This window comes from Colius striatus, chromosome 2 (genome assembly GCF_028858725.1).
Source record: "Colius striatus isolate bColStr4 chromosome 2, bColStr4.1.hap1, whole genome shotgun sequence".
NCBI classification, from domain to species: domain Eukaryota; kingdom Metazoa; phylum Chordata; class Aves; order Coliiformes; family Coliidae; genus Colius; species Colius striatus.
In genome coordinates this window covers 55,333,572-55,455,467 of record NC_084760.1, presented here as the reverse complement: position 1 = coordinate 55,455,467, position 121,896 = coordinate 55,333,572, and the positions used below count along the sequence as shown (strand labels likewise).

Here is a 121,896-nt window from a genome sequence, read left to right as displayed (position 1 = left end):
AGGTGGGTTTTGAAAACCTCCAAAGGAGACTACACAACCTCTCTGCACAGCCTATGCCAGGGCTCCCTAACAGAAGTTTGTTCTTGTGTTTAAGTGGAACTTTCTGTGTTCCAGTTTATGTCCGTTACCCCTAATCATGTCAATGGGCACTACAGAAAATAAGTGACATCTCATCCTCCTAACATCCACCCTTTAGGTACTTTTAAGCATTGATGAGGTCCCCCCTCAGTCTTCTCCAGACTGAACAGCCCCGGTTCCCACAGCCTTTTCTCATAAGGAAGATGCTCCAGTGCCCTGATCATCTTGGTAGCCCTGTGCTGGACTGTCTCCAGCAGTATCCTCTCTTGAGCTGGGGAGCCCAGAATATATCACCTAAACAAAGAGGAATAGCACGTAACTTCTTCTCTACCCCGGTAACACAGGGAAGCAACCAAAAAGCACTGGCGACGCAGGCAGCTACACCCGGACGGAGGGAGATAAGAAGCCGGCAATCAGATGGGATCCCGTTCGCAGCGAAAGGCTCAGGGAGCTGGGCCTTAGCTTGCTAAAGCTGCGAACTACGGCGAGAGGGCCGCAGAACCGCCTACAACCCCCTCCCGTCCGCCCGCCCGCCTCCCTCCGGAAGCGACGTGGCCGCTGTGTCACTGCAGCCGGAAGCGCCGCTCGGAGCAGTAAACAACCCCGTCGAGAGCCGCGGCCGCCGCGCTTCCATCTTTGAGGAGCCGGAGTCCGAACTCCTGGCGGACCATGGGCGGCGTCCTGGGCCTGTGCTCCATGGCGAGCTGGGTAAGGCGGGGGGCGGACGGTGTGGTGGTCTTCTGCCCCTCCTTGCGTGCCGCAGGCCCGGAGCTGGCGGCTGGTGCTCTGTCCCCCGTCACCCCCCCCCGCCCACCAGGGCCTCGCCCGTCGCCTCCCCGGGCCTTTGTGTGCTGAGGACGGTTGCGTCTGTGGCGCTGCCATCCCGTCTCCCGAAGCAGTGGGCTGCTTCATGCCCCCTTCCCCGCTCCCGCCGAGATCCCCCCTTCTCGGATCCCTGGGGATCCGCCGAAGCCGTTTCACTGGAGCGATGGGGAGCTCCATACTTGCTCAGGCAGGCCGGCCGCCCTGCCGTGCTGCCGCATCCACCATACTGGGCGGGAGGTGTTGCCGTGGCTGCACGAGTTTACTCTCCCCAAGTCCGTAACGGTGTCAAAATCTAACTAAACGCTTTTAAGATCGGTATTTCTTCCGGAAAAAAAAACCCCAAAGCTCGCGTGTTTCACAGATTCCCGAGGATTGTGTTTAATTCCCCTTCCTTACGGCTTTGTCTTGAGCAGCTCCACCCTCTATAGCATCTTTTGTCTTGCCGAGACATCATTTTCTCACTGCACGGTAGTCTGTGGTGATGTGTCACCACCGTGCTGAGCATCGTCAGGTGATTTGTCTTAAGGAGAAACAGTGGTTTGAGAGGGTTTTTAAACTGTCGACAATATGCAGAGAAGTAGGTGGAAATCCTGCATGTCAGTCCTTGCCTCTGGTGAGCCATTGCTCGTTTATTGTCAAGTCATGTCAAGTCTAGTCTCTGTGCAAATAGATACAATCAGGTGGATTGTGAGTCTTGAGACATTTGGCTTAAAATTGTCAGTGGGATTGTGAAAACCGGAATTTTCCGTACAAAAGTATTGTACCACACTTCTTTGGATTAAATGAAATTACACGTATTTAAACAGTTCATGCATATAACTTAGTGGCCTAACAAAAATCTCATGTTGATTCAAGCTGCTGGTTTTTGTTGCTGTCAAAATATATGGGCTCTATTCCCTTATTAGAGTGGGTTATTTAGAGACATGATACTTAACTCTGTAATATCCTGTATAAATTCTGTGAAATGATCCTAGAATTGGTAAATTTTCATAAGCTGAGCTTGCAGGCTCATATGTATGTAAACAAGAGACTAGAATGCTGATAGTATTCTGTTAATGAAGTACTGTAAGTGTTCATTTTGCTTTAATTAAAGTTTTAAACACTACTTAAAGGGTTAGCCGTTTAGGCTTTAATTACGAGATGAATATAGTTAACGTAAACATTTTTAATGATTGGGAAATACTAAGCAATGGCCAAACTGTTGGTTTTTATTCAAATGCTTGAATTAATATGTACTGCATTTCCAAGTGTATAGGCAGCCTTTCTGATAACTCGAGCATATTTGTAGTGCATAAAGAATCCCTGTATGCTTGCACATGGTTTTCAGTGCTTGTTTCTGTTCAGAGAAATTCATCTAATGGTCTTTTAGATAAAATTATTTCTGTGAGCTTGTAAACTTCATGAAGTCAGATGAACTGTGGGTAACTAACCTCCATACCGTCCTTTAAAATATGGGGGGTTTTGTGTTTGTGTATACTTTTTTGTTGTATTGATTGGTTTATTTGTGTTTTTTTCCCTCTGATGGCTTTGAAGTATTGATTTTCTTTCCACATTTTAAACCACTATTTAGCTCTTCAGGCCTGTATGATAGTTCTTATAAGAGGAATCAGTCTATGAGGATCTCTAAGGATACTTCAGTATATACACCATTTGTATCCCTGAAAGAGAAACAAACTGTGAGGGTGAAGTGCCAGGAGAACCAGATGTAGCAGAGGTTGTGCTAGTGTAGACTGTGCCCCAGCCAGGAAGGCTGCTCCACTTTTGTGTGGGAGGATGCTGCTGCTGGCATGGCGTTGCTTCAGCTGTGTAACTGCTCTGAAAGGCCCTGTGTTGTGGAGCTGCTCTGGGCAACCAACCTCGGCATCTAGCCTTCTTACTTTTATTTCTTCTGGATTTTTTGTGTTTTTGTGTAGTGTTACTGATGGTTATAGTTCTGCCCTGCAATGTGCTGATCAGGCAGTGTTTTAGCTCAGCGTTCTTAAAAGCAAAGATGAGCCTGTTAGAGATGGCGGTGGAGTGGGAGAAGGCCTTAAGGCACTGTCATCTCACCAAAAGTGCTCTGATTCTGGTGACCTAGATTGGGCAGACAGTGCCACATTTAACTCTGCTGGGTCTTGCCTCTGTTGCAGAGTTCTCTGAAATAGCTCAACCAGCTGCTGCTGTTTTGCTCACTTGAATATGTTCTTTCAAGTCAAAGATCTCGATTGAATTGGTTTCTTTGAGTAGATGAGTTCGGATGATGTACTTAAAACCTGACTAGGCCCAGTGAGATGGGCTTAGTATGTTTGCAAATACTTAATTCACTGTATAATCATTTCATTATTACCCTAGTAAGAAGATTATGTTTGATGTTAAATGTGTTCTGTGCATATCAAGGGCAGCAACACTTGACTTTCAGTGATTTTTTTTGTGGCATTTTCACTCTCCTTCTCTCTCCTGCAATACTCGTTATGCGTACCTCCTGCAACTTCTACTGCACTAGAGAATGAAGTGACTGGTTTAGGAGGCATGAATTAACTTGTCTGCGCAGCTGACTGCTCCAGGATAGATATGTGGTTTATTTTTTCTTATTTTGGCTCAGTGATCACCGCCGAGCTTCTTATTTTTCTCAAAAAAGTGCACGGGTAGAGCTGGTTGTTAGGTGCCAGAGTTACTGGATGGCAACAGATTTATGCAGCTGTGACACAGTAACTGTTGGCAAAGCTTCCCTATGAAAACAAGCTCAAAACTAGTTGCACAGTAACTTTGCATCTATGACTAAACTGAGTTTCACCTGGGAAGTCAAGCTTTTATCTATGTAGTAATATCTGGCTGTTTGCACTGTAGTAATTTTTGTAGGAAGTGTGTTCTGAGTTTAGGAAGAAAGTGGCACAAAGTGCCCTTATCTCCTCTGCTGATAAACTCAGTTCCAAGGGCAGAATGTTGTTTTATTTTTGGAGTCTGTTACTTATTAGAAGTGATTTTGCTAATATTTTATTGCTAGTAGTATACATTTTATTTTGTCTTGCTGACAGAGAGATTTGAACTATGATGTGTTTTGTAATAGAAATGATTGACTTGTATAAACATTATCAATTGTGAATCATAGAATGGTAGGGGTTGGAAGGGACCTTTAGATAGCATCTAGTCCAACCCCCCTGCAGAAGCAGGTTCACCTAGATGAGGTCACGTAGGAACATGTCCAGGCAGGTCTTGAAGACCTCCAAGGAAGGAGACTCCACAACCCCTCTGGGCAGCCTGTGCCAGGGCTCCGTCACACTCAGAGTGAAATAGGTTTTTTTTCTTATGTTTAAGTGGAACTTTTTGTGTTCCAGCGTCATCCCATTACCCCTTGTTCTGTTACTATCTACTATAGAAAAAAGGGATGTCCCAACCTCCTGACACCCACCCTTTAGATATTTATGAATGTTAATAAGATCTCCCCTCAATCTCCTCTTCTCCAGCTAAACAGCCCCAGTTCCTCATATGAAAGAGCCTTTCCTCATATGAAAGATGTTCCAGTCCCCTGATCATCTTGGTGGCCTTGCACTGGACTCTCTGCAGCACTTCCCAGTCCCTTTTGAGCAGAGGAGCCCAGAACTGGACAGAGTAGTCCAGATGAGGCCTCACCTCTAGTTCAGAAATGTAAACATTTGCAGCATGTAAGGTTGAGCTGTTTGGAGGCAAAATGTTTTTAAAGTTGATGTTGGCTCTCAGACACTTTAATGAGATATATTGTCTTGTTTGAGGCATATTTTTTTCACACTGAGGTGGAGATAGTCATCTTTATTTCAGGCACTGTACCTCTGGAAACACATTCATTTCTCTGTGTTTCCCTTGGTGCACTCAGGAGGAGCTGTTTAAATTACTTGGGTGTTTAACAAGCAATTTAACACTGGGATTTGCAAGACAAGTAACTTTTAAGCCAGATTGTCCCTGCACCAGTATTTTTCTGCAGCAGGTGAGCCTAGACTTGTATTCTACTCTGCCAAACTCGAGCCTTTATTCAACAGTATCTTTAATGCAAATAGAATTAGTTCAAGAAGGTAATATTTTTGAACAGAGAATAGGAATATTCTTCACTAGAAAGGTTATTTGTGTGTGTGGAGGAAATAGCATGATACACTAGTACCACAAAATCCTGAGGCATCCTGAGCCAAAATTTGCCATGCGTTTTCTGCTTACTGAGCATGGATCCCCCTAATGCAGTTCCTTGCAGTCATAGAACAGCCTCGAAGGACCATCTGGTCCAGCCTTCCGTGGGAAGGGGAGCCTAGATGAGATGATCTAGCACCCTGTCCAGTCGCATCTGGAAAACCTCCAGCCATGGGGATTCTACCACGTCCTTGGAGAGGTGACAGTCACTGATTGTTCTCACTGTAAAAATATTTCTTTATCGATATTGAGAAGAAACCTTTCCTGGAATCTGGCACATTCGTGCTGCTTGTGTTGTAGTGATGGTGAGTGGAGGAGAAAGGGAAAAAGTGCAGTGTAATACGTTTTACATACCAAAATAGTTACAGTGAGAATCTACCTTATTTTCCCTTTTTTTAGCAAGACAAATTTAATAGTGAATTTTGCTAATTTAAAGGTGATTCTGTGGTACAGTGGAGTGAAAATGCTCATCTCCTCCATCCTTGGAAGGGAACACAAGTGTGGAAGAAAATAAACACGTTAGTTAAAGGACCCAGTGTATGGATACAGTGTGTGGATCTGGTTGAACCTGTAAGACACATAATCTGAGCCTTTTCCTGAGGCTTCTCAGGAGGCTGCTGAGGACCACAAAGATGATTAAGGTAGTGGAGTGTCTCCTTTATAGTGAAAGGCTGAGGGAGCTGGGGCTCTTCAGCTTGGAGAAGACTGAGGGGTGACCTCACTAATGTTTACAAATATGTAAAGAGTGGGTGTCAGGAGAATGGAGTCAGGTTCTTCTCAATGATGTCCAGTGATAGGACAAGGAGAAACAGGTACAAGTTGAAACATAAGAGGTTTCAAAGACATATAAGGAAAACCTTCTTTACTGTGAAGGTGACGGAGCACTAGGATGGGCTGCTGAGATGTATTGTGGAGTCCCCTTCTCTGGGGACATTCAAAACCCACCTGGATGAGTTCGTGTGTGACCTCCCCTAGGTGGCCCTGCTCTGGCAGTGGGGGTGGACTAGATGATCTTTTGAGATCCCTTCCAACCCTTAAGATTCTGTGATTCAGGGAGAGTGTTGCAGCCACCTGGCTGCTCTTCCCTTCAAGCCCTGAGTTCTTCATGGCAGGGACACACTGCTGCCATTTTTGTTTGTCATTTGACTAAACCTTTTAACAACTCTCCCTGACCCATGCCAGTTGTACTGGATGATTGACATGCCCTGGTCATGTGGCTGTGTAAACAGTCATGTCCTTATGTGCCTTTCCTGGGGTGATTCAGGTCTGTGGCTTTTGTCATGTGGCAGAGGATACCTACACATGTACTGAGTGAGAAGCTGAGTTCTGCCATCATTCAGTACCATTGGCAGAGGTTGTGTGGTCTGTTGTAGCTCAGACAGGGCAGCACTCACTTTGTAACTTCACCTTAGCTGAAAAATGTGGCCTCCAAAACTTAGCTGTTAACAGCGTTCTGGAATTTCCCATGGCTTTTGGACAAAATAATTGATTTGTAAATTAAAAAGGAACCAATGCAACACACAAAACCAAAACACAACAAACCCCAAAACATGTTGAGTGTATCTTCCCTCTTTTGGCTTATGTTTGCTTTTGGAACCTTGTTCTTCTTTCGCTTCCTGAATTGTCACTCAGCAAGTGGCAGAAATTTGTGAAGGGGTGAAGTATGTTTCTTGTTTGCCTCCTGGTGAAATAGTACCATTTGCTTCTTTCTTACCATAATTTTCTGTTAAAGAACTAGATACAAGTTAATTTTGTCCTATTATTTCCCTTGTGGTATTACAGCTGTACAGTGTTCCTATCTACTTTTGCTGTTGGTGTTTGGTAGCAATGATAATACATGTACAGTGTGTTTCCTTTGTTCTTGTGGTTTGTAACTTCTGTGTTAGGTAAGTTAACTTTTCCAGCTGACAGAATTAGGTGATATGTAAGCAGCTGATAATTTTGCAAGCTAAGCTTTAGGCTGTTGTACCTATTGTTTGTGCTTCAGTAATGAGTATGGCCTCGATGAGGATTGTGGCCCAATCCTGATTGGCCAGATCAGGCCAATCCTGCCAGATGCTGAAGGTGTACCTAGATGGCAGCCGTGCTCAGTTTGGGTTTGGTTTTTTTTCTGTGGTGTATTTGTTTAATCTCTGCAGCTGTGGGAGGGAGGATGTAGTTGTTAACTAAAAGCAATTCTTCCTTCTCCTGTGGCTGAAATAAAATTCAGGATAACAAATGAGCCGGAATCCGGCCTTTATTTCCTCTGAATGGATAAGTGATTACTTTTGACATAGCACTAATTTCACTGCGCAGTGGTGCGTTGGGAAGCGCTGCCAGGATCGTCGGGGGGCTCTGTATCATGTTACAGTGCCTTAGTCTGCACTAGTGCTGAGATGTACAGGATGAGTCATTTCCCATCATAACTTCTGATGGCCTACGCAGCTTGATGAAGCATTGAAATCTAGCAATGCAAAAGTTTTTAAAGGTGTTTTATGTTCTATCTCTCCGTCAGATACCATGCTTATGTGGAAGTGCCCCGTGCCTGCTCTGCCGATGCTGCCCCAGTGGAAACAACTCCACCATAACTCGTCTGATTTACGCATTCTTTTTACTACTTGGCGTGAGTGTTGCCTGTGTGATGTTGATACCAGGCATGGAAGAGCAACTGAAGAAGGTCAGGTTACTTCTTTGCTAACGAGTTTGGTTGAACAGATGTTGCAGATAATTGTAAATGATGTTGTGAAAGCCTGGGTTTTATCTGGAAATACATAATTGTGCTGACACCTGTGCTTCACAGCCACCAGTAATGTGAGTGTAGGTCAAATAAACAAAGAACTCGTAGTGCAGACACTGCACAGATGAAAAACACTATTCAGAAATAAAGTTGTACCTCTTCTTTAGTAGCTCAGAGAAGAAAAAGTAAGATATGTTGTCTAAATAAGACAATATAATTAATGTGTGTGAAGTTTTAAGTTACTGAGATGCTTGTATTTGTGGCACTTGATTGATTTTGATTGCCATTAATAACATAAAAATGTAACCGCAACCTAAGGAGCTTTCTAGTTTCATTGTGCTCTACTATTTTATTTTAAAGTGCAAATGTATAGCAAAAATATTTTTCATTAATGATAGTAGCATATTTTTCACTGAGGAAATTAGGAAGCCCTTACAGGATTTTACAGTTAATTAGTTACGTGAAGATACGATAGTACATGTAAAATTACAGAGTGACAGAGTGATGGGAGAGCTTACAGATTCACCAAACTTGGGATATGCATGTGCTTTGGTTCAGTTAGTCTTTGTTTCGCTGTCTTCATTTTTTTTCTGTGAGCAGTTTTCTAGTAACTTGTTAGACATGCTTCTGATGTTTCTTCCCCACAAATGATTCGTCTGTAAATGTTTATTTGTGTGGTGCAGTAACCATAAGAGAGCTTCAGTGAGAGCCATGTTAGTCACCTAGGAAAGAAAATGACAGCCTTCTGGAGGATGATTTGGCTTCTAAAGATGTTGCTCATGTCCTGCTAGTGACTCTAAAGGATGTTCTCAGCTGTTTCATATGGAAGTTACTTCTAATTGATGGTGGTGTTACTTTTTGTGGGGAGTCTATTTCTGTTCTAAGGAGATGTAAGCAGTCTGCCTTCTAGTTATGTCAGGAGCCTGACAGTAACTGTCAAGTTTACCAAATCCCAGGTCTTTTATTTATCTCTTGATTCACATCAACAAGTGAAAACTGCATTTCTTTGAGAAGTTCTGAAATTGCTAGTAACAAAAAACATCCCCACCCCACTGTTTAAAAAGTTAGATTTTTTGGTTTTAGAATTTGCGTGTGCAAGATTTTTGTCCTTGAATGTGTTAAACATTCTGGTTGGGCCATAGCTAACAACACAGTCCTTTGGTGTCATATTTCCTAGCAAAGTTAACATTTGCGTAATAGTACAATGTTAACGAATGGAAGGTTCATAAATTGCTAGTAGGTATTTACTCACATGAGGCCTCTTACAGATCACTGAGGTATGTTGTATTTTTCAGATACCTGGATTTTGTGATGGAGGGATGGGAACAAGTATTCCTGGTGTGCACGGCCATGTGAATTGCGATGTGCTGGTTGGTTACAAAGCCGTGTACCGTGTGTGCTTTGGTATGGCCATGTTCTTCCTTCTCTTCTCCTTACTGATGATCAAAGTGAAGAGCAGCAATGACCCAAGAGCAGCAGTGCACAATGGGTAAGATGCAGAAATGGGAACTGAGGTGGGCAGTGTGTGCAGATGAGATACAGCTACTGTGGAAATGACAGGCTGAGCAAATCTACTGTTCCACCAAGGACGTTCATAGTAGCTAGAGGAGGATTGTTGCAGTGGAAGGCATTCAGAGTTATTCGAGTTCTTTGACATGGCAGATTAATTCTGTAAGAGGAAAAGATACACATGGCTGTCACTTTACAGAGCCTGAACTGTGACAAATCTGTCCAGAGGTTTCTCAAGATTAGAGATTCTGCTTTTGTCCAAAGGCAACAAATTCAGAGATGAATAATGGTACCAAGTTTCATTCCACTGAGATATTTTCAAGAAACAGAAAGATTAAAAAGCTTCATCTGTCTTCTAGGAATTATGTTCCTCTTAACTTTGATATAAGGGCTTGCTCTTTTCTTAACAGTTTTATTTTAAAGATTATAACAGTTATATATCTTTATAGATACGTATCTCTTGTTTCTCTGCTACTTTGTCTTCAGTCTCCCCTCTGCATTAAGAAGTTATGTATACAGTTTTCTGACCTTCCCAGTAATTATTTCTTCTGTGTTCCATTATAGTTAGGATTTTTAGATGGAAGATAATAGTGGAATTTCAGCTTGTGGGTTGACACAGGTGTCGGTTTTCATCCAGGCTCAGCCTACGTGTAATGTAGCTTCTTGAATCAAAGAGATGTAAACATTTGTAATAGGGCATGGCACTCAAAAGCATAAAACTGTTTATAGTGCCTAGTCTTGGTGGTCATTGTGATTGCTTAGGCCACTACTTTTTCAAGGTGGTTGTATTTAACAGAAGCTGTGCCATAAAAATGAAGATTTAAGTAATCCTACTTTACATTTCCTGTAATAAGATTAAACATTTCTAGCATAAAATGAAAAAAAAAAAACCCTTCAAATTATTTCTGTAGGGAAACAGAAAATAATTAAGACTGAGCAAAATATTGCTTTATTTATTTCTTTTGTTTGTCTCTGTCTGAAGAAGAGGCTGGGTACAATATTAAGATGCATTGGCAGCAGTATCTCAGTTCAGCCTTTCTTTCTACCCAGCTTTGTTCAGGAAGTATACTTTTTACAATCAAGAAGAAAATGGTTCATGTAAATTCTGTATCAACACTTTGTGGATTTTTTGCCATAAAAGATCCCTTTTACATGATGGGGAATATTTTTACCTAAGACCGTTTCTTAAGTGTTTAGGATCTTCTTTATAACCCTTATCGGGAGTTATGCTCTCTACTACAAATGTTGGTACTATTTAGGCAACCCATAGCAGTTTGCTCTTCTGAACCAATCTAGTGTCAGCAGTAGGATAAAAGGAAAAATGATACCCGTTAACTGCTGCTGGTAAAACATTTAATAATGACACTTCCAACGCTTCTGTAGTAATTGGTTGCTTCAATAGTACACGTTGTAGGTGGCTCTATGAAAACCATGGCTTTTGGTTTTTGAAATTGTATGTATCTCCAGTAATACTTTGCAATATGATTCTTCTGTCAATGATTTGAAATATTCAGAGTATTGGGTTTTCTCCTGTATTTGTTCAAACTTTTTCATGCTTGCCTGCAAGTTAAGCCTAGTAGTGTGGTCCACTGTCAGTGCTCACCTTTTTTGGTTTTGTAACAGCAGTCAGAATGATTTCTTGCCTGTGATGGGTTGCATCTGGCTGGATGCAAGAAGCCCATCAATGCCAGTCTTATCACTTCTCTTCAAAGGGGTGGGGGAGAGAAAATCTAATTAAATGCTTGTGGGCCGAGATGAGGACAGGGAGTTCATTCAGCAATTACTGTCATAAGTGAAACAGATTCAGCTTGGGGAAGTTAGTTTCATTTATTGCCAACCAGAACAGAGAAGGGTTATGAGAAATAAAAACTGAATTTTAAAACACCTTCCCCCACCCCTCCCTTCTTCCCTGGTCTCTACCTTCTCTCCCCTCTCATGAGCACAGAGGGACAGGGAATGGAGGTTGTGGTTAGTTCATCACAGGTGGTTTCTGCCATTCCTTCCTATTCAGGGAGAGGGCTCCTTGCACTCTTTCCCTGCACCAGTGTGGTATCCCTGCACAGTCCTCCACAAACTTCTCCAATGTGGGTCCTTCCCTCAGGCTGCAGTTTTTCATCAACTGTTCCAAGGTGATTCCCCAACGGGGTCACAAGTCCTGACAGCAAACCTGATCCTGTGTGGGCTCCTCTCTGTCCATGGGTTCACAGGTCCTACCAGGAACCTACTCCAGTGTGGGCTTCTCACAAGGACACAGCCTCCTTCAGGCATGCACCCGCTCTGGTGTGGTGTCCTCTGTGTGCTGCAGGTGGCTCTCTGCTCCACCGTGGCCTCCATGGCTGCAGGGGCAGGGCCTGCCTCACCATGGGCTGCATCAAGGGCTGCAGGGAAATTTCTGCTCTGATGTTTGCAGCACCTCTTTCCCTTCCTTATTCACTGACCTTGGTGTCTTCAGAGTTGTTGCTCTCACATTGTCAGTCCTGCTGCAGTTTGCTCCTGCAAACAGTAACTTCTTCCTTCTTAATCAGATCTTCCCACCATTGCTTATGGGCTTGGCTTTGGCCAGCAGCAGCTCTGTCTTGGAGCTGTGTGGCATTGACTCTGTTGGACGCTGGGAAAGTTTCCAGCAGCTTCTCACCCACCCCTGTAGCTCCACTGCTACCAAAACCTGGCCACATGAACCAAATACATTGTCTCATGTTCATAGAAATAGAAAAAAAACTGTATGCAGAGGATTGTTGCAGGCTTGCACAGAATGTATGGCAACTGTAGGTGTTATTTCAGGTGAGTCTAGTTTTTTGCTGTCATGTATGTCAGTATATGGGTAGAGTCTAAATATCCCTTTTAAAAGGCTGGAATTAGAGATTAAATTTATACAAATTGAGAATAGCGTTGATTTAAAACAAATAAAATTCCATACGTGGACTCTAGACTAGCTTTGGTGGGCTATGTTTTACACTCCAAATGACTTGAATTATTTCAGCTTTCAAATTGGATTTAGTCTTTTCTCTATCCCTGTCTCTATAGTCTGTTTTTCCCATATTCTGGACTTCTGTCATCCCATGTAGCTTTTCTCTTGATTCCACTGAGCACCATCACCTGATTGTAACAGCCACAAGGAGAGAGTAAACTTGTTCAAAACATAGAGTAAAAACAGGAAGGGACAGAAAACTTGTAAACCATGTAAGTGTGTGACATTGTGGGGGCATGGTACATACCTTTGTGCTACATTTAGTTCTGAAGCACATGTAGATGGTACCTTGGCCATGGAGCTGCCTGTCATTGTGATCAGAAAAAAGTGAGGTGTGAAGAGTCCAGGCTTTTGTACATCTCGCCCTGTAGGAAATGCATTGCATAGTAGGGAACTCCAGCATAATGTTTCCTGTCATTGTAGGCACCAACCAGATCTTCTACCTTTTTGGTTTTGATAATAAAAACAGGTAGGGATTTTTTTAAGCTCATTTTTCTGATATACAAGCAGTTCAGTAATCTCACTGCTCTAGTTAAAAATCTCCTTAAAAACCAAACCAAAACAACTCACAGTTGTTTTTCACTCTGCCTTCATTTGTAATACGTGAGTGAGATATCTCTGGGAAATGTGTCAAACTCTGTCAGTCTAGCACACTTTGAGCGTATTTTATCTTGGGCAGATAAGATTTTTATCCTACTTCAAAGTAAGTAAGTTAAGAATGACTGAATTAAAACCTGACTCTTCAGGATGTGTGTGTTGCGTACTTCAAAGTTTTTGTGAGTTAGATCCAACTTCAGTAGTTGCCTGACTTATTTGTTTTCATTTCCCTTTAGATTCTGGTTCTTTAAGTTTGCAACAGCACTTGCAATTAGTGTTGGAGCTTTCTTCATACCAGAGGGACCATTTACAACTGGTAAGGGATTATTGCCTTCCACTATATCGTGGTGCAGTTGTAACTGGGTTTAAAACGAAACTAAGTGCATGCTAGTGTCTTACAGTTTTATTTGTAGCTGTGTAACTATACCTGTGTTTAGGGACATTAAGACAGGGTGGTGAATTATTTATGGGTCTGAACTGGTTTTGTTTTATTTCTCTTTTAGTGTGGTTTTATGTAGGTATGGCTGGAGCATTCTGCTTTATTCTTATTCAGCTGGTCTTGCTCATTGACTTTGCCCACTCCTGGAATGAGTCTTGGGTTGAAAAAATGGAGGAAGGAAACTCGAGATGCTGGTATGCAGGTAAAGGACTGTACTGCCATCAAGTTTTACATTTCATCGTGCATTATGTGAAGTTACTCACTGACTAGTGCATTTTACCACTGTGCAGAAGGGCTGCTTTGTGCCTAGTATCTCTTTCTCAGATGATGTAGTTCAGTGCTGTTGTCTTGCTGCCCTTTTGATGTCAAGTTAAATCAGGAGGAGGAGGCAGGGAAAGGGGCAGCTGCCCCTGAGTAATAAGATGCGATCCCTGGGAGCAGGGCATCAGTTTATGAGAGCAGACAGCAGCAATTGCAGGTTTTTGGGTTCATTTTTTTGCAGCCACATGTTTTCTTACAGTTTGGCACTGATGAAGAACAAAGTAGCCTGTTGGTGCTTCATGTTGTGTACAAGCATCTCAAGTAATTGTTTTTCCTTTCTGCCAGTTGGTCATTCTTCAGAGGTGTATGCTGAGTGACAGGCCATGCTAGTGAAGCAGAGTACAAGGCATCTCACTGGAGAAACAATGCCTTCATTTTAATAAATGATCACATCTGAAGTGCTTTAAGTGTTTCAAAAGACAGCACAACCTGTCTTCATGCAATGGCCACTTCACTCTGATGTTTTTAATAGGATGGAATTTGGAAATAAGGTTTTGGTCTTTCTTCTATGGGAGAAGTAGTTATTCAGTTTCTTAAGTTTTTAGCCAAAGTGTGTGTAGTGTAACTGTATTCCTTCGTACTTGCTCTTCTCAGTTGCTATTAGAGCAGTTGGAGAATCAAGTATGGCTTCAGACTTCCCATTTATTGTGTTCTGTCTTTTTAGCACCTCAGAGTCTTGGGAAGAATTCACTTCCTTCACATTTCAGTGCCCAGCGCTGCTGTCTAAGTCATTGTATACCAAAACCTGATAACCATGCAATGTTATTTCATCTTTTAATACTCTCTGTTATCAACCAGTTTAACTGTTTTTGTCTCTTTTACACAGCTCTGCTGTCAGCTACAGCTGTCAATTACCTGCTGTCTCTAGTGGCTATTGTGTTGTTTTATGTTTATTACACTCACCCGGAAGGTTGTTCTGAAAACAAGACCTTCATCAGTGTTAATATGCTGCTATGTATCGGAGCTTCTGTAATGTCAATTCTGCCCAGGATTCAGGTAACTGTTCTATTTTGGTTTGGTTTGTTCTTTTTTCTCTATATCATCAGTCCCAGAAACCTAAAATACAGTCATGCCCAAGATCTTTCCATTGCCTAACTTTACTGTTTTGTGGCTTCTTATAGGAATCTCAGCCAAGATCCGGTTTGCTGCAGTCTTCTGTGATCACTATTTACACGATGTATTTGACTTGGTCAGCTATGACCAATGAACCAGGTAGGTGTAATAGCAGTTGGTGGCTTTTAAGGCAATGAGTTCAGCAGGAAGTCATGTCTGCACCTTTTTGCACAGCACTGTCAGAACCGGGTACTATGAAGCATGCGAGTTAGAGGCAGGGCTCGTTAGTTTGTGTTCTCTTCCCCCACTCTATCTTTCTGTGACAATGCTGAAGAAATAGTTCCTCCAAATATAACATTTGTTTTTGTTCCCATGCTCTTGTGTTTATCTTATGGAAGAATTTCTGCCTGTTACTGGCAAGATTGCAGAATTTATAAAGAATTTAGAAATTCTTACACATATTGCAGAAAAATAAGGCTTAAATTTGCAAATTATCACAACTTTTCCGAAGTGTCTGAAAGGCTCATCTCCTTACCAAGCTTCAAGTTTTCTTACCTGTTGACTGAGATGCTATTGATTCTATTGTTCCAAACTGAGGATTTTTTAAAGATTAATGTTTTCAGTGTTTCTTATGTGTGAGAACAGCTGAACATCTCTAACAAAAAAGAATTTTTAATAAATACATTCCAAAATTCTGGTGATTAATCTGCCAAATAGATTTTGGTGGTTCTAATTGGGTCTTTCATCTTAATTTTGGACAATCTTCTGTGCTTCTGTGTAACAGTGTACATATAAGTCATATCTAATTCCTGCAGTAGTTATGGGGAAATGAGATTGCCTGCAGCTTTCAGCTGTTTCATCTCTGTTACCTGTAGACTGGGAACTGTTGGTAATATGAAGCTGACTTTGTAGCATGCTTTTCCAACTCTGAGATGACTCTAGTGCTCCATCTGTAGAGGATGCTTTTGTCAAACTTGTTTCCTAGTGGTGGACTTCCAATAAGCAGAGAATTTTTACTTAACGTTGAGTCTAATTCTAGGAGACAGAACAGTAAAGAAGCCAATGTGTGTATTATATAAGTTTGAACTCCTTTTTTCTGCTCAGAGACATTTTTATGCCACATACTGTCATCTGCCTGCTATAGAGAGGCTCAGTAGACTAAAATTAGATTGAAAGCTTTTTTTACTTCAATACTGTTGGTGTCACAAAGCTCCTTTCCATAGCCACGCGTTCAGTGTGGAAATGTGTTGTTAAGTACTTGCTCTGTTCTTGTTTTGTGTAAGTTCTAATATGACTATTTTTCCCCCCCAAGACAGGCGCTGTAACCCGAGTTTGCTGAGCATCATAGGTTACAACAGCACCACCACTCCGACCCAGGGGCAGGTAGTTCAGTGGTGGGATGCACAAGGAATTGTAGGACTGGTTTTGTTTTTGCTGTGTGTTCTCTATTCAAGGTAAGACAATTTAAAAAAATGATCCTGTTAAGCTGTGTTACTTGTCATTGTCGGACACCAAGTTGTGTTTCTCTGGGTAACTGTGCTGCGGCTTCTCCCCTCAAATGCAGCATCCGCACATCCAACAACAGCCAGGTGAACAAGCTGATGCTGACCAGTGATGAGTCGACGCTGATAGAGGATGGAATGCCCCGGAGCGACGGCTCTCTGGACGATGGGGATGATGTTCACCGAGCCATAGATAACGAGAGGGATGGAGTTACCTACAGCTACTCCTTCTTTCATTTCATGCTTTTCCTGGCATCACTCTATATCATGATGACGCTTACCAACTGGTACAGGTATTTACATTTGATAGTATATAGTGCTCATTGCAAGGGCACAAGATGCTATCTTTTGCTGGATGAGGAGGTACAAGTTGTGTGCTGTAAGTCTGGAAAGGAACTTCTCAAGGGAAATATACTGTTCAGTCTGTATTTAACAAATAGTATTTTAAAATTGGAGTAGCCAGCCTTTTTCACAAGTTACAGTCATATTTTTAGGATAGTTCTCGTGACCCAGTGGACTGCTGGAATATGTCCCGCTGAAGTGAACAGGATAGGCTTAAATTCTGTAACAACTAAACACCAGGGCCATGTCTGGTACAGAGGACTGGAAAAGAAAGAGAATCGGGACATGTTGTATCAACAGGTCAAGGGAGGTAATCCTTCCCCTCTATTCAGCACTGATGATACCACACCTGGAGTGCTGAGTCCAGTCCTGGGCTACCCAGTACAAGAGACATATGTCCATACTGGAGAGAGACCGGCAAAGGGACACACAGATGATGAAGGGACTGAAGCATATCTCATACGAGAAGAGACTGAGAGAGCTGTGGCTGCTCAGACCAGGGAAGAGGGAGGCTCAGTAGGATCTTATCAATGTATATTAATACCCTAAGGGAGGGTGCAAAGAGGACAGAGTATTTTCATTGGTGCCCGATGACAGGACCAGGGACAGTTGGCACAAACTGAAACACAGTGGGTTCCTTCTGAACATCAGCAAACATTTTTTCACTGTGAGGGTGAGCAGGTGCTGACACAGGTTTCCCAGGGAGGTTGTGGAGTCTCCATCCCTGGAGATATTCCAAAGTCACTTGTCTGTAGTTCTGGTTAGCTGGCTGTAGGTGTCCCTGCTTGAGCAGGGAGGTTGACCCAGATGTCCTTTAGAGTTGCCTTCCAACCTCAGCCTTTCTGTGATGGTCTGGTGGAAGGAAATTTAGGTTGCTTGCTCCTTCAAAAAATCCTCACAGTAAAATAATCCTCGGATGTGTGAATTGCCATTATGTAACAGCTTGAACAAATGTAAACTGTGGTCTCTAGTAATTTGATAAAGGACCAGCATCAAAATAGCAACACTAGAAAGGTGTTACCTGCAAACGTAACTCAATAGATAGTCCTGCAGTGTATTTGGTTTGTGGCCTTGCCTGGGTCTATATGATGTCAAGTTAAATATTTGCCTAGGTGTTGTCTTTTGGCAAGGTAAAATGCATCCAGAAATGCTATCTATTTCATGCGTTTTCATAGATTTGCTCAGAGATTCCTTGTAAAACAGGTTCTCTTAATAAATACATTTTGGGCTGCTGCTGTTCTCCACTTTCCTGTGACACCAACTCACAAGTGGTGTTCTTGAATGGGTTGGTGTGAACTGCCTGGAAGAGGAAGGGCAGAGATGTCCTTTGAGGCATGAAGCTGAAGTGAAGAATGAAGTTGATGAGTGGTGTAATTACACAGGTGTGTCACTGAAATGAAACCTACAGATTACCTTTCTTTCTTTCCCTTCTCTCCCAGTCCGGATTCTTCTTACGAGACGATGACCAGCAAGTGGCCATCGGTCTGGGTGAAGATATCTTCCAGCTGGATCGGCATCATGCTGTACGTGTGGACGCTGGTGGCTCCACTCGTTCTTACCAACCGTGACTTTGACTGAGCTGTGCTGCTCCCTGGGGGGTAGGGGGGCTGTGGTGGCTTCAGCCCACCTGTGACACAGCGTTCCTCGTAGCAGTGCAGCTGTAACACGTGTGCGTGTGTCCATGTAGCATACCCTGCTTTATTCTGCATGATTACCCTGAATCATGTCTCTTGTCATTTCACTAAAGGACTTTTTCTAGCTGAGCTCAGTGACAATTGCTATAGTGATGGTTTTCATAGGATTACACCTAGACCTAAGTGCTCCGGGAGCATTAGATTAAGATCAGGACTTTTTGGAAGTAGGATTTTTTTCCCTTCAGTGGCGTTAAATAGCTGTAGGAAAAAAAGGTGCAACTATTAATTAGGGTTCAAAACAGTATTAGATCAGGTTTTGCAAGCAAAGGAGGGGCTGCCTTTGATCCCGGTTGCCTTGATTCCAAAGTCTTGAGAAAGCGCTGTTAGATGCAGAAGCGTCCATGTTGGAGTTCACTGGACATCTTGCTGCATTTGGGAACCAATGGCCTGACCTCTCCCAGTAGGGGGGGTCAGTGGTACCTTATGCACAGGTGTTAAGTAGGGAAACTTGTCCCTACAGCTGCAGAGGAGTTGCAGATGTCCTCCTTGGTGCTGGTGGGTTCCATGTGTCCCTTTGCAGACACCCTGGGGAAAAATGTCCTGCTACTGGATGCTCAGAAGCATGTTTTTGAGGCACCTGTTTACAATGTGCATCTATGTATTATTTTTTCTTTAAAGTAGTTTAAATGGGATAGCTGTGCTGTAATTTATTGCTGTTTGGTGTGCCACTTTCTCTCTTGGCTGAGACTCAATCACTGAGATTGCAAGGAGCTGAGTGGTAAAAACTCTGTAAGCCCTTTAGAGGAATTTTTAGAGTATTGTTTAAAAAAGAAATGGGAAGAAAAAGAGCACTAAAATTGCAGTAACTGAAGGAGGTTTGCATTAACTGACACTTCAAGAGTCATTTCTCAGTGTATCTAGGGCTCTAAATATTTGAAACCTTTTAATGTATCAGGTATTTTGCTTGTTATACATGGCCAGAGATGGAGTTAGGCCTAGAAAGTCTAAATCTAGGCAGGAGGTAAGCAATTAATCTGTCTGATTACCACACTGTATAGTTCTGTGCTGTTAGGAAATCTGAAATGCTTTTGTACTTGCGGCTTTGTGATTCAGTAAGCTGCATTATTTCTGTTACTTGCTACAACATGAGCCTAGAGCAGCCTGACTGGGAGTGACCCTGGAGCCTTCAGCAGATGTCACGCTGATCTGTTACTGTGGCATTTATACTGTGACTTCCTGTGGCTAATTATTCTCTAAGCTTTTATTTTAATTCAGCACCTAAGCACATTTACTGCAGCAGTCTGACATGTCAGTCAGACTTGAGGTGGTAATGGAATGATTAGTAAAGGCTCATAATAATTTGGAATATGTTGTTACCTTATTAATAAATCAATCTGGATGACATCCAAGGACTTTGTCTGCTCCTTACTGCCGCCAGGCATAGGCGGCACAGGGTTTTGTGTCGTGTTGTCACCTTCTGTGCGAGGGAGGTAAGGCAGCCGCCCCCTGGCTCTGGGTGCCATTGCTGTGTCCCCCTGGGGGGGTTGTTTTTAGCAGTTCTTACCCCCCTGCCCTTTGCACCCATCTCTCCAAAACACAAATGTGCTTCACACTTGCAAATGCATCCCTGCCTCAGCCCCTGCTGCTGTGCTCCCCAAAGCTCTGCCAAGGGTGGGTAAAACCCTGAGCACTGGCATTCAACTGCCAGTTCCCCAATCCTGTAACAATAGGTGAATGGATGAGGAAGATGAAGGGCTGCCTGTGCCTTTGGCCTCGGCTCCTTGCACAAGGGCTAGACTGCTCCTTAAAAAACAAAGGAAGTTTTGAATGCAGTGCTGGAGCCGTTTTTCTGTTGTCATGTTAAATTACTAAAATCCTCTTTCTCCCTTCAGTGGTCCATCTCACACACTGGAGCTTCTCCCCTTTCTTCAGCTACAGCTTCAAGGGCAGAGGAAAGAAAACTTGGCTTCCATGAGGGTTTAACTTACTGCTTCTGTTAAAGCAAGGAGCTTAGGGTGAGATGACTGACTTAGCAGTGTGTCAGCTGCACCCACCCTGACCCCCCTCTGGCACTCAGCTGTGCACTGCACCCACAGTGAGGACAGGTCTTGGGTGTAAAGGCAACAATGGAAACACCTTTTCAGTGGGAGTAGAGCTCTTCTCCTGAAGAGAAAATATTCCTCTCTGTAGCACTAAAGGAAAACACCGTTCATTTGCTGCATAAACACCATTTGCTGCATTTGCCACCTAGGGAGGTTTATAAATAAACTGTGATGGTTGGAGATACACCCTTGTTGGAAAAAGTATGAGAGCAGCACTTTTTCCAGAGCCACTCATATGAAAAAATACAGGCTCCTAAATGCACACCGGCTTGGTGCATGGATTAAGAACCAGCTCCTAGTAGTGATTATCACACTTAAGTAACATTTATTTTATTGGAGTAGATGGTCCAAGTTCAGAGTACTCATGCAGTCAAGGGGCCTGGCGGCTGTCAAGGTCTCTTCCCCAACCCTCCCACCCTCCCCCTTTGTGCTGTGTGAGCACTTCCACTGCAGTGAAAGTAAGGCAGAACCATGATTGAGCAAGGTACAGGCACTTTGTTCCCAGTTCAGGCAGGGAAAAAAAAAGCCTACATCAGGTCCTGGTCCCCCGCTACCCCAAAAAAGCCTCATGTTTGTTAAAATATTGTAAAAAATAGAAAAAAACCCAAGATACAGAAAGCCAGTGCTCCCTAACCATACACTACTAGTTTACGTCATCATATGTAAGACCAGAAGTATAAGAAACCATAAAGCTTACTACAAACACGTGTTCAGGTGCCCGGGGTACTTAGCAATATGTATGTGACAGCAGCAGCAGCGCAGGAATAGTCAGACGTGGTGTTACCAACCGTCCCCAGCGGCTCCCTCTAACCATGGTGTTACAGGCGCTTGTAGGAAGTGGCGTAGGAAAGGTGTTTTGGATTCCACGTCAACCTGGTTACAGAAACCAGCGGTTTACAAAAAAAAGCCGTCATATACCAAACGATATTCTAAATAAATAGTTCATGACTATGTACAGTGTGCCCAGGACATCAGTTATCCAAGAAGGGCATGTCCGTATCCATGGGCGCCGGGGCGAGTTCACATAGATAGAAGAGGGTGGCCTCGCTCGCCTCGGCCTCCGTCAGTGGCTCCAGCCGCACCAGCTTGCTCTGGGTGGGCTGAGGGTCCAGGCTGCTCTCCAGCAGCTCGTCCACCTCTGGGGCTCTGTCGGTAGCTGCCGTGCTCCCGCTCTCCACAGCGGAGCCTGCGTTCCCATCGAAGAAGGCGAGGAGTGGGAAGGCCGTGTACTGTATCAGCTGCTTGTCTAAGGGGTAAAAAAGAATTCCCCAAGCATCAGCAGAGCACGTGCAGAAGTAACAAAATCCAGCCCATAAAACTGATTAAAATAATAATTAACAGAAGCCATGGTAGAGATTTGTTTTCACAGAATCTCAAAGGCTGGAAGGGACCTCAAAAGATCACCTAGTCCAACTGCCCTGCCAGAGCAGGACCTCCTAGAGTAGGTCACACAGGAACTCACCCAGGTGCATTTTGAATGTCCCCAGAGAAGGAGACTCCACAACCCACCTGGGCAGCCTGCTCCAGTGCTTCCCCACCCTCACAGTGAAGAAATTCTTCCTGTATTTCTTAAGAACCTCTTATGTTCCAGTTTATACCCGTTGCCCCTTGTCCTATCATTGGATGTCATTGAGAACAGCGTGGCTCCATCCTCCTGACACCCGGCCTTTATATATTTGTAAACATTAATGAGGTCACCCCTCACTCTCCTCTACTCCAAGCTAAAGAGCCCCAGCTCCCTCAGCCTTTCATCATAAAGGAGATGCTCCACTCCCTTTATCACCTTTGTGGCCCTGCACTCAACTCTCTCCAGCAGCTCCCCGTCTTTCTTGAACTGAGCAGCTCAGAACTGGACACAGTATTCCAGATGCAGTCTCATGAGGGCAGAGTAGAGGGGGAGGAGACCCTCTCTCAACCTGCTGCCGACAGCCCTTCTAAAACTCCCCAGGATGCCACTGGTCTCCTTGGCCACAAGGGCACATTGCTGGCTTGTGGTCATCCTGCTGTCCCAGGACTTTTCAAAGAGCAACTAAAGAATTGTATTCGTTCATAACATCGTTTGTTCAGATTTCTCCTGCAAAAAAACCTTAAGTTTCTCTGCACCTGGTGCAGTGCCAAAAACCTAAAAAGCAATCAAGGGCAAGTTTTGTTTCAGTTCCTTGCAAATCGGAATGACACAGAACCAGGTAAGAGAACAAATAACCAAGATGGTTTTTAGAACAATGCTTGTTCAGCTGTTAAATTGTTTCAACAAAACCCAGCAACTGACCTGATTTGGGCTTCGACTCTTGGTTTTCCTGCGAAGATGCTGGAGCAGCATTGTTCTTAGTAGTTTCTATTCCCTTTGCCTCCACCTAGAAATAAAGGAAAACCTTAAAATCGTGCTCAAAGCCTGTTCTGGTGCCACTAGAGCACAGCTGACCAACCGTGAAAAAAAATCCAATTTGCCTTCGTGAAGGGATGCAGCAGCATCCGTGACCCACACTCACACACCTTGGCTGAGAAAACGGGACATGGAAGCACAGGCTCACCCAAGCAAGAACCAAAATGAATGCTCATGGATGGACAAGACAAATTAAAAACACAAGATCTTTGCTCTGCTGCTTTTCTTGTGTTACTTTTCCTGCCAGACAAGACAGATTGAACAGAGCTCTAACAAAGTCTGTTGTGCTGTGTGTGCAAGTGCTAAAACCTTAGAGGATACAAAAGTCAAGAACCTAGTACAAGGTACAGCTATCAGTTTCAAGGTAAGGAGAGTTTTAAAGGACGTTATGGATTACACTTCTCCCTTTTCTGTTTGAAGCCTAACAGACAGGATGAATTCGGCTGCGGGCTTCCTATTCTCAGGGAAGCCGTCAAAGCCAGAGTATGAAAAAAAAAGTACTAATACACCAGTGAGGAAAACAGAAAAGGATGAGTGATGTTTGCATCTCTCGCTACGGTGTGTACATCAAGCGATGGAGTCAAGACTTACTTTGCTATTAGTGATATGATCTGTGGGATTCATCTGCACGGAGCTTGTAAAAAGCTGAATAAGACAAAACACATCAAGTTTTAGGTATCTCAATGTCACCACTGAGAATACAAGAACGCTGTGTCTGCATGTGTGAGAATAATCCCTGTACTTCATGCTTTCACCCTCTATCAGGACTGGAGTTTATTTACTCGCAGTTACCACTTTTGGGAAGCAAAGCCTGGTTAAGAGCACAATGGCTTTGAAGTCCATGGCCCTCAGTCACAAGGGGAACAACTGTACTACATCCAACCTGGTTTGCTGCAGTCCTAAAATACCAACTCCTTCTCATGTTGGTGCACAGAGAACACCCTGTACAGTGAGGAAGAACAGTCCCGGGTAGAGTCACCAGCAGGAGGGAGAGGAGAGCCATGAGGTGAGGAGGCAAAAGAGCAGCCAACAGGCACTCGCTCCTTTGGGGGTTACAGGCTGGGTGGGGAAAGCCTATGCGTACCTCAAGGGGATGTGATTTTAGGTTAAGAACAGCCAATGAATTGAATTGTTGATTACTGCAGATTAGCACTTCCTTGAGGGCTGTATGCCAGCCATATCAAGGCTATTACAGTGAAATCGGTGAGACTAATGAAGAATGCATTCTGATGTAACCGAGCAAGGTTGCAGTGATGACAGAACCAGACAAGCATAGCAGGGATGCAAGCAGAACTGGCTTCAGCATGCAGCAGCCCAACACCACATGCCATCCCACCTGCCCTGCAGGACTGTTATGGCTGATGAAGCCTCAAGTCACAGACTGAATGAACCCAACAAATGTTTTAAAGGGATGGTCCATAGACTATGGGAGTGATAGCTGTGTGTGTAGATCGAGAGATGGGAAAGGTGGTGGGGACTGACTGGAATGCACTGGAAATGTGGGACCTGGCATGATGTAAACAGTATAGAAAAAGGGGTGGATAGTGTCTTGGTTTCAGCTGGGAGAGAGACAATTTTCTTCTTAGTATCTGGTACAAGGCTGTGTTTTGAGTTTAGCATGAGAACCATGTTGGTAACAAGCTGATGTTTTAGTTGTTGCTAAGCAGTGCTTATCCCAAGTCAAGGACTTTTCAGTTTCTCATGCTCTGACAGTGAGGAGCTGCACGAGAACGTGGGAGGGAGCATGGCCAGGACAGTTGACCCCACCTAGCCCCATACCATAGAACATCATGCCTAGTATAGAAACTGGCAGGAAGGGACAGATCTCGGCTCAGGCAGCAGTCAGCATGGAATTGAGCAACTGCATTGGGTATCACTTGTGTTTTCCTGGGCTTTCTTCCTTTTTTTTACCTACCTTTTCATCACTATTGTTATTACTATATTTTATTTCCATTACTGAGCTGTTCTTAACCCACAAATGTTATGTTTTCCCTTTACAGCTCTCCTCCTGGTCCCATGGTGGGGCAGGAGGAGGCTGGGTGAGCAGCTGCGTGGTGCTCGGGTGCCAGCTGGGGTTACACCATGACAGCAGATTTAGTATGCAATAACCTCACACAGTAGCCCAGGCTAGGGAACAAATGGACAGGGAGCAGCAGCTCCAGAGAGAGGCAGGAGTCATGCTAGAAGTCATGGCAGACACCATCCTTTCCTGTGCCATAGCAGGGCCTTACTGCAGGGGACTGCTCTGCTTCAGGCACTGCACTGCCAGGAGGTCAGGGGAAGCAACCAATCATTTGTCTCTGCACAGCCCCTGAGGACACTTGTCGAAGAGTGCCCAGTTTCAGGCTTCCCAATACCAGAGTTTTCAAACCCAGGGGTGTCCAAGGAGACACATATGTTTGGGGGCTTATGACATACAAGAGGCCAAGACAGATTGGCTAATCTTGTCTGGAGAGGGCTGAATAACTGGAGAGGGAGAACAACTGCACTCTTCCATGACTCCTGAAGAGGTATTGCAGAGAAGACATACTACACAGAGGTGGACAAAGGGCAAGAGGCAAGAGCTACAAGCTGCAGCAGGAAAATATAAGAATATAAGGAAATTGTTTCTTAAAAAAGAAGAGTCAAGCATTGGAACTGACACCCAAGAGGTTGGGGAATCTCCCATCTTTGGAGATTTCAGCATCTGAGACAACAAGGTCCCAAGCAACAAGATCCAACATTCAAGATGGCTCTGCTTTGAGCAAGAGGACTGGACCAGACAACATGCACAGGTTCCTTCCAACCTAGGCCACTTTACTTGATATAAATCTGAAGGGAAACTGAGAACACGTACATACTGAAGTAGCAGAAAAGCTTGTGAAATAAATGCCAAGAGCCTTTTTAACCCCAGCTCACTGAGGAGACAAGTAATGATTTGCTGGACTATTTCAAAGCAATAGCATTGATCTAATTGGTGTGTGAGTTCAAGTAGCAACAAATAAAAGCATCGTTTCATTAGAAAACCATTCTTCAATAAAAGACTTATGCCTTTGCTTGAGCAGAGAATTGCAACGGTGCCTCAGAAACACACATTCACAAGTATTTATAACTTTCTTTTTTAAAGGAAAGAAATAAATTTGTCATGTTTTAAATCTTTTTGAAACAGTTAACAACCCACACAAATATTTTCTGTAGTGTATCATCAAAATACTTAAGAAGTGAAAATTACATCGACCAGGAGATCTGGGTCTATGCTGAACTGTCGTCCTGATAACATAGCTTGGAAGTCCTCCAAACTGCAGTCGATACTGTCAAGATAATCCAGAAGTTCAACCCTAGAAGACAAACGATATTTTATTGCTGTATCCCTTAACAAAACGAAGAGAAATCCACAACTGAGCTTTACACAGATGCACTACATGCATCTAAAAATCTTCAGCAGAACTAGAACAAACTGTCTTTCATTACAAACAACCTCTGGAAAAAAAAAAATGAAAACTTTCAGCCTCTTTAAAGAAGGCAAGTAAAGCAAGGCCGGTGCTCCAAACCAGGTATCACATCAACATAAACATCGTGACGTGACATCAGCAGAGATGCTATTCTGGCATCCACGTAGCCCTACTGAGACCCATCCACCTGCAAGAGCCACACGGGTAAATCCTGATTACACTGTCAGATTATACACCTCACCCAGTGACTTCATGATGAAAATGAGAGGTCCTATCTTAAAAGGATCTTCGGGAACTGCTTGTGTTAAAGGTAGCCTATAAAGTTCTCAATAGAATCTACCATTCAGTTACTTTTACTTCAGTCAAACAATCAGTTCTAATACCTGAAAAAACATAAGACCCGGCTACTTACTTTCCAAGAAGATTTATGTTCTGTGGAATTACTCCATTCTCATTGAGTATGGAATCCATCATCGAGACTGGATCTTCTGCAGTTAAAGTTGACTGGTTATTCAGCTGTACAGCACTTGACATGAGTGGGCTTGTACCATCACCGACAGGGCTGAGGGGATCATTAGCTGGGACAGCAGCTGACTCTGTGACTTTATCCTCTTGAATTACAGGGGCATATTCTTCCTCATTATCATCTTCCACAATTACAATATCAGGAGAATGACTACAGCTATAATAGGAGAGATGAATTAAAGCATTTAAAAGACACTCAATTTAAAATGTTACTATTCTGCAGGTGTAGTCAAGCTACTATAAGGAAATAAACTTTCCTACTGTTTTTCAATATGAAACACAGCAAGATATTCTAAACATCTGGTTTCCATTGATATGGTGCTGTAATGCCCAACACTTACTGCATCTCAGCTGGCAGACACTATTGTGCTATGTCACTACTAAAAACGATACAGGCATGCTGGCTGTTTTCCATTAGAACAACTATAAGCCTGCATATAAATGTGAAATATCTACAAAGTGGACAAGGCATATGAGATCAAAGTAAACAGTCGATACATATTGCGCATCTTTCCTGTTGAACAGAATCAACTCTAGAGCATCCATAACGAAGTATTTCAGTCAACAACGCTGTAGATAATTAACTTTATTACATACACTAGGAAGGCAACCTAAAACCCCCCAAAAAAATCTCTCAAATAATTTGCTTTCATCCATATTCTAGTTTTCTTAACCCTCTAAGTAGCTGTTAGTCGTGCTGCCTCTCTATCATAGAATGGTAGGGGTTGGAAGAGACCTTTAGAGATCATCTAGTCCACCCCCCCTGCAGAAGCAAGTTCACCTCTATCACAGCCTTATCTTCACAAAGCTTTTCTATCAGAGAATGCATTCCCAGACCTCAGCTGAACAAGAGCAATGGTACTAGTTCATTCTTCCCAAGCAATGGAGCTTGGGAAGAGCTGCATTTCGATCTGTGCATCAAATTCCAACTGCTCACAGACAAAAGATGAGCTCCTTCTATAGTACAGACAGGAAGGAACAGTCACAAATCACCTGGGACTGGAAAAAACCTACCTGAAATTAACTGGCTTAATAAAGTTCAAAGACCACACTAACACTTGACAAACAGCACGTGCAAATTATTATCCATTAAAAAAAAACTGTAAAAACAAGGCAAGTAATTTCTGTCTGTATCCATAAGACATCATTTACTCTGCCTTTGGACCAGTAGTATATTTAACAAGAATGCAATAATATTGATTGCTGTTAACTAGTTTCTGTCCTCAACATATTCAAAGTCCAACAGCCAATCAACTACCTGGAACAAATCCAGGTCAATAAATCAGATCCTAGCTTGAATTCACACATGAAGCTTCTCTACATGCAGGAGTGCTGAGTGTTTCTGTCCATTTTCTTAAAAAAAAACCCCATCAGCTAAGACACCTGAATTATTGCATATTACACAACACCAAAAGCCAATTATCTACGTGGACTTCTAGAGACTTCTTACTTGGAAGACTCTGAAGTCATATCCTCATTTGTTTCTGGTGTAACAGGAAGACTTTCTTCATTGTCCACATCATCGGTAACATCATAAATAATGATGTCATCTGAAATCTGTTCCCTTTGTTTTAAGCCCTCATTCCTGTTGAGAGGTACCTGAAAAAAATTTTAAAGGGTCAAGAGACAGAAGGTCAACGAGCTTTGGCATTCTTACAGTTATTACTGTATCTTACAGTGCTTCAGCTCTAGAGAGGTGCAAGAGCTCTCCTACACCTCAGGTATTACAAACTGTTTGTACAGATCTACAAGTAATAGAAAAAGCAAACAAATAAATGGACAATCTGAAGAACTGCAGCTATGGAAAAAAATGTTTGGCAAATACCATAGGCATAGAAATAAAAATATATTAGCATGTCAGCAAAAGCAACAAAAAAGCTGCAACAACAGGACTACACAAGAACTAAAAATTGAAAGTGACTGCTATTTAAATAGCACTTTGTCATAAAACCATTCTAGCACCATGCCACAGCACTCATTAGAATGATTTCCCCAACAACTGTTATTTGGACAGTAAAAAATAACTTTCAGTGGCATGAGACATTCAAACAGCATAACAACTTGGCATGATTTTGCTGGGCTGGATGCAGCCTTGGAGAGCAAGACGCTAGATTCTTGTCCCTGTAAGAGGCTTGAGGGGCCTAACTCCCAGAGACCATACATAGGCTATTTCTAACAGCACTATTGCTAAAAGCAAACTGCCTTTGCTAGGATCACATTAAGCTGTATTTAACACACAGGTATTTGGCTGACACATCGCTATATTGAAAAGTGAATGGTGATTACACAAACGTGTCTTCTGAATAAAACACAAGGTAGTACATCACTTCTACAATTCGACAGCTCTCAGCACACAGCTATGTTTTATTCCCCGCATGACAAGATACTTGATCTGTCTGCCCCCCTTCACTCCTTTCTTCATCATAACAAAGGGTACTCAAAAGAAAACTTACATGGTGGTTACTGTCAGCTGGCTCTTTCACAATTTTTTGAAATACATTTGACTTTGTAGGTCCATTAGTGTTCAGAAGTAGAGGCCTAAATTAGAAAGAGTAAAGGAAGAAAGCCATCTTGAAACTAATCCTTTGGTTTTGGTCAACAAAGCATGTCAGTATATTGACTGGACAGCAAGTTGTCAAGAGCATATTTACCTCTTGCGTTTTAAGCTCACTAGTTGGTTGTTTTGCACCAAAGTAACAATAAATTGTACAATCTGTAAAGAAAAGAACACTATTGTTAGTTGCTCTACCCTGTAATTGTTTCTCTATTTTAGAGTACCAAGACACTTTGTAGCAGTAGAGTTCAACAACATAACCTATACATAAACAGCAGAACATTGATTTTGTGTAGCCCTCATATAGAACCGTTTGGAAAAGTTAAAAAAAAAAAAAGTCATGGTAGAACAGAAAACACTGCTGGTAATATCTAAAAAAAATTAAGTTATTGGGTTGTCTGAGAAAGGCTTTTCACATAGCAGGCAGTAACAGTAGACTTGAACACTGCATCACACGGTACACAGAAAAACACCCAGTAACTCCCAACTATTAGAATTCTATTAAGCAAAGAATGCGCTACCCAGACAGGCAGTTGAGTCTCCTTCTCTGGGGACATTCAAAATCCACCTGGACGAGTTCCTGTGTGAGCTAGGACATTCTCTCTAGGTGGTCCTGCTCTGGCAGGGGGGGTTGGACTGAGTGATCTTTCGAGGTCCCTTCCAAGCCTTTATATTCCATGAGAGATGATGTATAGTGACGCTGAGTGTACATTAACCTGTGCCTGTAAATACTGTTCTGGGAAAAGTAATTTCTGACAGATTCAGAAAAAAATTACATGTACACAACAGTATTCATTACCTGCCTTTCCTTTTGAAACGTTACGCTATCTTCCCTCATGTTAAATGTAAGGATTAAATGCACACAAATGACTTGAACAAACTGAAAAAAAAAGTAACTGGTTGCTATAGGGCTACTTTCAGTGTTTGAATTTACATGAGTTTTGGCAGATCATAAATCTGTTAAACTAAACTAAGCTAAGCTCTTATCAATGGGTTCCACTCAATTTCTTGTTCTGATAACTTCAGAAATTCACAGTCAGAAGGTCAGTTAAGTGGGACAGCAGTGAATTTCCAATACAGAACTTTGTAATGCTGTCTCCTGAGATGATCCAAAATGGAATACTGGCCATCTGACTCCTGAAGTAATACAAAATGGATAAACCATCTTAAGGATGGCTTAATGAAAGACACATGATGTTCTTCAACTTGTTTTTTTGAAAAACCTTTACAAGAGTTTGTCCTTATCTTCTGCTTATGCTGTGAAATACACTGAATGTTTGTTTTCACAAAGGATCTGCTCACCATACACCACTCTGCTGCTTCTCCTATCAAAGAGATATTTCACACGTTGTAAAAAGAAAAAGTGTGGACAAAGCAAGGTAACAAGTGGCCCAGCATTCCTCCAGAAGCACCCACATTCACCCACAACAGTTGAATGAAACCTTACCTTCCGAATAACTTGCTGTTGTTGCAAGTGTTTTGCTCTCAGTTCTGCCACTTCCCTCCAAAGGGATTCATTCTCCCTGTTTGAAAAGAACAATTTGGAAGTCAAGCTAAAGCTAAGTTTTAAAATATTTACACTGATAATTTTTGTTAAAAAGACTAACTGGTTTCATTAAAGCTCTTTGAAATGTGTTTTAAGATTGGAGGGAAGGGGAAGTCACACAGCTAGCAGCCTTGGCACGGCATTACAAAATGAAGACCCAAACACAACAAAGAGCCCGCAGGGAATTTCCAGCCTGCTTAAGAAAAAAACTCAGACCTTTAAAATTCTTGAATTTGGCAATACTTACTACACATACACTCAGCATTTAAAAATTAACTACTTTGTCTCCTTTTCCATAACAATGTTATCTTCTCCTCTTGCTTCCTTCAGTGAAATCCCAAGGAATTAAATAAATAATAACAAAACCCCCCAAACAAACAAGCACATAACTGGATCCTGGCAACAGCAAAGGAGTGAACAGCCTAAGAATGCAGTTTCCTCTCACTGGTAAAAAACAGAGTTCACCTGTATCAAACCTGTTTACCTTCCCTCACACATCCCTTGCTAGATGCAAGCCACCTGTCAACAGCAGTACAAGACACTGAGGTGCTGGGAAGTGTCCAAAGAAGGACAGCAAAGCTGGTCAAGGATCTGGAGCACAAGTCTTCAGAGGAGTGGCTGAGGGAATTGGGGTTGTTTAGTCTGGAGAAGGCTTTATCCACCTACATCCACCTTGGAACCATCTTTACAGAACAAGCTCTCAAGTCACACATACAGCAGCAGGCCAACCTAACAGTCCAATAAAGGGACATGTTGAGTGCTAAAATTAAAAGCAGGACAGCAGAAATGCCAGTTTTCATTAAATTCTGCCATTTTATAAACCCTGATTATTCCAGTATTCATAGGAGTCAAGTTACTGAGACACTATAAAAACCTGCTGTAAAAAGTCCATGCTATAGCATCCATGAACCTCATTGTTTCCAACATCATAAAGCACATAAAGAGGTAGGTAAATGAATACCGAAAGCTTCAATGAATAAAGAAAGACAATATACCACCATTCTCTCTTTTGCAGTTTAGTTTTCAACAGATGTATGCCAAAAACCAAGGAAAATCTCTCCACTGATATTTGGGTTTTAGGAAACCTTAAGCTGTTTTCAGAAACAACTGTTTATATGCAGTGTGATAACACTTACTACTCACTCTTCAGACTGCTCTTACGTCCAACATAAAATCTCAAAGCACAGTTCCATCACAAATTCAACAACTGGAATTGTGTTGATTTTAATCATAGAATCATTCTGGTTGGAAAAGACCATTAAGATCATTAAGTCCAATCACTAACCTAACACTGCTAGGCCCACCACTAAACCATGTCCCCCAGCATCTCTTCTACACAGCTTTTAAGATATCTCCAGGAATGGTGACTCCACCACCTCCCTGAAAAGCCTGTGCCACTGTCTATCAACCCTCTCAATGAAAAAATTTTTCCTAGTGTCCAATATAAACGTCCCCTGCTGCAATTTGAGCCCATTTCCTCATGTTCTATCATTCGTAACTGGAAATTGACCCCCCCTTCACTCCAATCCCCTTTCAGGCAGTTGTAGAGAGTGATCATATCTCCTCTCAGCGTCCTCTACACTAAACATCCCCAGCTCCCTCAGCTGTACCTGATCTCCAGACCCTTCACCAGCATTGCTGCCCATCTCTGGACACACTCCAGTACCAAAATGTCTTTCTTGCAGTGAGAAGTGAACACACTATTTGGCATGCGGCCTCAATAGCATCCTCCATCCAAGCCATGGGCAGACAGTTTCTTGGGGAGGATGCTGTTGTGTCAAAAGACCTTACTGAAGTCCAGCTAGACCACATCAACAGCCTTACCCTCATCCATTAAGTAGGTCACCTTGTCATAGAATGGATTGGTCGAGCAGTACTTTCCCCTCATAAAGTCACGTTAACTGCGCTTGAACCCTTGGTTGTCCTGTATGTACCTCATGATGACGGTCAAGATGACTTGCTCTGTAAACTTCCCTGGCACCAACGTCAGGCTGTCAGGCCTGAGGTTCCCAGGATCCTCCTTCCAACCCTTCTTGTAGATAGGGGTCATGTTTGCCATCCTCCAGCCGTGTGAGACCACACCTGCTGAGCCAGAACTGCTGGTAGATGATGGACAGTTGGCTCGTGAGCACTTCTGCCAGCTCCCTCAGATGGATTCTGTCTAGCCCCATTGACTTGTGAATCAAAATGGAGCAGCAGATCATACACTATTTCCTCTTCCACTAAGGGGGCTTCATTCTGCTCCTCATCCCTGTCTTCTGATTCAGGAGGCTGGGTGCTCAAGAGAACAGTTGGTTTTACTACTGAAGACTGAGGCAAAGAAAGCATTAAGAATCTCAGCCTTTTCCTCATCCTTGACCACTAAACTTCCCCCTGTGTCCACTAAAGGATGAAGATTCCCTTTAGCCCTCCTTTTGTTACTAATATTTACCAAAACATTTCTTATTGTCTTTTATAGCAGTGGTCAGTTTAGGTTCTAGTTGTGCCTTGGCCCTTCTGATTTTCTCCCTACATGACCTCAGAGCGTCCTTGTAGTCCTTTTGAGCTGCCTGACACTTCTTCCAAAGGTCATATTCTTATTCCTCCTGAGCTCCAGCAGAAGCTCCCTGTTCAGCCAGGACAGGCTTCTGTCTTGCTGGCACATCTTGCACAAGAGGACAGCTTGATCCTGTGCCTTTCAGATTTTCTTCTTGAAAGATGTCCAGTCTTCCTGGACTCCTTTCCCTTTCAAGACTGCCTCCCAAGGAACTCTGGCAACCAACCTCCTAAACCAGGTCAAAGTCTGCCCTCTGGAAATCTAAGGTAGCAGTTTTTCTGACTCTCCTTTCTTGCTTCTCTGAGGATCAGCAACTCAAATCATTTCATGATCACTATGCACAAGATGGGCTCCAACCATCGCATCTCCCTGAAGTCCTTCTCTGTGTACAAATACTGAGCTGAGCAAGGTGCTTTCCTTTGTTGGCTCCTTCATCAGCTGTGTGAGGAAGTTATCTTCCACAGACTCCAGGAATCTTCTGGACTGTCTCCTCTCTTCTGTGTTGTATTTCCAGCAGACATCTGATAAGCTGAAATCCCCCATGAGAATGAGGGCCAGCAATCTTGAGACTTTTCACAACTGCCTAAAGAACATCTCATCTACCTCATCATCTTTGCTGGGCAGTCTGTAGGGACTCCTACTGTGACATTCCCCTTGTTGTCCTTCCTCCTGATTCTTATCCATAAATATTCAACTCTATCCTCACCATCACTGACCTCTAAGCAGTCAAGACACTCCCTAACACAGGGCTACCCTTCCACCTCTCCTGTCTTGCATACCCTGTCTGAAGAGTCTGTAGCCACCCAGTGCAGCACACCAGTTGTGTGACTCATCCCACCACGTTTCCATAACAGCAACTTCCTTTGGTGCACAGGCTCTTCATTGTCTGTGGTGCGTGCATTGGTGTAGATGCATTTCAGATGGGTTACTGATCTGGTCACCTTTTAAGGATGGGAATTTCTGACCCCATGTTACCATTTTAAGGTGTTTCTGTGACCTTCAACACATTAACCTTTGCTTCCCTGCTCCCACAAGGATCTCCACCTCCTGTCTCCACTGAGATGGAAGACAAAAGGATGTTGGCAGACCATCCATCAAACACTGGTGTGCTGTTCCCAGGTTCACCTCTGTCAAGTCTGGTTTTACCCTTTTTCCCCTTCAAATCTTTTTATCTTTAGCTTTTCTAACATGTTTTGTATGACTAAATCTGATTTAGCTCCGGTTTCAACTTCAACCATTTAAAATTCATACGACAACAATATGGATGCCAAAGACCAACCATTCTATCTTCTCAATTCTACAAACTGCCAGGTCATTAGCAACTGGATGTCATTTCAGCCAAAGTCAGCCCTCTAGGCAGGGGTTGGACCCAACAGCTCTCTGAGGTTTCTTCCAACCCAAAATCATCTATGATTTGAAAACAGTGAGTATGAACATTTTCACTCTAGACTGGCCAGATTCTAAGAAAAACTCTTCCTCAACAAAATAAGTTTGCCCACAAATATTCTGCCACTGAAGTAATTTAAAACTTGAACTAGCCCCTGCCACAGAAGTAAACCATTTACATTGTCAAAAGTAAGTTAAGGAGTCCTAAGACAGACTTACTGTTGAGGTGCTGTGACTTATGCTCATATATCTCTACATGCTTATGCTCATACATCTTGTCTGTACCTATACACTGTAAAGGATTAAACAGGTGAAACACACCTGTCTCACTGTTGAGAATGAGTAATTACTAAAGAGGTAATAATGCAAATCAAAAATACTCTATTTACATTTGGATTTTAAGTTGTGTACCTCTGTTGCTGAAGTAACTAATGAATTTCCAAAGGAGATTTCTGAACAGATTATCAGAGGCACTAACTCTTCTGCAATTTTATAGTAGTGGAGGAAATGAAGAAAACAACAGGAAATGAAAAAGCAACAAGCAAAGGCATTAATTGTAGCAATATGCCAAGAGCCTGGCTGAATATTCAGCCTCAGCAGCATTATGGAACTATTACTAAAGGTATTCTTTAATTGCTCACTAATAGACAGTTCTTCAAACACCAACACTGCCTATTACTTTTTGCCATAGCACAATATTCCATTTTTAATGTAATTCTTTTATTGAAACTTATTTTCCCAAAGCAATATTTTGTTAGGCAATAAGAAATCAAGTAACATGTAAAATTAGGTCTTTGTATAGAATCTATTATCATAACTACACAACTTTAGAGATCATTTGCTGACAGTACAACTTACCTCTTCAAAGCAGACAATCGAGATTCAATAGTCTCTTGTTTAATTTGCACCTTTTCAGCATTACTTATTATTTTGGAGAGATCTTCCTGACTGATCTTGTTTTCTTCAGGTTTTGAGGAAACCTTTAAAAGATTAAAATCCAGAAACAATACTTTCCTTTACTCAGTTCACTTTCTTTGGGGATCAAGTATATTTTCTTCTAGTGTTGACAAACTATGCATTTAAGTTAATAATAAAGCAAGTATCAAATAAAAAAAAACACAGAAACACATGAAAAATTTCCTCTTACAGCTGTCACCACATTAGCTTTAGTTGTTACAAACATTTGTGCACATCCACATTCTCCAGGCAGTCTCTTAAGTGCTCTATTTCATCATAACTGCTTCACACAGAGCTTAACTTGCTGTATTTCTATTTGGTATCTATACTCACAATAACATCAGAGCATGTTTCAGAATCGCATTTAGCAGTCCGATAAACATGTTTATCGGTTTGCCCCGTTCTTTCTGGTGGAGTATTTAATGTCTACAGTAGCTTTTTTTACCAAAACAAGCAGTTTGATAATTAACAACAGTAAAGTCAAAGCATACTCGGTATTACTTCTAACAAAGTGTCATACTAGCCTAACTCGCTCATTTTTGCCACCTGTGAAGCTTACTATGATAACAGCAAATCAGGTTAGATAAAGAAGCCTAGTCAAATCCCTCAAAATATCTTTAAACAAGATATATGACAGCAGTGCAGTTTGCTTATCTAAACGTAATTTACACTTAAGAGTCCCGCAACTAAACATAAGGTGAACTTTGGTATTCATTCATACTTACAAGTACAAGGTTCTCATATGCTTAATTTTCACTAACCTTCCTTTTAATGTGCTCCAACAAATCCTCCCGGCCTTGCTTAAAATATGGGTGCTGAAACTCTACGGGACCATCTCGCTCCACTTTCACAATCCCGGAATCAATAGGGACAACTTTACGGAAGCCATCTTAAAAATAAATAAAAAAATCAAAACAATCCAAACCAATCAGACCTCTCAAAACACACTAAGAAATTCCAACCATGCTCTTTCAACTATCCTGCTACCAGTCTTGAGGATGAGACAGTGTCCTAGTCTCCTGGTTTTGGCAGGGATAGTGTTACTTTTCTCCTAGTAGCTGGTACAGGGCTATAATTTGTGTTTACATTGAAGAGAATGTTGGTAACATAGGGATGTTTTGGTTATTGCTGAGCAGTGCTTGCAGTGTCAAGGCTGCTTCTGCTTCTCACCCTGCTCTGGCAGTGAGTGGGCTGTGGGGCACGGGAAGAGGCTGGTATGTGCACAAGAAGCGGGAGGGAGTGTGGCCAGTACAGCTGATCCCAACTAGCCAAAGGGCTATTCCACACCACAGGATGTCATGCCCAGTATAGAAACTGGGGACGGGTTGTTGGGGAGGGGCTGATCACTGTTTGGGCATTGGTCAGTGGGTAGTGAGCAACTGCACTGGGCAGCACTTCTTCTTAGGTTTTGTTTCTCCTAATTACCGTTATTATATTTTATTCTTTTTATTGTTATTATATTTTAATTTAGTTATTGTTCTTAACTCATGAGTTTTGACTTTCTTTTCTGATTCCCCTCCCCAATCAACAGGCACTGTGGGGAGAGGGAGAGAGTGAGTGAGTGGCCGGCGTGGGGCTTCATTGCTGTCTCAGCTTGAACCACAACACCTAGTTGCCGAGATCACAGGGTCACTGCTCAGAGGAAACATTGTCTATAACTAAACAATCACAGGATCTAGAACTATGCTAGAAAGCAAAAATCCAAGAACTTACACATATTTAACTGCCTGACAAAGCTTGCCATGTTGTTGTGCTTGAAGTACTTGGGAAGAATCTCTTTTGCGAATCTCTGTTCATCCAACACCAAAAAACTCTGGCCATTCTAAAATGAGAGACACATTAAGCTACTTAAAGATCATTGCAGAAAACACGCTAGGCTTTTAGCACTCATCACCAGATAGGAATGTTTCCTTTGTGCATGCAGTATGTAACTGATCTGCTTGCCTACTACTTTCCACAACAAAAAGCATACAAACCTTGCAGCTGCAACAGGGTACTCTCAGTTTATAAGCCCTATCCATATCTGAAGGGGAACATCTTTATTGTTATTCATTGCTTCCTCAAGAAATTAATTTTTTACCAGCAATTATCAGTTTCAATACAGGAAAATACTATCAGTTTTGTATGTAGCTTCTAAGTATTGGGAAGGAATCTAACAAAGACACTGTGCACTGGGTCTCTTCTGCTTTACAATATAAAAACATTATTCGTTTGATAGGACTTGTAAAGCAGATACAGCTGCCAAAGACCTGATAGAGTTCAGTGGGTTTTGGAGCTTCTAAAAAGATAACCACCCCAAAAAAGTAACCACCCAAGGCAATATCCTCCTCCTCCTGGGATGCCAATTGAGAAAGAGGACTGATTGACCTTTTACTTTATCCACGGGTTTTGACTAAAATGGAAGGCTCAGCTCTTTGTTCTTCAGTGACTCTGTTCCATTACCTAAAGGATGAGTAAGTAGCAGAATCTAAATTAGGTACTTCAAAATGATTTAGGTTTTGTCTGTGCATCTACAGTACTCTCACCCTGTATTTCATAAGTCTATCACCTTTGACAAATGTCAACACTGATATTGCATCCTCTTAGAAGCCCCTTTAGTTCACATTTGTTGCTTCAAATGTAAGCAGTTCTACCACCCAAAGAAGCTTGAAGAAGCAACCATGAGACCACGTGAAGAACCCTGCCCAAGAGTTTGTTTCTCACAAACCAGCACAGAAAAGGCTCACTACTTGATGAGGAGCTTAAGACCAAGGTGGGTAGGGAAAATGAAAACATACCAAGATGTTTTGAGGGATGGGATGGAAGGGAAAGAAGGAAAAGAAGGGGCAGGAACAGATCACTTTAGCCAATGTGTTTACTCCAACAAGCGGCACCATGGTGACCTGTAAAGCCAACAGACAGCTTTCATGCAGCGCCTTGCTTTATTGTCACTCTGACATTGCTCAGGCCCAGCACAGAAAATCCCAGGAAACACATCTCCTAGTTCTTGTTGCCCTGGCAGTCATTTACTACAAAGCTGCACAGACCTTAAGGCCTGACTTGAACTCAGTGACGCATTATCACATAACTAAATACTGTTTCCAAGTCCTAGCGTTACTGACTGCAGCAGAAAGCAAACTTCCAAGTGCTTCAATGTGGTACTTCCCAGACGCGTTTCAATAGACAACAGGGACCCATGGCTTCACTGAGATATGTAAGCAAGGAGAAAAAACTTGGCTGTTAAGACTTCTGATGGTACTTACTCTTACAGTGGAAGGATATAAGCTTGTACAGGAGCACACTTGGTACACTTTCTGTACCCCATAATATTGACACAACATATTTCTAAAAGATGCCATCAATTGTGTACCAAGTGACCTCAATACCTTCCTCCACAGGAGAGGTACTGAATGCTGATAACATTAACGGTGATTAACAGCCCTTCCACCACAACCAACCTTGCAGAATCTCAAACTACTAGTCTTTATTTTTAAGCAAATAATACAAGGATACAAGCCTTGGAGGGCTTACTTGAGATAAGCGTAAACAATCAATTTGGAAAGTCTACATTAAAAGCATATGGTGGCAAAAATGGTACCTCTTACATTAGACAACATCTAAATCCTCACAGAGCCCTTAGTATCCTCTTCCAGAAAGTGTTTTAAAATTAGAAGGAAAGCTGCCATAACCTGCCAAGTCTACCTGTTTCCTTCTTAAGGAAGGTTTGGATGAAGTTCCTGGTAACTCATTATCAGTGGAATGTTTAAGATATATTATCATTACTAGAGCACTTAAACTCAGCTGAGAGCTGCCATCTCAACACCACTTGAAGATGCCAATACAGTCCGAGACAAGAAATTTTTTAATATAACTTTTTCTCAAACATCCGAGATGCAAATATTAATTTTATTTTAAAAAGAACTGCTTACCATTTATCACAAGAGTTAACGATGCTTATTGAAGCAAACTTGCTAGCTCTTCATTACACTGTAAGAAGGCAGTGACTTCCTGCCTTACAATGTTTTCAGATACATATAAAATCTGTACTCTGATAATGCTTCATTATTATTCACAACAGCCTGCATTGCAATATAAAGGACTCAAGATGACAGGACATCCAGCTCAGGTTTTCCTTCTTAAAAAAAAAAAACAAACAAAAAAACCCACCCAAAGTAGATGTGTATCAACATGGCCACCGCATACCTTTTACCTGCGGCCGCCAGGCAAGGGACTTCAGCTACTGAAATGGGCACAGCCAGTTCAACACGTGGGTGCGCGCATGTGTGTGTGTGACACCACTACCGACGGGTGCCCATGTGCCCTTCTCCCGCGGCGCCGGCGCCCACCCCGGACGGGGCAGGGAAAGGAGCACCGGCTCCAGCAGGCGGAGACAAGACCTGCAGACCCCCCGAGCACAGCAGTAGCTGGCGCCGCGTGCCCGCCCGGCCGGCCGTGAGCGCAGGCGCTGGCAGAGGCCACGCCGCCGCCGCTGTACACGCCGCGCGGTCCGCATCGCTGTTACGGCCCTGGCGGGCGGGCGGCCGGGCAGCGGCCGCGTTCGCTTCGCGTACGGGACAGGCGAACACACCGCCCTCAACCATTTCCCCCCTCTTCTGTTACCCCGGAGCTGGACACTGTCACGCGGCCTCTCAACGACGAGCCCTGTTATTTACGAACTCTCCAAGCCGCGGGGGAAAAAAATTCCAGCGCAGCTTTGCCTTTCCCCCACTACGGACTTAGTAAAAACCGCGTGTCAGTGCGCCCTAAAACCCGATCGCTCTCGGATCCCTGCCCACTCCCCGCCTTAAACTGAGGGGCGTCTGGCGGGCGCCTCGCGGGGAAGCCCCCGGCCTGCTCAGTGGGAGGCGGCCCCCCCACCCGCCGGGAGTGGCGCGGGGCGCGCTCCCCGGCGGCGCCCCTACTACCCGCAGCCGTGGCAGGGGTTCGAGATTGGCAAAGAGAACCTGGGTTCCCCTCGGGATCCCCGCCCGGGCTGGGAAAGCTGCAGCGGGGAAAAGGGGCTTTGCTCCAGGTCGGCCGAGGAGAGCCCAACCAAGTGAAACCCGTGTGTCCTGTTTTTCCGCCCTCCCCACGCGCGCCGAGGCCGCGGTTACCCGCCCGGCTGGCCCTCCGCTAGGACGCCCCGGGGGAAGGGGGGGCTCACCGGGCGCGGGAAGGGCCGCCCGGCGCCGCCGGAGGGGATGGGGGCGGGGGGGGAAAGCAGCTCCTGCAGCCTTACGCACGCGGGCGGGGCGACCGACCGCCGCGGCTGGCGCGCACCGCACCTGGCTCCAGGTGATGAGCTGGTTGCTGGGCGCCTCGCCCACCAGCGCCCACAGCTTGCTGAGGAAGGCCGGGACCCCCGCGCTGGAGGAGAACAGCGGCGGCTGCGGCTGGGGCGGCTGGAGCTGCTGCTGCTTCATTGTCGCTCGCGAACCTCCGCCGTCTGGCCGGGGGAGGGGTGCAGGGGCAGCAGAACCAGCCCGGCCTTCCCCGCCCCTCCCCGAGGCGCCTGCGCACCGGGCCTCTCCCGCATGCGCGGCGGCCGGCCACGCGCGCGCGTGCGTGCCACCGGCCGCCCCCCCGCCCCCGGCTGCCTGCGCTTTACATAACGGCCCCACGTGCGCTGCCCTCACGTGTCACAACAGCGCGGCGCGGCCTGGCCGCCCGGCACGGGGAGGCCGGCGGCGGGCGGGCCCCGCCCATGCACGTGTGGGGAGGCCCGGAGCTGTGGGGGCGGGGCCCGGCGGGGGTGGCGCGGCGGTTCCCGCCGGGGCACGGGGCTGGCGGCGGGAAGCTGAGGCTCAGGGCCTGCATAAAGGCTGCAGCCGCCAGGGAGAGGCCCGCCTCAGCCCTCACCCAGAGCAGGCGAACGCAACCGCCCGCAGGAACTGCCGCACCTCAGTCTCAGGCCCGTAATCTCAGGGCATGCAGGGGGTGGAGCTGCTGCGACAGCGCGTTTTAAGAAATAAATCTCTCTTCCCTACTTGCCATTTCAGGGGCCATATTAGCAATCAAACGCTGTTAAATTTAAGCACAAGTTTATACTAACTGGCCAAGTGATTTTTCATCCTGACACGCATGGATCAAGCTTCTACTAGGTGCCATTTCCATAGCTACAAATGCTAAGAGGGGCAGAGAGAATAGGGGTGTGACTAAGCCTGGACACCAACACACATTTGAAAATAGGCCTCGCGAGGTGCAGAATATTGTTGGACAGCCTTTCAAAACTCTGTAAATGTTAAATTATTTCAAAAGGGAAAACACTGTATCATCTTTTGCTCAGGGAGGAAACCATGCATTTAATAGTTTTGCATGTCACTAGTAAATTTCCTTTTGTATTTGCATTTCACTTTGGATTTCAATAGTTTTGCATTTCACTAAATATCATCTTGGTGAGAAAGACCACTGTGTAACTTCCAACCTCCTACAGTTGAGGGAAGTCTTTTAATCTTTCTTGATAAGCTTCAGTTGAGGAAATATTTTTTTTTCAGAAGCCTTAAGGCTTAAGAACTAGAATTTATTAATTCCTGTCACAGAATATCAGCAACATACAACAAGTAATCCTACAATTAGGCGTTTCTTTTAATTATCTTAAAAGATCTGAGCAGAAGGTAATTCCTTGCCCAAGTTCATAAAGCTTCCTGTTAACATTATTTTACAAGTCAGCAATTGTAGAACTCAACAGACTTTAAGCCCATTGACTTTCCAGCATCTTCATGAGCAGTGCTATCAATCATCTTTTTCCACTCTGTGGTAAGATCTTCCTCCATCCATCTTGCAGAAATCTGGTAATTATCTGTTCTGAGACAGGGCAAGCTATTCAACTCTTTCACAATACAGTTCACATCTTCCCCTCACTAGAAAAAAAAAAACTATAACACTGTAAACCCTTTTGGCTATTGTGAAATGCTGGAAATTGAAAGAATATATCTCTTCCCGTATTCCTCAAGTTACACTTCAAGCCCCAGCAGATGCTGTTCCTCCTCAGCCTCATTCCCTCTCCCTAGGACCCAAAGCACCCCACATGCAGGGTTCTGAGCAAGGCCTAGTGCTTGGGGACTAAGAGAGTGCTGCCCCCAGGGAACATCTCACAGAACAGTAGGGGCTGAAAGGAACCTCTAGAGACCATCTAGTCCACCTCCCCTGCTAAGGCTGGTTAGCCTAGAGCAGGCTACACAGGAATGAGTCCAGGTGGGTTTTGGAAACCTCCAGAGAAGGAGACTCCACAACCTCCCTGGGCAGCCTGTGCCAGGGCTCCTTCACCCTTACAGGAAAGAAGTTTCTCCTCATGTTCCAGTGGAACTTCCTGTGTTCCAGCTTGTGTCTGTACAACATTACTCCCAATGACCTTTCTTACAACTTTCATAGAGGTTTTATAGGTAGCAGTACCCTCAGATCTGGACAGGAAGCCAAGGGAATAAAGCTAGGTATCTGTTTATATCACTACCTGTTTGACACCATGTAGACTTAGAATCACAACCACCCCTAGTCTCTTCCTCTGGTGCTAGAGCAGCAGACAAGACCCACAGCAGTCCCATACTCAAAGAAGCTTTGGCCACTGGTAGTCCAGTTTTTATGTGATTTAAGAAAAAAAAAATACTTGGGATGGGGATTCTTTGTTTGACAGCATAAACAGAGGCCACAGAACTGCCCTCATCTAACAATGCTTTTCCGATACTAACTTTACCTATCCTCACTCACATTTCTTCTACCACAGTGGAATATATGGCAAGAGTCAACAGTCAAGCTTTCCCTACAGGCTGTTACTTTGGCTCTTTTAAATCTGAAATCTGTGTGAATTCCTGTTACATCAGACCCTGAGTAAAGTCTAAGTCAACTTTCCTGAGGGATACCCATCTATAGATTTTCCTTAAGATAAACAGCATTATGCAACACACACAACTGAAAATGACAAAGGAGCCCAAGGTAGGGTGACTGATTTCAAGGCAATATTCTCCTCTTTTTTTGACCACTATTCATCCTGATCAAGGTGCAGGACATTTGAAGGCTCTGGCAATGAAACTGTAGTAAAGAATAACACTGTTGTCCTGTAGCTCTCGGGCACACTATAATTTGTTTCAGATCCAGTTATCTCTATTGATTTGTCTACATTGATCCCTGTGAAAGCAAAGATAAATCTGTCACTGATCTTGTGCATGTTGCCCCTGTAACAAGCACAGAAGGCCACAAGGAAACCATCTTGGAATGTGTGTAGCACCGTAACACTGCCACAGCATATCACAGCCAAATTTAATGTAAGCCTTTCACCTTTAAAAAAGGTATTATGTCATTTAAATACTGGAAAGTGTCCCTAGGAGTCCCAACTTAGGATCTCCTTGAATTAAGAGTGGTCCTAAAAGGCAGAGCTTTAAATTAATCCTCTGAACCTGAGACCGGCTTTGAGATTTCTGGGTTCCTCATGAAGCCAGCTAGAGTAGGGCAAGGTAGATGACATTTCAGAGAGCTTCTAAAGAAATCGGTCTTCCTTTCATGTGGTTTTATGCTGTCCTTGTGCATCCAATTCAAGTACTGTTCAGTTTTTTGGACAGCTAAGTATTTAATTCTCCTTCTCCACATGCCCTGCAGGCACAGTCAGCACACTAGTAGACAATGATACAATAAAAACTGGCGGTAAGTTTGAAAATTATGATAAGTGTTCCTCCCAGTATATTTAAGATTAAGCTATAACTGAAACCCATTTCTATTCACGATGAATTTTTTTTTTCTTGAAAGGAAGATTCAGGCCTACATTTATATTTACTACTAACCCTTCAAGACAGCTTGCTATGGAAATGGCACTAAAGTGGTATCTATTTCTTATTTGCTTATGTAAAAGGAATACTTGATTTATGTTATTCCTAATTAGACAAGATCTTTTACACTGCATGAAAATGCTCACTGTATCTTAAAAGATTGTTTTCTTGTACTATAAGGAAAAGAGTTACAAACTTGGAAAAAGTATATTTTAAACAAGGTAATACATCATTCAATTCAATACAGTCAGTTTCTTTTAAAAAGTCCCAGTCTTAAAATGCATGAAGCCATAAAACAAGCCCCTAACTTTAAAAAGATGATAAAAAAAAGAAGTCAGAGTCCCTCAAGGGTCAGTACTGTTCAATCTATTCATTATCGACCTTGATGAGGGAACAGAGGGCACTGTCAACAAGTCTGCTTACAATACTAAACTGGGGGGAGTGGCTGACACACCAGAAGGCTGTGCTGCCATTCAATGAGACCTGGACAGGCTGGAGAGTTGGGCGGGGAGAAATCTAATGAAATTCAACAGGGGCAAGTGTAGAGTCTTGCATCTGGGAAAGAAAAACCCCATGTACCAGTACAGGTTGGGGAGCGAACTGTTAAAAGAGTAGTAGAGGGGAAAGGGACCAGAGGGTCTTGGTGGACTGCAGGATGAGCATGAACCAGCAATGTGCCTTTGTGGCCAAGAAGGCCACTGGCATCCTGGAGTGTATTAGAAGGGCTGTGGTTAATAGATCAAGAGAGGTGGTTCTCCTCCTCCTCTACTCTGCCCTCGTGAGACTGCATCTGGAATATTGTGTCCAGATCTGGGCCCTTCAGTTCAAGAAGAACAGGGAGCTGCTGAAGTTCAGTGCAGGGCCACAAAGCTGATGGAGTGGAGCAGCCCCCTTATGATGAAAGGTTGAGGGAGCTGGGGCTCTTCAGGTTGGAGGAAGCTGAGGGATGGCATCATTAGTGTTTACAAATGTGTAAAGGGTGGATGTTAGGAGGATGGAGCCAGGCTGTCCTCAGTGATGGCCAATGACAGGACAAGGGGCAACGGGTACAAGCTGGAACATAAGAGGTTCCAAAGAAACATAAGGAAAAACTTCTTCACTGTGAGAGTGATTGAACACTGTCACAGGCTGCCCAGATGGGTGTTGAGTCTCCTTCTCTGGGGACATTCAAAACCAACCTGGACGAGTTCCTGTGTGACCTACTCTGGCAGGGAGGTTGGACTAGATGATCTTTTGAGGTCCCTTCCAACCAAGAAGAAAAAGAACAAAAAGATCCTGTGAATCTAAACCCATTTCTTAATATGCTAAGAACGTGTTCCAAATTCAGACCAGATAATCTGATCTTAAGGGCTTTCCACAAAGTTAATCATCTTCTTAAAGCTTTTGGAAGGATGATAGATTTGGGAAAAAAGAGAAGGCGGCTTCATGGGCAGCATGCTTGACAGAAAATTTTACATTAGTTTTAGAGCAGGTTGCTGAGAACATGTGTTGGTAACTGTGGAAAAACACTTCCTGTGGTAAAAAAAAACCCCTAAGCATATGTACTCCTTTGGTCATCCAAACTTAACACTGGTTTATTCCAAAATGAGAAGTAGACACAACGAACTGTTAGCACATTTTTTCAAGATTTTGTTTTTTCAAGTTGGATTCATAACAAAGTTATGAGTATTATGGCAATGAAGAGCTCATAAACCAAACTAAGGCATGAAAAAGTGCTGAACCTAGTTTAACAAGCACGTAACACATCCATGATTTAGTTATTCAAAGGCTCCATTCCATGCTATTTCACATTCCAGTCATTAGTTCAACTTGAGAGTCTGGGAAAGCTTTCTTCAAAGAAGAACATCCCTCGCATTGGTTTACTCTTTTCAAAAGCATAAGGACAGTAGAATTTCTTCACAAAGCACCAGTGACAAACTTTAACTGTATACTTGACATGTAAAATTAATGGTGTTCTTAGAGTTTTAAAACGAAGTTTATTTTCAAGAATAAATGATATTTAATTAGTTTTCTGCTCAAAGCCATTCAGAGATATGATCTGAATGGACAAAATCCACTCGCTCTGTTGTTGTGGAGTCTGTCACGTCATCTCTCTCCTCATGCTAATGCCCATTTGTTCAGATTCCTGTAAGTTTTTATAAAGGGAAAAGAAAAATTTACTCCATTTCCAAAAACGTGACCAAATGACTAATTTTCATGCATTGTGAGAGATACTAGAGAAAGTACTGACTTGCTGTCGTTTTCACAGGATTCTGCTATTTCCTTCCCAGTTTGGTTAACAGTACTGCTGTAGCAGCCACACATCACGGTTCAGTAGATAGCTGATGGCTGAAACACTACCTGTGCTCCAACTGCAGCTGTCACCACCTTTGTTTAGTTAGTATAATGTAATCAAGCTATTTTTGTATTTGCATCACTGTGTTTTTTTCCTTGTTAGACTGCCTATTCCTCTCCATACAAATTAGCCATTTATGTTTTAAAAATAAAAAAAAAAGGGTGAAGCTGCCAACAGTCTTCTGTATTTTGCAGATGTAAGGACTAAATATAGACAGAGCTTCTGGACTTCACAGCTTTGACAGGTTCTGTCTGTGGTTAGCACACGTTTGTAGCCTTACCCTGAAACTTCAACGAAGGCTCAGCAATGTATCATCACTTCCTCTCCCCTACTCTAGATAAGAGCTACAATCATATCCCAAAGTCACCTCCTTTAGCAACACTACACCTATCAAATTTCTTAATTTCGCTACCTATCATTAAGGTCCATTACTCAGCCCTGAGGAATGAATCTCAGGCTACGATGCTCTGTATTACTGACAAGGATTATGAACCAGAATCTAAAGCTACACACTAAATTATTTATCAAGCCAAGTTACACACAGAGGACCAGCAAGACAGTCCACTTGCAGATTTACTAGTTATATTACTAAAGAAGCCCCATAAATATAATAATTTTTTCCCCTCCCAAAGAAACAAAGCTTTTCCCCCACATCACAGTTCAGAAACTGTGGTCCTCTAGTTCTCTTCAGCTAAGTGCTGCTCCTTCAAAACCAGGTAACACTGAAAGCAACATCAGGACATAAAAGTCTCTAGTTTGATAACATTTTTCCCTATCTATCTCCCCCTACAATGCCACCTGATTCAGTTCTTTCCACTCCCTGCTGCAATTATGCTGCAATAATTATTAGAAGACAGCAAACTGGATTAAAAAACACCACGGACAAAGCACACCTTGGGGAGAGTAAGTTTCTAACCTGTACCAGGTTCTATAATCTAGTTTAGGTAATTCAAATGCAAAAACAGTTGCATCATCCCAGCTGAAAGGATGGTTTAAGAGCAGAAGTGAAGAGCTAGGAAGGTTGAGTTAGAGCATATTTTACCTTGAGATTCTTTCCACTCAGTGGAGGATTTATGAAGAGAGGTAGATGTACAATAAAAGCAAGACAACACTGTTTCCAAATACTTTAAATCATCAGATGAAGCACGGATTAAAGCATATTCCAAGTGCTTGCTATTTTCCTGATCACAGACAGGTGCTGAAACAAATTTTATATCAACAAAAAAAGAAAGTATTAGAAACAATGTAGCCTTGGGTTACAAGAAATCTACATAAACAAACAGCAGGCAGATAAGAAGAGTATTTTTTCATACTAGATGTTCTTCATTTTCACAGCTTCTATTCCAATGCCCGAGTAACCAATCTGTATTGGACAGATGTGTTCTGGTAAGAGAAGGTAAACCTGGGTGAGCTGTATGTGGCATCACAGTGCAAAATTTCAGACATGGAAAAAAATCCCATACTTTAAAACAGTTTTAAGTTTTTTCCAATAGTGAAAATAAATGCAGGAATTAAATCCAAACATACAGTAACTCTTAGTGGACTAGATGATTGCTTAAGGTCCCTTCCAACCCCTAGCATTCTATGATTGATTCTATGAAAACACTTTAAGTTGCAGAAAACATCAGGGGTATTTTCTGTAGAGCGTATCCTTGCCCAGTCTTAAAATACCGCTGTGTGCTTATAATTTCTTACCCCTGTGTGCTCTGTTTCTTACATACCTCCCCTACCCCTTCCAGGGAAGTTGCATCTGCTCTGAGAAAAAAAATTAATTATTAAAAGATTTATCCAGTCCCATAAATTGCTTCTTTAGCAAGCTTTTACACAGAGATATTCTGCCTTTTTAGATAGCCAGTTTCTCTCATTCTTAAAAGTCTTGGTTTGGCAAGATACTATTTTCTGGTTAATGAACATTTTTATTGCAGTTTGTTTTATTCTGATCCTGACTACAGCAGACCCCAAGTTTAGCAACTCGATTACAGACACTAGTTTATTTTCACAACTGTTCAGAGAATTCCAAATCTAATCAGGCTTGTTTTAAAAAAAACCTTTAAAAACAGTGAAAATTTTAGGATTAACACTGTAAAAGCTGTATTTTAAGACAATCCAAATGGCATTATAGAACTAGGATACTGTTCCTGTATACATTTCTGTTGAAGCCTGTAGGAGATATTGTGGAAGTAAAATGAAAGCATTGTTCATGTAATAAACACTAAAGAAAAACTAAACCACAAACGCAGTCAAACATGCAGCCAGAGTAATCATCAACAAAACACAAAAACCCCAATGTTGCTGTATGCCTGTAGACCTAAAATAACAAGTCTAGTTATATTTCATTTCAAGTTTATGAAAACTTGCTCTTAGATCTGTGGAGTTTCTCTGGGAAAAAAAACAAAACAAAACAAAACATCTATAACCTGACAATAGCTGTTTGTAACTATGGCTAAAATCAAGATGACGTCACTTGAAAAGAGAAAAATCATGTGCTCTCGTATTGTGTACATAGTTGCCAGGTGACCAAGAAGCGCAGAGCTCTCCTTTGGAAGGCTCAAAGGCAGGGAAGGCCAGAAATCTGACATGGGGACTCAAACCACAGTATACACAGGATGACTTACAGGATGTCTTTTTTTAAAATGTTCATTGTAAAATGTTCATTGTAAGGAGCAGTGTTTCTACTTAGTATCTACAGGACAGTGCTACCAAAATTAGCATCAGGTGTGTGACTGTTACTCCCTGCTCCTGACCCCTGGTCATATGTTTAACATAACTAATGCCATTTTATAAGGCAAGCAGCCATTCTGTGACTAAGCGGATCACGTTTTTGTCCCTTTTCTCTCGTTATCAGGCCTTGAAGGTCCTGTGAACCAAGTAGACAAGACAAACACATTTCTTTGTCCTCTCCCTCCCAGCCTGAATGTTCCTGGGCACCAGGCCGGTAACTCCCCTCCTTGCCAGCCTTGAAGGGCCCAGGCACACAGCCAGCAAAGTGCTGTTGATGCTCCCACCACAGAACAGGGAAGTGTAACAGTGTGCACAGCACTGTCTGTAAAACCAAGCTGATACAAGCCCTAACTGGGGAAGAACTTGGGCCTGAACCACTGCTGGACAGTGAGACCTGGGGCCCCCAGTGACCAGGGACACCTGCACTGCTGTCTGCTTCCACCCAGCACCGAGGGAGTGACTTGTATGCTTTATTATGATGTTCAAGTCTAGATTACGGTTGTTACTTTGATACAGCAAAGCATGCCTTAAGGTTTGACCTGACCTGCAGAGGGTGCAGGTGATTAGAAATTGTAAATTAAGTTGTATTACAAATGCTGGATTATGCTACTCACAAGTTGTACTACGTAAGATTCTGCTTGTAGAAATCCTGTGCCCTTCTAATCATAAATTCTGTGCTATAGTAATCATAATACCCTGTTAAGAAAATAGAGCTTGAATTTTAACTACAGCTTAGTGCCATCATCATTCTGCCCAGGGTTCCTAAGGGAGCCTCTCTTTGTCCTCTTCGTGGTGGATGACACAGGTATGAATACATCAGGACTGAATATATGAGCTCCTTACTTTCCCAAAAATACCAGACTTACCGTTTTTTCAAAGAAAATGCACAAAACGTTCATTGCACAACCAGCCTAAGAAGTTCCCTCTGAATACTGTTTCTTCTACCAGACCACTGTCAGCCCACTTGTCCTAGAAAAGATTGTTTTTCCTATCAAGTGTAGAATAAAACAAAAGACTGAGATTCTCTTCTTTTCCCTGAAAGATGCTGGCAACACTCTGGAAAGGCTGCTGTCACCTCAGTAACACACGAGTCCGCATCCTCCCCCAGGTTGTCAAATCAGTTATGCTAACAGTTGAGCCTTCCAGATTTAGTGTTAGTTGTAGGACTCCAGCTTCTGACTCATCCTCAATGACAGGACAGCTGGAGAGGTTAAAGACATCTGACAAAGGCATTCTGAGTCACCCTACCACCTAAAGTATAGAATCAGTTGACTTTTAATCAGAGCCTAATCCTTTAAATATCCACTTGAGATTAACTCATGTAAGCTAGACACTGCTATACTTACTAGCACGAGGGTTTGAGGAAAAGGCTGTGTCACAGGAAATGAATATAAACAGGAGGTAGACGAACATGTTTGTACAAAAAAGTTTGGTTAACCCACAAAATTTTGCGTACTGGTGTGCCAGAAGTGGCACGTTATACACAGGTATTTAAGACTCCCTTTCCCAAGCACTCTACCAAAGATCCAAACCTGGTTACAATGCTTATGTGATTGTTGAGGGGCACTAGGCGTCCAGCTTGTTGATCCAGATGAAGTGGCATCAGTTCTGTGCGTTTCTTCTTTCTTGACGTAGTCTAGGTTTGTGCCAGTGATATGGTGGTTTCTGCTCATCCCGGAGCAGCTGCTGCTGAGAACAACATGCCCATTTATGAGTACAAAGCTGTCTATATGGACTCAAGCACAGCACAGAATTCTCACCTCAAACCCTTTTCCACCTGGGGGAAAAAAGTGAACTCTGTTAAAAAATGTTGATATTAAATACAAAAGTATTACTACGTACAAGACTGTAGGTGTATGCTGCTCTACTATTTAGATACTAATCTGGAACTGGCAAAAAATAGAGAGATATTGCTATGAATCAACTGTTTACTCAAGATTGTTTTTTGCAAAGTTACACATAGGCGTTGACAGACAGCACTAATTTACCTACAGTGTTACTGAATGAAGCATGCCACATACTGACAAATAAAACAGGTTTCCTTTTTTTTTTTTTTAAATAAACAAGGAATAAAAATGTTTGTTGCTACATGAATGAGTAAAAGAAACTCTTACACCCAAGGATTTAGACTGCAGATGGCTGGAGTCAGAGCCTGAAATGCACTCCATATGCCTGATGAGTTATATTTACAATTTTATCTCTTTTTTTCTGAAGAGAAGGCTTCCTAGGGTAAGCTGTCAGAGCACTGGTAAAAAATGGAAAAAAACTCCATTATATCTAGCTTTACCACCTTTTTCCACTGTGGGATCACAAGATCTGGGACTCCTGATAAACAGCAATTTAAGTTAAGGCTTCATCACAGCAAGCATTAAAGTACACTCAGGAATCCTGAGGAGCCTACTGTGACAAATGCAACTTGTCAACTACAGGCAATTGTAAGTTTGTTAGTAGTTTTAGATAAATAATCATTGAGAAGCGGTGGCTGCTTTGCAAATATGCAGTGTTTTATACTACAAAATCTCAAAATAATTGTTCTGCTTTGGATAAAGATTATCCAATGCCGATCACCCACCTCTCAGAAAATGTAATTGACAAGCTAGAAAGTGTTTAGCAGGCACATATCCTCTTTTAGGCTCCTTCATTTCATGGTGACTTGGAAAACCCATTCTGTCTCAGACTTGGGGAGAATCAACTTCTCATTAAAACAGACAGTGTAAAACAAGCAGTCTTTCGATCTTCCCTCTCCACAAAACACTAGGTATTCTACAGGAAAAAAACATCAGATTTTCTCCAAAAGATGCTCTCAAATCATGTGGCAAATGCTGACTTTAGACTCAAAGCTTCCAAATAAGAATTTAGTTAAAAAAATAGAGGCTATATGATTTCGGAGTGGTGGTGAAATGTGTTTGGACCAAATATACAACAAAATTTTATGCTTGATTTTTACTGTTAATGACTTAACACATCAGTATTATCATTCGATGTACTCTAAAAACATTTACAGGCAGATGGACTGCAAGGAATGTGAACAAGGAAAGCCAGCTCACGCTGTAGGGAGGAACACATAGTTCTGGCACACTAAAAATAAAAAGAAAGCATTAACACACCATATGCCATGCAACAGCAAACAGTGTTATTTAGAAGTGTTCCAATAAAACCTAACAACAGGAAAAGTTCAGAACTATTAAAAAACCCTGGAGGTGACTTAAGTCAGCTTCATTGCATAAAATAAACATGACTGATCTAGCAATTTAGAGTTTTGGGTTTTTTATTTTATGTTTTTTACAGAAATCCTAGCATAACATACCTAGTTAAAGAGTCTTCCTTGTTAACAAAGTTACTATCCATGCCAGATAGGAGATGAAACACAAGTGGTGAAGCAATTTTTGGTTTGTACACAGCCCATGAGTATTTTTTCTTAAATTACTAACTTGTCTTGCACCTCAGCTGAAGTATCTGTCTATGGAGTAAGTTCTGGTTTAGCCTATATATTAGTACTACTATGCAGATACACATTCTCTCTAAAGCTGTATGAATAAAGCTTTTAAAAAAGGGAGAAAGTCTTTAACACAGCAAAATAACTTTTTTTTTTTGGTAAGTAAAATTCTTTATTTTCGCAAAGCCATATAATTTTAACTCAAGTAATGTTCATTGTCAGCCTTTTTGGAAGCCAGAGGCAACACGGGTACAATAACATGGAATCAAAACAGGACACCTTTGCTCAATAGCTTAGTAACTCCAGCCAATTAGAAAACATAGAGGGAAACATAGAGGAACTTAATCCGTATTAAAATAACTAAATTAACATTTTGCAGTTGAACCCGTGAGGAAACCTCACATCAACAAAAAACATGTCAAAGATTAAAATACTCGTAAGCATTTTCTAGAAAGGCACTCTTAAAGCCTGATTCCTGACACGTCTCAAGTATTACTGAATTGTCTAAAAGAACTTCAGTTCATTCAAAGCAGCAAACAATGACTTTACATGGCTTGGTTTTGTTCCAGAAAATATATTTCATTAGCACCTCAGATAGAAGTTTCCGAGTCCACAGTGCTCATACTGGTATACCCATATGCCGAATACTACTTATATTGCCTTCTAAAAACGTAACTGGAACATTTGTTCTTATTGCAACAGAGGAGTTGCACTAAGAACTGCCACTTGTCAAAGGGAGCTGAAACAAAAACAACACTCCCACCTCAGACCAACACCAAACCCAATCTGCCATTCTGAAAGTTTTTGCCTTTGCACCTGGCAGAACTCCATTTAAATGCATCATCAAGAACTAAAATACAGCTATCTCTCACAACTCATTTGGAGCTTACATTCAATAGCTTACACTAGCTTACATTCACAGAACATTCTCCCCTCACCACTGCCTGCTTCTGCTTTAACTCTACTTCCAATACAAACAGAAAACCCCTAAGATTCACTTCTCAACTCATAACTTCCCAAGTGAAAAAGAACAACAGACTGAAAATTAGCCTGAAAAAAACCAAGAAGTTTCCATAGAGACAGAAAAAGGGTCTCTTTTCTCACCCTTGTTGCTGTCAACATAAGAGACTATGCCCTCATATTTGAATGGAGCTTTTACAAGCTCCATTTCTTTTCCTTAACTGATGCATAGAGTGGGCCAGATAGTTCAAAAAAGTGTGCCACTCCCCTATCTCATTCTTCCCTTCCCACATTCAAACATACGGAATGTCTACTAACCTTTCCCAACATACTCTCCTGACCCACATAATACTTTCTTTCTCCTACCACTTTACTCTTTTTAGGTTCAAAAACCAGCTAACACAAGCTAGCTTTAACCAGAAGCTAGAACATGCTGAACCAACTGCCATGAACCACAACAACTTCAGATACAGCTGGAAGCAAATAGGAAACAAGAAGGAAGGATATTAGTTCAACTTGCTTACAGAAAAAATGTCCCTCAGTGTAACCCAGAGACCAACAATACTCAACTCCAAGATGAGTCTTTCTCCTTGCTTAGATAGGGCTAAGAATTCTGGTACTCTTTTCTGCTTAAAATTCAGCGCACTGCTGTTACTCTTCAGCTGTCCTCTTCTATGTGACACATCTTTCTCCTCCAGTCCTTTGTTGATTGAGGATACCAACTCCAGCTTCAATTTTGCGTCCACTTCCTGTCCCATCACACCAATTTTCCAATCTCTGAAAGATAAAAAAGCTAACACAGTGATTTCTTGTATGTAAAACCCCCTTCTGCCCTATACCAAACTGACTTAAAAAAAAAAAAACAACACCAAAACCCACAATGTTTGTTCAGTCAAAACTATACAATCTTATTTAACTTATTACACAAGTTATCCAAGTTTAGGTTATTTAAAACTATGAGGAGACTGCTGAAGGCTCAAATAGGGTGTCGTGGTTCAGGCCCATTAGGGAACAAAAGACCATGATTAGCCTCAAGTACCAAAGAGGCTGAGAATTGCCAAAGGGCACGGAGGGCTTAATTGCCGCTTAAGGATCAGGACAAAACAGACCAGGCCACTCGGCTTGGGGAAGAAAACAGAAAATAATTTAATGCAACATCAACTAAAACATAACCTTAAAACCCCAACACATAACCAAAATAAAACAACACAGAGTAGTACAACAATGAAGAGTCCAACCAGCCTTTTTAAGAACACCTTCTTGCCACACCTCCCCTCTTCCCGGGCTCAGAGCACTGATCCCGCGGTTTTTATCTCCTCCCCCCCACCCCCACCCGAATGGCTCGAGGAGGGGCAGGCAGTGGGGGTTTCGGTCAGTCTATTCCCGGTAGCTTCTGCCTTTTGTCCCTCCTCAGGACAGGTGGGCTCCACACCCATCCTCCCTGCAAGTCCGTGGGGTAGCTCACACATGGCAGCCCTGCATGGGCTGCTCCGACGTGCACCCATTCCAAAGGCTGCAGCTCCTCTCTGCCTCTCGTGTGGGGCTGCTCTGCGGCGTGCAGGCTCTCCAGCACGGCCTGGGCCATGGCCGTCTCCCCACACAGTCCCTCGCCCGTCCGGGCTCACTCACACGGAACTGCTGGTAACCCTCAGTCCTGCCATAGATCTCTGTATGTTGCAGGGGTACAGCTTGCAGTCTTGCTACGGCTTGCAGAGGGGTCTCTGGTCTATTGCTTCTCCTTCCTTCCTCCTTCTCTCTCTGAACGGTCCGCGTGGTCGCCTCCATCGTGTATCACTCTTACACCTCCTCCCAGCACTTCAAATTCCCGTCCCCTAAAGTGATGGCAGAGGCACCAGATTGGCCCAGCTGGGCTGGAGGTGGGTCTGGACCCAGGAGCTTGGGTGAGAGTTCACAGACTCTTCACTGCAACCTGCTTCCCCCCCCCTCCCCCAATTACCAAGCAAAAGCTGCTCCTCGCTAAATCAGAACATAGGGAAACAAGAATACCTGATGACAGTATTGAATATCCTCTAAGATGCCCTTGCTTCAGCATTGTTAAAGGACAACAGAGTGGATGGATCTCCACCAGTTTGCTTGTTCTGAGCATAGATATTAGTGCATAAGGGCCTTGGACTCCACCCAATGATAACACAGTTTTGGTGATCAACATTAACGTCAACAAGGATCAAGAATAGGCTTCCTAAAACTATATTTTGGAATTCATAACGTCAATACATTAAATTTATCAAAATTCCTTCTGTAAATTTTCCATGACTTTTTCATCATAATCACTGTATTTAACTCAATAATTTTTGTCCTCTTAGTTTTCAGTGTTTTTCATGGGAACTTTTCAGGCAAACTATCAACCTCACTATCCAAACAGCTTGAACAGCAACAGTTTAATATCTGTCATGGAAATGAACATGGTCCTCTGATGACTAGAGGTGTGAGGACACCAAATTATTTTCTACACCTTCAGCAAGGCACACTATTTTTATACAGTACCTCAAAACCCTCTCCTGTCTCCAAACTCCATTTAAATAAAGCTTTTCAAATCATAGAATGATTAGGGTTGGAAGGGACCTTTAGAAATCATCTAGTCCAAGTCCCTGCAGAAGTAGCTTCACCTAGATCAGGTTGCATAGGAACATGTCCAGTGAATCCAGAAAACAGATCTGGCACTTCATTAAGGAACTGAATAATTCCAGGTAACAACCCCAACAATATAAAAGAAGTTATTTTCATTTAAGTACACTCCATCCTTCCTTGCTAAATTACAGACTCATACAACTAGTATATAAAAGATTAAACTCTAGCTACACAATATACTTTCTCAGAATTTAGATAAAGCATTAAGTAGCATAGCTATACTTAATGTAGTATGTCTTTCAGGACGTGGATATTTTTCAAATTAGTCTAATAATAAAAGCTAACTCCACAGTTTCCATGCATTGCAATTACTGTGCTAACAGTATAGTGTTAAAATAAAGACACAGTAAAAACTCTATTATCTGCATCAGTGGCATTTTAAGACCACAAGAAGTGATGATGAGATTTACCAAGTTGAAAAACTAGCGTGAGTTAAAGCTCAGGGTAAAACAATCTCTTAAGGGAATTCTTTTTCTACAGGAAAAGTGCTGAGGAATTGCTGAGTAGTACTGACTCTGTACTATTTTAACTACTCATTGTTACATCTGTCAATAAGCTATGAATTCAAGCTTAGTCTGAGTGTAGCTCCAGCCATGACAGGGCAAATATATGCTGAAGACCACCAGTTAGAGAAAAGCTGTAATTTCTTGAGGTTTGTGAGAACACAGCAGAAAAAGAACACGAGAAACCTTATGGAAGTTTGAGACCAGCTGTTTTGAAGCACTGTCTCAAGTGCATGGATCATTAATTATTTTCAGGGACTTGCAAAAGATAACTGGTAAAACAAGCCTAAATCTGCTAATTTTGAAAGTGATGTATGGGTGTGTTCTTTTCCATTACAAATCTTGAAGGAGTTTCATTCAGAAGCAGCCCTGAAACAGATTTCAAACACTACAAAGTTTACTATATATAGTGGTTTTGCCTGGGAAGGGTTTTTTGGTAGCAAGGGGGCTACAGGGGTTGCTTCTTTAAACAAAAAGAGTTGCCAGAAGCTTCCCATGTACCTCACAGGGTTAGGGCCAGTCAGTTCTAAGCTGGACCCTGCACCTGACCCAGGCCTAACTATTAGTGATGGAGGTAACGCCTCTGTGAATAACATATTTGAGAAGGACAAGTTGTTGCACAGTTGCAAAACTGCAGCAACAGGGAGGGAGAATGTGAAAACATCTCTGCAGGTACCAAGGTCAGTTGAGAAGGAGGGGGAGGAGGATGCTTAGGCACTGAAAAGGCTCTCCTGTGATATGTGGTGAGGACCATGGTCAAGCAGGTTGTTCCCCTGCAGTCCATGGAGGCCACTGGGGAGCAGAGACCCACTATTCGCAGCCTGTGGAGGAGCCCACACTGGAACAGGTGGATGCCTGAAGGAGGCTGTGACTCCATTAAGAAGTTAATCCTCGAGCAAGTTCCAGGCAGGACCTAGGAGTTCATGGGGGGAAGTGCCCATGCCGGAGCAGGTTTGCTGTCAGGACTTGTGATCCTGTAAGGGACCAGGGCTGGAGCAGTCTGTCCCTGAAGGACTGTTCTCCTGGTGGGTGACTCACGTTGAGGCAGGGTGTGAGGAGCTGCCCCCGTGGGAGGCCCCATGCCAGAGCAGTTCGTGTGGAGCTGCAGCCCATGGGAAGAACCCACGCTGGAGAAATTCATGAGGGACTCTCACATGAGAGGGATCCCACATTGTAGCAGTGGGAAGTGTGAGGAGGCCTCCTCCTGAGAAGAAGCGGCGGCAAAGTCCATCTGTAATGAACTGACCACAACCCCCATCCCCTGTGCCACTGGGGGAAGGAAGGGGAGTCTCAGGAAGAGGAGTGGGTCGAAGTGTTTTTAAGATGGTTTTATTTCTCATCTCCCTCCTCTTATTGTTTCTTTAATAAATCAAACCCTTTTCTCCCTAAGTTGAGTCTGTTTTGTCCGTGATACTAATTGCTGAATGATCTCTCTGTCCTTATCTCAACTCATAAGCCGTTTGTTATATTTCTCTCTCTCCTGTCCAGTGTAGGAGGGGGAGTGATTTTTTGACTTGGTGGATATTGGGCTAAACCACCACACTGTGTTAAAAAAACAGTTCTAAAAAAGGTCTCCCTCATTTACAAGCACTAGCATAGAAGTAAAAAATTTAAATCACTCAAATAGCAATGGAGAAAATCCATGATTTGTAATCAAAAGGCCTTTTATGTGTGTATTTTGCAAAGGGTATAAAAAAACAACTACTATCATATTTAGATTACTTCAATATTGAGAAGAAGTATTTTCTTGGTCTGACAAAAAGAGATTAAACCTCTAAGAGAAATCTGTAGGAGATACCATTTTAATGACAGCTCAATGCAGAAAAACCACCCAGGTCACTTTTCAGAAAGTTAAGTTTTACCATCTGTTTCACTTACTGCTTTTGTGGCAGGGCTAGAGTTTGACTCTACGACCATAATGCCACATGCACAGGGAGCATGTGAACAAATTCTTCTTTCAGTAGCCTCTCTCTAGATGTTCACTCATAACCAAGACAAGTCAAAGTTACTCTTTGTAATCATTAGGCAAAAAAGCAACTCAAAACCATGATGTGGCATCAGTCATATTAAATTCCTCTTTCATAAGATTAAGGGTTAACTTCCAAAACTAAAAATACCTTGAAGAGGCTGTAAAGCGAAAGAAGAGTCAGAGTACCAATACCCAGTGAAAGTCAGGAAAATCTTCTGGTAAGTGACCAAAATTCGTTTAACATATTGTCTTCAAGAGCCATAATAAAAACCTATTGCATTTGGAGAAGGCTACAGCTAGAAGGTTATCCAATACTCCCCTATTCTTCTAAGAATAAAATATCGTAATTTCAGTAACATTGAAAGCACACTGAAATGTTGCTTCTTCAAATAATCATTAAAAGACCTGGAGAGTGTTTGTACATTTTGCTAGAAAACTAAACACAAAGAGTTTATGAAAGTGCATACATTTGGGCAATGTGACTATGGGGTTTTTTTGCTCTTAAACAAAAATAAATCAGTTCTCAATAACTAATTAAGATTACAGATAGAAAAAATATAATCAACTTACTGGAAAGCCACTAGCCATTACATTGCCAGCACACAACTTTTTATTGCTAATGGAAGAGACTGTTAACAGTAGAAAAATCATCATGGCAAACATTCATAGCAAAGCAGCCTTGCTGACTCTATTGATCATTGTAGCTGCGTAGATATATGTCATTCATACAATTTATATACACACTCATTTATGAGAAGACATTAAATATTCCACCTGAAAAGCCTCAGAGCAACCAGGTGTAAGGAATTCTGAAGAGGAGCAATATAAACCACTATTAGATATTCTTCATTGAGCCAAAATGTTTTAGAAGTCCATACAGCTGACAATTACAGGTGGACATCAGTACATTGAGTGTTAAAGGTACACATAGCTAGACATATTCACACAATTTTAAGTTACTTCAAATTTTGTGTTTTAGCACCACACAGTAGCTATGGTTACTCACTGCCTCAAGCGAGTTGTCAACATCTAATTTGCTTCCATTTAAGGTCAATAACTTCCAACGGATTTCCCTCTCTCCCCTTTCAAAAATTCAAGGGAAATGTTTCAGTCGATCTTCAAAAAAGCCCAAAAGGGCAAGGGAAAACTGGAATTTTGTATGTAACACTAAACTTCTCAAAACAATCATCAAGTGTTTTCTTCCTCGTGAAGTAAAACCAATTTGCATGAAAGCAGAGATCAGAGATGAAATAAGGCAAGTGAAGAGATCATTACTGACACATCCTAACATTTTATTAAACTGCTTTTGGGTTTAGTTATCTCAACTAGGAAGTATATCCTGTGTAAAGTAGCATCAGAAACAAGTTTCTAGTATCGTTCACTTAGCAAATGAAAGGTAATAATAAATGTCATCCTATTGAGCATTGTGTTGCTTATGAACACAAGTTTTAAAGCAAACAAACATAATATAGTGATAAATTAGACATGCTTAGACATGAAGCATGGATGACCTTTAGATTCCCAGAGTTATAAACCTGGGTGTCATTTATTAAAAGCATGCACCAGAGTGATGCTGAAAGGTGCCAGAGGCACTGCAAAGTGAAGTTTTCCATTCCAATTTTGACAAATTAAATGTTGTTTCACAATTTACTTAAAGATCACATTGATTAAAGAGGACTTAATCACATCTTGACTAGAGAAATTGTAGACCTGAAAAGCAAGTATTGCAAACAAGAGAAGAGGGAACTGGAAATAGTACATGTCAGTCAGCCTCAGTAATGGCTGCATGTTGTGGCCTCCCCAGATCATGAAGTCATGCAAGTCAGGCAATGTTTCTCTGGAGAGGTAATACCTTTTATTAGACTAACCAATATAGTTGGAAAAAAAAAAAGACTTGATGTGCATCTGGGCACATAAGCCCTTTGAGGTCACTTTGCAACCAAAACCTTGTGTGACACCCTGTCTCATTAAAAGCTGGTCTAATAAAAGATAATTACCTTACTCCACAAGCCTCATCTGATATATATTATTATACCATAAGCAGTCTCTGCAAAGAGATGACAGTAGAAAATCAGGACACTGGTTTAGCAAGAGTCATGTACCATCAAAATGGTATACAGCCCATAATGTCTCAAGACTGTTACAGCACTTCAGAATTTCATGAGCAGCAAAAAAAAAAAAACCATGCCAAACAAGCAAAAAAAGCCTTCCATAGACAGAAAAATAAGTACATTTAAGGAACTCCCTAGATTGAGGGAGCAGCAACATGCTTGCTTATTTTAAGTTTGTAATGTACTGCTGTGGAAAAAAAATGTTAGAAATAATTTAATCCTTGATAAGAGGGAAGAACTTAATTATCACAGCTGTATTTATTAAAAGGAGTTCCTACATTTTCGGGAGCTGTTTCATTTAGAAAAAATGAAGCAACATGGGAAAAAAATACCTCACAACCCTGACCACATGAAGACAGGTAGTACTTCACCTGGAGAAAGAGAGATTATGTACATCCAAGCTACTCACATTGACAGGCTCCTGAATTACTTTTAAATGTCAACTCTTCAAGAACGTACTCACAAGCCCTGAAAATATCTCAGTGAGGTACCCTCAGTCTTCAGTCAGCAGCTCCTTGGCTTTCTCCACCAAGAGCTCTCCCAGAGCAGCCTCAAGTTGCACAAGACCATGTTAGGCAATTTAGGTTTCCCAAGTTTCTTTTACAATACAGAGTTTAAATCGCTGCCTAAGAAATACGTTCTCATAATTCAATTGCACATCAGATATAACTAACACTGAAACAAGCATAAGGCACTCCAGGCATACAACACTTCTGCCACCTGAAAAGATGATTTCTAAACTACTGACTCCAGATTCAGGAAGCCAAAAGCTAATTTATTCCATACTAAAAGAATGTGACTTAAGAGATCTTTCAAACTGGAATACCTCAGTTCAGCATTTATATTTCTTCATTGTCTACTCTGCCAGATATATGAACACAATTATTATTAATTTGGTGAGTACTGAGATCCTAAGGACACAATTTAGGAATGTGGTTCAACACTTAAAAATGACAATACTTTACAGAACACAGATGCAATGACCCACTCTATGATGAAAGGCTGAGGGAGCTGGGGCTCTTTAGCTTGGAGGAGATTGAGGGGTGACCTCATCAATATTTACAAATATTTAAAGGGCGAGTGTCAGGAGGATGGAGTCACGCTCTTCTCAGTGATGTCCAGTGACAGGACAAAGGGCAATGGGTACAAGCTGGAACATAAGAGGTTCCAAAGAAATACAAGGAGAAATCTTCGGAAGCTTTCCCAGTGCTTCTTCAGAGCACTGGAATGGGCTGCCCAGATGGGCTGTGGAGTTTCCTTCTCTAAAGACATTCAAAACCCACCTGGACAAGTTCCTGTGTAACCTCTCTATGTAGTCCTGCTCTGGCAGTGGAGTTGGACTAGATGATCTTCCGAGGTCCCTTTCAACCCTTAAGATTCTGTGAAATTTACTGCAGAGTAGGCTGTTGGCTACAAAACTTCATTATCAACTCACTCCAAACCCATTAAGCAGGCCCCTTTAGCAATGGATAGATTGTCCTGCCATTAAACCATGACACAGACAGAAAATGCATAATGGAATAGCTTTCCACAACCAAGATAAACAGAATACCTATTTCCCAACAGAACCCAAACAGAGAAAGATTTGTAATGTTGAGAATGGTGGTACAGAAAATAAAAAAACCCTCCCACTCATAAACCAAGAAAGAACCCACATGCTCAGCCTCGCTACATACCAGCCTTAGAAGGATTCAACATACTGTTTTAATGATTGAAGTATGGAATTAATTACATGCCATTACATTGCATGCCGATGAACAACTGCTAACACCTTCTTGGTATCTGGATCCTGCTTACCAATTCCTATGCAAGGTAAAGTACATTAAAACAAAATAGAACACTGAACAAAAGCAGTGAGAAAGAGATAAAATGACTGTCAAAGAAGTTCTATTTAGCATCTCCCTCATATTCTCAGAAGGTTCCTGAAAAAGAAAGAAGAAAGTTTATGTGATTGATACCCCCATGTCATGTGTTTAACATAACTAATGCTATTTTATAAGGCAAGCTGTGACCAAGTGGGTCACATTTTTGTTCCTTTTCCCTCATCAGGCCTTGGAGGTCCTGTGAGCCAAGTAGACAAACCAAACACATTTTTTCTTCCTCTCCCTTCCAGTCTGAACGTTCCTGGGTGCCAGGCTGATAACTCCCCTCCTCACCAGCCTTGAAGGGCCCAGGCACACAGTCAGCAAAGTGCTGTTGATGCCCCTACCACAGAACAGGGAAGTGTAACAGTGTGCACAGCACTGTCTGTAAAATCAAGCTGATACAAGCCCTAACTGGGGGAGAACTTGCACCTGAACCACTGCTGGACAGTGAGACCTGAGGCCCCCAGTGACCAGGGACACCTGCACTGCTGTCTTCTTCCTGCCAGCACTGAGGGAATGTCATGGTTTGACATGACAGCCTTTTCTGGTAAGGGGGAAGGGGCTATAAAGATGGCTCCTGTAAGAAGTTGCTCACAACTCTCCCCAGCTCTGAGCCAGACCCACTTCTGGGGTTGAGCCAATTAGACGCCTCCACGACCACTTTTTAAGAAGAAGCCGGAAGAGGAGGTGTTTTCCTCCATCTTCCTCCATCTTTTTCTTTCTTCTCTGTCCCTTCATTTTCTTCTGGCTGGTGGTGGTGCAAGGAGTTAGAACAGTGAGAGAAACAACCATGCGGACTCCAAGGTCAGTGATGAAAGAGAGGAGGAGGTGTGCTGGAGAGACTCCCCTGCATTCTATGGAGAGAACTGGTGAAGCTGAGATTTTAATTTCTTTAAAGACCCCACATCAGAGGTAGAGACTCATTTTGCTAAAGCTGGCCCCAGACCTGGGGCAGTGATTCACTTCATTAAAGGCCCTGAGCCAGGGACAGTGATTTTGGCCGGAGAAGGCTGTGTCCCATGGGAGGGAACCAATCACTTCACTGCAGACCCCAAGACAGGGGCAGTGATCTTCTTTAAAACTATGGCCAGAAGAGGCCATGTCCCGAAGGAGGGACCCTTTATTACTATGGCCGGAGCAGGCCAAGTCCCAGGGAAGGGACCCAATATCCACAGCTGTAACTGTGGGGAGGAACCCACGACAAAGTAGCTCATTAAACTTATGCCCAGAAGAGGCCTTGTCCTGAGAGAGGGACCCTGCAACTGCAGAAACTGCAACCATGGTAAAGAATCCACGCCAGAGGTATTCACCAAGGACTGCGTCCCATATGAGGGACCCTGTATCAGCAGAAGCCGCGGCTGTTGGGAACACCCCACACCAGAGAAGTTTGTTAAGGACTGTGTCCCAGGGGAGGAACCCCGTGTTGGAGCAGGGGAAGAATGCCAGGAGTCGTCCTCATCTGAGAAGACAGAATCAGCAGAGCCCATCTGTGAGAGACTGACCACATTCCCCATTCCCTGCCCCTCTGAGCCATTGAGGGGGGAGGAGGTAGATATCGGGAGCAGTGAGCTGGGCCTGGGAAGAAAGGAGGGATGGGGGAGAGAGATCTTAAAGTGCTGGTTGTAATTTTCTCATCATCCAACTCCCTTTTTGCTTTTATTCCGTTCTGTTTCTTGTGGAATAAACTTTCCTACTTTCCTCTCTAAGTCGAGTACTGGAGTCTGTTTTGCCCAGAACCATAATTGGCAGCGAGCCCTCCCTGCCCTTGTCTCAATCCACAACAATCTTGCTTATCTTTTTACTCTCATTTCGCTGGGGTCTCCGTCATCCTAACAAGGGTGGGGGTGATTGGGGGCACGAAGTAAGACTGTCGTGGTGCTAGCTGGGCCAAACCACGACATTATTGGCTCCCAACATGGGGCTCAAACCCACAACCCTGAGATTAAGAGCCTCATGCTCTTAAAAGCATACATGACTTGTATGCTTTATTATGATATTCAAATCTAGATTATGGTTGTTACATTGATACAGCAAAGCATGCCTTAAGGTTTGACCTGACCTGCAGAGGGTGCAGGTGATTAGAAATTGTAAATTAAGTTGTATTACAAATGCTGGATTATGCTACTTATTGTAGCAATGTACCTGAAGGAAAAGGGACATGTGGCCCACCCAGACTTTGGTTATACGAAACTGTAGGCTGCAGTAGGTTCAGACACAGGCCTCAGACTTTGGCTATATCAGACAGTGAACAATGGGCCTAAAGAATAGTCAAGGACAAGCTGCTTATTAGAATGTAGATATGAAGGCAGTGGGGAAAAAGAAACTGTGTAAACTTAGAATATAAATTACATAAAGAAGGAATTAGGTAAAAGAATGCAGAAACTGCTACTATCAAGATACTAACACAGTTAAGCTTAATAAATCATATTTTGCTATTAGGCACGTGAATAGAGCATGATAGACTAAGCTATCTGATCATAACATATATAATGGAATTGAATGCTAAAATAAACAGCTTCTGCATTGATCATATTGGCCTGATGCATAGTCCGTGAATCCCATCCCATGAGGTGGTCCTTGCAAGTGGCGACCGACAGGGACCCCAACCAACTTCTTTAAGGTTCATATTGAACTTACTAAATCATTAAAAGAAGAATAGAGCGGGAGAAAAATGGGAAAGACCAGTAGTGACAGACTAGTAGTCTAGGAGTCGGAGGGAAACAGCCAGGGAGTGACTCAAGAAAAATGCTGCGCAGCGGAACACCCAAAATAGAGGTGAGCGGCTGAGAGGGAGGTATATGGGAACACAATTAAGTAAGGAAGAAGAAGCAGTAGTAAATCTCCTCCAATATATACTCTCTAAGAGAGGACTTGAATACAACGAACCGGCTTTACACAGATTGTTGCTATGGAGTCAGGAAAGGGGAGTAATAATTGATGCGGCTACAGCATTCATCTCGTCAGCTGGGAAAAACTTGGCAGTGCTCTGTGGGATGAGGTGAGCCTAGGATCAACGGGAGGCACGGTGCTTTGCTACCACTTGGCGATTAATCAAAAAGACTCTACAAGAGTTAACGGCTGAACACAAAGTTGCTGCTGATGCCTTTGCAGCTGTAACTTCTGGGGAGAAAAAGGAAAGTGCGTTAAAGTTTGAGGAGGTTTGCATACCAGTACTAGCAGCCCATGTCGTTGCTGCTGCTCCCTCCACATTACCGGTGCCACCATTCTCTTCCCCGCCGGGAGAAACGGAGTGGTGTCCTCCTCCTCCGACCGCACTAAAATCTCCCTCTGATCCCAAAGTTCCGCCACAGGGGAGGAAAAACTTACCAAGAGTAATGACTCTAATAAATCCCTCTTGCGACATACTACTGACAATACAAGTGGGGCGTCAGTTGCTTCAGATTCTGAATTGCAGTCACCTACTTATTCCCCCTTAACGCCACCATCAGCAACAGTGCGGGTATCAGGGCCCCTCCGCTAGCCACCTCCCCCCTCCTCGTCCCGTCTCGCCGCCATTTGAGAGGAAACCGCCTTTGCCGAGCGGACAGTGCGCTTTACTAATGACACAGCGCCACATAGCGCCTTAAGTACTGATGTGCCTTTACCACCCTCTACTCCACCGACTCCGGTTACAGCCTGCCTTAAGGGAGCTCTGGAGGGATGAGTGGAAGAAATTAATTCGAAATTGCAACCATTACAGGAGAATATCGAAAAAGGGAGATTACAAGCTGCTCCAGCAGCTCCAGCTCCGACACCTTTAACAGCACCGCTACAACAGGAACCAGTTTTGCCTGAACCAGGACAAAAATGGAGAGAGGTTGTTAGAGGTGCTTTGATAGAAGGGGTTATGTTAGCAGAGGCATTTCCCGTGATTATGGGGGATCAGAATTAACTAAATTAGTGGGTAAATCTTGACTGGAAATTGTTAAAAGAGCTTAAACAGATGGCTACTCAATATGGTTTAAATTCTTCTTATACTCAAGAATTTTTGCAACACATATTCCTGGATATGTTGTTAACTCCATCAGATACTAATCACATAGTACAGTTATTGCCAGCTCAAAGACTTCATTTTCTTAATGACTGGAAGAGTCTTTGTCATGAAGCTGCTGTGGAAAATTTAAACCAAGGGCAAAATGATCTGTTATTTGATATAACACACAAAATGTTAATAGGAAGATGTCCTTTTGCAAATGAACATGTACAGGCTAGGCTTGTTGTTCAGGCCTTGTAGCTGTCTCAGCCACTAGCTTTTCAAGCGTTGAAGTGTGCCAGATCTAGGAAAGACAGTTCTGCCCTACAGCACCATCCACCAACAAGATAAGGAGCCCTATGGGTCTTTTCTAAACAGGCTCACAGAAGCCTTGGAAAAACATCCAGACTTAGATAATGAGGTGAAAGAGAAACTTTTAGTATTGCTGGCACTGAAGAATGCTATTCACAATGCAAACATATTCTTTATACCTTGCCTAAATCTGCTATGCTTGCTGAGATGTTGGAAGCCTGCTCACAGATAGGGTCTAATGAGGAACAAGTGGAGCTTTTAGCCAATGCTTTTGTTGCAGCAGTAAAGCCTGTAGTACAGCAAGGCCATGAAGGTAGAGGATTAAATGTGGAAAATTTGGTCACACTAAAGCTCAGTGTGAAAACAAAGCAAAAGTTTCAAACTCGACAGAAATAAAAAATATTGGCTTTGCATAAATTTGTGATCATTGTGGAAAGTTTAGTCACAAGGTAGGAGATTGTTGTTCAAGATTTCACAGAGATTGCAGGGTGTTGGGAGACTCGATAACCAGTGCCAATGTCCCACGCTCCACAACTCAAGTACAGGGTGCCTGGGTTGCCTCTCCTCCGCAACCTTAGATTAAGGCCTCACATATCTTACAACTTGAATATGATAAACCAAATGTTAAAAAAGAGAATGTATCTGTGATCCACAGGATATCCTAACTAGAAGTATAGTATTTCTATTACTGTAAGTATATTATATTATTACCTAGAAACATAAATGGAAGTTACTTACTTTCCTTTTTCTTTCTTGACTTTTTTTTTTTTTTTGAAAAAGGGATGTTGGTGCTTGCCAGAACCATATTGTATTTGCTTAAGCAAAGCCCAACTCATATTGAATGAATTTATGAATGTCATTTAAAATGAACAACAAGCACCAAGTTTGGGTTCAGAGGCATCTCTTTGTGTCAAAAGGCAAAACAGTTCAGACTTGCATTAGCAAGGACAGCTGCCAAAACTGGGACGTGTATTTTGCCAAAGTTCTTATGACCTTCTGTGAAAAAGACAAGCAAGCTGAAGTTTTTTCCCCCAAAATGGGACTGGGAGGTGGGGAGAAAGGGGAAAGGAGAATTTGCAGAATTAGAATTTGGGGCTCCTTCACAAATACTCTAAAGTTTAAATGACAATTGAGGTTTCCAACTTTGGCCAAAGCCTAAGAGTGAAAATACCAAAACATCACCCACTGAACTCCCACCCACAAAAACATGTCCATAAAACCACTGGGCTATACTCTCAGCTTCCATAAGCAGATACTACTCAGATGCTCAGTGAACTGCACTACACATCTTGATACCCACTACTATAAACACAAATTCAGTAATACATAAAAGTTCTTCAACTTAAGACTAAATGACTCTTGTTAAGAAGAGTTCCCTTGTGTACCCTTCCCATACCCCAAAACTACAACTGAGGAAGCGAAAAGGACAGCAGCTGATAGCAAAGAAAACTTACAGAATATTATCTGAGGGCAGAAAATAGTGAGAGGAGAAAGTTAACAAAGGAATTGAAAGAGGAATATATGACAATTATAATCTGTCAATATCAGAAGAGCGTGTATTATGTAAACATACACATCTATTATTTTTCTTCCCCCAAAATCTTAGTTTTCAATAAGTACAATTTCTTTATCTTAATTCGTTCCTAGCTGTTTCTAATGTCTGCCACTTAATTACCAAGCATAACAGATAATTTTTTTTTCTGTTCAGCTAAGATGAAGGCAAGACTAAGGAAAGAATTAGTTGAATGCAAAAAAACCCCTCACACCCAAAGACTAAAATTTTGTTGCTGTTTTAGGATAACTAAGAATATTCATGAAACCTGTAATAATATTTGGAGTAATTTTTTTTTTTTCATTAGGATGTGACAGACTGATTACTCCAACAATTTGTGCAAAAAGAAAACAGAACAACAGTACGTTCTTGGAATGTATCTATAGAAAAGTTAGTAGAAAAACTTCACTTGCAGCTTAAATATTTGAGATGCTTCTATATTTCACTCTAACCAAAAAAGAGAAGCTAGTTAGAAAAACTAAAGTGGAAGGGAATTCTGACAAATTATCATAAAATGACCAAATTACAATCTTTTAAAAAGGGACACCAGGATAAAACAAAACAAAACAAACTCTGACAACTGATAAGACAGGTCTTGCCAGCTGTAAAGTTACCTATAGTGCATTAATGAATTACACGGCAAACATGGTAGACTAAGTTAGAAACCACTATTTTTCTGCAGAAAAACAAGGAACAATCATCTCATTTGACAAGTTCACAACTCGAGCCTTAAGACCAAAGCAAGTACTTTTCAAACCAAAGGTAGCTACACTTTAAGTATTGGGTCTGAAGCTAAAAAGATTAATCCTGCCTTTGCTTCTAAACATCTCCTTTATCTGTGCTCTGAGATACAGCATCAGACGACAAACAAGCAGATAAAATAGAGTCACAGAAAATCTGGAAGACACGCAACCAAGACAACCCAATGTATTTTTAGGGCTATAGGGACAGACTTTCACAAATTCAAAAATATTTCAACATGCATAAGCTCAATCTTTACACAGATAAAAATCCAAACTACCTCAAGAGTGAAGCAGAGGCAGTAGCCAGGTGAAGCTTAACATATATGGAAGATAATGTAGAGAAGACTAATTTTTTTAAACTCTTCATTAGTACAAATTATTTGAAATACCAAGTAATATAAACAAAAAACTCTAGGCAATTTTCAAAACTGAGATAATGACATATTTTCATTCTTGCTCTGCACTTGTCAGAAAGCTTAGCACAGCTTTCCAAACAACATGCTGCTCTTCCTGTTAATGGAATGGCTGAGCTAGTATTACAAATACCCAGCAAGGCACACCACTAATGCAGTATCTTGAGCATTTATTTGATATCTGCTTTAATAAACACACTCTGTTTTCAGTCTTTTGAGTCACAAAACCAGACTTAGGTTTGTACATCTTAGTTTCTCAAAATAATGTCATGGTTTTGCGAGGAGTTGCTTTTGTTTGGTAACGGGGAGGGGGCTGCAGTGCAGATCCAGTAAAGAGTTCTCAGACTTTCCCCTGCCTCTGAGGTTCGGACCCTCCTCCGACCAGGCCAATCTGGCACCGCTGCCATCACTATTTAAGGATGGGAATGTGAAATGTGTGGATAGAGATGGAGGCAATGGAAAAGACAGAAAGAGTGATGCTGGACCAGAGACATCCTTGCAGCCCATGATAAGAAGTAGAGACCCCGTGACAGAGGGGCTGAGAGTTGGAGACTCTGGGTCAGAGGGAGTGAGCAGTATAGACCCCAACCCAGAGAACATGAACTGGGGTTGCAGCATCCTGTCAGAGCAGCCTGTGCAGGGCTGACTGGTGTGTGGGAGACCTTGAGTTGGAGCAAGGGAGCTCTGGCGAGGAGCACTTCTCCTCAAGAGTGCAATAAGTAACATCAGGAAAGGACAGACAGCACTCCTCATTCCCTGTCCCAGGCACTGCTTATGGGGGGAGGAGGTAATGACACTGGGCTCAAAGCTCTGAGTCTGGGAAGAGAAAAGGGGTGGAGGAAAGGTGATCTTAAAGAGCTGGTTGCACTTCCATAATTTGCCCTACTTTGTATTATTTTTCCATTGGATATTTCTGTTATGTTTTAGTTGGAGGCAGATTAACTTTGTTTTCTTCCCCAAGCTGAGTAGCCTGGTCTGTTTTGTCCAGGACCATAAGCAGCAATTAAGCCCTCCCCGTCCTTCGGGAGTTTGAGGGTCTGTGGTACTTCAGTCTAATCACAGTCTTTTGTCTGGATAGGCCTAAACCACAAGAAGTAACCATCACCATGTAATCACATAGTCTCTCCACGTAACTGCATTCCATTTCTCCCTCACGTCCCTTGGCTTAGAGTCAAATAGATACTACAGGCATCCCTTTCCCATGGAAGATTTCTCATCGTAGGTCATAATTCCTGAAAAGACAAAAGCAAACTAATTCTCATCTTTTCAAAGTAAGATTAAACCATAAGGTTAAATTACTAGGCTGTGCTTTCAGTCTTCTTGACATTATACTCCAATACGAGATGATTACTTCCACCTTTATTTAGTGTTCCTGTTGAGAATGATGGTGTAGAAGCAGTGAGTGCTTCCCACACAAGGCAGTCACATAATAAATACAAGGGCATCCTGGGCGTCTTAGACTGTCTAGGAACTGTTATGTACAGAAAGAGGAGGGAATGCATAAAATTAAAGATGTGTTTTTTAAACTTAATCAGTAATGCTGCCAATAGTCATGATGAATGTACTTTAAACCATGGCAATAAGGGTACCTGTTAAGGCTTTTATAGGAACTTGAGTATGAATAATCTTGTTTGATAATTTTAAACTTTCACAGAAATACTACCATCACTAACCTTTTTATTGTTTTGTCTTTTTAAGCATGCTCTCACAGCAGAACATTTAACTCAAAAAAGGTATATCAGCCAAAGAGTGATAACAGACATGGATCAGCTCCCCGATCTGTTTCTGTATGTGGCTGGCAGACTCTGGATGACCGCACAGGGTCAAGAAAATGTACATCAAGTCAATTTACTTGCCACTCATCTGCCTGCTTTTCAGCTCATTAGCAAGTGGCTGCAGGTCAGAGTACTCTCAGGAGCCCATTCTGTCACTAAGAGGAGCCAAGCAGGTTCTTGAGAGGTTAAGAGATGAAGCTTTAATTGATCCTGTCATCACAAATTGCGAAATAGTAGGAAAGTGAACTCTGGTCCCAGAAGCTCATTTGGGACACACTATTATAAAAACAGCAAAACACAAGAGACACACAGCACAACCTCAAAACTACAAATAAACAAACAAACAAACAAAAAACCAACGACACAGAGAAAGGAGGTACAGGTTTGGGAATGAACTCTTAGAGACTAGTGCAGGCGAAAGGGACCTGGGGGTCTTGGTGGACCAGGGTGAGCATGAGCCAGCAACGTGCCCTTGTGGCCAAGAAGGCCAATGGCATCCTGGGGTGTATTAGAAGGGCTGTGGTGAGTAGGTTGAGAGAGGTTCTCCTCCCGCTCTGCTCTGCCGTTATGAGACTGCATCTGGAATATTGTGTCCAGTTCTGGGCCCCTCAATTCACGAACAGGGAGCTGCTGGAGAGAGTTAAGTGCAGGGCCACCAAGATAATGAAGGGAGTGGAGCATCTCCCTTATGATGAAAGGCTGAGGGAGCTGGGGCTCTTTAGCTTGGAGGAGACTGAGGGGTAACCTCATTAATGTTTACAAATACATAAAGGCCGGGTGTCAGGAGGATGGAGCCAGGCTGTTCTCAATGACATCCAATGATAGGACAAGGGGCAACGGGTATAAAGTGGAACATAAGAGGTTCTGAAGAAATACAAGGAAGAATTTCTTCACTGTGAGGGTGATGGAGCACTGGAACAAGCTGCCCAGGTGGGTTGTGGAGTCTCCTTCTCTGGAGACATTCAAAGCCCACCTGGATGAGTTCCTGTGTGACCTACTCTAGGAGGTCCTGCTCTGGCAGGGCAGTTGGACTAGATGATCTTTCCAGGTCCTTTCTAACCCTTGAGATTCTGTGGGACAGATGAAAGACTGTTGATATGAAATGGATATTCTAGGCAACTTTGTATCTCTCCAAAGAAGGATTCACATTTATCCAGTGTATCTGTTACAGGTCATGGTGTTCTATACTTGTCATATTAGCTGCATATTTACATGCTCTGCTGAAACTACCTCAATGCCACATGAGACGAGTTTCAAAACACCATTAACTCATAATAGACATTTTCTTTAAAAGACACTGAGGGATCCAAATCCATTTCATTTACAGAATATGCCACACAGCATTTTAAAACCTGAAAAGCTTTTAGTGATTCAGTATTTCATAACTCTAGCATTTCAGTAATGAATGACAAATTATTTTCCACAACTTTTTCAGAACCAAAATTCCTTATTTCATGTATTTTAATGGAATACTGTTAATATTATTTAAACCCACACATCTGCCATCATATGTCTTGGTTTCTGGAATCAGAGTAACTGGATGGCAGCACTCCATGAAATACCTGTTGGTCAGAGAAGCTCTCATCAGCAGTTCTCAACTACACAGCCTCTTTAAAAAAAATAGTCTAAGTACTTTGATTCTTCCCCTCTAGCATACAAAAGTCAAAGACAGGGATTGCCCTATCAACCTAACATAAATGGTTAGAGAGCCTGCCTTTTTAGTTGAAAGTGGCAATTCTGAAAGTTACCAAATTAAATAAACCTCACACAATCTAGCTGTAAATACACCGATACACTCACCACTTACTGTCTCAAAAGACATCTAAATAGTAATCTCTTATACTTCACAGGTGTTAGGGTTTTCTTTAATTATACAGAGACATTAAAAAAAAATCTTAAAACCTTGACATCTAAAGCATCACAAAAAGCTCTCATGAGTAGTTATCAAGTCTCTTGGAGCATGCGGAGCAAGCCCCCTGTGTGAAGTCTTGCTCAACGAGACATTAATTCAACACTATCCTAAAATAATAAATGCACAAACTCAACCTAACCCATTTAATGAACAAAATAGTGATAATGCGCAGTGAGATTATTTACTGATACCATTGTCCTATCCCTGCCAGGCATGGATTAAACAGCTATTTTCAGTCATGAGCATCAGTTTTAACACTCGACAACCTAAACCTAGCACAAACTTGTAAGGTACAGATTTCATACAAACAGAAGTTCCACACCCTCTCCTGATGGATCCAATTCTTCCTGTGAGGGGCCTCAGCTGAAGCCATTCATTCTCTTACACCATTAAGTGGTATGCCGCAAAAATGGCTGGGCCTGACAACCACATGAAGCTTCTTTGTTGCCTCAATTGAGCCAACCCCTGCATCTAACAGATCAGACAGAATCCATGCTTTTCTGGACGAGGTTCCTTACAAGGAGCTCCTCTTCAAGTTCCTACTCTTCCTCTGTGTCCTTTACTTTGCCACAATTCTTCCCCCAGCTCCCAGTTTCCTTTATCTATCCACCTGGCTTACAGGCAAGATGTGCTGCACCCAAATGGAAGGCACTGAGACACTGAGGTCTGACCAGCATGCTCCAGGTGACCACCCACCTAACTATTGCTTCTTGCAACACTGAAACCGTTGAATTCCTTTCTTGGGTGGTATAAGTAATCTGTAACTTTCTCTTCCACAACTGCACTAAATTTTGTAAGATTTGGAGAACTCCATCACTTTCAGGTGTCACAGGAGTAAGACACATGCACATATCGATTTCATAAAGGCATAGAGCCTTTAACAGATCAGCCATTACTCATGACTGCCAGCAAAACTGATCAACCACAGTTGCTGTTGATACCCTTGACACCAAGAAAATTCTGAAAAAAACATCCCAAAACAGATGGAGAAATACACCAAGATTTGTATTGAAAAAGGAGTACCAATTGCTGCATTTCATCCCGAGTACTTAACTCAGATGTTTGGCTTATAGTTGATTTGTCAAGACACAGCTGAAATCAACCAACTCCCTACCACTACCACCCAAATTGCCTCACTGTCATCTTTTCACCTAAAGGAATCACATAAGAACACAAAGAGCCCTTTCCTATTTAAGGCATTGGAAAACAGTATTTAATTTTTAAGAAGAATTATCAGTGTGGCATTATTATTAAACTGACACTTCACCCAAAGGTATGCAGCAGCCTCAAAAAGATTTGTATTTCTTTATTAATTAATTTCTATTAATGCTCTGGAACTTTTTGTGTTCCAGCTTCATCCCATTACCCCTTGTGCTGTTGCTAGCTACAATAGAAAAATGGGATGCCTCAACCTCCTGACATTCACTATTTAGGTATTTGTAAATATTAATGAGATCCCCCCTCAGTCTCCTCTTTTCAACAGCCCCAGTTCCCACAGCCTTTCCCCTATGAAAGATGTTCCAGTCCTCTGACACAGGAGTATATAGAACCCACAGCACTACCCAAAGACAGGCATTATTAAACACTGTAGTATTCTTGTACATCTTTCCTTCTATAAGTTTATCTCTCTTTACTTGGGAAGCCACCTCCTAAACTACAGCAAGGTGATAAGGATTAATGGCAGGCCCTCCTATAAACACACCCAAATCTCTGCTGCTCTTGCCACCTGTACCAACTCAGCCAGGTGTCACCTGGGACCACTATTGTGTCAGCCATAAGCAATCTAGACACAAAGCAGAGGAACAATTTGTTACCGAGGTACCAGAGAACCAGTTTTGAGATCCAGCCGAACAATGTGACAGCGCTTCAAGCTCTCCCCTGGCAGGGGGCCCCTCGCATCACTAAGAGCCATTAAGTCCCCACGGGCTGGCAGAAAAAGCGATTTAACGTGTGGCAGGGCAGAGCGGCCGAAGGCTCAGCTCTCCCTCACCGACCAGTGCCACCCTGCTCACCTCAAGGGGCCAAGGGAAAAATATGGCGGCACTATACACAGCCACCCGCGAGCGGCGGGGCAGGGGCAAGGAGCAGAGGTCGGGCCCTGTGCCCCGGCCGCGCTGCACTTCTCCGCCTGCAGCGCTGCCTGCGCCCCACGCACGGAAGCCAACGGCCTATGGATCGCACAGCCCGCCGCGGAGAAGGGCAGGGCCGCACGGCCTCAGCCCGCCTCGTTGCCTGGCCGCGGCCCGGGTGACTCCCGCACCACCGACGCCAGGCGGAGCAGCACGGTACAGTGCCGACGCTCCTTCCCGCGCGACGAAAACGAGGAAAGCGGAAAAGGACGCGAGAAAGCAGACATGTTACCTTCGGGCGGAAGTTCCTCGACAATGGCTTTCTGAGTCGTTCCCGGAAGAGAGAAAGTATTGCCCTTAACCAAGATGTCGGCGGAAGGGAGGTGACTGGTGGCAGCACCTCTCTTGCTCCTGTACCGTGACAGGCGTTTCTTTATCGCCACCTTCTGTCAGAAGCTGGCAAGTGCTTGTACTTGCAGTGATTTCCTCAGTTTCCCGTGTAAAGAAGCCCCACTGTTTCCCCTGGAGATGGCCATTTATTTGTTACTGTCATAGAATCATACAATCGTTCTGGTTGGAAAAGACCTTTAAGATCATCGTATCCAGCAACTAATCTAACACTGCCAAGCGCATCACTAAACCATGCCCTTTGGCACCTCATCTATGTGTCTTAATTAATCTCCAAGGGTGCTGACTCATCTCGTATGCCCCTAGTGCTGGATGGCTGCCAGTCTGGCTGTCAGTTTATAATTTTTCTGTCTGCTCATGTGTGTGGTTTGAATAGCGTTTCTCACCTTGGTGTCTAGATGTAAGCAACTGATTAATGGTAAAAAAATAACACACAAAAACCCCAGACAATGACTGGCACAACACTTCCCTCTTTGCTGCTTGAGGGAGGTTGCCAGCCCAGCCCCGCTATGGGCTCAGTTTGCAAGGGGTGGCCTTGATACCAGACTTCAGATATTTCTCATTTATAGACCCCAAATCCTTATCCTCACTTGCCATTTTATACAAATATGTTTTGGACTTTAACTGAATGATAGCAGAATCACAAGCAAAGGGCTGAAATGTTAAAGTGCCAGTACTCACTTGACTATTGTGCAGACACCAGTGAGCTAGAGGCCTTCAAAATCATAATATTAAATTCAAAACCAGCTTTATAGTTATATTTTGGCTATAAATTGTGGGACTGAGCAGAAAACCAGTTTCAGCAAAGGCCACAAAACAGTTTCAGCAGCAAAACAGTTTCAGCAAGGCTGCAGTGTTCAAAATAATTTAATTGCTTCAGCAAGGCCACAATGTTCAAAATATTCCTTTATTTTTCTGTAATACATATAAGTAGCATTCTTTCATTTTTTGGTGTGCATGCATTAGGAGGAGAGATCCACAGGCATCAAGTACTGAATAAAGTAATGCCTGCTTTCTAACACTAAACTGAGTGCTAGAGAGTTTCTTCTGGACTGGTTTTTGGTAACAGCCTCAATAAGGCCCATGAGGAAGTTAGAAGGAGCGCTGTGCTAGGCCTGTCTGCCACAAAGCCTCTGCTTTGCATCCCTGAGGCTGAGCCCCCAGGGGAGGGCAAGCAAGCCACTCTGTTGTGAGTTTGGGGGCTGAGGGAAGCACCTGGTCTGATTTCAGCTTGTGTTGCATGAAATAGTGTACAGACAGACCTCATGGTGTCACCTATTAGCATCCTGTGTGGAGCTAACGCCTGTCTAAGCTGTGTTAAAAATCAAACATTTGTGAATGATAGTGCTACAACCTGTGTGCGAAGAAAAGATACACAAGATCCATTAAGCAGGAATACTGTTTGTGCCATCATTTTCTTGAATTTAAATACTTTCATGTAACAGAAAACCATACCTACGTATGGCAATTAGGAATCTCAGTTCTTCAGCTTTATCTGAAAATGAGGATGTGTGGTTTTTTTTTTTTGCAGAGTACAGCTGGTGGATGGTGTCCATTGTGAGGGTGAAGTGAGAAAAGAATTGAATTAGATGTCCTCCATAATTTGTCAAGATGAAGAGTCCTGCTATCACATTAATATCTTTATTTAAATAAAATACATATTTCCCTGGGCCTGGAAGAAATATGTAACTATCTAATGTGTGTTTTCCAGCTTAAGTCAATTCATCAAAATGGTAGCGCACAAAGGCAGAGGTGGAAGCTCCCAATGAGTACTTGTCTTGTGTGGTGATGTGAAGCATTCTAATGTCAAAAAGGGTGCACAGTTGACTCAAACTTCTTGCACCTATTAGAGTAAGGTAGCAAGGAGAAAGAAAATTACACTGATGGCAGTCAGACGATACGTGATAAAATACACATAATGCAATGTTGAGATGTTGGATGAGATTACAAAAAAAAGGTGAAATGGATATATTTTTATACTAATGTAAAGGACCAGAACAAAAAAAACCCCTCAGAGATATACCTGGATCTCAAAGCCTTGAAATGGTGGAATAGCAATAGTGAACTCTTAAAGACACAGAATAACATGATGACACACAAAAACGTTTTGCTGTTCAAGGAAGTCAAGAGTAAAGACACTGCATAATGGTGAGGTACTACTGTATGCTGAGGTTGTAGCAGACTTTAAAGGAAGAGGAGAGGAACTGAGCAGGTTTAAACTAAACAGTCCATGCAGAAAAAAAAAAGAAAAAAAAAAGAAAAAAAAACCATGCTCTGTTGTTTCATGTTTGCTAGCTTCTAAGTATTTTGACTCTCATTTGGTTAGGGGGTGTCTTGAGTACAGAATATTATTAGAAAGAGAAATTCTCTGAAGCAATTAGTCATGATGACTGGATTTAATTTCCAAGCATAGGCTGGAAAGCAAAATTATATAAAAAACTAGTGAAAGTTAACAAATGACTTCATGAAAGAGTCTATGGTCTGAGAAAAACAGTATATTTTGTTAAAAAAGCTTTTAAAAAGCAGTTAGGACAGTGTAGAAAACCTGGATATACTAACTATGAATTTATTCACTTGAAAAAAAAATACATTAAGAAACAGGCAAGTATTCAAGGCCATGTATTGAGGGATGAACTGCAAAACTCTCCTACAAACTTAGAGTTCATTTGTAGGAAATGAAGGACCTAGATATACTAGACAAACACAGGGTGACTGGGAGTTGCTGACATTATATGGGCCAATATTAAGACAGTGATGCATTTCTGAGCCTTACAGAGATGCTGAAGGTGGTTATGTATGGGAATATTCCCAAATGAATGAGCTCGTTTAAAAGACTGATCTGATCAGTTGTGTTCAAAGTCAAGTGTATTAAGATTGCAGGTTTAATAAAATTTGTTTCAAGACAATAAATCAGAACCATTTCTGATTTTTGTCTGCTCTTTCATTGCTGAGGAGATTTTCTCCATTTTAAATATGTGAAAATACATTTTCTTTCTAGATTTCTTTCTTTTGAGGTACAGAAGATAAGCAATGAAAACATACATTTTTTGCAATTAAAAAGTGTTGGACTAGATGACCTTTAGAGGTCCCTTCCAACTCCTACCATTCTGTGATTCGGTGTTTGATGAAAACGTTAGAGTACGCTTTTGTATGAGAAATAGCCCTCAAAACCATAGGCGAGAAGGAATCGTCTTAAACTAGAGGAGTATAACATAGAGACATTTTCAAATGGAAGTATTTCTGGGTAAAATGTGTAGTTTTAATATATACCTCTAGGTGGTGCTGACGTTATTTCAGTGCTCAAAATCGCAGTTTTGAGACACATTTCAAAAACCGGTGAAAACGTTGTGAGCACAGCTGTTGTGTAGAGGGAGGGATGTATCCAACAGATGATATATATTGATGATTTGAAACTAAGAATTCACACACTTAATTTCTTGTATATGTATTACCCATAAATCTATGTTTAAACAACATTTAAAGATCTTCTTCAAACCCACAGAATCAAATTGTTTCTGAAGTAGAGTTAAATCCCAGTCTTTAAACAAATGTTAAAGTTTGCTCACTATTTGGAGCACCAACTTTTGCATGCAGTATTGTAATGACTGAGATTATGTTTATATAATATTACAGCCTGCAATTTTTATTTTACTGACATGTAGCAAGTAGTGATTCTCATGTTGTGGGATCTGTAGCACTAGAGTCATAGTTCTGTCTGCCAACAGTTCTCAAGGCCTTTAGGAAAGCAAACCCGTGTAAGCCTTTAAATATTTTGGTGAGAAAGCAAAGCAAAACTTCCTACTCGAAGAGATTTGTGATTGTTGCACAGTTTGCAGAAAATGGAAGGAGCTGGCATTATTTTATGCCTACTGTAAAACAGTATCTGTTCTTTGATATTAAATAAATGCTGATTTTTCATCCAGACATGTTTCCTTTGGACTGTAGTATAAAATTTCTGCATAGTTCAGAATACTTTTCCTCCTGCCTCATTCACACACACTTCCCTTGGCAACCTAGGTTGCTTGGCATCCTAATGCTTACTTAGAGCTTTTAAATACCAAAAATTCGGAACTCACTTCTGAGTCATTGTTGCTGATTGGTAATTTCCTTTTTTAGAATTGTGATTACCATTTGAGGCAAAGTCCAGAGACAGGTTGTCCCATTTATCACTGCACTTCTTTATTAACTTAGAAAGAAATCTATCAGAAGCAGTGGCTCATTTTTGAGATGATAGGTGTGCAGCATAGCTTGGTGAGAGAGGAGGTGGCTGAATGGTAGGGATGGATGAGCCTCGATATGTTTTATCACCCCAGGAGGCACTTTGTCCTCAGTACTATGCCTGCTTGAGGGCAGCAGGGTTGAACTGTGAACCTACTCCCTTCCTAGCATGCATTTTGTTGCGGTGTTGTATTACATCTGTTTTGAGTAAGGATGAGCACCAAATGACCTCATGGATTCTCCTGGGACTTGAGTGTACAGTGATGTCAGGGGAAATCTTGGCTTCACTGCGGTAATATAGTAAAACTCCACAAATTTCTCCAAATTTAGTCAGAAAGGTCTTTTAATAAGGAGTAGCCAACCTTTGCTGACCTACAAATTGTATGTGGAAGTTTTTGTATGAATGAAAACCACAATCACATACTAAAGAGAACTGAGGAAACTTTGGGAACATGTCTCTGGGCAAAATGAGACATTTTTCTGGGAGTCCCAGGGTGGAGTGGGTGCAGATGAGGCATGCAGGCATGTGTACAATCAGCAGCAGTATCCACTCCTGCAGCAATGTTTGTCCCAACTCCTTCAACAACAGATGATTCTTGTCATTTTATGAATACTGAACAGACAGTAAAGGAAAATCATTATAACCAGAACATTAAATATTTAACTGTGCTCTGCTGGGGCTCAGTTACTTGAATTTGTCTCTTTCTTTTATTTTCTTGACTGTTTTATTTTCTAAAGTACATTGTTTTAGGGCATCTGGTCTGAAATCCAGCACACTTTGTCATCCCTTAGGAATTTCTTTTGGAGTAGGTGTTGTGTGCTGTTGGAATAACAATAGGACTTGAGGACAGGGAGTGCCTTGCAGGGTTGATCCTTTAATTTGTAAGGCAACACAGACATGTGCAATCAGCATGGCACTTAGTGTGATGTGCTAACCACATAGGTAATACAAATTACTCACTGCTTATGGGTAATTAACCTGCTAATTATTCACAAAACATTTTGCTCTGTGGTGGTTTCGTAAGTTGACAGGAATCATCCAAGCTGAAAGAAACCTTTAAAAATTCTTTTTACCATTGCCTCACTTCATGTCAAATCACATCATATCTTAGAACAACGATTTTGTATACACAATGAGGTAATAGTGATAAAAGAAACTCCTTTCTTCCATGTGAATGCCAGCTGTCATTTCAAGTAACCAGAGATACACATCTATGTGAGGAATAAAGGAGTACACAGAGTGTGCCTTTGAAGCCATGTATCTGTTATTGATTCAAGTTTTAGGATTCGGATAAGTTTTTGCTAAGTTCTAAGCTTTTTATGACATTTGAAACTTAGATTCTGATTCTGCCCTGAACAATTATTTTTTAAAAATAAAAATCTCGTAGTGCTTGTGTTTTCTCTGGCCATTTTTTTCCCCTCATATTATTCTTTAGACACTAACCTGTATGCCTTGTATCACTGCACTCTTGGTATATGCAGGTGCAAAAAATGATGGGCAATACCTGAGTCTTCTATAGTAAAGATGAAGAAAAGTATACAGCTACACCTAGTATTGCAAACTAGACCACATTCCCGGGTGCTGAGATCTGAGACTGTTCGGGCAATTGGGTTTTATTTTCTTAGGGCTTCAGACTACAGTGGAGATGGCAGCTGTGAGTCATTCTAGGCTTGCTAGGACTTCATTTTTATCCTTTACCCTGAGAGGAATTAGATTTATCTCTGTCATAACAATCCCCCTTCTCTTCTCCCTAACACAGCAGACCTTTTCCCTGCCCCAGAATTACCACCTTTTCTCCTTCCACTGCTCCAATATGTAACCTCTTCTCTAGTCCCATTCTACCGTTTTAATAGAAAGGAGAAGCACTGACAATGTGGTCTGTTTTGAACTCCCTACCTTTAGGCTTATGAAATAGATGGCATAATTATCTCCAATATGTCACTACTTGAAAAATAACTGTACTTTGAAAAACACCATCCTTTCCCTTCAATGACAGATTGTGAATATCTTTGAATATTTCTAGAAACTGAAATGGTATATGCACTGTAACTAAGCCATAGGGACAACTCAAAAGCTTCTTAGTGAAAGGGTGAATGAAGGACAGGGCAAAGCCTTTTAAGATTTGTCAGTTCATACTAGACTAATTATATATCATTCTTCTGATGCTTTTGAAAATGGCTATTGTCTTGATATGCAGGAGTAAGGACATTCATATCACTTTGGAAATTGTGAGACGCGATGAATTAACAGCCATGGGGAGAAAAAACATCTTTCAAGACTCTGTGCTCATTACATTTTCTGTGGCAATGACAAGGTACCAAAATTAGCCAAAATATCCTGAATTTGTTGGATGTGTGTGCTTGCCTTATGCTGTTTTGGTATATCACTCATGTGCTCAGGATCTTATTAAATGTGCTTTTGTTATGGCCATGCTGATTGAGTGATAATATCTTTTCTGATTGAGTGTTAATACCTTTTATAAAAACATGCTAATCAATGTAATGGATATTTTATCACTTAAATTGCCTTCCTTTATCCTAGATTTTGGATTGCTCTTCAATTAGTGATTGTGATAAAAATTTCTGAATTATCACCTCTATGCTTTCTTTTTAGTGACAAAAGAACTTCCATGTATGAAATGGTACTGTATTTCAACTAATTTTTATTTTTGATCCCATCATTTAACACTGTTTATTTGTTTTTACACTATAGTGTGCCCTTTGAATTATACCTTCAGGTGAGGAAAAGATTTGGTCTGCTGTTTCATGAATAAACAGGGAAAGGTTACTTATCTTTACTTTTTCCTACTGGTTTTAAGAATATAGGGATTAATAATAGAAATGTTAAGACTGACATTAATGAAAGTGTCTAGATTTGAAAGTACTAGAAAAAAATAATTACAAATAATAAACAAGGAGGAGGGATAAAAGAATGATGTGTGTTGATGACATCCAGATTAGCAGCTGGTGAAGAACAGAGCATATTTACTTCCACCTTGTCAAGGCATCCTGGAAAACAAAGGACGGGCTAAGATAAAGAATACACTAAATTTGGAAATGGGTTGCAAGGAACAATGAGGAAATCAGCCCTGTCACTTAACAACTTACAGAGGTATTAACAAGATGGAGAAGGCAAAATATCACCATTCTTGTCAAACCCTAATGGGTACAAAAGGTACATCAGAAAAAACATCACATGGTTGCCAATCTAGGAAGACAGATGATGTGATGAATAACCAGTGTCCTTTGTCCTCCTTGTCACTGAAGTGACCATAGCCAGACTACTTGGACACATAAGAATATGTGAGTATGAGAGAACACGTCAGTGAAATGAGTTTTGTTTCAGTTACCATTGCTAATTATAGTTTCACATTGAGCTTTGTGCAACAAGAATATTGAAAAAAAAACCCACCTAAGCTGTGGCTCTGCTCAGATCCATAGATGTCCAAGAGATATAAATGAAGCACAAAAGCTATTATGTACTGTTATTTGTACATTAACTTTACCATTGTATGATGTGACCTTTGTAAACACTACTGTGAACATTTCAGCTGCTTTCTAAGTTAAACACAAGTTATCTCAGAACATCACACTGACTAGAAGGACCATGTAGAGAGTGGAAGTGTAAAATCCAGATTAGGTTCTGAAGATCTAGAAGATCCTCAGTCTTTTTACTGCACATTTGGTAGGGGTTTGCGTCCATCATCTATTCAATTTCACTTCTTTGCATGTATCCTTTGCTTGTCTTTATGCTGCAAGGATCATCAAATATATTGTAAACTTCACTACTTAACATGACAGAAACTGAAGATGGAAGCTCAACAGAAGTTTAGTTTCTTCATAGATAAGTCTACCAAAGACTTCTTAAGGAATCAAATAGCCAAGCCAGTTGATAGCTTAAAGATGAATAACCCAGAAGATGTCTGTAATGCATGCCATTCTAGAGATGCTTTGCATTGTGCTGCTAAAGGACACTAAAAGTTTTCAGAAAATAAAGGCAATTATTCTATCACCAAAGTCCTCATAAAGAAAGTCAGGGTCACAGAAAATTCATTTTTTATATAGAGTACTTTGAGAACTTTGAGGAAGTTGTTGCGAGTAGCAGTTTGCATTTGACAGGTGTACTGGGTTTTATTATCTCACATTGCCAGAAGATGAGAAAAAAGTCACAGCAGTGATCTCACCATTCTTTCAGTTATACACTATCTGACACAAAGTAAACAGGTGAGATGGAAAAGCTGAAAACAAATTTCTGCAGAGAAACAATGGTTTGCTTTCCTTCCCACATTCTTTTCCCTCCTTCAAGACAAGGATGAACTAAAAGATACCAACTGAGAATACTTTAGGTTATTTCTTGCTAGGTGGATGGCCAATTACTGTGGATGAATTTATCCATTTTCAGAGATGGAAAACATTTTGCCTTTTACTGCGGCTGAAATATGGTCTTCATTTGGTCTTCTTGAAGGCACTTGGCAATGAGGCTTAAAACATAATATAGAGATAAAATACCAAGCATAACCACATTACAGTACAGTTGTTGACTTCTCTGCTGAATGAATAACAGCTAAAATTTCCCTTTCTTTTGTTTTGAGAAATGATATTACCTTCAAAGCAGGCCTGCTGTATTCATGATTTACGACCCCTGTAGTGTGTAATGGTGATGCTTATCAGAGTTCAAGAAGTTTAGTGGAACACTGTACTGAAGGGCATGGGTTACTCATACAGAGTAGGTTATAAGAATAAACAAGAGATTTATGATCTGACCTTTTTAGCATAGGTCATAGTCTGTATTTCTTGATGCAAGACCATTCTTGTGATGAAGTGAAAATACTGGATGACCTGAGAGTTAATTTGTACAATGGGGAGAAATTAATCTCGTATAAGTGTAGGTATTTACAGTACACACATCTACACCTGCCTTGATCACTCTCTCCTTGTAGAGAATGGAGGATAGTAAACACTTCTAGTATGCAAATAATCTGATTTATTTCAGTCGGAAGACTTGGATGAAATGAGTCATTCCTGAAGTGAATGGAGTGTAGAGAAAAGGCACACTGCCAGGTATTAACTTAGGCTTGAAGTCTCTTGCCCACAGTGTAATCTATATGCCAGTCATCTTCCCTCACATAGGGAGATTGTTGTCAAAGGTACCTAGTGACATTTTAGATGACCTATGATGACGTCTCTGGAGGCTTGGCCTGTTTGGAACAAGTCCTACAGGATGCTCTCCTGGACAGGCAGCTGAGGCCAAGTGGGATAAATTTTTTTTTTTTTTTTTTAGGGCACCTAAAATTGCATTTGAGAATAAATGATTCCTTTCCTATTTGTTTCAGTTTATTCTGCTTTTGAAAGATTTACTACGTCTACCCTCAATTTATCTTCTAATTTTGTCCATCTTCCCTAGCCAAGGGTGCTTTCTAGCTCTCATTGTTCTTGTTGCCCTGCTCTACACTTGTCTGGTCATTGTGCATCTTCTTTGAATTATAATCAAGAGCTGTACTTTATACCAAAGCTCTTGTTGATGTTGGACAGAACAGAAAGATCGCTTTATAAATCTTGCAATCTATAATCCTAATTAGAAGTCTAGTGTGTTGTTTGCTTTTTTAATATTTATTATGGCAACAGCATGGTGTTGTTAACTTGTGTTTAACTTGTAATTCTTTATAACCTTCCAGTCAGTTCCAGCAGAATTGCAACTTAGCCAGCAGCATCCTGTTCTTGGTTTTCCAAGAAATTATTTTTTGCATTTTTCATACCTAAGTAACATGTTACTTTTCCTAAGCAAGAGAATTTCTAAATTGGTATTTTTTCCTTTAAAATGGTTGCAATCCCCTCCAGCTTTATGTTGCTGGTATTTGTATTAGGTGTATTCTGTATTACATCATTCAGGATGTTAATTTAAAAACTGAATATATTGCATTCAGGGCAGACTCAAAAGAACTTTAGTTGACACTTATTTCCAGTCTCTCAGTGCCACACTAGAAAATACTCTGTAGGTATGGTTTTCTACCAATGCTCTTGCATCCTATGGACATTTCATGTAGAATATGTTTAGTAGGAACAAGTAGGAAACAGAAGCTTTGCTAAATTCTTTATATAAGTTTTATAAGTTATTATAAGTTATATAATATATTATAAAAATATAAATAGATAATGATATATACATTAATTATATAAGTTATTACAAGTTAGAACTATAAGTTATTATATTGCCCTAGAAGAAAAACTAGAATGGCTTGAAAGAGTGTGTTCTTCTAGGTACTTCATTATAACCAAATTTTGTTTGATCTCTGAAACAGAACTGAAATTATACTGACTTCAATTTTTATTTCCTTTTTAAAGATAGGCACTATTTTTGTTATTTTTCAGGCCTCCAGGAGTTCTCAGAGATAAGTGCCAAAAGGCTGCAGCATCCTGCTCTACTGGTATCTTAGAAACAACTCTGTTTTGAAAATATGTAATTAATTTATATGAACAGAATTTCAAGCTCCCCATCCCTGACCTTTTTTGTCTATTTATTTATTCTGAGGATTGCAAGCTTTGCTTTTTCTCACCTTTTCTACCATATATTTTGATTGGTGGTATCTTTAATTGAGAGACACTTCACTGGGAGTCCTAGAACAGTATTTCCAACTTTGACATTTTCTGCTAACAATTTTGATTAAGTAGTATTACTTTTAGGTTCTGTTTTCTGATGTTTCTTTATCTGGGTAAGGAGACTCCCTTTCTCAATGTGTAATGTTCAGCATCCAAAACAGAAACTTTGATGAGTCCCGGTTGCTGGGGTTCTTCTGCATTTATTTTGTGGAAGATAAAAACTCTTATTCTTCAAGTTCTTTACAGGCAGATACAAACAAGAAGGTTAAGATGAAATATTTAGAACTTCAACTGGACTTTCTGAAAGATGATCAGAGAAATTGGTTTAACCTCAGTAGGGCATCTTGTTTGTATGTGTAGAGTTGGCCTCAGCATGCCACAGTACCCACACAGCTGCTCCCTCACTGCCCCAGCAACAGGACAGGGGGGTAAAAATAGGGCGAACAAGAGAGTGAGAAGATTGTAGGTAGAAACAAATGCAGGGAAATAATTTACCAATTAATCTAAATATTTGAGTACTGATTTGGTTATTTGGAAGCAGATATAAAAAAGGCAGACATTTAAAACACCCATTGTCTCTCATTTGTAGGCTCAGCTGCAGGTTCCTGTTATCACTGCAGGTCCCACTCAGTCCCTTTGGTGAGGCAGTGAGCAGCACAGGAAGCAATTGTGGTCAGTATGTGGTAGTTTCTCTCTACTGCTCCTTCCTACTCACTCACTCACTCACTCACTCACTCACTCACTCACTCACTCACTCACTCACTCTTCTGCTACACTAAGGTGTGAGACTTGGGTTTCTTCTCAGTTTTTCAGGGACGACACCTGTGACCTGCACTGATGTAACTGGGAGCAGAAGTACATCTATAGACAAAACATTAGGATCACTTTGATCAGGGAAACAAAAGATGAGTGTGGGGGGGAATGTTTGTGTTAGTTATAAAGACAACAGGCCAATAAATATTCAAAAGGAGAAAAAAATGTGTAAGATGAATGCCAAAGTGTGTGAAAGAGCACAGATAGACTCATCCTGGAATGGAGAAGGCAACCTCCCGCCATCAGAGCACAATGCTTTGGGAAAACCTGCTGGGAAAATTAACACAGACCAAAACCTACACTGCTTTGGATTGTGTTTCTGAAAAGAATAATATGGCAGGGTGTAATAGTAGATGTTTGGACCTCAGGCTTCCTTTCTGAGCTTTGTCTTTTGTTGGCTGAAAAAGACTAAGAGCAAAAAGGAGCATCCTACGTCTCTTTTTGCAAAAAAATGGAGTTTTCACATTCACTCAAGATAAATGTCTGTCTAGATAACTCCTTTCCAATGCAAGTTTCTTTTGTTTCAGATTTTCAGTGCTGTCATCACTATCTTTTGTGTTTTCGTAATGAGCAGATGTTGCATTTTTTGTGTAGAACTTGTTTCTGTACAGATAATTCCTGATCACGCAAGCTGCTGACCTCTGCTTGATTTTGGTATTAAATCTCTGAATGAGATTTCATGTAGGGCTTACCAGAAGGAGCTTTTAGTTTCTTGGTAAACTGGCCATTGCATTTCAGAAGTGATTGATGTATCTATAGTCAGTCCTTTAAGACAGATTGATCTGAACCTGGACATTGTAAATAATAGGACTGCTTTCCTAATGGAGATGACAATTTCTAGTGGAGATTTAGGTATGATTTAGGAATCTAGGTATGTCTTTGAAGAACAATAGGTCACACATGAAGAGTTTGCATTTCAGTTGCTGTCGTCAGAACTGAAAGAGTGGGAAGAACCTAAAAGCTCTGCAGATTCAGCCATTAGTGTTTTAGACCCGTGAGAGTTAATTGTATCATCCATTTGTCAGATGCTTACTATAGCTACACTGCAGAAATAGCCAGCGTGCTGCTAAATTATGATAATTTCTTGCACTACAGGTTGTGCAAGTCAAAGAATTACATTTGAATTTATCAATCTACATCTGGTTAGGGCAAGAACAATGAGAGCCTAAAGGCTGATAAATTATTTGCTATATCCCAGAATCTCAGACCAACATCTTCTAGTTTCTCAGGTGAATCTCTATGCATGCAAATTTCAGTGGAGACCCTCAAAATAGAAAAGGTGTATGGATATTAAAATTGTTCTGGTCACACTTTTATGATGCATAACTTTGCTTGTAAGCATTGACCAAAATTTACTTTATTTTATAGTTGCATGGCCTTTTCATATCCCATTTGTCTGCCTGCTTTCTTCCAAGCAGTCTTCATTTCAGTGGTGAATATTTTCCCATTTAAAAACAAAAAAATCCCCAGACCCAAACCCCGAAACATTTTGGGATCATTCATGCTGAGAAACGTTGTAAATATAAAAGTGACAGCTATTTGGCTGTGATGAGAAGATAAACAAAAACATTTGAATACAAAGTATTCTCAGTGACATAATTTCCTTTCAGTATGAGGACAAAACTAATTTTTGTGGTCAATTATATGCTCTTATTTTAAGTCTAACTGGATATAGAATTATGCAACAGAAGTCCTTTTGTCTGATTTTTCCCAGACCTTGGCAGGAATAGGCTTACTGGTTGCAATCTTTCAGTGGGCCAAAAAATCCAGTGAAGTGAAAACAAAATGCTGCACCTATCTACTGAATACAATGGATTAACAATAAATAAAATAGAGCAAGACCCTTTCTGGGGAAAAAAAATGAAAAACATATTTGAGTGTGAATCGTATTTCTTTACTTGTCTCTTCACTGTTTTCAACAGAATTCAGCAGAGCAGAATGTGCAGTAGTGCGTCTCATGGTGTATCACAATTACATAAATGAAAGTGTTGCAATATACACATTGAAGGCTATACACTAGTGAATATACACTACGCACTCCAATGGTGCCTAGTGTTGCCCCAGTCATGTTTCTTTTCCCGTGTCTTCTAATTATCCAGTTAAAGATTCATTTTCATCCTTCCCAAGATAACAATAATCCATAATATATTACTTCTCTTAGGATGGTGTGGATTTAAAACTCGTTTTTTCCAGTCACTTGAGCAATAGAAGCAGCTCCGAAGAAAGCAGGCACACTGTGACTTTGGGTCTTTTTCTGAGCCCTACTGCTTAGATTTTAGAAGCCACATAGACTGAAAATAATGTTTGTGACCATGTTGTGAAAGTCTTTTTTTAAGATGAGTTATTTTTGGGAGTAAAGGTGTTAAATGATGATAATGATAAACTTGATGAACTAAGAAACAGTGTAACCTCACTTTTGAGATAAATGAAATTAAGATAACAAACTTTCCTAGCACATTGCTTGTTGCAAAACCCAGAACCCAATTCAAATGCCATTCCTGGTGAATCTGGTCACTGGAGAGAAGAGTTTCATTGAGAGAGGGACAGCATCTCCTTGACTTCGTTTACTCCACTGGGCTGCTAGGGTGATTTTCACTGATTTTGATGACCAGGTGTAGGACACAGGCTGAAAATAGCCGTAGGAAGAGAATGTTTATGCTTGTCCAAATCAAAACTTTACATAATGGGTCATCAAAAAGCCTGAAATATACAGCTACTTGTATTTTGGTTTTACTTATAAAACAAATGTTGACAACCCAGACTCTCAGGACCCTTACCCACTCTGCAGCAGCAGCAGCAATAGGAGTAGCCACTTTTTAAAGAACATTAGGGAAAGCAGTTAGGCAGAGATTTCTTCCTATACTCAGTGTTGTTCCCTGTCACTTTCTGATCCTTCTTGTATAAGGATTGTCTAATCTTCATCCTGAAGTGTTTATGCTTTTATTAAGATTTTATGCTGACAGATCTCAAAAGTTATTGGATAACTTGCCAAGACATATGTACAGTTAATTAGAAATGAATGTGATATTACATCAAAAGGCATCAACTGTTAAGTTTTAAATGGCTATAATTAACTTGCTCTTTGATTCTGAGCTGGATTGACTAAAGAGACAATGAAGGTCAATTTCCGTTCACTTGAAAAAATAAAAAAACAGAATAGCCATTGATTTAAAAAAAAATCCAAACTTTCAATTGTGAAGCTGTTCAGCTATGCTGTGCTGCCTTGATGTGAAGGCAAGGCAATGAAAAACCTTTTAATAGGCATTCCTGTTATCCTTTGTTATAAAAATACAGGGTCTGAATCACTTGATATAGGAAACAAAAAGGGGAGTCCACTCAATGTTATTTAGTTAGCTTTGTGCAGATTTAGATTTGACTTGAAGACACCCAAGATAGGCAAAATTATTTCAAGTCAGAATCCATACTAAACTTTTACAATTTGCAAATGTAGCTAGTGATAGTGGTTTTATTTTTTAAAAAGTACAGATTTTCAGTGTTTCAAAACATTACTATTTTATTATCTAAATAAACATATAAAGTAGTTTTTAAATGTGTCTTTAAAACGGAAAACAGTCCACCCTCAGAAGCCCCATTCACCATCCCTTATATGTATAACATTCAGTTATTTCCACTAAAGGAAATAGGATGCCTGGCCTTTTGCATTTTCCTAACCATCTCTTTTGGATATATTTATTCCCAGAGAAGTAGTTACCTGCGTTTGAGATTTGCTTACTGTTTTATTTAATCCTGAGGATGCCATTAGCTCCTTTGACATCACATGAAAAGGGCAAATGCAACACATAATCACATCATTAGGACAAATACAAACATAGTTATTCCTCAACAATGCAATGGAAGGAAAATAATAAAGAAACAAAGACTAAAATTCTGACTACTTATCAAAGTCCATGGTTGGCTCTAGATCTGGCAAAAGCTTGGTTGTTCATCCTTCTTTGTTATTCCTACTCTCTGAGTAATATGACAACCAGAGCATCTCTGTGGGTGGCAGCAGCACTAAAATCAACAGCACAGGCTGATTGCCCATGCCACAAATATTTTTAAGACTGTATTGTTTAAAACAATGACAATAAAAGTGTGTTCACACTGCAACAGATAATGTAATTATCCTACCATTGCTACCAAAGGTAAAAATGAAGAAAATAGAGCTTATAACTTCTGGTCTATCCTGATCCCCACATCCTATAGTGCAGATTATCCTGTGTGTATCATCAAGTAGGATCCCAAGATACTTGGAAAATTCTTGTACCAATCCTGTGCTGAATTTTCATGAACAGTTTTCTCAGAGCTTGAGGGAGAGACTGAGAGGAGATGAATGGCTCCTACCTCAACCATTTCACAGGAGAGGAAACATCCAATCCTGGTATTTTTTTGTCATAGTTTTTGGTACTGGAAGAAGGTGACTCTGGACACAGGTGTTCATAAAAAAACGATGCTGGTATAATACTAATATCTATATACATTTTTGGCAATGGTCTGTTTGTTATTAAAGCAAAGGTACTGCTAAAAAATGTTAAAGGACATGAAGCGACACTGCACAGTATTGTAGGATAGGAAATCCACAGTACTACTGTGAAGGAAAAAGTATTCAGGAATAGAGAATAATTATCCAAACTTGAATCTTGTCAGGGCACTACAGTTGACATCTTTGCAGTGGGGTATTTTTATATCCAACAACAAAAATTATGTCAATCCCATGCCTATGTTTCATCCAGTAGGCAACACCTGTCCTAGCCTGAAAAGCATTTTCTTAGTTTATTTAGTATGCGAGGAAAGAATGTTGCCAATGATTTCACTGTAATGTTTCCTTTGACAATCCCCTTTCAGTCTTGAGTTCTGCTAGGAAAGAAATCTGAGCTAATACAACTACAAGTTTTATTACTTCTTTGCAGATAATTTTCTTATGTTCAAACACTGATTTCATTGCACCTGCAGTACAACTAAAATGCCTTTATTTGTCTATTATGTAGATACAACCTGAGATTTGTATCTAGGTCTTTATTTAGAGGTCCACTTTATATCTCAGAAATCAGCAGTGGGAAAACTTGAGCATTCAGTGATATTAATGCTGAACTTATGGGATTTCTGCATTCAGATCTAAATATGAATGAGACCTCTGTGATCTTGGCCAAGCCTGACAACACAGAGCTGCAGTTGGAAAACACCTGATTGTTGTAATGGCACAAGTAACGTGCATCCAAAGATGTAGAGAAGCTAGAAAATGCACATACAAAGATGCACATGGACAACCTAGTAACCAGCAAGGTTGACTCAAAGCCACCCTTTATTTGCTAGCTACTTCCTTATATGCTGCTTCTGCCCATGTGATTACCCAGGGCTTGACTGATTAACCTGCAGCACCTGTTTCTGATAATGGGAAGCAGCTTCCCAGCTGCATGAACTTGTCCCTACCATCTTTATTCAAACTGAGGAAGTAGCTGGCTGGTCCAAGTCATATTTTTATCCACAATTCCCCCCTTTTTCTTTTTGGACCAGCCAGCCTTCAGCAATACATTTCAAAATCAAAGGTACATCAAGAAAACATAAGTATTTTTACCCATCGCCTTGAGTTTACAATACCTGATAAAGACTATTCCCATTGTTCTCACAGGAGTGTGCCTTATGAGTTCAGGTTAGACTGAGGGCTCCCTGGCAGTAGACTTTCTACTGTGGACCTTGAGTAAAGATTTGATTTTTAACTGTGTGCCACCAGTTTCTTGCCAAGGCCCAGAACTGCAAATCTCTCTGACTGGGTAGGCAGAAAGTTTGGAGTCACAGAATCTTTAGGGTTGGAAGGGATCGCGAAAGATCATCTAGTCCACTCCCTCCGACAGAGCAGGAACACCTGGAGTAGTTCACAGTGGAACTCATCTAGGTGGGTTTTGAATGTTTCCAGAGAAGGAGATTCAGCAACCCATCTGGGCAGCCTGTTCCAGTGCTCCATCACCCTCACAGTGAAGAAATTCTTCCTTTTATTTCTTTGCAACCTCTTGTGTATACCTATTGCCCCTTGTCCTATCATTGGCCATCATTGAGAAGAGCCCGGCTCCATCCTCCCAAGACTCACCCTTTACATATCTGTAAACATTAATGAGGTCACCCCTCAGCTTCCTCCAAGCTAAAGAGCCCCAGCTCCCTCAGCCTTTCATCATAACAGAGATGCTCCATTCCCTTCATTATCTTGGTGGCCCTGCGCTGGACTCTCTCCAGCAGCTCCCTGTCCTTCTTGAACTGAGAGGCCCAGAACTGTACACAATATTCCTGATGTGGTCTCATCAGGGCAGAAGAGAGGGGGAGAAAAACCTCTCTCGACCTACTAACCACAGCCCTTCTAATACACCCCAGGATGCCACTGGCCTTCTTGGCCACAATAACCTTGAATAACCTTGGCCACAATAATCTTGGAGTAAGCTGAGGGAGTGTTAATAGACAAATATATTTCCTCTGGGAAAATATATTGTGGCGTTGCCTTGGTTTTTTGGTTGGTTTTTTTTTTTTTTTTTCCTTTTTACTTGCTGCAGAGAAGCTTCTATCTAATAAAATGCATCATGGTATGTGGCAGGTGAGGAAATATAACTTCTGATTGTGCTAGCCTTGACTTTACATGTTTTCCTAGGTGGACCAGGGCAGGAAGAGGAAGACTTTAGGCAGTGTATTTGCCTGCTTAACAGGGGAATAAAGCAGAATATTTCCTAGAGTTTCTAAATCCGCCTCGTCTTATTATGCTGTTTCTGCTTCCACTCTGGAAGTCTCTTCTCACCTGGAAGTTGGGGTTTCAAAATGTTAACAAATAAAATGAAGTGATGCCAGTATTTTGTTTAACAAGCAAAAGATATTACAAAGCTGAGAATTAACAAAATGAAAATTTTCATTTTAAAAATGATGACTAGTTGATGATCGTAACTTTGCACAGCATTTCTACCCCTTTTTGTATGTACATAGAAGTTTGTACAGCACCCTTTTGAATTCTTCTGTCATGCTTTATGTGTATATGTGTATATGTATATGTTTATTAATTTAAAAATGTAAACAGCTGTGAATATTGGAAATTGTAATGAACTGTTCATATTTTAGACGAACTTAAACCCTTTCACTTATTTTCTTGTTAGTTGAGTACATTTGAAGTGATTTTATGTCATTTTTTTTTCAATGCACTTTAAAATGGAAGATAACTGAAAATGATACAGTGGATTACATGGTGTATAGTATGTAGTCATGTGGCACTCAGAGGTTTAGAAGAAAAATGAATAAATTGTACTTGTTACAGAAACTAATTTGCATTGTAAACTGTGCTGCAATATAAAAATCAAAGTAATTATTTAGGAACTATGCTTCTTGTGCGCTTTTTGCCTTCCTCACTCTGTGTTTACTGGACAGTAGTTGTCAAATGCATGCTTTTTATCTGTCCTTATTGATGTATATAGTACACTATATAGCAAAGACTTTTAACAGTTATATTGTAGAATGAGGAAGTTGGCTATAAAGCTCATTACACAGAATTTACTTTCCAGAATAAAGGAGAGAACAAGGCAACAAATAAACTCTCTTTAGCTTAAGACTAAACTCTCTTTTGCTTAAAGCTTATTTCTAAATGATAGAAAACAAACAGAGATAAGCCTTGTGTAAACTGGAATGAGGTTTTGCATGGCTTTTTGTATCAGTTTAACTAAATTAAATGCAAACTTTAAATAAAAACATATAACTTTTTATCTAGACAGCTCCTGGCTGAGTATTTTGTTGGCCTAATATGCTAGCAGATATTTACTACTTTTCTCATTGTTACCCTTGATTTGTAGCATATTGTATAAATGCAATTTATATTTACATATCATATAAATAGCTTTTGTGGTCTAGCATAGCATAAACAAAGCAATATGCATGCTAAAATAGATATCCATGTGTGGCTAATTGCAGAGTGCAAAACAAATATATCATGTGCTTTTGTAATTAAAGATAGGAATGCAATGTGCAAGGAAAAAAAAAGAGCAAAGATATACATTCAACATTGATTTTATGTATTTTGTATACTTTGTTGTGTACTCTTAATATTCTTTAGTTTCTGGAATCCATTAAAGTAAAGAGAATTTATTTGGACATCTTATTAATCCTAAAATACTGTGGAAAAACTTTTACAGGTCTTCTTTGCAAGCAAAGACTTGGAAAAATGTGGTGCGGGGCTGAACCTGAGAAATTTTTGTACTGCATTTATATATCTGCACACCACTCTGAAACTCGATAGTTTCAGATTTGAACTGATAATCACCGAATCACAAAACAACAGGGACTGGAATAGATCTCTAGAGATCATTTAGTCCAACTGCTCTGCTAAAGCAGGACCCCCTTGATCAGGTTACACGGGAATGTGTCCAGATGAGTTTTGAAAACCTTCGGAGGAGACTACACACCCTCCCTGTTCTGCCTGTGCCAGGGCTCCCTCACCCTCACAAGTAAAGAAGTTTCTCTTCATGTTCAAGTGGAATTTCATGAGTTCCAGCTTGTCTCTGTTGCCTCTTATCCTGTCACTGAGCACTACAGAAAAAAGTCTTGCCCCATCCTCTTGACATCTGCCCTTTGGATATTTATGAGCATTGATAACGTCCCCTCTCGGTCTTCTCCACAGTAAACAGTAATTCAATGTTTCTGTGATTGTTTCAAAAAATGCATTTACTTACTCAATTTTTTTTAAGGAGAATAGGACTCTTTGAATAGGACTTTTTGTTGTCACAGTGTTTTTGACTTTTCTCTAAGCCAAGGACAAAAGTCCACAAAAACACTGATGATAAAGAAGACTCTTTACCTTGGAGATTATCAAGTAAAGCACTATTTTTTCCTGCAGACTAGGTTAATCTGCCTAAGACATACAGAATAGCATGCAGAATTGCAGTCAGAATTATGAAAATAATTGGTATCAGTTATCACAATATCATTACAGCAGAAAGATTAAAGGGCAGGTGAGCAGAATGTTCTGGCTGCTGTTACTTCATTCCTCTTAACACTTTCAAATTTTCTAATAAGAGGGAAAAGGAAGAAGAAAATCTTCCAGTTTACTGAGAAATATCTGTGATGATAGCTTCCCTTGCAGCAAAGCTTTTTAGCTGTGCATAATTCATGACCTTTAGCAATTCTGAACTGTAAGATAATATAAAGATTAATAGTTGATTTAGTTTTTGTTAGAGTAAAAACATAGTGAGAGAGATTAGTACTGAAAATTTGATCCCTAAGAAAATTCGTTAAACAGTCTCCCACCTAACCCCTCCAAAAGAAAAAAAAAAAAAAAGAAGAAGAAGAAAAACACACTCTTTTTTTCTTAGATGAAATATGTTTGGACAGCAAACTGTCTCTATGGTGGCGAGTCCTCTGTGGGAGTTTTGGCAGTCTATGGTGTGTGTCACTCCTCTCACCAGAGCCAACTTTAGATGCTCTCTTAGCTGAAAAGTCCATTCTGAAGCCATAGAGCATCTTTCTGTCCTGTTAAACTCCCCAGAACAGGAAAAGCGATGACGTACATTCACCCAGTCCCGGCTGCAGTCCTAGACCACCTTGCATGTAACTGCTTCCTCCTCCTGACCTCTCTCATCGCTTTCCATTCATGGCAGAGACCTGCAGAGAAAGCAGGGAAGCAAGATCTTTTTTAGATGTGCATCTGATGGAGAAAATAAGGATATTTACAACTTTAAACTTAAATATATAGCAATACGGAAGGTCTAATGTGTGTACTGCCTGCAGAACAATGCAGAAAACCTTTCCCTTTGCTGTCATCACTTTACTTTTGACTAAGCTGATGATTTTTCAGTATTTATTTGGGTGTGCAGAACTGCTAGTTCTCTATTACTATGTTGCAGTGTAACTTTGAGTTGTGTGTGACAGATTGCACATCTTTTGCAAAAGTTAAGCAAAAAAAAAAGGCAACTAATTTTACTGTAGATACAGCTGCTAAAGTTAGTTATTGTCCATCAGATAAAACTGTCACTTAGAAAATTTTGCTAGACAACATGTCAGTGACAGGATGGTACTGTGTTTGCATATGTAGGAAATACTATAAAAATATTTTAGCTACTATTAAGAACGTGATAAAGTAAAATGTGCTTAAGTCAAAAGTCTTTGCTTAACTTCTGTTCAAATGTACAGCACTCTAAAATCCCTACATTTATGTGGTCATTGACTGTACTGCATCTCTGCTGCTGCAGGGGTGGGCAGTAGGTCTCAGGGGGTAACAGCTTGGGCTTCAGAGGATGAACCCAGATTTGCAATGAGTCCTCTTCTTGCTTGGTATCTGCCTCTTGTGCTTAGAGACATGCTGCTGCCACCATCATGGCAAAAATCAAGGTCTGACACCTACAAGGGAAGAACAAAGGGAAGCTGCTAATACAACTGGATGATCAGAAGTTGGAACAGGCTCAATGTCACATAGTGAGGGTCCTGCAGGAAAACGACTTCAGGCTCTCCAACATGCATGTGGTCTCCAAAATCCGTTGCCAGAGCTGTGGCTGTTGTCAGTCAGTACCAGAAGAACTTGAGAAAACTTTACAAACGCAGAAAGCACAAGCCTCTTGAGCAGTGGCCCAAGATGACACATGGTTGGCGACACATGCAAAAAGAGTACAAAGAGAGTCTTGAGACCAAATGCCATCAACAAAAGGAACAAAAAGCTAGGCTCTATCCAGAGATTTGCTGTCGGGGCATAAAACTGCTGTGTACTAATGTTTTTCATTATTTTGGATAAGTATTTCCTCATTAAACAGAAGTTTGCTATGGAGAAGAAAGTAATTTTCCCATCTGGTTTGTACAACAAAGAGAGGGAAATTAGCTGTGTAGATCCACGGAGGAAATCTACAGAGGGATGATACCTGATTTAAGTACAAAATGTGAAAAAAAACCTTGTATGAGGAAGAGACAAAACTGATGAGATTAGGCAAAAATCTCATTAAAAAGAAGTGTAGTACAAAACTGATAAATAGACTGAAATTAGAGGAGACAAGGCAAATAAGATTGCGGGTGAGGTATACTTTGGAAAAGGGTACTGGGTTTGGAACTTTGGGAAAAGATATCTGCAAGTGGAAGTCTGAAGTCTCTAAGGCAACATCTAGACTAGAAGACATTTAGTGAAGGAAAGTGACTGGGAAAATCACACTTCTTGGAATGAGGTGACTGAATAAAGGTTAGAGCCAGAGAGACTGAGACTCCTTGGACAAAGAGAGAGGGGGATCAGGATACCTGTGGAAACTGAAGCAGTAACGACAAGGATGCTCCAGATTGTTCCTTGAGGAGCCGGTTAGTGGCAGATGTCTGTAGGGAAGAGTGAGAGGTTCTATCCCTGCAAAAGGCACATGTGGTACTGATTATGGAGCTGCACACTGGAATTTGGACTGATTTCTTTTCAGTTCTTGTTTGTGGTGTGTTGTTTTTCTTTTCTTTTAATCTGGGGCATTACACAAAAATAAACTGTCAAAAAGCATTACTGAAGTTCAGTTTCCACTAGCTCAGGAACCTCTGTAATGCAAATCTTAGTGACACATTTCATACAAGTTTACAGTGTCCTCATACCAACAGATTGCCGAGGCTTTCCTAAAGCAGCAATTTATGTTATTACTTGCTGCTAAAATGGTACCTGGAACCAAATAAAATTATGACTATCACTTTTTCATGAATGTATCTATGTGTATACAGATATATACAGGCGCATATACATATATGTGCATATTTATATGCAGAAAAGTGAAATGTATGAAATAGTTGTTATAAATTGTTTTCATTTACTTCACTTATGATGACATATTGGTGTTTGCACTCATTCAGTTTAAAGACCTGTCTATCTTATCAAGAAGCACCTGCTCTTTTGACAGTGGCCGTAGTAGGTGGCAGCCTGTGGAAGCTTAAGTAAGAATAATTAACTATACAGTCATACTACACTGTCTCCTTCCTTCCTGGTTTTCAAGTTTTAGTTATATATGGTTCAGAGATTTCATGTGCTGGGGATGATATCTTAGCATTTAATATTCCTTGATTTGTCTTCCCACCTACAATATCCCTTGACAACGAGTTTAAGTTTTATACCATGTGAGAAAAAAGATCTCTTTTTACTTGTTTGTACCTGCTGCATAACTAGTTCCTGTTGTATGAGGCACACTGAGAAATTATTCCCTGTTCCTTGTCTTCCTGTCATCCTTTGAGATTATTCAGATACCTTTTCATATCTCCACCACCTCTTTTGCAGTCTGAAAAGAAAAATCCAGTGTACTGGCTGAGTATCCTTTGATTGTACTAGTCACATTTTTCTGTGAGATGTTATCATCTTACTCAGAAATGAAAAGAAAAAGAAATTGAATTAGCTCAGGTATCCTAAAAATAAGCCAAATAGATTCTTTAAGTTGTGACACAAAATCCTTTTTTTGATTACATACTACATTGGTATTTTAAACAATTTGCAAACATTTTTTGAGACTGATTCATCTATGTCTTGGATAGTATGACTCCATAGATGAAAATTTGAAGGGAACTATATGCCCTCTTTCTCTTTCCTTTTGTATAACTCAGAATAATTCATTAATATTTGGAAATGTGGCAGCTTAGAAATCTGACATAAGAAATCTTGTTGGTCTACATGAAAGAAACACAAGATAACAGATTTTAAATCACAACTATTTTGTAAAAATTAAAAATATTCTCATTGTTATAAGAAAAAAATCTATGATTTTCTAATACTTACTTGGAGGAACATGAAGGCACAGATTTTGTAATAGAAAAAAACAGTAAATATTCCCAATGCCAGTTTGATTACATTCATTTATACGTTACTATATTCATTTTTATATTCCTGAGACCATATTTGATTTTTCCAGTCATAGTTTTACTTAAATGGCTAGGATTTGGAAGTAGTAGTCTCATAAACAACTACAGAACTGAAAGAATTTGTAGAAATGGGGAATCTTTGAGATAAAAGCATCATCAGAAAAGGGAGAACTGCTATGATTATATCCCACAAAAACAGAACTGTGTAGTTCCTACAAACAGTATGTATCTATGACTTTTCCTAAAGTTTTAGCACAGAAAATGCTGACAGGATTTTGGACAAAATTCCTTTCAAGAACTTAATTTTTCTCATAGCACCTTCCTTTAGCATGTTGACTAAATACTTTCCTTCCTTTGAGGCAATCCACTATTCTCTAGAGAAGGGCAAACCAGAGCCCTTGCATGTAATTCGAGTCTTACCCTTAGGATCTTGCTTTTATTAAATATCACTGCAGTGATTTTAAAAAGTAACAGTAATGGTACAAACAAACACAGCCGTCATTCTCTTTTGTAAACTGTTGTCTTTTCTCTGTGTGTCAATTGCAGTCTCTAATTTCATTTAAAAATAGCGTGAAGGCAAGTTGTCCTATGATAGTGTTAGGTCACTGGTCCCCCTCTTCGTTTTCCAGTCAATAAACAATGGAAAAAACTCTTCCCTGGAGCAGTTTCTCTCCAGCAATGTGTTTCCACAACTTGTTTCAGAGGATGTTCTAGGAAAGCTCAGCAGGCAGTGATCCAAGACATGCTGAGGTACAGAGAACATACTCCACAGACTGAGCAGCTGAGCCTGAAAACAATATATGAAGCTTATCATAGCACTCCTCAAGCAGCTATGTCAATAAATCCTATGTATGCCTCTAAACTGTGTACAATCCACCTCAAAAGTGTTAAAAGCTATTGCTGCTGGAAGTGCTTAATCTTTAGGTTGATCACAACAGAAACGTTAAAAAATATTTGAGAATGAAATTCAACAAAAATTAAAATAAATTTCATTTTCTGTGATGTGATCTGCCTGCTGTATTGGTATTGTGAGCAATTGTGTGGAAGAGAATACAATACAATTAACAGCAACTCTAGAAATATTTCTATACTGCCTGATAATTAGGACTCTTTATTTTTATTTTTATTTTTGAGAAATGATTATTTCATGTCTCTTTCTAGTTGTAGGTGCAGATTCCAGCCAAGTACTTGTTAGGTATTCTTGATGATAGCACTTTGCCTAGTCACATGCACATGAAACTAAAATAAGGTACTATGTGCACACACTACTTTTGTATATTTTTTTATACAAATTAAAATCACACAGGATTTTTCCATGTAACAACTTCCAGAGAAAAATATTTCACAGTAGAGTACAGGGTGCTTAATGTTCTTTCTGTGCTAAGAGCAGTGCCAGATAAAATTGAGGTATTATCCCACAGCAAAAGGGTTCATACTTCCGCTGGGGTAAACTTTGCTGCATGACAGATAAAACACCCTTTCTTTTAAGCTGCTAATTCTTATTAGAGCCTGGGGTGCCATTACACAGGCAATTTTTAATCTTTTGAGAATATGTATAAGGCAGGATGTCAATATACATTTAAGTGGATTTTGATCTCTGCTGCCATGGGCTTTACTTGGTAGAAATTCCTGCTTCCTAGACAGATAAGGAACTTCTGACTAAGCAGTGTAGAGCATGACTTAATCCTGCTTCCTGTCCCTGGTGTACACTGGTCCATTTTCAGTGAGATGTGGAAAAAGAGGAGGTAGCTCAGAAGCTGACCTGTTGCAAGGCTGAATATGCACTCCTATTGATTTTGCTTACCTTGACTGGACTATTTCCTTAGGAACTTTATTTAAAAAGACTTTGCAATTTGATCCATCTTGAACAATGCAGAGTTAGCACCTGGTAAGATTACAGCTGCCCGGAATGTGCTGATATAAAAGACTGGTGATTTTATTTGTCTGAATGATATCAGACTGCTGTGTTTATGTAACTCCAGTTTTGGAGCTAAAAGGGGTCCAAGAGCAGAGCACAGTGGTGGAGAACTCTTAACAGGACAGATATAGAAATCATCAAGCTTTGGGAGAAAGGTTAAGTTTCAGTCTTTAACAAAGAAGGTGAGTCACAGGAAGAAGTAAGTTTGGAGGACATTTGACATACATATTTTTTACAAAATGAGAATGCCATCTAATTCTGTTGTGTTATTTACCGCTGTTTTAAGTAGAAGAAGCTATCCACAGCACTGATTTATTTGTGTATGTTCACCTTACCTGTGAGTTTCTGGGCAGGGTTAATAGGGAATAATTGGGCCACCTATCGTTCTGACTTCCCATACAATTTAATTAGGTTTTCTTTTTCTCTTGTGTGTCAGAAGCCTTTTAGGGACAGAGTTCTTTGATGCGAGGAAAAATTCTCCAATTGCTAAAACATACTTCAGAATTTCCTAGTATGTTTATGCCAGCAGTGCAATCTTACCAGTTTTACTAACAACAGGTCTTTAGTCTGGGTTTGAGTAGCTACAGAGCACAATTGTATATTTACTACATAGTCATTACTATTTCAAAGGTGATGCGTACCAGGGAGGATGATAGAGCTTCCTATGCACTTGTATACTTTGAATTTTAAATGCAAGCTCTGATGCTTATGCATGTGTGGTGCAGGCTTGACTGATTTGGACTGTTGAACACCTGCTCTGAAGCTTCTTTTGCCACTTTCCCCAGGGTGAGGGTGGACTTTAGGTATTCCATAGCACATAAGTAAATTTTTGTATTTTAAATTGCCTCTGAAATATAAACACTATACTCTCCCTACTGGCTTTTTATTTTAGAGTTAACATGACAAAACCTGCTTCTATGTGTGGTGCATGAATGCAGGTAGTTATCAAGCATGGAGAAGGCTTACTACGGAAGTCTTTTAGTGTTAGATATTAATAAGCATGTTTCAATTCTATCACCATTCATATCTTTTAGCTCAACAGAAATTTGGAGAAAAGCCTCTGCTTTAACTACAAGTTCAGAATTACTGGGTGTGTACCAGACTTGAACTCAGTGGGTACAGTTGTACAGAATGTATTAATTTACTAGCTCATTACAATTGAAATATAAAAAGCCTCCTTCCCTGTCTTGTAGTTTTCTGTTTGATGCTCCCATTGCCAACCTTGTTCTAGCTCTGGGTCTCATGTGAGATAATTTACCTTACTAATATGGCAGACAAAAGAGTCTATTCTTCTTAATGAGTTAGATCAGATCATGGCAGGATCCAGCTGATAATGCCACAGCCAGTGCAGGAGACCCTGGGTCTTTACGACTGGAACAAAGGAAGTAAGGATGAAGCCTCCTCTTGTCCTGCTAGGTTGCAGCCTCCTTAGACAGGCTCACTGCTACCTGTGAAGCCATGATCTGTGTGGAACATGTTGACTCCCAACTAATGTGGGTGAAAGTTAAGATCCTCAGATCCTCATTTCAGGCCAATACATGGTCCTCATATGATCAGGTCTGGACAGAACAAAAATCAGCAGCACTGGCTGAATACTTCCAGCTGGACTCCCTGGTTCTAGAAATGGGGACAGATGAAGTACCAGGTGGGACAGATACCTTACCTACAGCATAAAGTGCCAAGAATGTAAAAATATAGTCTTTACTGCATCATGTCTTTACTGGTCTGTGTTGCATACCAGGTTGCATACTTGACATCTCAAAAATGTAGACTTTGAGATCAATGTAGACATCTGGGAAATTGTTTGTGGGCTACTCTGAGGTGCTCCAGGTTTCCAACATTATCAGGTACTGCACACTTTCTCTGTGAGGACAGACTGTATAGAAATAATGAACTGGATGAGGAGATTTAACATACTATAGGTAAGCTTGCAGATGATACAAAGCTGAGTACATGCATAGACCTGCTTGAAGGCAGGAAGGCTCTTCAGAGGAACCTGGACAGGCTGGATCAATGGACTGAAGCCAACTGTGTGTGCTTTAACAAGGCCAAGTGCTGGGTTCTGCACTTGGACCGCAACAACCCCATGTAATGCTACAGGCTTGGGGCAGAGTGGCTGGAAAGCTGTCCTGTGGAAAAGGACCTGGGGATGTTAATCTGCAGCTGCGTGAATATGAGCCAGCAGTGTGCACAGGTGGCCAAGAAGGCCAATGGCATCCTGGCTTGGATCAGAAATCATGTAACGAGCAGGATCAGGGAGGTGATTGTCCCCTTGTACCTGGCACTGGTGAGGCTGCACTTGGATTACTGTGTGACGTTCTGAGCCCTTCACTACAAGAAGGATATTGAGATACTGGAGTGTGTCCAGAGATGGGCAATGAAGCTGGTGAAGGGTCTGGAGAACAAATCTTATGGAAAGGAGCTGTGGTTAGTTAATGGTTGCACTTGATGATCTTAAAGATCTTTTCCAATCAATATGATTCTATGACTCTAGGACAACAGCAAACATGCGACCCTCAGAAACACCAGCTGGCATAGTCATACTAGCAAAACTGAGTCTGCAATGTTTCTTTGTTCAAGCAAAGAACATTTATTGCTCTTTGTGGGAGCAGATAATTGGGGAGGAAGTTCTGCATCATAAAGGGTGTTCTGAGAAGATTCTTGGACATGCTGTAGTTGATTTTCAGGGTGGTGCTTAGAGGTCCAAGTTAGCTAATGCTATTCTTCTAAAGTTTATAGAAAGCATATTCAATGACTGGGCTAACATGATATATTGGTTTTGTTCATGTGTTTCTGTTTATATTGACTGAAGCTGGGATTGTGGTGATATCGTTCCAAAGATCATTAATCTTCTGCATCTTTTTGTGTTCTTTCCTTATTGTACAAGTTATAGATCCTAACTGTAGATATAGCTGGAAAATGGCTGTCAGAATGGAATACGGTAGGGAGTTGCTGGAAAGGAGCCATTGCTACAGATTCAAAGAAAAGCTATCAAAGAGCACTCTTGAAAAGTGTTTGGATGAAGGCATCTGACCCACCTACATCACTTTTTAAAGACATATTGACTACAGGGTTAAAGCTGGTATAAGGAAAATAAACCAGTGGAGGTTAATTTCTACTTGTGCTGCATTGAAATAAAATCAAAAGGTCCATTTGCTTAGTCAGAGCAATTAAAACACAGTAAGTCAAACAAAGCACAATGAGGAGTAAAAAGAGCTGTTAACTTGGCAGTGATTTGATTTGTTTGTTGTAAGAAATGGAAATAAAACTGAGAATCCACTTAGAAAGTCAAATGTCTAATTGTTCTAAAATAAATAACTGTTAAAGCAATCATGAAATGCACACATCCTGGGAAGGATTCTATTTCTAATTGCTATGTGTATAACTCCAGCTCTGAGTATGTGAGAGAAATTTAAGTGAAAGCAGTGCCTCTGAGTGGAGTGTTTTGATCCAGGTGTATAAAGGGATACAGAGTTATCATCTGTAGCTGTTTCCTTGCTGATGCCTCTCACAGCGATGAGATTGCTCTCTCAGACTGCTGTATGACTGCAGCTTCAGATAGATAATGATTTAATTACTCAGTTTTTGGTTCATTGATCAATGTCATTGGTCTCGAATGTGCTTTCAGTAACTGTGTATCTACTGGGTTGGTAGATATATATGCTCATGGGCTGAACCTTGATCTGTTTAGCTGAGATAGCATAATATCAATCTATAATTCATACTCTCACTTGTGCTTACTATCTGACTATAAAAAAAAAGTAAATACTGTTCCTGACAGTGTTAGTATTCATTCTTCTGTCTGAAATTCCTTGAGTAATTTTGTAAAACTTATGTTCTCAGAAACTGCAATGAAATATCTAAGATTTTTTTCTAAATGATGTTCTTCAGTCTATAATACAGTTTAAAAGTTTTATGGAACAACCAGATAGTGTTGAACTTTAATTAGTTAATTACTTACTTAGCGGTTTGGTTATTTCTGTCATTTGGTTGTTTCATTACATATGCAGCAGAAACCAGTTACAATCCTCTTCTCCCAAAGCAACATGTTGTGAGTTTGGAAAACTCCTGGAAGTTAGGATTTCAGTATCCCTGAATATGTGAATGGATACAGATGGCTATAGAACTGAAGGACTGTTTTATTCAGACTGCATTTAATTTTACTTTCATAATCTACTCAAATTCCTAAAGTCATCTCTGCTCATGGTAGTTGGGAAGTTACTGCTATGGACAAGACAGTGGAATATGCTTGCATAAAAACTACTTTGTATTTTTCACTGACAAGAGCTTCAATAGCAATGGCCCAGAGAAAGTTGGTGTCCTTGACATCTTCTCTCATTTAGATTATTTCTAAAGGCAAAATAAAAAATCATATCTCCAAGCTTTTGGCAGTTTATGCAAATATTTAATTCAAGGTCACTCAAGTATATTTTGTGTACTTTATACCAACTCACTCAAGTTGAAATCATAGAGAGACTCACCTCTTCTCCAGGTTCCTCGGGTGTATCTTTCTTCTGTTGGGATTTAAACCATTGGGGCATTTGATTACTCTGTCTGATTACTCTGTAAAGACGCTGAATGAAGATACTTCTGCCATGACCGGTTTAGTATATGCTATTTCTAATGTCTACATTGTGATAGAACAACCAGCTTGGAGTAAGTGGTTCCGAATCATGTTTAAGAGGAGTGTTCCTGTGTTCAAATTAATGGTCTAGAGCTTTTTTTGATGTTCTAAGACTGTTTAGATCTCCAAAAAAGGAGTAGCCAATAAACAGGTTTAGTGCATGGCACAGAAGTGTATTATGGCAATATGACAGTAAATTATAGCAGCTTATGCTAACAAACAGATTTTACAAACTGATTGTTTTTTAATTATTTAGCTTTTTGGCTACCTCTTATATGAATAAGAGGAAAGGCCAGCTTTGGATAGAGACAAAGTAGTCAATTGCCTGTGACAGCAGGCTCTTGACAAAATGGCTCTGGATCTGTAACTGAGTTTATCTATGTCAGAGACAGGGAAAAGAAAAGAAAATTTTCTGATGTTAGAATGTATGAGAAGCAAGATGCTTGGGGAAACATTTATTGTTCTCCAATCAGGAACAGCAGGATCATAAGCCCAGGTTCCTGAAGCACCCTGACAAACCTGTTTCAACTCTTACCTGCCAAGGCTGGAGGTACTATTCCAAGCAACTTGTTTTCAGATGACCTGCTCATTTTTTGCTAAGAAACTCTGAGAAGCTAACTGTGTCTTGGGATGTTGTCTGGCTTGTTAACCTGGATGTGACACAAGCATGAGCATACAAGTGCAATGGAACAGAAAAAACAAAAAAAATCTGTTAATAAATAATTCTCATTCATCAAATCACTGCCTTATAAATGCAGGCAAAAGAAAACCGTTTGGTATAGGCAACAAGAACCTCTAACCTGGTTAAGTCACCTTTCTCAAGGCACTTTAAGTGGTACATCTGTATTCCACTCATAGCATCTTCACAGTGCATTTGTTTCAAAAGTCTGTACTTGTAAAGACATGAAAATTGCCTTGTCTAGAGATGTGAAGTGTCTAGAGTGCATGTTTTTGGCTGTTAATATATGTACTTTTTTTTTTAAAGGAATCTCAGTCTCCCAAGTTGTTCATAGTTAAACTTCTAAATGAATTTTCCAAGTACTAAAAAGGTGACTCTAAATCCCAGTCTTAACTTTAAAATAGTGATTGTCTTACATTTTTTTAACTGTAGTATGTTGTACTCCTCCAAGGAATTTCTCTCTTTTTACTAAAGGAGGAAATGAATCATCAAATGCCATTCAGCAAACACTATGTGGGCATTCTGGGGGTGCAGTTGCATTCCCAGCATCTCAAACCTAATCTCACAGTGGTACCCTACAGAAAAATTACCCTGTCCCACTTGTGAACTCTTCCAGGATTTTCCTCTTCTTGTCACTTCAAAGGGTGTGGCATATGTCTTGTGGCTGTCAGACAGATGATGATTTTGTTATACAGCTCACAGAGCAAGAATTTGTCATCCTTAAAAATGTTTCAGATGCAATGACAGGAACCAAACTGCATCTCTTACCGGCCTTGGAGAAAAGTTTCTTTTCTACATGGATTGTTCTGAATCTCACTTTACATATTAAATATGCTTGATTGAACCTCCATGCACATTGAATTCATATTCAATGCTGAATTGAGCAACTCAAGACTAAACGATTCACGTTTTTTACTTCGCCTTTCTTCAGACTGGGAGCCAATGGAAGTCTGCAGAAGCCATAGTACTTGCTTCAGCTGATAGTAAAGTGCAGATTTCTTGGTTATATGCAAACGATACTGGTATGCTGTACAAACACTTATAGCTATTCTAGGTGATCCTGCTCTGGCAGGAGGGGTTGGACTAGATGATCTTTCAAGGTCCCTTCCAACCTTTAAGATTCTGTGCTTCTGTGTGATAGTGTGATTCTCAGACTTACTTGATGTGGTATTGATACTTATACAGATTTCTTGTTATATAGTTACAGAAATGAGCCCAAAGGATGCTTAATCAATGACCAAACAGCAGGGCTGAAATAGTGGTAATAGGATTGCAATACCCTTACTAAGTGAGCACTGTCAGAGAGTAACAATGATAGTCATTAAACAGGTGCTCTAGAGTACCACATTATTGCACATTTTCCTACTATGAGAAAACAATCCTTTCACGTCCAAAATGAAAGATACTACAGAAGCAATAGTTCTTAAACAGCAATCTGAACATCACATGGCTTCTTTTTTTTAAAAAAAAATATTGGATTACACTTATTTCTAGGGACAATAAGGATTTAAATTCATTTAGTTGCAGTAAAGATGGTAGTTTTAGTAACATTTCCACAACGAGTCTTTTACATATTACACATACCTATTGTCTTCCTTGTCTGAAAGTTTTCAGTCTGTATGACTGTATTTTGGTTTATATCTATTTATGCATTTTAATAAAAGGTTTTCTATATATGTGTTATTTTAGGAGACTTCTTTTACTCCCTTCTCCCATGTACATGCAATATGTGATTACATAAGGGATTACTGCAGAAATGAACTTTTGAGGACATGGTTCATGTTTGTTGCTTATTGTGTCCCAGTTTCTGTGTGCATCTATGGCAGTGGATCTGAACTCATTCCTCTGACAGGAAAGCAGTGTACTATAAAATTGATGTTTCTATCTGATTTTTTTTTCTTTAGAAAGAACTGAGTTCCTGTAAATTGGGATATTATATTAGCTGCTGGGTTTTGCAAACACAGTGTAAATAACATTGGTCCTTGATGTAGACTAAGCTGAGAAGAACTGGAGTTTTCATCCTAGCTATGAGTTCCTAGACAAGCTGACAAATAACTACTACCTTTGTGTGAACTCTAGGACAACAGTGAACTATTAGACCTAGCTTAAAGGTATAAATAAAAAATATTTCTTGCAACATGCAGTTGTATCTTGGAACTCAGAATACTGTGGAGGTAAAAAATACAAATGGATTCAGGAATCAATTGGATGAATTAATGTAAAAAATTCCACTACATCTATTAAGTGCAAATAAGATACATGTTTTCACAAGCTGCAAGTTTATCTCTGAATACTTTTTCCTTATAGGACTTTCCTTGATATCAGCACTAATCTGTCAGAGGTGAGACATGGGGCTAAGTTGAGCTAGGCTGTGTCTAGGCCAACCAATGTAGCCACATTTATTTGTGATACAGTGGACTGCATGTCTCCAAAACATTCCCTTAAAAAACATTCTGCACAATGGACCCTGATTTTCCAGAGCACAGTAATGATAGTAGTTAACTAGAGAAAAGAAAACTCCACTCATTTCCTGGTCAGTCAGCCAAAAGCTGGAAAATATGGGAAAAAACCCCAGTGTGACATGGTACTAAACAAGAAGAAACAGTCTTATTTGCACTGCTCACCTGGAAAGTGTTTCCCAGTGTCCTCATCTGTAGAGTATCCCGTGTTGGTCTCTGCCTTTGAGATGCTCATCTCTCATCTTCACCCTGAGGGAGAAAGGTGTGGTTGCCAACTGATGGGCAGGGTGGTGGTGAGCTGGAGGCTGGCTGGACTGTGGTGTTACTGGGGTGGGAGTGGGTGGCTAGTGGGGCTGAAATGGGGTCCTGGGCTGTGGGCAGGGTGGGGAGAGCCCTAGGGGCTTGGCAAGGAACAGGCAAGGCTAGGGGTGCCCTTGGGTCCCAGATGGAACCTTCACATGTTTTCCACAGGTCAGGTTAGGTCTGAACTCCATGTGGAACATCTCACTAGGAAGTGCAAGCAGTGAGTTTGGACCATTTTTAATGAGTGGAAAAAAAATGTACTAATAAAAAACAGTATTACCAAAAAAAAAAAAAAAAAGATAAAAATACTTATTTTCTTGTGTCTTTTCCTAGAAGACAGAAGGAAATGATAGAACAGAAAAAAAAATTGTAAGGAAATTATAAGGAAAAAAATTATGAGGAAAGGTCTACTCAAGCAGTTGTTAAGAAAAAGGAATTTGAATTATGAAAAACTAAAAAGACCTTTTACTTGAAGTGGTGAAAAAACTGTGTTGTTCTAGGGTCAGAGATGGCCTCAGGCAGGAGGATGTGTTTGCTAGAGTGATCCATGAAACTCACCGGACACCTGGAGCTGAATGGGCCATCAGGTTGTCTAGGTGTTGGAGAGATTCTAGCATCCTATACAGGGATGCTGACGGCTAAATATGCTTGAGGTTAGAGTGAGGTTTTTGACTCAGGAAGATGTGGAAGATGGGAGATTTCTTCTTCAGAGAAATCAGGGGACCAAAAAAAAGGAGATAGCTGTACAAGATAAATTAGAACAGATGTCTACTCTTTGTGTAATTCCTTAAGCAGTATGGGTTGTATACTTTTTACCTCAGAAGAAAGACAGAGGTGCATTGAGATATTTCTAAGTGTTTTCAAGATAAAGAGTAGGAGTCTGATAGGAAAATGTTGTAACATCATTATTTCCTAATTCGTGGAAAATACGCTTAGGTATTGCATGGCTGATAGTGTTATGGAATATAGTAATAGACTACTTAAACTTCCCTTACTTAAAAAACTGCAAGTGACTCAAGATGACACCCATAACATTTATGGGGAAATTTTAAGGAATTTAAGAAATAGATTATTCTTAAAGTATTTTATATTAGGAAATTACTTAAGGAAATGACTTCTAATAAGGGGTTAACATATCTTAGAGAGGTCTATGTGCTATCAGGGATTCAGGTATTTTTGCTTTATGCCCTTTTTAATTAAATTATATAATAGACCAAGAACTAACATAGAATAGCTCGTAAGATGATCCAGGAAATACTTAGAGCTCATTTCCATGGGTTTTTTTTGGTGATTTTGCTGTAGGATAGGTAGTTCACAGGATTTAGTTAAGCAAAAAAGTGTCACATGCTCTTTGAAGATGTGTTCTTAGAAAATAAGCACAGGGATAGTCTAGATACCTAAACAGTAGAGACTCAGTTCAGTTGTATTAGTGTAGACATCGGTGATGGTATCCACTCTGGCTGATTGCAATCACCTCAGAATAAAGTGGGCTTCTTATATAACCTCTCTTGTATGTCAGACCTGTAGGAAGCATTGGACATCCTGTGGCAACTCAAATCTCACTAGATGTCAATGTTTAGGCAACTGAATTGAGCTCCAGAGAAGTAGCCTAAGCAACTAATCAGTGGTTTCTCTATAGGCAGGTGAACTCTGCCCTTGCTTTAGAAAACTTTAGAAAAAAGGATACAAAAATAAATCTCTTTAATATTTCTTCAAAGCCTTTCTGTGTTGTTTGAGATACTCTTCAATGGGCAGGTGTACTTTCCCCTGAGAGAGGATCTGAGATAGATGAAACATTCCCTCTCTGGAAATGCTGATCTTTCTTTTTTTGATCCCATGGAAGATATAGATAGAAGGGACAACTAGGTTAGCTAGTACATTCCTGTGTAAGACAAATCTAGTCTTAGACGCAGTGTCAAGATGGAACAAAAGAAGACGAGCAATGTGAAAAGGCGTGAAGAGGGAGAAGGGTAACTCTCTCTGGGTAGATAATTAGGTTTGGTAGACTTGAAGCAGACTAGGAAAAACAGTGTCCTGTCTGCAGCAAACCAAACCATTTCATTTAGAATCAACGGTGTATTCACTGGCAGTATGAAACTCCAGTGGGACTATAGTGGGACTATAGCTCATGTAGCCACATCCGAGCCAGCTGCCAACTAGCTAGCAGTGGATACTGCTAGTGGCATGGGCAGCAGGAGGGTGGATCTAGCATAGATCTGCTGCTCAAAATGACACCGGTTCCATGGAGGGAAACCTGTACTGAGCCTGCTCTGCTGCAGTTATGCTGCCAGCAATGTTACAGCTATCTAGTTTAAAATTAGCCTCTGTATACTGTCCCAGCTAATGAGTAGAGGGTACGGATGCTGGAGTTTGCTCTCTAAGTTCTGCTACACAAGACTAATATGGTTACATCTTAGTAGAAATGGTGGGTACTCAGGAAATTCTTTAAATCAGATTTTGCACATTGAGGTTCCCAATGGAAAGTTATTTTATGGTATCTGAAGCAGAACAAGGATCCCTCCTAGGTTTTGTATTCAGTCATTTTGCTAATTGCAATTATGTGTTGCTGAGCTAACATTTTAATGGAAATGCCTTGATACTTATAAAGAACTTCCCAGATTATCAAAAGTTGATGGTAAGTGAACAATGTAGGCATTTGCAGTTGTTCATTGTTAAACTGTCTTATGTCCTAGATACAGAAACTAAAATTAGTGGTACTTACTCAGGCTTAACACCCTATATTATGCTTGCAGGAAATGATAAGCTGAAGGGGAAGTATTCAAGATGGGGGGTAATCTTTAAGCAAAAATACAGGGGTGAGTTCGGTTTTATTTGGAAAGCCTAGTTCAAAGAGTATGCAGACATATAATTTGGGGATGCAATGCAATTACCAGAAATAATTTAAAGTGGGTTACTTCAGTTGAGTATGACTCTTTGAAGAATAAATAGTAATTGTTTTAAATGCAGAATTACTTTAATATTGGCTCCTTTCAGCAAGTCACAGACTCCTAGATTAAGCACTAAGTCCTGTGCATCTGTCCACTCAAATTCTGTTTATTCTTCAGGCTGTCATAGTTCCATTATTAAACCCCTTGAAGCTCTTTGATGTGTTCCTGCACATAAAAAGACTGGTGCAGACTTTCATGCAGCCTGATCTTTGCTATGCTAACTTTTTTTTTTTCAGCATAACTGAAGTCTGAGAACAAGTTAAAGTCATCATTAAGAAATCCTCTAACAAGAAACACCGTATTTTATAAAGGTATTTACATCCACATAAAAAGTTTTTGGCAAAGCCTTGCCTGTGAGGCTGCAGATACACTTCTGATTTGCAGAAAGAAATGGAGTATTAGAACTTGGCTATGTTTTTCTGGAAGTCACAGACTGCTCTCCACACAGAGCCACAGAACAGTGTACTTTGATCTTTCAGCTAAATACAAATCTCTGATGCCTGCTGGGAGGCAGCCTTTGGGGTTTATGTTGCAGGTCGACTTTGGACAGTACTTTGAGTACCATCTTGTGGACTCTCAGGTCCTGACCACCTGCGACATTCAGCTAGGCTCTGATGATCTACACCACCAAAACAACATTGATTGCTTACTGTTTTCTTGATTCTGCAAGGGTTGACAGCCATACCTGTGGCAGGATTATCATTCTGCTGTCCTGAACCTCAAGTGAGAGTTCTCTGACCTATCGTGTGCACAGTGTATACAGATGCCCCACTTCTTTTCAAATACCTATCAAAGTAAATCTAGCCAGAGAATTCCCTAACTTTACTGTACATCCTCTCCACTTTTCAGAAGCTCACTTTACAGATGGCTCTGTAAAGTTTTGGCTGGTGACCTGCTGAGATCCTGACTCCAATGAAGTCACATTGCCAAGAAGCTGGCAGAGAAGGGTACTCAAATCTGTCAGAAAAGGTTTTTTTTCATGGATAGTGCCAAGTTTCTGCCAGATGGCTAGAATCTGTACAAATACCAGGTGAATCTCAGGAGTTTCTGAGTTGAGGGCAAAAAGAAAAAATAGGCTGTCCTTTTCCCATGATTTATTTAAAGAAATATTTCCTTTACATTTGTCTTCTCCTTGACCATATTCATGTAGCTTATGGCTATTGTGAAATCCATGTTATCTCCATAATGAGTAATAGAACATACCAAGCTCCATGCTGTTGTCCAAATCTGATCTGAACAACTGATTTCCAGTTTTCTGCAATTCTCTGTCTCATTTCTATGGCCTTTCACCACAATTCCTACTGCCTTTCACTTTTCAAAGCTGAGTAGCAATACTCAGAATCTATATGTGCTTATTCTAAAGCATTTTATAAGTCTCTGTTTATAAAATTCATGTGCTTATTCTAAAGTATTTTATATACTTATAAGAAAAGATCATTGCATAAGATAGTAAAAGCTAATAAGTGTTAAGCTCTCAAGGAAGTATAGTCATCATTTATTCTGACCTCTTTCCTACAATTCAAAGGTGTATGTTGTATCAGAAAAACCTGTGACTAGATAGTACTGAAATGACATTGAGATGTTCATTGTCTCTTGACTTTTCATCTGCCTTCCCGCGGGGATTCTGCTGATCCTCAGTTTGGTCCCAAGGTGGCAGCATGTTACTTCCACAGAAAGTTTCATTCTAGTTTCGCTGTGTTGTGGCTTGATCCTGATGTTGTTTAGGTCCCTTATATTACACACACTTTTAGCTAAGTAAATGAAGACATAGTCTGTTCTTGCTTTGTGGCTCAAAGAACGTTCATCATGAGATACAATATTCCCAGAAAGTCTAGTAATCATTGTCTACAAGTAACTTGCGATGTATGGTAATAAAAGAGTGCCCAAATACTTCACTATTTACATTTTAATGCTGTTGTAATACTGTTACAGAGTATTACTGACTGCAGCTACCACTTGGTACAGTGTTAATCCATGCCTGCTGTGAGAAATGCTCAGGAGAGAACACTCATTTTCTCTATGTTTTGGATACCTTTTCAGCTGTATTATATTCTTTAGAGCTCTTTGGATTTTGTTTCCTCAGCATATTGAGAGTGGAGGGGTCTGTATGTGACTATCTTGGACAGAGTTATTACCTAGACCTAGGGAAAGAATTGTCAATTTTACAGACTATTTGAAGATGGCTTTGTGATCAAAGCGACTGGGGGCTGAAGTGCCACTGTTTCTCCTTCTTGTTGTAAAGTCCCATGTGAATTCAGGCCACTCCTTTGGGTCTGGATTCCCCACTTTCCCACTTTGGAGGAGAGATAACAGTGCTGCCTACACACCCTTTCTTCCCTCCTGCCAGCTTAGGCTGTAGACTTTGTGGACCGGAAGCATCACTCTGTCATTTGGCCAGGGATCAGCACTGGGGTGGGGGGAAGGTTTGCTGTCCTGATTGAGAAGGGTTGTCATTATTACTGTAGCATAAATAATCATTCAACATCCACTTAGCATTAGGAAAGCCCTGACTGCAGCTCTTCACTAAATGGGAGGGAGGAGGAAGCTTGCAGAGCTGTGCAGAGCAGACTGTGCTGCTGAAGATGGGCTGGGTAGCTAATGATTTCTTAGCCTCTCTGGTAAATCTGTGTCTGCAACAGCACAACAATATGTCCTTTCTTTTGCTTTTTTGCTTTTTTACTTTTTCTGCTTGTTTGATCTTTTTTTTTTCTTCCCCCCCCCCATCCGAAATGGGGTTGACAACCTTCATACTAGCTGAATAGATCTAAACAATAGCTGCACTGACCACACCAGCTTGACAAGGTTGAATCACATAGCCTATGGTTCAAGCTCTGAGTTCAGATGGAAAGAAAGTGGAAAATGTTTTGCGCCTCTGACCTCTCAAGTGTCATCTTCTTAGCAGCTCAGATCACTCTTCAAAACAATTCTATTACTCATCCAGCTCCCTGACATCTGGTTCATTGTTTCCTGTCCAGGCAGTAATCCAAGTAGCCAAAATAAATATTTTTTTTTTGAAGCGGAACACCTTGTCTGTGAGCTTGCAGGGATGACAGACCACAGTAAATATTCCTGATTGTATGAAGCGTCATCCTTACAACTTAAAAGTCCAAAGGAAAGATGAGACAAGGCAAAGGTGTTTATTTATAAGAAGCAGTTCTTTACTGACCTAAGAGTGTCATACTATGTGTATCCCTATTACTGACATCACCACTGATGTATTTTGACATAAATGATGTTGTCACTGGTAGGAATACACTACTGTTTTCCACTCAGCAGTCCAAGGAATGCTCCCTAAGATGCAATAAAGATGACTATGAGTGAATAATGATATAAATAATCTGTCTGCATAATAACAATAATCAATAGTTTGCTTTGATCAGCTACATTATTTGGATGATAAAAGATTGTCAACACACTAGCAAACACACTGGCATCAGGACTGAAGCTAGAAAGTGAGGATATCAATTGATACTAAGAACTACAGAACTATGACAATAACACCAGCTGGGAATCTGCTCTGTTAAATGGGCCTAACGCTGATCTCATTTGCTGGGACAAGTGTAAATTCATGACTTCACTGGAATTACTTGGAGTATCAGTGACCTCAGACTTTGGCTGACTATCCGTTACTGATTTCTAAAACATTATTTTACACCATTAGCTGCTTATTCTAAGAATCTAGTTTTGTGCCTAAGTCATCCACCACCACTTTGCATTACCTTTTAGTAACAGGATCCCCAGACCCCCTGGTGAAGCTAACAGTAAAGATTATATTTTTTCCAGAAGCATATAGAAGTCCCAGGGATGCTCTGGGTTGCAGAATTCATCCCCTGCAATCAGGAGTGACCATGCAATGAGCCTTTTGTTTGTGCAGAGCAGTCCTGAAGACACATGACTTTTCCTCCTATAGATCTCCAAACATTTTATGAAGGCATTTAAGCATTATAACTACACTTATAAGAGCTATTTAAGTAGCAATAAGCCACAGTAGACTGAGAATATGAAGTCTACTGACACACATTACCAGTCACTGAATGTAAGACTTCTCTAATACCTCTGATATGCCAAAAAGCCTCTCACTGCAATGTGACTGTTCATTTCTACAGAAGCACACAGCAAATTAGATTAATCCAGTCTTGGATATGGAAATTGCAGTCAATATTATCTGTCACAATTGGAGCATATACTCTAATGGGGACCCAGAAGGCATTGGATGTTTAAATTAATGACAATGCATCAGTCTTGAAGATAATTAACCTTTTTATAATTTTGAGTAATTCAAATACATGTTAATACATGCAACACAATACATGCAGTCAATATTTGACTGCATTTGACTGTATTCTTTCATTCTTTGACTGCAAGAAATTTCCGGAAATTGCCCTCACAACGTACAGAGAGCAAATGACAGTCCCTTGTGATTGCTGTTTTAATGTGAACAGGTCAAGAGGGGAAGGCTATTTAGGCTTCATTGGAAGGATGACGATCAATTCTGTTTATTCCATCTACTTTTATAATATGTGGTATAGGCTTGCCCCTAATAAAGGGGTTAGCTTTTCAAATGGGTAATGTTTTACAAAGTAATCATGGCACATTTGAAAATGATGACAGACAAACCACAGCCAATTAGGGGACTGATCTGGCCCAGTTAATCATGAAACAGTTTTGATGACTCTGTGAGTCTCCAAGATCTATGTTGCATTTTGAGGTTTTTATTCCTGACCCTTACCACTGACTCTTTTCCTGCCAGCTACAGTGATCTACTGTTTTCAGTGTATGAATGCAGCTTCTCTTGCTCACAGACAGACTCATGAGGTAACTCTGTGGTCCAGTGCTCCCTCTCAGCAGCAGTCAGCAAAAATGGCTAATGTGGTTGGATTGCTCAGTTGCTCAGCATTACCTCTGAAGAGAACTTGTTTGTTGTGTTAAATATGGCTGCAAAAGTACTCATGTTACATGGCATCACTAGTAGCCTCAGTTTGTGTGACTTGAACTTGTTCTTATTTTTAAAATTCATCCCAGGTCAATAAAGGGGCTCGTTTGTACAGGGAATGACCAGTGAGACATGTTAAGTGGAGACAGAAGACAATTTACATAATCTTGGACTTAAAACATGTTCTATATCGGTCAACATCTAAGTATATGTATATATAGGTATAGATCAAGTTACTTTCACAAAAGGAATAGAAGTTTTGAATTTCTCTTATTTTAGTAGATTCTACTTTTCTTGGTCATACTGATGGCTAGATGATCTATAGTGTATAGTTGTTCAACTCAGACTGAAGAAAGAACACTTTTACAGGGAATTTTACCCAATCTTGTTTACTAAGAAAAATGGCAAGGCAGGCAAATACTATTTTAAAAAGCCAGCAGATTGTACTGCTTTGCTTCTGCCAGAATGTCTATGAGAAGCAGCAAAACTTTTATATGAAGTATAGTAGTGAGATGACGGTGCTCGAATGGAAACTTCATGCTTTTATTTCCACATGTCACCAATTCAGTGCCTGACCTTTGGTAAGCCACATAACTGCTAAACAATTCATTTTTCCTTCCAGTGGCCTTGCCTTAGACCTTCATTAACTCCTGAAAGGTTATTAATGCTTTGGAATCTTTGTCTGAAAAATTTTAAGAACTGTGAAGCATTGTGGAATGCAATAATAATGACAATAAAGATCTAGTTTATCCTTGTTTATTTGTTTTTGATTTCTTGCTTTCCTTCTGAATGTAAACTAAACCGTTTTCATATTTTCCCCTCTTCTCTTTGCCTTTGTCCTCAAGATCTGTCTTGCTCCTTATAATCCAAAATTCCACTATCTCTCTTGCTTCTTGAAGTAAAGCATGCATCCTGCTTTTATTCTACAATTTCTCATACAGTCCTATATGGAATTTACCCAGTAGATAGATGCATTTGCTGAACAGCATGCAGTATTATATTTTGCCACAGTAGAGTTAGTATCCATCTGGGGGCAATCAATATACTTCTATGCAGTTCTTTGCCAATGTGTTTCTATACATTACTTTGTTTATATCCAAGTAATCTTTCTTGTACATCATAGCTTTGCAATTATTTGAAGCAAAATGTGGTAGTGGAACTACCCTTGGAATCTAACTAGAGCACAAAAAGATATTTCTATGTTGCGCCTTGCATATGAATAAAAATTCCCCATATTGGTGCTCTATTCATATAAAACTGGAATTGGAAAAAACTTTTCTATGTTCCCTATTGAAAAGTTGATGTTTCCTGACATTACTCTTTCTGTGGCTGTACTTCTGGCATCCATAGTAGCAAAAACCCAGGGGAGTGTCTGATAAAATCATAGTTTCTGTCCTTAGTGTGTTTTCAAAGAAGTTTTTCTCTTAGGCATTCAATTACTAATTATTTAAAGTTTTCTTAACAACTTTTAAAAAGTTTACTTGCGAATGGAAAAATCTATAAATTCCAGGGAGCTGTTGTAAAGTGGTTTTGCTGGTAACTGCACAAAGGACTGGATTGTGTTAAACTCTTCAGGTGAAATGAATGTTATTTGTCACCCTTTTGATAACAGGAAAAGAAAGAGCTAACATTATTTTTGTACACTTATTTGTAAATAGCGCTAGAGGCTGTGTGTCTCTTCAGTATCATACAAAGTTCTGTAATACAAAGGATATATACGTACTATCCATCCATGTGAAAGACAACAAGTATCCTGGAAGTGTTTATAGTGATCCAAGATGGAGTGTGTTATCCAAAGGTATCAATAAAGTGCTCTCTGAAATGGAATTAAACCATAATTACACTTTTACAGATACTTGTCCATAAAATCTTTGCTTGCACGTACAAGCAAGAGCTTACCAACCCAAATGCAACAGTCTGACTATGTAAAGTGCATATTGTACTTATGGAGATTTTTGCATGTATGGATCTGCTTGTTTGTCTAGAAGTGTGAGAAACAGTGAAGGTGGCTCTCAGAATTCATTTGCTTTTTTCAAAGGATAGGAAGCAGGCCATTACATGAAAGATAAAGTGTATATTATCTCAAAAATACAGATAAATGTGTTATTTTTTACATGTGTGGCTATTAGAATATGACAGAACACATCCTTTTATTGCCATCAAACTGGAACATTCAAAACGCTGGCTTCTCTAGAATGCCATGGCAGGTCTTAAGTGTAAATGAGACTTGTCTCTTCACTCTCTTTTGTGAATTGGACATAGAAGATTTTGTTCTGGCACTATTACATTGCTATTACCTTTGTAAATGCAGAGGGTGAGCTGTTGGCTTGACTAGTTCTAAGTTGGATTATGCACATAGTCAGGAGACAATAAATGAAGAAGCCACAAACACAAACAGAAGCACATTTTGTCATTTCCTGAAACTTATTTTTTTTAACAAGAAATATCAGAGGAAAAGATTGTGATAGTGTACAAAAAGAAAACCGGGAGAAAAAAAGAAAACAAAAAGTGAATGAAGTATAAAATATGACTGTAATGAAAAATTGCTTTCTTTAGATGTACATTTGCTTTGAAATCCATGCTGGGTCTCCTAGTACCTGCTGAGCTTAGCTTTAAGCCCTGAAGCTATGATTTAAAATAATATGTATTTGCTCTTTCATCTCTGTGCTCTCTTGTATCAGTTTCCCTGCAAACACCTGGAGGGATTCTCAGAGCTCATCATGAACTCTGACTCTAGAGATTTTCATCTTTAGTTCCTGCTGTGAGCTGATACTATACATGCCACGATCTGTCTGTGGTTTCTTTCTAATCTTTGGTATAAAATGTAACATATATCACAGGAACCAGTGCAAACACATTCACCTGGCTAGTAGCCTTCTACAAATTTGTTTCTTTTTGAGATTGCAATCTGAGCTCACTTCTACTTAGAAAACTGATATACAATGCTGGTCTCAAAATCCTTGGAATTTCTAAATCCAGAAAGTTTAGGCATGTTGATGCATATAAAGTTTAAGTACCTAATTTCCAAAAGTATTTAAAGCTTTAAGGTATCTCTTATTTTTTATTTCCACTTTTCCTTTTTTTTTTTTTTTTTTACCTAATGATTATCTACAAGGGTCTTTGCTGTCCATGCCAGTGACAAGGACCTCAGGCCTCCTTCTTTATCAGATGCTCATATTTTTGCCTTGTAAGGTCTTAATAGACTGAAAACCCAGAAAAACTTCAGGGACTGTTTTGTAAGTCAAGGAATACTGATTTCATTCTGGATTAGATTAGTCACTAATCTCTTACTGTTAATTGAGAAGCAAAACTGAAAGTATCATTTAGATAACATTATGGGTTACATTACAATGATTTTGTTGAGATCCTTAGCACAATATGTCTGGTCATCATCCTCAGATGATATATAATGATACTAGCAGGAAAATATTTGCAATGTAACCCCATAGTTTTAGAAAGGTGCTTAAGTGTCACTTCTTATACAGAATTCTTGAGAAATAGAAAAATTGTGCAACATTTCAAATTTGTGAACTGAGTAACTTTCCAAAGTCAGAACATAGACTCTTTAAGATTTAAGTGAGAAGGACTTTTCCCATAATTGTTTGTTACGTAGCTTCC

At 40.8% G+C, this 121,896-nt stretch overlaps 2 protein-coding genes and 1 long non-coding RNA gene across 13 annotated transcripts; 1 reads left to right on the top strand and 2 right to left on the bottom strand.

The window, feature by feature from the left end:
• The first annotated feature begins 640 nt into the window (after positions 1-640).
• SERINC1 (serine incorporator 1) lies at positions 641-19,522 on the top strand. The gene is made up of 10 exons (XM_061990616.1): positions 641-786; positions 7,532-7,693; positions 9,049-9,242; positions 13,064-13,143; positions 13,331-13,468; positions 14,414-14,583; positions 14,709-14,799; positions 15,953-16,094; positions 16,205-16,435; positions 17,924-19,522. Exons 1-10 carry the CDS (start codon positions 748-750, stop codon positions 18,060-18,062), a joined length of 1,386 nt encoding a protein of 461 aa, XP_061846600.1. The 5' UTR covers positions 641-747; the 3' UTR covers positions 18,063-19,522.
• Positions 19,523-20,525: 1,003 nt separating this feature from the next.
• On the bottom strand, positions 20,526-75,955 carry HSF2 (heat shock transcription factor 2). Of its 10 annotated transcripts, XM_061990603.1 has the most exons (17): positions 75,864-75,944; positions 70,950-71,047; positions 54,296-54,502; positions 52,637-52,669; positions 50,862-51,015; positions 37,252-37,360; positions 36,300-36,427; positions 35,440-35,561; positions 30,561-30,636; positions 29,211-29,272; positions 29,013-29,097; positions 28,010-28,158; positions 26,447-26,716; positions 25,815-25,920; positions 23,195-23,248; positions 22,490-22,574; positions 20,526-21,466 (listed from the first exon to the last, which is right to left on the bottom strand). In XM_061990603.1, exons 2-17 carry the CDS (start codon positions 70,952-70,954, stop codon positions 21,192-21,194), a joined length of 1,920 nt encoding a protein of 639 aa, XP_061846587.1. In that variant the 5' UTR covers positions 70,955-71,047; positions 75,864-75,944; the 3' UTR covers positions 20,526-21,191. The 10 variants fall into 10 exon arrangements, with proteins under 10 accessions (XP_061846587.1, XP_061846589.1, XP_061846591.1 ...); XM_061990605.1 differs by lacking the exon at positions 70,950-71,047 and having other exon boundaries at positions 75,864-75,955; XM_061990607.1 differs by lacking the exon at positions 52,637-52,669 and having other exon boundaries at positions 75,864-75,943.
• On the bottom strand, positions 45,825-50,847 carry LOC133624960 (uncharacterized). Of its 2 annotated transcripts, none has more exons than XR_009818216.1 (3): positions 47,922-50,847; positions 47,651-47,806; positions 45,825-46,398 (listed from the first exon to the last, which is right to left on the bottom strand). It is a non-coding gene; the product is annotated as an uncharacterized LOC133624960 (long non-coding RNA). The 2 variants fall into 2 exon arrangements; XR_009818217.1 differs by having other exon boundaries at positions 50,196-50,847.
• Positions 75,956-121,896: the final 45,941 nt, after the last annotated feature.

Coding starts and splice junctions, on each gene's coding strand:
- HSF2 (XM_061990603.1), bottom strand. Junction 51,016..52,636: donor AAGGAAGACTCTTTAACTAG/GTATGTTATGCT, acceptor TGTTCTCAGCAG/CAGCTGCTCCGGGATGAGCA. Junction 25,921..26,446: donor AACATAAATCTTCTTGGAAA/GTAAGTAGCCGG, acceptor TTTGTCTTCTAG/GGTTGAACTTCTGGATTATC.
- SERINC1 (XM_061990616.1), top strand. CDS start 748: ATGGGCGGCGTCCTGGGCCTGTGCTCCATGGCGAGCTGG. Junction 7,694..9,048: donor TGGAAGAGCAACTGAAGAAG/GTCAGGTTACTT, acceptor TGTATTTTTCAG/ATACCTGGATTTTGTGATGG. Junction 13,469..14,413: donor CTCGAGATGCTGGTATGCAG/GTAAAGGACTGT, acceptor TCTTTTACACAG/CTCTGCTGTCAGCTACAGCT.